This window comes from Corylus avellana, chromosome 4 (genome assembly GCF_965113065.1).
Source record: "Corylus avellana chromosome 4, dhCorAvel1.hap1.2, whole genome shotgun sequence".
NCBI classification, from domain to species: Eukaryota; Viridiplantae; Streptophyta; class Magnoliopsida; order Fagales; family Betulaceae; genus Corylus; species Corylus avellana.
The window spans coordinates 29,294,637-29,402,068 of record NC_142493.1 but is presented as its reverse complement, the minus strand read 5'-3'; the positions used below and the strand labels follow the sequence as shown (position 1 = coordinate 29,402,068).

The window sequence follows — 107,432 nt, the reverse complement described above, 5'->3', positions numbered from 1 at the left end:
TTCCCTCGAAAAAAAAAAAAAAAAAAAAAAATGAATGACTTGAATCTAAAATTTTAGAAACTGAAATTCCTAGGAGGGGATCCGAATCGGCCCCATGTTATTGATAAATTAATAGTTAATGTTTAATGCTTAAAAGGAGGGAAGTTTGCCGGGCATATATATGCTTTCCAAGTGTAAAGGATCTATTCTTTCATAACTTTAATAATATATATACATTAAAAAAGAAAAAAAAATAATAATAAAAATAAAACCAGAATCCTTCAAGAAAATGGGTTAAATTTGATACAACTGTCTTTTTTGAGTAAAATGTGCTTTTAGTCACTTTCAAGCATTTTAAGGGTCCGTTTGAGATTGCGATTTCAATAAGTGCGATTTTAAAAATAGCATTTTTGAAATCGCTATTTTTAAAAATGGTAAAGGCATTTGGTAAAACATGGTAAAAAGTGTTTTTTTATTAAATATTTGTTATGTGAATTCATGATTTTGGTTTAAATTCGCATTTTTTCAAATAAGCACACCCCTAGCGAGCCTAGCCTGCTTATTGAAATCGCAAATTTTTTTCCTATTTTAAATTAAGTATTTTTTAAATCGCAATGCCAAACGCCTTACGTTTTGCGATATCTTTTAAAAACACAGATTATTCTTGCGAAATCGCAATTCCAAACGCACCCTAAGTGAAATGTAGGTTTCATATTTATTTTTGGCTAACTATTTATGAAGAACATTTTCCATTAAAATTTGTATAAACAATATTAAAGCTAATTTATTGAATATTATTTATGACTACACAAATTTAAATATATAATCTTTTATTTCTGGCTAAATATTTATGAAGTACTATTAGATAATAACCCCCGAGCGGTGTACTTTTCTTTCTCTAAAGCTTCTATTTTGGCGAAAATGATCAAAATATATAATTGATTTATTATTTCGTTCTGCAAGCTATATATATATATAACTGAGTGACAAATTATCTAGGCACACTTCGTAATAAAATGGTAATTAATGGAATTGGCCTCCAGCAAGAGCAAGGTTCATGAAGTTCAGTTTTTATTTTATTTTATTTTATTTGTTTGGTTCATGAAGTTCAGATTTTATTTATTTATTTATTTTTGCTTCATATTTGAAAAATATATACAACTGCTGGGTAATTAGGGAATACAACTGTAAACTTGTTTCCTCCATATAAGTGAAAAACAGGACCAATATTGGAATATGGAGAGAATATATATATATAGGGAAAGAGTTACCGTGTAATTAAGGAAATATTTGTTAAACAGAAACATTGGCTACTGGAATAATAATGAGCTTAATTAATTCAGCTGTAAACATATTGAAAGAACAATACAAGATCTCATCATGGAGGGGAATGCGATGCTTGTTGTAAAGGAGATATCAAAAACAAAACCCAGTGGGACCAAATTCGGACATATCGTGACTGACATTAATTAAGGGAGTTCTTCAATCCCTATGTAGATGGCAATGTACTCATGTTTGTAGAGACGTTAATATAGCAGCCCATAAACTGGCCAATATGGCTAAACAGGGTGTCGTAGATAAAATTTGGATAGAGAAAAATCTGGAATATATCTGTGATGCATGTTCTTTTGAGGGAGCAATTTGCTTTAATTTACCTCTTTGATTGATATATCAAATATAAAAAATACAAAATATGGTGTGTAAACTTGTTTAATTGGTCTGCTATATAATTCACCACATTAATTGATCAGTTAAACAAAAGTGCAAGAAGTCACAAGATCGAACAACATTGTACAAGTCAAACCTAAAATCTATTATAACATATATGTGAGTTTAGCAACTAACGTGCACCAAGATAAAGAACTCTCTAAATTATTTGGAGGATTCCTCCTGCTTGAGATATAACTACTCCATCGCATATATAATTACGGATGCATGATTATATATATACCGTAGTTTTTCATCAACACACACACATATATATATATATATATATATATATATATATATATATGTCTTGTCCTTGCAAGTTGCAGAGAAGTAATATAAACCAAATAAAATCCCAAAAAAAATAATAATAATCAGATAAAACTACATCAAATGACAAGAAAAGATAGCAAATGGCCGGCAATAAAAAAACAGTACTTGGCGAACCCAAATAATTAAATCCTCTGTCATAAGGATTCCGGTTATGCGTTGATTGGAAGAGACTTTTGACAGCAGAAAAAAAACCATAAACTAGGAATTAACAAAGGAGCTTCACCTCGTATGCTGTGCCCTTGAACAAACCAAACCGAACACGTGTCGCCCACAAGTATGAAAAGAAAATTTGATCAAATGATCAGAGAGTGCATGTGAATGCGTGCATCAATGATTGAAGGTCACGTTAGATCAAACAAAGGTTTTGCATGAATACACTACTACCGACATAGAGAGGCATCTTTGAAGTTTGAAGAGAGAGGTGGCGGGGGGAATGCTACTGGACGGTGAGAGGGGAGTAAAGAAATTAAAGAAACAGCAGCTGAGAAGTAGTTGGTTGAGTTTTTTTTTTTTTTTTTTTTTTTTTTTCTGAGCAGTAGTTGGTTGGATCTTGACCTTATTCTTCTCTATTCATTCATGCATGCGTGTCTTTAACTACTATGCGTTGTTGAGCAGTTTTTTTTTAAGGTCATGCTAGGCTTCCTAGGTGATACATGGATATTGATGTAATCACCATAGGTATAGTAGGGCTAGGGCTGTAAATGAACATTTCCATTCGCCAACAGCTCGCTTGAATAAACTCAACTTAAACTCGATTTATTTAATATACAAGCTAGTTATTTAATTTGTGAACACAAGATCACGTTTGATTATTAAATGAAACATAATAGTTTAACGGATCGACTGATCAGTTAATGCTAGCTCGTAAACATATATAAGTTCGATTCGACTAATTAGCATGTTTATATATATAGACCAGCTGTAATGTTTAGTCCCGGTAGCCCCAAGATATGGAAAACTATATAAGTTCCATTCGACTAATTAGCATGTTTATATATATAGACCAGCTGTAATGTTTAGTCCCGGTAGCCCCAAGATATGGAAAACTATATAAGTTCCATTCGACTAATTAGCATGTTTATATATATAGACCAGCTGTAATGTTTAGTCCCGGTAGCCCCAAGATATGGAAAACCTTTGGAAGCTAACACACGAAAGGTAGAGTAATATGGATGTTTCACGTACAGTCGATCATTCCAAGATGCAGAGATTGTAGTCGATTTAGAAAAAAGGAAAAAAACAACCGTTGAAAAACAATCAACCAAAAATCGAGGATCGGAAGATGAGCGTGGAAGTTGGAACATCGTGGTTAGGCCCAATTCTGTGATATGGAAATGCTTTTGCTCAGCTTTCCTGTTTTGTTATGAGGTTTGAGGACATGCATATTGGTGATGCATGAATCCCTGGATTGGCTAAATATATTGTATAAAAACACATGCAAATTCACCACCTTAATTATATCACTTTGAAACACACATGTTTTACTGTTTTAGCATCATAGCTAGTGGCATTTAACACATTTGTAAAATTGGTCAAAGCAAGCAAACAGATCTGATTTATTGTGCATATTTAGGAAAAAAAACAAAAACAATAACACGTGAAGTGTGTATATAGCTAGCTAGGCATCAATAAAGATTGCACAGAAGCAAAGTGGACATGTTGGGGGCCTTCTTGGGATATGGGTAAATATGTTCTTAATGAGTTGGAAGAGTTAAACCCAACATTCACGTCGACAGAAAATGATCCTGTCCATTTTTTTTTTTTTTTTGACATGTCCGCACAAGAGGGAAGAGGAGGATTCGAACTAGTAACCTCCACTTTATGAGGTGTGGTCGTAGTTGATTGAACTACCTCTTGGGGACGATCCTCTCCATTTCAAATTCTCGCAATTTCCTCCATCTAGTGTATTTTGAAGGGTAGTGCATTTAGTGCACTACTATCATTAAAATTTTTGGACAACATTACCCTTCAAAATGCATTAAATAGAGAAAATTGAGAGAATTTAAAATGGAGAAGATCATTTTCCCACGTCGACCTGATGGATCGATAGCAATGGGAGCACGAATTCTCACAATGAGGGACAAGAGGATCAACATGAGTGATTGGTGAGAATATCTTTGTGAAATGTTGATTTTATGGTGTTGTCTTATATATGTTAAAATATAAATTAAATACTTAAACTTATTAGCTTAACCCTTTGAAATAAGTGGTGATTTAACATATATGGTATCAGAGCGAGAGGTATTTGTTATTAAAATGGAGTTTAAGTCCACATATAAGAGGGAATGATATATAGAATATAAATTAAATGATTAAATTTAAAAATTTAAGCTTTTGGAATAAATGGTGATTTAATGTATATATATATATATATTGTGATATGTCATCACACTTGTCACTTGCGTATTGGTTGTAATATTTAATTGGGCATCATCAAATTAATCTCCCCCAAGCATGCATGTGCATGCAATTAGGCTTAGTATTGAAAACCAAAAAAGCACTTTAAAATGAAAACCGGACTAATTTTATACTCTTGAATTCATGATACGTAAAGATATTGAGCAAAAAAAAAATAAAAAAAATTGCTAAAGGATATAACAGCAATATCTCCACCATATCAACAACCAAATTGCCTAAGGATCATAGCAATCTCTATCAATCAACAACTAAAAAACATCTCACTTTTGTGTTCAAAGATCGAGTAAGAAAAATATGAAGCGGACCTACATTAATTAGATTAATTTAGTAGATAATTATATTCCATTTCAGTGCTTTCTGGTAGTGCTGGGCAAGATTTGGTTTCAAACCACCAAATCCAATCCTCTCTAATATTTTTTTTTTTTTTCTTGAGTCAAAGTCCTAATACGATACAGTTTTGTGGGTTAAGCTCTTGGAAATTAGGTCTCTCCCTACTCTAAGATTCACCTAATTACCATAGAAAACATCAAAGCTAGCTTATCCTATATATAGAATATGGAGGAGGAGGAGGAGGTGAAACCACATTGACACGAAAACCATGTGCCCCTCAATAGCAATTTGGAAGCACTAATTAACTATCAAAGAATTAAGTATATAATTATAACCCTTGACACGAAAACCTAAAGTTTAGTTGGGTAATATAATAAACCCACAGTCAGGTAATTACATCAAAAGAAGATTTCATTTTGTCTCATTTATTTGAAAATTTTATCATATTTTTCATCGAGGGTTCTTGGAATTTAGTGGGTTTTTTTTTTTTTTTTTTTTTTTTTTTTTTTTTTTTTTTTGGGGGTTCTTTTTACCGTGAGAGAGTCATTGGGTTCAGATTGTTCAGTAGATTGCGAGGACTGATATTTTCTCATGTGAAAAAAAAAAAAAAAAAAAATCTTTTAAGTTCAATTAGTGGAATGGAAAACATATGGGGGAAAGAATACCACCGTCTCTATATATAGGCTAGCCTACTATTTACCATTTGAGTCTTAAAAAAAGAGAGAGAATATATACTTTTCAAATGATTAGTTGTATTATTCTTATATTTTAACATTTGGCTAAAGTACCTTAAGAACGTTTTTTTTTTTTTTTTTTAAAGTAGGTGAGAAGCTGTTTTATTTATTTATTATTATTATTATTATTGATGTTATTAAAAAATCATTAGAAAATCACATATTATTATAAAACATATGATTCTCGCATGCTAAGGAATGCATGACACTAGAAAGGTGCCTAAAAGCTAATTATATACACATAGTTTTGATTATTCCTAACTTATGTGAGACACTAAGATCGTAACATATCACTATGCTTTTGCAGACGACATCCACGACGACTCACTCTATCAATATTAACTCGATAATAACCATTTCAGCTTCAATCACTTATCAATATTTTGCCAATCACCATTTCCGTAACTCAAACCCGTGATGTAATGGTTGGTTCTGATACTAGATAATACAAACCTAACTCACCCTTGAAAACCAAATTATAAGAAAATGAATAGAATACTCTCTATTTCATTTGAAATTGAGAGTAATATTGTCCTAACATTAAAGTTGAAAAACAAAATTTATAATATTACCCTTTATTTACACTAAATAGATACTCTAAATTTCAAATTCACAAAAAACAAAAAACAAAAAACAGTGTCTATAAACTCATATACACAAAAACGTGAGACATTATTTAGTACCTTTTGACATTATTTAGTACAAGTCTTTTCGGTTTCGAGCCACCCCAAATTCTCCCACTTTATGCTAGGCGTTGAACATATGGGCTTGATTGAAAGTTGGACCTCAAGAGGGAATGAATTCATTTATGTGGGCCACCAAAAACCTTCCCTACCTTCTACTTTTAACAACTAGATTTAGAAAATCTCTTTATTTCTCTCTCTCTACTCCTCCAAATTAAAAATTATAATTAAATTTAAACTGTCTTAGAGAGTTAGCTTAATTGGCTGTAGATCACGCCTGATGAATGAAAGTCATTAATTCGAATTCTCCTTTCCTTTTCTCTTGTGTGAACATGCTAAAAAATAATAAATAAATAAATTTAAACTATTAATAATATAATTTTTTACGGCACTTAAGTCAAATAGGTTGCGAATACAATAAGAACAAACTGTGGAAAATAGCCTCACCCAATAATTTTCATCGATCTCCACACATATATGAATATTATTTTGATTTATATAATATTTGTCAGAGTGTGTTTGGGTTGAATGAAGTGGTAGGAAATGAATGAAAGGGAAGTGAACAAAACAATAATATTTTTATTTATCTTTCACAGTAATCATTGTGAACAACATAGTATATAGAAATCATAGTTAGCTAATAAATTTTTTTTAAAAAAAACAATATTCTCTTAAACCATTTTTCTGTGCATTAATCATTGATGATTAGCATAAGCACCCAGATGACAGCAAAGAGTGGGCTGAGTTTTGTGGAAACAGAAGCTGAGAAGCAGAGTTTACACCTTCCTATCCCTTTCCCTTTCCCTCAGAAGAAACAACAAAGAAAGAGAAGGAATTTTCCTTCTTTTTGCCTTTCATTTAGGCTGTGATGGCTGAAAGGCAGATAACTATGTAAATTTTTCAAAAAAAAAACAGAGGAGACAACCAGCTAGTTTGACGTTTAAGGCCCGGCATTACCATCCTCTCCACCGTCTATTACGGAGGTTTAGGCAATAATAATCATAGCACACAGTAATATAAAAAAATAAGGTCAAACAGACATTTCTTTGCTTTATCTTTCTTGCTTGCTCTCCACTTTCCTCACTTCTCTCTCTCTCTCTCTCTCTCTCTCTGCTTTTCTGCTTGGACACCCTTCTTTTTCTTTAACCCTTTTTTTTTTTTTTTTCCTCTCTTGCTCATTTGAGTGACATACAAGAGCTGCATAATCAAAATTACATGTCCTTTCGCACAAGTCTACTTTTTTCAACCTTTGCTTGCTTGGATGTTGTAGTACAAAACACTTGGTTAAAGAGTTCCCCACAAGAACATTTCTTGGGGTTTCTTTTCTGAGCTGGTTCTGCAACTTCTCTCAGATTCAATTTTTCCATTTTCTTTCTCTAACCGACCAAGATATAGTATGGAGAAGGAGAACTTGACACCACCCAGTTGGGCTACTGGCAATTTTGGCATGGGAATCCAGCCCAACGAGCTGAATTGTGCTCCTGACAACCTTCACAACTACTATTTCAATCCCAATTGGGATAATTCAATGGATCAGAGCGATCCCTTTGAGTCTGCCTTGAGCTCCATTGTGTCTTCCCCTGCAGCTTCCAATGCCGCTGCCATTCCCGGTGCCGGTGGCGGCGATGGCCTAATGATCAGGGAACTGATTGGAAGACTAGGAAGCATATGCAACTCCGGCGAGATTTCGCCGCAGGCTTACATTGCTGGCAACAACAACAACAACAACAATAGTACTAACACGTCTTGTTACAGTACCCCTTTGAATTCCCCTCCCAAGCTCAATCTCTCAATGATGGACTCACAGATCCGAGGGAATCTGCCGTTCAACGGCAGCCATTTACCATCTCATTCAAGCCTGGCACCCTTTTCAGCAGACCCTGGATTCGCTGAAAGGGCTGCAAAATTTTCATGCTTTGGGAATACAAGTTGTATCGGGTTGAATGAAACTGAATTGCGTTACAGATTGATGGCTGGAATGGAATCCGGCAAGATGTCAAACGCTTCGAGCAACCAGTCATTTAAGGCTGCTGGATCTCAGATACCCGTTCATGAAAACAACAAGAGCTCGCCGCAGGAAGGAAATTTGGCCGCCGATAGGAAATTCAGTAGGTTATCAAGGCCTTCGACGCCTGAAAATGGAGAATTGGGCGATTCCAGGGAAGGATCTTCGGTGTCTGAACAGATCCCGGTTGGGGAAGTAAGCACCAAAGTTGACAGCGAAGCCAATGCGAGGAAAAGGAAATCCATTTCAAGAGGAAAGGCGAAAGAATCAACCCCTTCCACTCCCTCAGCTAAAGATGCCAAGGTAAATATACTTTCTAGTATAGTAATGAGTTTTCAGGTTAATTTTTTTTTTAATTTTTTTTACCAATTTTCTGTTGAAAACTCCATGGAGATTTAATGAGTGTCTGTATCCATGGCAGGCTGCTTCGGAGAATGACGAATCGAGTGCGAAGAGAAGCAAACAAGATGAAGAAGGTGGACATGAAAAGGATGGCGCAAAGGCAAAGACAAAGGCAGAGCCAAAAGCTGCAGGGGAGGGGAATCAGAAACAAAATAAGGATAATTCAAAGGCTCCGGAGCCACCAAAGGACTACATTCATGTCAGAGCCAGGAGGGGCCAAGCTACGGATAGCCATAGTCTTGCCGAAAGAGTACGAATTATGAAAGTGCTCTGTGATTTGTTCTTTAGTTTACAGCAAAATTTAGATTCCCATTTGACATGTTCCTTTTGTCACTCTTTGTTGATCAGGTTAGGAGAGAGAAAATCAGTGAAAGGATGAAGTTCCTTCAGGATCTTGTTCCCGGTTGCAATAAGGTGCTTTGAATAACTTCAAATGAATTCTAGTGCAAAAAAAAAAATGATAAGAAATGGAATTTTAATTTTAATTTTAATTTTAATTTCAGGTCACCGGCAAGGCAATTATGCTGGATGAGATTATAAATTATGTGCAGTCGTTGCAACGTCAGGTTGAGGTAAATTCAAGTTCTTCCCGTACTCCATTCTTTTGGGTAATTGCAAGCTCTAAAATCTCGTTTTTGGCAGTTTCTTTCAATGAAATTGGCGACCGTGAATCCGAGGATGGATTTCAACAACGATGCTCATTTGTCCAAGGATGTAAGTTCTGTCGCTTGCTGACTGATTTTTTATTTAAAAAATTTTCTTGTCATCTATTTTTCCGGTGTTTTATTGACGCAAACAATGTGAATTGCAGATATTTCAATCTCGTGGAGCTTTGCCACACAGCCTTTACCCATTGGATTCAGTGATGGCGGCTTTCCCATATGGATTCCAGCCCCAGCAAATGCCGGCCTTGCATAGCGCCGCCATTGCCGGTGGGGCAGAGAACCAATTCCAAGTAAACTCTTTGAACGCTGCTCTGCGGCGAAATTCCACCGACGGATTCGGTGAAGCCACCCCCCCACAGGTAATTGAAGAGAAATTTTGGCTCTTAAGTAAATGATCTGTCTACATAATATGATCTCAAATCAAAGCTTACACCTATAAAAATTGGTTTTCAGGTTCCAGGACTCTGGGAGGATGATCTCCAAAGTGTAGTTCAGATGGGGTTTGGGCAGAATCAGCAGCAGAGCTTCCATGGTAAGGAAACAATCAATTTCATTGAGAAATCTGGAGGAAACAAAATATCAGATTGGTAGAAGAGCTAATGCATATATATATAATTTTGATTGGTGCAGCAGGCTCCCAGATGAAAGTTGAGCTGTAATTAGCAAATTGATGGGAGAGCTTTGAATTGAATTCAGCAAGAGAAAGAGAGAGAGATGCATGCCTCTGTACATAAAAGCTCCCAGCTTGAGTGCATCCTTATGAAGCTTGTTTTGTTTTTTTTAATTAATTTAGTCTCTGGGAAACCCATTCTTTCAAGAATTCCACATTGTAATTTGCTAGAACTAATTGCAGCCCCCCAGTGGTGCAGAAATTCAGTAGAAGACCACATACAAGAGTTGTAGTAGAAGGTTGAAAAATTAATGAGGGAGGGAGGAGGTTTTTCATGTCACCATTGACATTGAGAGAAATACAACTGTCATTGATTCATTTAGACCCTCAACAATAACAGTGTTTGACTATTTTCTGCTGTTTATTTTATTTTTATTTTTTTGCAGTTATTAGCAACTAAAATAACGAAAGAGAACAACGACATTGTAATATATATTTTCATATATATATATATATATATATTTGAGTTGCTTTCAGATTTAGCTGGAAAAGTATTATATTTGGGGCCCGTGATTGGAATTGACAAATTGTTACGTTAAAATCGCGTAACTTGTGGGAAAGTAGATTCGTAATCGTAACCAGCTGTTGAGTGGGGACGATATGTTCTCCCAAGTCCAACTGATGATTAAGAATAATTAGTGTTTTTTTGAGCTGGAATCCAAAGTTTTTTTTTTTTTTTGTTTTGGGAGAAGAACATTGGAATTCACTGTGCACCAAACGACAGCGGATAAGAACTTTTGGTTTTATTTATTTATTTATTAGAAATAAGAAAGGAGAAGGGCATCTATCTATAGAGAAAAGAAGGGAAGGCCGCCCAGGTTGGCAGTAGTGAAGTTCTGACTTGGCTGCGGAATCAGAAAGGCTTTACAGTGCCGACTACTTTAGAAAATTTAGTAAAAAGGAAATCTAAACGGATAAGCGGAAGAATAAAGTAGTGGGAGTTCAGATGTAGACAGACAGACACACACACACGCTTTGCCACTTTCCATCAAAGCCTTTTAACAATTCCAAACACCCACCAAAAGAAAGAAATCTGCACTATCACCTTTTTTTTTCTCTGCATTCATGTACTTTTCTCTAGTAAATTGTCTTCAATTTTCATTTTGCTATATTTTGGTGGAATTATTATTATTATTTTTCTTTTAGTTGCAATTGGACTTGTCTAAATTAATTAATTACTTATCTATGGACATGGCAGTTCCAAGTAATTTTAGGTATTTTACTTGTGTCCCACTAAAAATAATGTGGCTATTAAAATTATCATTTGATCAAAATTTAATAATGATCAATCATAAGCCCAATAATAATTTTAATAACCATATTATTCTTAATAAGACATAAGTAACCGAACAAAATTGCAAACCGTTTTGTCTCTTTTCTCTCTAGCCACCAAAGAAAAAAGCGAAACCCTTCAGCCACATAGGAGGGGAGGGTTGGCCGCTTGGCTGCCTCCCTCCTCCCCTCGTCCTCCTCGCTCCGGTGCTAGTTATTTACCTGATGTCCTAGCCCCGGTGCCTCCTCTCTTCCCCTTCCTTACCGCTCCTTTCCCCCTCTGTTTTTCTCCGTTTTTGCCCCTTCCCTGCCGCTTTTCTTCCCCCGCCTTCATTTTCTGCAGCAGGCTCCTTGGCCTTGTTTTGGCTTTTTGTGGATTCGGATTTTGTCCGTGGTCGCCACCGACCTATGTCGCTGCTTCGCTGCCCGCTATTAGGGTTTTCTTTCATGCGTCCCCACCGCGTTGAGGACCCACGCCCCTTACGCGACGGTTTTCGGCCTGCACGGGTCCAACTCCCTTCCAGCTACCGTCTTTCCACTTTGTGCTCATTTTCCCCTTTTTTTTTTTTTTTTTTTTTTTTTGGTTTATGGTTGTTTTTAGGTCCTGCTTTGCCGGTCTTCTCTGCGCTTGTTCGCCGCCCACCGTCCACTATTGGGCCTTTCGACGAGTCCCCGCCACGATGAGCTTCCAACGCCCCTTCGGTTTTCGGTTTGAAGCGTGTGTGTGATCGGAGTGTGCCATTTTTTTTCTTGTTTTATTTTCCTGTTCTATTGTTTCTTTAAGATGTATTTGTGTTTTGGCGTGTGTTTTTTCTATGTATTGTTTAATTTCCTTGTTTTGTTAGGCTTGTAATAAGGCTCTTTCCTCTCTCACTCGATCTATGTCGCCTTCGGGTTAGTTAGTTTTAATTCAGGCCTTTGGGTTGTGAATGTGATCATTATTCTGGCCTTCGGGTCGAGGAGGAAGAGTTTCGGCATGAGAGTCTTTCCGCTCTTAAGGTCGAGGAATAATTACTATCCATGCATTTGATTGAGTCTATCTGTCACAAATCTAGTACTAAATCTGATTTTAATCATGTGTTAGCGGATTGGTCTCGATGTACTAAACCTAGTAATCTTGTAGCTTTATGCTATGGTTACTTCAGAGCTTTGCTCTGTAATATAGGAACGTTATGATCGTGATATTATTGAATGAAATGATATGTTTTTCTGAAAAAAAAAGAAAAAAAGAAACATAAGTAAAATACAAATAGACCACTTCCTAATCCAATTTTCAAAACTAGAAAAGACAAGACACAGCCGTCATAAAACCTACTAAATAGCCGAGAAATTAAGTGGGTTCATTGAATGCTCTACTGTAAATTATGGGGCCAGTAAGGGTACGTCTCCCTTTTCTCCTTCTGCCCCCGCCCCCCCGCTTTTTTTTGTTTGCAATAAATCCTATAAAAGAATTTACATGGGTTGGTAGAACTTACTTTTTTTTAAAAAAAAAAAATTATTTTATGTAGCAAAATTTGATGTATCCCTCCATTTATAATTTTTTTTTTTAATTTTATAGAATTTTCGTACCAAATGATGTGAAACTCTAGTGTATGAGAAATGAGTCACATCACTTTATATTGGACTTGTAAAATTTATGAGTGACTGCGCATCATTCTGTACGAGTCGAATATATGAAATATTTGTTGGCATAGGGAACCTAGGGGTAGAAAAAGAGAGATAAGATGTGTTTTTTTTTTGTTCTTCCTAAAGTTAAAATATTAATAAACAAATCAAAGTTTTTATTTTTACTTTTACTTTTAGGTAAACACTTTTTTCAACCAAAAATAATAAATAAATAAATCCCAAAACACAATAATTAGAAAAATGTTTTATATTATTACACCAAAAGCTTACTTACTAAATGGCGTAATAAAAAAATTTAAAAACTATTTCATCCGTCATATCAACAATAATAATAAGATAAAAAAAGTATGTTTTAATTACGCCTTTTCTTAATAGACAAAAATTGTTTTAGTTATTAGTGTTGTTATAGTATATAGTCAACGTGGAGATATTAGTGCTTGGAATATAATTTTAGTAGGATAAAATTCTGGAGCAGCCAATAAGATGAAAAAGCTGTTAGGTAGCTGCCTGCATCTTCTGTATCACATCGACAGGGACATCCTAGAAATTATTTGATTAGCTAATGTATATGGTTATCGGTTAAAAGATACCAAACTTTTCTTTTCTTTTTTTAACACAAGACATGATGGTTTTACTAGGTAAATTACAACCCATCAATTTTTTCCCATCCTAATTAGTTGGGTCAAGATGATTTAAAAACCCTATAAATTTTATCTTATATAATTTTTTTTTTTTTAGTTATTGGTTAGATTTTTATCTTTAATAACATTTATTTTAAGAGAAATGTTAAATACTACACCAACGTCTTATCTATCAACCCTTTTTTTTTATTGAGTAATGCTATATATACTACATCACTATTCCATTATATCGACGTGACATTGTCAATCAAACTGAAAACAAAAAATTGGCAATGACACATTAGTATTGTAGGATAGTGAAAAGATAGTCATGTAGTATGTAGCATTTCTCTCTCACTCTTTATTTTTTATACTGTCCCGTGAGATATGAGTAGAAGTGAGGTGTAATATGTAACAATTTAAGCTGGAATCAGGCGTGTTTGTGGCATTAGGAAAATTAGTTTTAGGCACTAAGAAGCATATAAGTGGTTTAAGGTACCAACTGCAGTCTAAAATATGTATTAGCTCATCGATAGAACATGATAAGGATTATTATAGACATATATTAATCTAAGTAATAGTATTAATGATAGTATTCACTCATGGTTTTAAAAACCAGAAGAAAAGAAAAAAAAATCAAATTATTAATTATAATTATGTTGAGTTGAAGACTGGAAGTTAATGTCTATAGAAATAAATAGAAAATAATATAAAACAAATAAGTTGAATATAAAAATCTCACAATTATTCTATGGAACTAAAAAGGATATAATGGGCTTTCAAAAAAAAGTTGACAATAACTACACTAGATATGAAAATATTAAATAGATCTTTGGACTACAGATAATAGACAGTGAGTAGGAAGAAGCAATGGACCTTCACTTGTGGAGTGGGGGGACTGGATCATAGACAGATAGCTCTTCTGTTTCCACAAGTAACTCCGGTAATGTCGAGAGATGGGGCCCGCGGTAGGAAGTATGATTAGGACAGATTGATGGAATATGTTGTTTTGGTGGGGGCCGGGGGGGAGGAGGGGGTATAATTACTGATCATTTGAGATGGTCCGATCACCAGGCTGTCACAATTTTTTCTATGATGGTGCATCATCTATTATGCTATGGCACCTTCCCTGCCCCTTTATGTCTCAATCTTTCACCTAAAGAACTAAAAAGAAGCAGTTGCCTTAACTTCGTTCGGTAGAAGACCTTTGATGTGTGTGGGGGTGACAAAAAAGCACCGGCTGTGAACAAAAGTATATTATTTTGTTTCACCAACCATGACCAAAATGACTCTTGTACATGCAAAACTTCAACCGTTTCTGTTTCTAGGGTTCCGCTATTTGAGGTGTTTGGGAGCCTGGAAAGTGGAAACCATTCAATTTTTTTAAAAAAATTAATGTTTGAAAGTCTACTCAGGTCTAGACATCTGAATTCATTTCACCTCAGACCTCGTTTCTCTTTCTGTGGGGGCCAGGTTTCAAACAGCTCTGGAGGATTCTCTTTTACCTCTTTGTAATGAAAAAGGGTTGTTTTTTTTTGTATAGAGGTCACTTTCAAGCCCATTCCCCCCCTCCCCCTCTCTCTTTAAATTGTGATAGCTTCGTTGTTTCTGGTTTCTCTCGAAATTCCAATCGGGAAATTAATGGCTGGGGTTTGGAGGCCTACTGGTTTCCTTCCATCCCCACCACCCCCTCCTCCTTTGAAATAGAAATGGTCCACCGGTAGGGATAAATTGATGTCACAGAAGACAAGGCCACAAGCTTCCTGTTTAATGGTCTCCATGACCTGATAATTATATAGTATATCAGAAGTCAGGAGATTGCCAAGCAAGTACTTGTGGACTGTCTGCCTGCTTTTGCCTGCCATTTGACACAAAAAGGGGCAATGGACATACTTCTCTGATCCACTTGAAGATTGCTCCCTATCCTCTTGACACGCAAACCAAACACATAAATGACCTAAAGCTTGAACACATGGTTTTGGTATTTTTTTTTGAGATTTTTGTACAGGTCCAGTGTCTCTGCAACTGGGTCCACCATATCCATCCATGATCCAATACACTTGAACTTGTAAAAGCCCCATATGTTTGATGCAGACTAACATCTCCCTTTCCTTTCATGAACACCACATTTTGGAATATGAATTGGATTGGATGGCAAAATCCATAACGTAATGTGTGTATGTTGGATGCGTGTTACTGCTGAACATATGCATGTGCGTGTCCCATTTGGTAGCCAAGAAGATGGAAAGGAAAAGACATGGGCAATTGAGAAAAGAAAGAAAGCACCTGGTGAAGGTGGATTGAAAGAGTGTAAAAGGACAAAAATTACAAACTCACTCCAAGAAAAGAAGGAATTTTTTTTTTTTAATGCTGCAAGTAGGGGTGAATAAAAGAATATGATGATTCATTCATATCTATCTTATGAACTCAGGAATCTGAATTGACAAACAGTAATAAGAGAACATATATGTTGGTAATCACAATTGCTACAAATCTTACCAACCAGAGCACCAGTAAAAATATGCTACAAATCTTACACACTGGCCAGTAATTTTCTGTTTTATATGTTGCATCGATCATAACCAGAGAACCATGATGAGGGTTCTGTGAGTTTCGGCAACTCACCGTCATCTTTACCATCATAGAATGACTCGAATTCCTCTCTCCACCTCTGATCACTTGCATCATGGGTGTCCCCTGCTTCATGCTTGGCATTATGAGTATCATCATAAATTGGCTGTATTGCTTCTCTAGGTAAACGAGAAGCAAGGAGCTCATTGAGGGTGTTAATCTCCTTTTCATGTTTTTTCTTCAATTTTTCAATCTGTTTGAAGGCCTTCTCAGTTTCTTGCTCTGCCTCCGAAGCTCGCCTCTGCATATTTTAATGAGATTCAGGGTTCAATCTATTTATCACAATAAAAACCACATTTCATGCATTGTAGACACTAAATTATATCATTATGACTTTGTGAAAGTCGAGACGGAAAGTTCTGTCTGGAGCAACATTGAAGCATTTAGCTAAGATATGTCTACTAAGATCATAACTTGGCTCTACTCTTTACAACACATTCAAATTTGAAGCAATAAGCAGCAACAACTTTTATAAATTCTAGAATACGAGTCTTAGGATTGTGAAGCTTCGATTCTAGAATCATTTAGTGAAATTTAGAGAAAAGTGTAAGGTAAATAATGTGTTACATGTAGAGCTGCACAAATCCCAGAGTTTGGTCCACTTTTGAGTAAAACCTCAGCACCATTAAAAGAAAAAGAAAAATAAAACTGAATGATTTTAAAGTCTATTTAAACAATTTTAATCCATAAAATCTAAAACAAATGGAAGGAGAAATTAGTATCAATTCAGAAGGGCATAGTTAAAACAGAAAACATGCACAAATAGTTGAATTTATTGAGGCAAAAATATAAACATGTACCACATAACGGCTTATACAAAATGCAGGCAGGAAGTGAGATAGTTGAGCTGGTTAACTAAAAAAATAAGTGTTAACGGGAGAGATAGTATAAGGTGTGCATTGATATGCTATTGGCTAAAGTGTAATTGTGTGACACTATGGGAACAGAAAACGAAGAGGGGAAAGAAAGAGATGACAAACATTATGAGGAGATTATTGGAACAAGTTTAATCAAGTGGTTTAGGAATTAGAAATCCGATTCAATTTAATTGAGCTCTTTTAGGAAAATGGTTGTGGCGGTATGCTATTATGGAGATTAATGATAGATACTAAATATGATAGTTTAAGAGGAGGTTTGTGCTCTAAGGAGGTAATGGGGCCATTTGGAGTGGCAATGTGGAAATTTAGAAGAAAGGGGTGGGAAACTTTTTCAAAATTTGTTAGATATGAGGTGGGTGATGGGTCAAAGGTTAGTTTTTGGTATGATGTGGTGTGGGGATCAACCATTGAAGACATCTTATTCGGACTTGCTCAATACTGCACGTAGTAAGGATGCGTAGGTGGTGGATAATATACATATTTTTTATAAGTAATAATCCTAACTTCTTAAAAGCGTAAGGCATCCCTACGTACACCGGAAGTATACAAAAGAAATCACCTAACTAGATTAGGTGGATAATATGCAGGTCCGAGATGATAAATATTCATTGGAATGTAATTTATACTAGACAGTCTAGACCCGTACAAGATTGGGAGGTGTTGTGGTCTTCTCTCTTTGAGATGTTGTATTCTCTCAAAGTAAGGCAAAAAGATTCATATAGAATATGTTGGATTCCTTCCAAAAGGTGCAAGTTTGAAGTAAAGCCTTATTAACAGTGTTAACTATTCCTGCTGGATTCCCTTTTCCTTGGAAAAGTATTTGGAGAGTCAAGGGTTCTTCAGTGAACAACATCATTAGTTTTTTGTGTATTTGTATGGAGAGTTAAGTATTTGTGTGGACATTATCGTTAGGGAAAATATTGACTATAGGTAACTTATCTGAAGATATCTTATCTAGACTTGTTCAATACTGCACGTAGTAAGGATGTGTGGGTGGTGGATAATATGAAGGCATGAGATGGTAATATTCATTGAAATGTAATTTTACTAGATCCCTAGAGGATTGGAGGTGTTGTGGTCTTTTCTTTCTTTGAGATGTTGTATTCTCTCATAGGCAAAGGGATGCAGATAGAATATGTTGGAGTCCTTCCAAAAGGTGCAAGTTTGAAGTGAAGTCTTATTACCAAGTGTCAACCATTCCTACTGGATCCCCTTTTCCTTTGAAGAGTATTTGGAGAGTTAAGGGTTCTTCATGTGAACAACGGCAATAGGGAAAATATTGAGTTGGGATAATTTGAGAAAGATGAATGTTGTGATGATAAAGTGATATTGTATGTACAAGAAGAGTGGGGCGTCTATTGATCACCTTATGATTCATTGTGAAGTAGCAAGAGATTTATGGAGCTTACTTTTCAATATGTTTGGTGTTGATTGGGTTATGCCTAGAAGGGTGAGAGAATTGTTGGTGAGTTGGGAAAGTAAGGTAGGGCGTGGCAACATTTTGTTTTGTGTTCAATGAGGCATATTTGGAGAGAGCAGGATGCTCAAACTTTTGAAGATATTGAGACTTTGATGGTAGAGCTGAAAAAAGATTATGTTCAACGCTTTATACTCTTGGATACCAACACATCGTAGCTTGCTTTTTTCTAGTTTTCCAAAAGTGTATAACTTATCAGTTCTTATTAAAAATAAAGTGTATAACTTATCAGTTAAAAAAAGAAGAAGATGTTATGTGGTGTGTAAGAGTGTAGTGGAGGTGAGACGAGGGGAATAAACCCACCAGGTTCGTTTCTAACTTTCAAATTGAAAAAAAAAAAAAATGTCATGTTGTATTATGGTATGGATATTACCAAAGATATATGATCATTGCATAAAAAAACTTATGAAGACAAAAATTTGCATCTAAACATATTTTATTCAACATGAATATCAATAATCCAAAGGGATAAAGCATCAAAACAAAAAGCCAACACAAACTCACCTGGGCAGCACCGACAGCCTCTTCTGCTTCTTTCAATCGCACAAGTAATTCTCCTGCAGCCTGCACAGCTTCAGCAGTGTCCCTCAATTGAGCCTGAAGTCCTTTATTCTCATCCCTAAAATATCTCCTCTCTTTTTCTTTTTCTACCCTTAATGCTGAAATTTCTGCAGCAAGGGCATTTATGAACTTTGATTCAGCACCCCTAACTCCTGCTTTAGCAGCTGCTTTCTTGACATCCTCTATTCCTTCCTGGATCTTCCTGTGCCTTGCAAGCAATTGAATATGTTTCTCTTCCAAATCTGCATACAGTTCCAGAATGCGCGCATGCCCCTCTATAGCCATCTGCATTGCTTCCTGTAGCTCTTCGGTACATTTCCTCTCAGTTTCTAGTTCTTGCTTCCTCTTCTCGGCTAGTGATCTGCTAGCTTCAAGTTCAATTCTTAAATCTTCAGAGAGAGAAATCCATCTGCTTTCCGCCTCAGTCCAACGAATTCTTTCCTGCTCAAGTTTCTTCTCCGGACCCTCATCAGTTGACTCTGGAATCGCACTAAGATGTGGAGCTGAACTGGGCTCACATGAATAAGTCAATTGCAGTAGCTGATTCTGCTTTCGAGATGCAGTGGAAGAAGAATCTATGTAAAATTGTAGCTGGCTTCTTAAATCTTGAATCTCTTCGAACAACACTTCCCTCTCACCCATATCGTAGAAATTCCGATAATGTTCCAGCTCATCTTGAACTCTTTTTAACTCGATTTTTGTCCTTAAAACTTCAGGATGATTCTCATATTTCTCCTTTAAAATCTGTAGACAACTCAGTAAGATATATGCACAATATACTGAAAAAGGGAACTTCGAGAACAAATTTATACCGTATGCTCCTGTGTGAGGGACATTAGCTCTTCCTCCATGAACTCCTCGGTGGGTAAAACACCATCCATAAGGTTTTCCAGGCGAAGAATTTTATCCTCCCTTGTCTGCGCTATTATGGCATTGCATTCCCTCTCATGCTTGTATTGTTGCACCTGTAAATGATCAATAGAAAAGGTCAGGCCAACTCTTAAGAAAATAGTTGCTATAGTTGGCTATTGGTAAAACTTGGAAGGGGCATACCAAGCGGTTAAGCTGCACAATCTCAGAAGTTTGCTTGGCACAGAAATCTTCTAGTGCCATTTCCCTCCTGATAGCTCCTGCCAAAACCTTCTTCACTGCCTGAGTGATAAAGAAAGAAAAAGGTCAACTAAGCATGAAGAGTCCAAAGTGATATTTGGAAATCCAGCTATCTCTAAACTTACTTTGGGAACTTGCTTCTTCAATTTGTCAGTGGACTCTGAGCCATCAACAGGTACTAGCTGTAGGTTTGAACTGTCATCAGCCTCTTTGACCTCTAGCTGCATTCTATTCTTGCAACTAGCACACATAAATGCAACTGAATCTTCTTCTGGTATATCACCAGGAAAGGTTTGTACACCCACGTCAACTTTGTCAACCAGCAACATTGGCTTAGATTCTGCAGGTTTGTACGAAAACCTGAACGATGACCGCCTTAGAGCTGAACTTTGGCGATGACTATCAAGAATTTCAAGGCCATGGCGGATGCTTGCTGCCAAATGTTCGGTTGGAGAAAGCAAGTTCTTACTTTTTTGAGTGGACAGGACATTAGAAGAGCTGCTTCTCATGGATTTCTTGGAAGACATATGAGCAGCCTCTGGGCTTAAATTGTTGTCATCCTGAAGATCTTTCTGGGAAGCAGTCAACATTGATGAAGTCCTCAGGCTTTTCCTGCTGCAGCTGATTCTGGGTGAAACACTTGGAGTTGGAGATTTAAGCACTGGGGATACATCAGATGGAACTATGCACAGGCTAGGAGGAGACATACAATTCGCTGAGCCATTAGAAAAATCATTTGGTGCATCTGCACTGCAAATGCCAGCAGAAACCCCATTAAGAGGTTCAGAGGCTGAGCAGGTAGAATTATCCCTTACATTTTTGCTTGGTGATTCTTCATCTAGCAATTTGCTCATAGATGAGCTAAGAATAGCTTTCTCCTCAGCGGGTGGTGGAGAGGGATCCCTGTCAAGTGTGTTACTTTCTATGTGATTTTCCTCTAGGAGGTTATCATCAGTCAGCACATTAACATTGGACAAATTTGAGGTGTTTCTAATAGGTTCTGCACTATCAACAATCATGATTTCATCCTGTTCAGATGCTCCTTCTTCCATATTAACATCTGTATCCTCAGAACTTTGTTCCCTAATAGATCCACCTGCAGATGTGTAGCATTGAGACTCATTAAAACTTACATCTTTAGGTGCCACAAATAGCAAGTCTGAAGTTACTGTTTCTATATTGCTTAAATCAATTTTATTGTTAACTTCATTACCGGCTATTTGCTTATCAACTTGATTGCAGAGCCTCTCAACAGCTTCCTCATCAATTTCCATCTCCTCATCACCATCATCGTCGACATTATGTAATGTTATTGGACAACTGAGGTTAGACTTTAGTAGATTCAAACTTCTACGGATCCATGCTGCTGAGTGCCCTCCATTTGAATCACTGGGGTTGTTGGAGTTTGCCTTTATTCTATGTAGTTCATCCTGTTGAATTAATCTAGTTAAAGTCATACTTACATGTTTAATTTGTGTATTGGAAAAACACAAAAGACTTTTATTATGGGATAAGAATATACCCTTAGCTCCCGTATCACTTCACGCAAGTGATTCACATCGTCCTGCATTACTTCATTAACAATTGCCTTGTTCTTAATATCCTTGGCACGCTGTGCAAATCTCAATGTACTAAAAGTCTCACTCTTGCAGCTGCAATATTGAGGCATGTGAACTTCCATTTCACAAAAGAGAAAGAAACAAGGTTGCTATGAGGAAAGAAGGTTTCAGCAGTATTACCTTTGCAATGGAGAAATAGCACAAACCATTGCTAATTTTGCATTTCCCCCAAGAGATTCCTGCAGTAAGAATGTCAACCTGGAGTCTCTATAGGGGATATGTCTTTGCTTTCCTGTTTGAGAAACTTCAGCGAGAATGTTTATCAAATTCCTGCACTCCAATAATTGACCCAAATCAGACCAGAATTACAAAATGTTCTCTTCACACAACTCCATGTTAACACAAACCTATAACAGCAGTTGTCAGTTGTTCTGGAGCTAGATCATTATTATATGTCAAATAATATGGAGCAGAACCAACTCTTGAAGATTTTCCCCATCCATTCTTCTTTATTTCATTACTAATGAAATTGCAATGTTGACAAATTATACTTTCTATATATGTGCATTAGTATTAGGTCCTTTGGACACTTTTTTCTGCATTTCCATCCGTTCAGCTCGTACATTATAGGTAAACCTTACACAAAATGAACCTTTACATGAAATAATAAATGCAAGAAGATATGTTAAACCATACCCAAGCTGTGAGAGCGATCTATTTATATTCCCTGCTTCCTTTAAACGTTCCCCTGCTGCACCAGTTAACTTCTGTCGCTCTGAACCAGCTAGATCAACAAGATTTATTTTGCTTGTTTTGAAGCTGCTTAAACCATCTGCCTTGCTCTAAAAAATTGACAGTTTACTTAAAAATTTTCCAGCAAATATGTGACTTGGGGAAAATAAAGAAACAGAGATATTTATGATTTCTATTGTTTGTTAAACCATCCAACTCAAAAGCAGTGTAAAGAAGAGGGTCAACCAGTATTCAAAGGCGAGCCAGGCAGTCGAGCAAGGTACCCCTTAAACCTTGAGGCAAGGCGCCTCTAGTGAGGTGCTAACCTTTAGTGAGGTAATGACCTTTAGATTTCAGGCAAGCACCTTAAGTTACAGGTGCTTGAGGCAAGCACTTCAAAAGGTTTATTTAGGGAAATCTCTTTTAAAACAAAAGGATAATTTTTTCACCAGCATAAATGACTTGAATCAATATAAGTGGATAAGCGAGTAAAAGGTAGATCACATGTTTTATAGACTAGCTCTTATCCATTAGGCACGAAGTAACTTGATTATGATATTCCAAGGCATTAAATACATATAAGTTGTGTTCATAATATGTATACTATGTTTAGAACCTGGTGTCAAACTTCACTTGGACTTGACACCTTAAGGTCACCTTTTGCTTTTGACAACATTGGAGCCAACAATACATATCAATCACTTCTAACACCTAACACACCCCTTCAAGGGCAGGTGTATATAGCAGTCAAGAACCAATGTGGGTCTTGCACTTACAGACCAGAAGACATAGCCAAGAAGAGTTTCACACAATTTGGAGCAAAGACATCTCAATTAAAATTTCAATTAATGTCCCAATAATCTTTACTCTTTAGTTCTCCATCATAAATAGTATTACCTTGCATCGTGATTCAACAACACAAGTAAAAACAGTATGTGAACGGGAACTCTCAGCATTTATACTAGTTGCACCGATCCTCCTGTGTGACAATCCCTGCATAAATTATTTGGTGGTTGTAAATATGATGCTTGAAAAACTAATCAGTTCACACTTACAAATTGATTGTAAAATATAAACCATCTTACCAAAGTAAAAAGCTGAAAATTACAAAATTACTTTGAGATTAATGTTTGATAACAAATGGAACAAAGTATGAAATGTATGCACTATTAGCTTCAAGTTATTCTTTCAAAAAAAAAATCATTGTTTTTTTGTAATCTCACTAATGGCTAGCCTTATGCGTACATCTCATAAATAAGAAAAGAATACAGAAATGAGACATGCACTCTATGTTTTTAACACTGAAAAGCTGTTGGTTAACACTAAATGACAAGTCTACATTGAAAAGCTGTTCTTTAAAAATATAAAATATCATAACACTGAAAAATATTTCCACTGTTTGAGAGTTTACACTGAAAAACTTCTCTTTGTTGTAGTAACAAGCACATATACAGTTACCCAACCTGACAGGGAGTCAACTCTTCAATATGTTTTCCATGTAACTGAACTTGAATGCATCCAATGGAAACTGCTATCTTGGAGTCAATTATCAGGATCTAAATTTATCAAACTAGAAACACACTAACAAAATGAAATTATTTAATTTCATGTGTATATGACCCAATGACTTATAATCAACAAAAGGTTAAGAACAGGTCTCTAAATGCATTGCTCAAACATTTCTCGTTCTGTGTCTAGTCATAGTAAGGTCACAAATACCGTACCACAATATGTGTTGATGCTATACCTATAGTAGAAATACAAGAAGGAGCTAACCTTTGATAAGAGCTGAGCCACATCCTTTATCGTACAAACAGACTCCTCCGTGAGATTTTCAACATAGACACCAGATTTGACATCTTCTCTTATCTGGAAATATGCAACAAAGGACCTAAGAAGACCAGGTTTATACCATAATAAGATTAAAGGTGAAATAATTATAAGTTCTTGTTACCTGGAGATTTTTTTGATTCGGATCCAACAAATCTGTGATTTGTTCATTGTAAATCTGCATTCAATTTAAAAATCAAGTGGCATAACATTACAAGCACATGTATGCCAAGTATAACAAAAGAAGTACTTTTTAATCACTCAACCTCAAGAAAAGAACAGTAACACTGATACTCAAGTTGCTTGTCAGCATGCTTGATTTGCTCCTATTAAGGAAACACAAAAGCACAAGTTAGGACCATAGTTCAATAACATGATGTAAACTTCAATGGCTTCCATAAAGTACAGAATTAGCTCACCTCATTTATGCGAGCAAAGAGTTGCTCAAAAACACGGGGGGTTAACCCTTGTTGATCCCCAGACAAGTTTCCTTCCAACAAGACATTGGCCGGACCCCAGATAGTATAAGTCTTTCCGCTTCCCGTCTAACAAAATCAATTTTCAGATTTATATGTAAGATAATAAAAAAGTCAGTAAAGAACTAGGGAAACTGAAAGATACCTGTCCATATGCAAATACAGAACTATTGAATCCAGCCAAACAATTTTCAACAAGGGGTGCTCCTACGAGCTGGAAGATATCTTGCTGCAAATAAAATAATATTTAGCATTCGACAATAACCATTTGTTCATAAACCTGAAAACAATCATATTGATATGGATCATGCCTGTGTGGCATCAATGTCAGCAACTGAGTCAAATCTGAAGGTTTGCCCATTAATGGATAACGAATCACTGGAAGTTTTCTGAACTATCACATCACCTTCATCATCCCTCTCCTTGTGTGGTGGCCGCATTCGGACAATTACCTGAAAAATTGTTACAATATCCTCAAGCAATCAGTAAAAATTATTACATGCAAATGGTTTAGCATTCAAAAAGCAAATCAACTTAACCGACATGACTATATGAATACGTTCATAGCCATTTCTCATATACAAACGATTCAATTATAAGCAGGAGGCGCCAATCAGAGGTTAAAAAGAAATCAAACATAGAAATCTTAATCCCTATTCAGATTTGTAGGATGGTTTCATATTTTCTCAGTAACCAAACACATTTTGGTTACTGAAGAACAAACTCATATAGTCAGATTGTTTCACATTTTGGTTTCATATGTTCAGATTGTTTAGAAAATAATATCTACCGACCGAATACAAATTCTTTTTTTAACATCATTTAAGAAAAAAAAAACATATGTTAAACTCAAAATGTTTAACATTTTGGTTCACATTGTGAAACTCAAATTGTTTCACATTTGAGTTTCATATGTTCAGATTTGTAGGATGGTTTCATATTTTCATATTTTCTCAGTAACCAAACACACATGAATCGGATTTTCCCGGTAGGCAAAAAGATGATAGAGAATCGAAATGAACCAAAACCCTAGGGTTTACCTTGACGCCGGAATCAGAACCTCCGGGTACTGAATTTTCAGGCACAGTCTCCATGATTAGCTTCCGCTTGAGAGGATTTGAAGACGGCGGCCTCGGTGGCAGTTGACTCTTCAACTTGGCCGGAGATTGCTTCGAATCGTACGGCATGTTCGGATCCAACGGAGGCGCGTTCTCCTTCGCCGATTTCGGCTTCCTGGGCGGCCTCGGCTTGGCCAAGCTAGGGCTCAGCGACGACGGTGGATCCGTGGAATGCGTCTCCCTCAAGATCGCGTTCCTTGGTTGCATGAAGTGCTTCATTGTGAGCACAAATCACAGAGACTTCCAGGGGGAGAGTGGAAATGACAAGGAGTAAGGTTTGGGAAGACAAGGAGGCGAAAGAGAAGGATGCGGAAGAGAGAGAGACAGCGTGTAGCCGTTGGAGGAGGGCAAAGGAATTTGAATTCGGGGAATTGTGAAAAGCACGTGTGTAGGGTCTTTTTTATTGTTGTTGTTTCGTTTATGGAGGGACAGAGAGAGAGAGAGAACGAAAACTTTTTTGAATTTGTGTTGGATCTGGAGCGTTGTGACGGCGGGGGTCGGGACGAACCCGATTCTTAGACATGGGCCTCGTTTGGTAATGGACCGGGTCCAATTCTTTTTCCCAACATCAATTACTATTTATTATTATTTAAATAAATAATTCACTATAAAACAAAAAAAATTTCGCTTTTTCATACAAAAAATTTTAAATTTCTTTCAACTTTATATTACATCAATCACTTCTAAACCAAAAACTTCATATCTAGTCCATTGCCAAATAGGGCTATAGGTCCCGGCCTAGCAAGCCCGGAAGAGCTTATGGATGCCCAAATAACTTCATATTTTACTAAATTTGATATAAATTTCAAGTGAAATAACTTTCTTTTTTCTTTTTTCTTTTTTTCTACTTATGAGTAATGTTATATACCAAACTATTATTTCATAATTACCATATTATACTAATGTGGTATTACCAATCTACTTATAGATAAACCTTTGTTAAAAAGAAAAAATAAAAGTCAATGATGAATTGAGAATGTTATATTAGCATAGTGAGATAGTATATATATATATATCTAAGCATATGGTATATACCATTACTATCTCCGATTCTCCAACATTCACCAGCAGTTTCAACTATCTCCAAATTGATCAGCCTCTAAAGTCTATAAATGTACCCACTCTAGAACACACCAAATTGCAAAATGAATCGCTTCGTACCAAGTGTTCCGAAGCATTTCCACTAATCCTCGTAACCAGAAAAAATCCTCCCTTCAAATTCTCTCCCTCTTAATTGCTTAGGAAAAAAAGAGCTAGATCTTTATTTTTTTGATTTATGCACCTTCTTTTTTTTTTTTTTTCTTTTTTTTTTTTTCTTTTTTTTTTTAAAATGTAAATATTTTGTCTCTTACTGGCAAAGCGAGGGATCATTGACCCATATTATTACATAACTTTTGAACAGTATATAGCACTATATATAAAGATCTACTTCTTTGTCATGGAAACGACTATATAAAAATGTGTCGTTTTTTCTATGCATAGATGCTCGCCCACATGGTGTGCAAACCTGGCAAATAAGCTGTCCATTGCCGTTCCTCCAAAATGAGTAGCCAGCATGGGCTCTGTAGTCTGTTCCAGCTCTGAACCATTTAATTTGGTACATTTTGCCCACTCACAAAATCTTCGTCGTCGCTGTTGTTGCTTGGATCCCAATCCGCCTCAAATGTTTCAAGCTTGTCAATGTTAAAGGACCCCTCATCTTCAATAATTGCCCTCACTTCACCCTTAAATGGACTATAATGAGGTACACTGAAAGAATCCACGTCACCATCCTTAACAAGCCCCTAAAATACAAATCACATAAGCACCCTAAGTTGTAAAAATAAATAAAACAAAAGTGTGGTTAGAGTGAAATGAGTAATGCTGTTTGATAGATGGTTAATTATTCAATCGACTGTTATATAATTTGATGAGGTGAAAATTAATTCTTAAATCAACACTTGCTGGAACATTTGAGAACAAAGTGGCGAATATATGTTGCCCGTAAATTTAAAGCTTACAATATCAGTACTCATTCATAAATAAATAAATAAGGATTAATTTTTACTGCCACATCATTCCAATTGCTAGTTGTATGACAATAGTATAACAAACTACTAAAGAATAATAATGAAATATGTTGAAGTAAAATAACCTCGGCCACCAAATCAAGGAGCGATTTGGAAAGCAGCTCCAAAATTTTACAACAGTCATTGGTAGTAGGATCCAAGGCGCTCCTTTTAAGAAATGTAAGAAGCATATGCCCCTAGGGCATAGTTTTCTCACTGCGTATGCCTAGAAATTTAGAGAAATCTTTACGAAATTGCTCTTTGTACGCTTGAAATACATAGGGAGGGCTCGACTTTGCAATGAACACATTCCCCTTCTTGTTGGAAAGCCCGTTAGGAACCTATCATTCTTTACCATGTCAGCCATTGTTCAATGGAAGAGAAAAATAAATTATAAGTTAGGCATCGTTTGATTTGCGAAATGAGTATTTCATTAAGAAAAGAAATAGGTATTACTGGGAATAAAAGATGTTGGAATTGAATAATTATTCAAATTCTTTAGTTTAGTAACAACACATATTTCATAATTAGAATTAAATACGTTTAACACGAGGGGAATTAATTAACATTAATAAAATGAATAAGTAAAACACTAAAAACGGAAATGTGTGTTTGCTTTGCTATATCAGCAACATGCGACTTGACCGTTGGTGGGTTTGAGGAGTGTGGTTGAGTGTAAGATTGTGGAGGACACGCAGGCTAGTGCAGAGAGAAGAAAAGTTTGGAAAGCTTGGTTTGGTGGGGTGAGAGGACACGACACTTTGAAAAGTATGCTAATGGCCCGTTTGAGATTGTGTTTGAGGGGCTTAAAAGTAATTTTAACACTTAAAAAGTCCGTTTTAAGAAAAAAGTTTTTGTTTGATAAAAAAATTAAAAGCGCTTTTAGGGTCTAAAAAGCCTAAAAATAGTCAAAACGCATTTTTTGCAGAAGCTTAAAAATGAAGTTTTTGTCCAAAAGCTTTTTTTTGACTTAAAATATCTATTTCTCAAACACAATCCAAAACAGGTTCTAAGATATATTTTGACACATCACTTTTGCATTTATGCTAGTGAATTGCATTTGCACTATTGTTTTCATTTTAGGTATAATGTTGAGGAGTCCACCCCTTTTTTGGTTTTTTGTTGTTTAGCATTCCCCGCTCTCTTTTCCTTTCGGATCAAGAGTGATAAAGATAGGGCAATTGACTAATTATTATATCAGGGCTGAATAAACTTAGATTACAGGTATCACATTCTCTGCTATTTACTTTGCTCCATTTGGTTGCTTAGAAAATGTAGGAACAGAAAAGAAATTAAAAGTATAGAATTCATTAATTACATGGGAAAGAAAATTCCACAACTGAGCTCACAGGACTTTTTGGATAACACCTTCGGATTCTGGTACTCCCCAAAAGCACCATAAAGAAAAGGACAAACCGTTCTGTACTTATACTTCTTAATAAATCTGAATTTTTTTTATTTTTTTTTATTTTTTAAATCTTAATAATTTAAGCCCAAGTACACCCTCGCTAAGGTGCAATGCTCTGTAGTTGATTCCCCCATTGCTAGCTCACTCAACCACCTGCTCACACCAAATAGTCATCCCTGATATTCTAGGGAGGGGATCTCCAAGTCAATAACAAACTACTGGCAATGAGTCTTTGAAACCCTAGAGAGCAATGGCGGGAGCAACATATCTGTAAAAGAAGGGAAGTCCTCCTTAACAGGAATGCACAAAAATATTCTTACCCGTTTTATTTAAGAGTTTTTACTAACTTGAGTGTCAAAGTGTCCCCGATCCTTCAGGATTGACAATTTTTTGACAACCTCTCCCTTGTTTTGCAGGAGGAGCTCCATCGTCGATCTTACTTTGTTTTAAGATTTCTATTAATCTAAAAATTAATAATTTTAACCTATAAAAAGGCCTATAATTCATCAAATGGAATTTCTTTTGAGAGTTTTCTCTTTCCTAGGGGATTCCATATTCTGTGGGTTAACATGATTAATTCCATATTTTCTATTAATGCCTTTACAAAACCTATTAGATCAACAATTAATAAATACTATTAATAATTAGCACATATATAATCATCAGCATATGATACATAATAAGCAATATGCATGCCAATTCAATGTTAAAAACATATAATATATAATAACATGAGAACGAATAGATAAAATAGTTTGATTCTCAATCCATTTTCATATGCAAGGAAGATCCAAAAAAAGACTTGGTGAAGCCAATGACACATAAGAATATGACTTTAGATGCAGGCTGCATAATGCATCCAAAAGTGTGCAAAATCATTTATGCCATCTCATGATCCGAGTCCCACGTATTCGACACAGTCACGGAAATACATTGCCCCACACCATAAAAAGCATCCACATTAAATGCTCTTAGCATAATTCCTGATTGCGTGTAAATACTCAAGCATGCAAATTGTATGTTCAAAAGGCTAATTGGATTAATTAAAGTCGGTTTTGTTTAGCGGTTCAAACAACATTAAAAGGACAAAAATTTCCTCCAAACCGGTATAGAAGAAATATTCTCCAACCCATATAAAATAATGCCAAGTGTTTATAAACATTTAAAAGACACATTAAATTCTTAACCTCATTAATAATAGCTTTGTTGAGAACGGAAGGACTCACCATAAATAATTCAATTGCACTATTTATAGATAAGTCTCCTTAACTCGGATGGAGATTCACTGTTAAAAAAAACTAGCAATTTAAACCGAAAATGTAAGAAACTCTATATGACACTTATTTTTACCCAAATAAGTGACAAAACAGAACTAGATTTATTTGAAAATCTTGAACAAATGAGTCCCGTATTGAGCTGACAATTGCTGTCAACAAATCCGGCCACTTGACTCATGCGTATCTCGAACCTTCTCTATGATGTCCCTCAAAGTTTTACCTTTTTGTTGTTTGTTTGTTTTATTCTGTTTTTACAAATGTGTCGAAAGATAATTAGAATTTAAAAGCATGGGCTATTTAGTCCTGTATTTGTTAGATGAGAAGAGCAAATGCAAACGCCGATTGACAAGTCGCCGTCGACTCAGAGCCCCATTTTCAGAAAGAAAGTGGTGGTAACTTGGCAGCTTGCCACCATGCATGCAATGCAGTCATCAATGTGGCACATCCATGCGTGTCACTTCCTCTACGGCTCTACCATTCAGTGTTCACAAATGCGTAAAAGACAAAACCCAATCAATCACTCTTGCAACAGGCACAGGCACCAAAACAATACCCGAGGCGATAAGGATCCGCAAAATGCCGCCTCTGACAGAGACGGTAAACAACCCCACACCGCTCTGGAGTCCCACAAAGAGAGAATCCCATCAGAGTTTCTCTCGTCGATTTCCGCTATCTTACGAATACGCGGCACGCCGTTTGCGTTGCTCCTTTGTTATGCGTGTCCAAAAACAGTGTCACTCCCCCACTCTTTCTCTCATTTATATAACACCGGCCCGCCACCATTTTCCATCCACATCCACAGCAAACACGCAAATAACGCATACATCGATCAAATATATTAAAAGAATAAAAAGGGAAGGGTTACCTGAAGAGCCGATCGAGATGGCGATGATAAGGTCACTGGCAGTGAAATTGACGACGGTCACCCTCTTCTCCCTCGTCTTTCTCTCAGCGTACGGTTATGACGGGATGGTGGGAGGGAGGACGGAGGTAAAAGACGTGAAGACGAACGAGGAGGTGCAAGAGCTGGGGAGGTTCTCGGTGCATGAGTACAACCGGAGCCTGTGGCACCGAGGCAACGGCGACGGCGGCCGGGAGCTGACGTTTGTGGAGGTGGTGGAGGCGCAGAGTCAGGTGGTGTCGGGGATCAAATACTACCTGAAAATATCGGCCACGCAGAATGGGGCGACGAAGATCTTCGAGTCCGTGGTGGTTGTGAAGCCCTGGGTTCACTCCAAAGAGCTGCTCAACTTTGGGCCATCCACGTCCAGTGAACGAAAAATTGTTCCTATTAGGTTCTAAAGTTTGGGTTGGAATGGTCTCTCACTTGGTGTGGTGTAGTCTTTGACTCTTTTCTGATGTTTTTTTTTTTTTTTTTTAAGGTGGTGTGGTGTAAGCGTGTGTAATTTATGTTTTGCACATGTAATCAGCATTAATAAATGCATAATAAAGGTTTCTTCAAACAAACAAAAATGCATAATAAAGGTGGTTTAAACTTTAAAGTGGTTAGTATTAAAGGATTTGCTTTTGTGCCGAAGGAAACTCTGAAATGGACGTAAAGTTTGTGATGAATATAATTCAGGTCGCCTGAGAAGGTGGGAGTGTGGGCTTAAAAGCCGATTCGTCTAAAGATTAACATGCCTATCCTTGAGACAACTAAAAATATATAACTCTAATCCTAATAATAATTCATAATCCTAATATGATTTCATATAACAATGAGATAATAGCTTCTTCTTATATTTACATTACTCACGTTGTAAACTCTTCCCGTGCAGGTGCAGCACATGCTTCTCACATTCGTGAGTCACATAACAATCCTTCCTTCCCCCTTTAAACCCTTGTCCTTAAGAGTAACGTGAGACACGGATGCCTCTAATACCAACCGTTAAGCGCTCATGTAATTGAACGTGTAATGGGCATGATATGAGTAATGAAAATTGGAAACTATGTCAGAATAGGGCGATAGGATAATTCAAGAAATCCTATCACCCCTTGCTCTGAACTTTTCACTTTGGTCAGTTCGGTGAGACGAGCACGACAAATGTCAGTTCAGTTGCATCACATCCAATCTTGATGCACTGTACCTATGCACCTAATAGCCCTCTGAAGGAAACGTGATAAGCGTCCATTGTCAAAGAATAGCACTGCAAAAGAGTAGGATAAATGCATGATAACATCATCATATTTCATAAACTCAATAAGGTTTAGACCACCTGAACAAAAACATCTGATCCTCTTTTGTTAGTGAAAGCCAAGAATGAACATCACCATCAAGATACCACTTGGAAGATGCAACACATCTCAGCTGACAATTGGACAACCAACTGACAGTAACCTAGAAGAATCACAAATGTACTCTTTGCTTTATATACAATCCCGTCTCCCAATCTCGGCTCCTATCTATCATAAGGAAATTCTACATCATTCTCTGCTACTTTAAACGGTTGAGGATGTTGCCCAGAGCAGTACAGATTCCACATCTTGAAATAGGCTCGCTCCAGATTCCTAACCTGATTTTAAAAAATAAAAATAAATAAAAAATTGCATTGAAGTTAGCTCACTAGCATCCATAACTCAAGCATAATAAAAACAAGTAAAATACAATAAGTAAATGATAGAGCGTGTTTCGCTGTCCTCTTCAAAACATGTTTTCGCTTTTTAAATTCTGAAAACACTTTCCAGGCGTTGTTATCCAAACAAGTTTTCAGAAGTGGCCCCACAAAAATACTTTTCTATCTTTCGTTTTCAAAACAAATAACGCAACATTTTTTACAAGACAAAACACAGCACACATTTTTTACAATGCACACACTTAGTTTTTCAAAAAACAAGTGAAAAAAGACCTTTGAAAACATCGTTTAGTCTTTCATGCAAGCCAGCCCTCTGTCAATGGGTGTAGCTCACAGCCACCCCCTCATCCCTGATTTTATTTATTAGTTTTTAAAAAAGAGTATAATTGTAAATTTCTACTGTATCAAAAAACAAGTGATTGAATCTGTGTATAAAATAGGATGAAAGGATCAATTTAATAATGGGGACAAACTCAAGGAGCTAAATAAAGCGATTAAAAGGCATTGGAACTCAGGTGGTGATTCAATAATTTTTCCTTTTTGTTTTCTTTCTTTATGTTTTGAAAAATTATTTTCAATATTACATCCAGACACTCCAGTTTTTTTCTTTTATAAATATTTTTCAAACATACTTACCCAAACAAATTTTCAGATGGGGACCCCACAAAACACTTTCTAATATGCTTTTGAGTAGCTAATGTAGTGCAAGATATTCTAGACATGAAGATTTCAAAACGAAATATTGTTTTTACAAATAGTAATATGAAGGGAAAAAAAACACTAATATTAAATAATGGTACTAATAAACTCACCCAGCGTGCTGTGTCAAACAGAGGGCAAGTCAAACGAGCTGCCTTGAGTCTGTTAGTGAGCTCCTGGAGCTTTGGGCGATTTAGCGCAAGTGAGACTGCCTTCTCTTCATATTCTTTCATGCTTTTGAATATTTTGGTGGGGATGAAAAGAAACGAGCCAGCAATTGAGAAAAGAAAAAGAAAAAAAGAGCAATAAGCAACTTTTACTTTTGAACAATGCCAAACAAAAGATGCACAGCACATTCCAGTATAGCACTGCCAGCCCAAGCCCATCAGCTGAAAACTACCACAAGGCATGCCAGTCAACCACATGCCTCAAAAAACCAGCCTTTCAAAGATGCACTTTTTTTTGTATCTCGTTACTATTAGATTCCGAAGTATCCAAGGCATTAACCAACAGCAGCTAAAATTTCATTTCCCTCCTTGCATACAATGAATAAAAAAGTCCCACGAAGACCCTCCATAAAGAAAGCATGTGAGATGAAAAGACTACAAATCCAATTCTCAACCTCAGAAGGGAGAGAGATGATGGTCACAAGGATATGGACCCTATGCTATTATTACTAATCAGATAAAAAAGAAAGAAAGAGATGCACCTTATTCTGATCACATCTACATTTTATGTTAAAGAACATAAAATAATTACCTACCTGCTAACAATCATCTCCTTTCCAACACCAGTGGCCAGACACAGTGAACCAGCAACCCTGGTCGCCATTTTCTCAAGGGGAAGGGTCACCATAGGAAGACCAGCCCATAGAACATCAGTGCCTGTTGTATGTGCATTGCATAATGGTCTACACAGAACAAAACCCAAATATCATTGCCATCAGCTGGATCTCAAAGATCTAATTGTGCATTAAGGTAATAAAACAAGATGACAGAAAAAAAAGAGAGAGAAAGAGAGAGAGGGAGAGAGCGCATTGCCCATCAGCCAATTCAAGAGAAAACGACAAGTTTATAGAATTATACGTGTCGAGGAACAGATCTGCCAGAGAACTGCGTCTGATATGTTCCTGTTTCATGGCAACATCTGTGAAAATAATCTGATCTGGTTGTACACCCCGTTGAGCCGCATCTAGACATACCAAAATGAGTTAAAATAAGAGTGAATGTATTCCATGCATGTTTGCATGCATGGGTTAGTAGTAATAAATTAAAAGGAATAACAATTTCTAGACATTTAGAAAAATACAACACATACAGGCCCGAAGTCTCATTTCGCCAGCAGCTGGGAATCTGAGAAGCCAAAGTGCACTATTGGGGACACGAATGAGAATGTTGCACCTATATTGGACGAAGAAAAGATAACTGAGTATGTTTCCTAATTGTATTAGCACCAATACATCACCTAACTACAACAAACTCATCCTAAATTACCAAGTATTGAAAATGTCAGGATCCATCTTGTACAGCTGATTGAAACATGCAAAGATAAATTTGTCCTCTGGTAAGCCATAATCTGATCTCTTTGTTTGGCAGTTAGGATCCAGTACATCACGATTTTTCTAACAAATGCGACACAAAAAGAAGAATCTCAGATATACTATGGATTGGAAATAATATGCAGATAAAAGAGAGAAACAAAAAGTAACTATGACTGACCTGCTTATAATCATTTACAAAGTAACAATGAGGAAGGTGAACAAGCTTTTCTGAGTAAATATGGGAAAAAAGAGAAGGTGATACAAACTGCAAAGGTGGAAGCCAGAGTGAGAACTTAAACAGAAAGAAATTGAAGTATGAAGTAGAATAAAAAACTTAAAGAGTCTCCAACCTCATCAGTGACCAGATAATGAATATAATTAGCCCCTGTGGTTCCAGGGAATCCCATGTAAGAAATCTGAATAGGAGCAGGCTGCATGGCAAATATTTCATTTCTTGCCCCCTGCAGAATTAAAATACAGAAGTTTCAGAAAATTCCAAGATAGAGAGGGATCTGAATCAATTAAAGAAGACAGAAATAACAGATAATGCAAACTGTTGTAAACAAAATAAAACACATGTTCCAAAAATGAGGTGCAACAGAACATCTTGAGCCTAATTTCAGTTTTTTTTTTTTTTTTTTCTAAGAAAAGACAGTTTCTTATCTATCAAAGGAAACAGGATCAAAGTAATTAACTTTTAAATATTTTATACATTAAGTTACCAAATATCAAAAGGTGATACCTTAGTATAGCCATTAAGATTGACAAGGATTTGTATTTTATCCTCATTAATCAGCCTGGCAATCATATCAGATGACATGGATGACACATCTATGAAGTGCTCTGCTTCTGACTGAATACGCTGCCTCCATTCTGTGCCATCATTTGGGCTTAATGCATAGCAGAACACCTGCAACATAAACATATTTCTTAATCCCAATCTGGCATAAAAAATGAACTGAAAAGGTTTAATCAGAAAATTAGATTGAAATCAGAGAAAGACCAAATTTGCAAACCTCAACATTTCCTTTGTCATGCATGCCGAATACTGAGCCCATGAGGTGAGACAGAGGATGGTTGCCAAAGTCGCTACTCACATATCTGAAACCCAGAGTAATAATATATAAGATCATGTGGGGGGGGGGGGGGGGGGGGGGAGAGAGAGAGAGAGAGATGAATCTCAAAACATACCCAACCCTTAGGCGTCCACTCCTACCCTCACCCTTTATGGATAAGGGTGCAGGATAGTTAAAGGGAGGAAGTGTATAGCGGGATGCAATGATAGAGCAGTGTGCAGCATATTTACGGCTAAAAAAGAAATAAGACAATTAGCATATAACAAAATACAAGTCGTTTTTCCCTTTTAATGTGCATGCAGACTTTAAAAAGAGCAGGTAAAAAATACGTAATTACCACAATATTAGCCAGTAACTATATAAGCTTTTAAATCCAAAAGGGCTATCTAACTTACCTGATTTCCAGTGCAAGCATTGGATCAATGGGATAGGCTATCGCGTGGAAAGGTTGCACACTCGGAATAACTGACATCTGAAAAGAAAGGTTTAATACAATCAGAATTTTAATTCCAGCCAATGAATCAACTCAAAGGACAAAACAGTACAACACAAAATAACATGGAAAAGGAAAAAAGGCAACCTTTATCTGTCTCTGGAGTATCCCTTCTACTTCCATAAATTTGCTCTCACGGTCCTCCCAGTCACAAACACACTGCACAAAACAGTAATTAACAACCCTTTGAACGAGGCACCTTACATAGCAGAAATAAATTTCACTCATACGTTGAAACTGAATTCTATTATCCACAAGGTAGATTTCAAATTCTAGTAAAGACTGTATATCCAATTAAGATTCTCCCAATGTGAAGATACAAATCCGCATCTCCATGTTTCTATTACTTAATGCTTCATAAGGGAGCTTCGTGCCTATAAATTGAAATTTTCAGGTGTACAAAAAATATCATGAATTATCACTATAAACCAAGTCAAAAATCAACAAGACTTTACATTCACACGTCATACTCCTGAAATCAATGTAAAAATATCCAAAGAAGCTTGCATTGAACAATAATTATATTCTGAAGGATTGATGGGCAGCAATCCATCAAATCCCCACTATTTTTTTGATTTGGCACTGGGTATCCAGAGCTTCGTTCCGATTAATCCCGGGGGTGTACAGGCCCTCGGGAAGGAGTGTCCTGCAAATGCACCTCGGTTAATTCAAGAAATCCCCACTATTACATGCATTTGAAGATAGAAGCACCAAATTCCCTTAAGATATGCCATTCTTCTATTTCCTCACAGTTTTTGAAAATGTTAAATACAGAAATATTCACACTTAATCTACGAATGCGGGAACAAAGAATAATAACAAAAAGAGGAGCCCCAACTCCTCAAGTTTGTCAAGCACAAAGAATTAAATTGCATTTGCAAGGCTAAGATCCATGGGCAAAAAACATGGATTACATTAAACTATATTAATGTGTATATTGCAAACCCTTGCAGCTGCCCAAACCACAAACTGTGCCTCTTGCAGCAAGATTTTTGATTCTATACTTGCATTACTCATGCATAGTTCTATACATTTATGAAATTTGTGTGCATTACCCATAAATTCAGTCATTATTTGTAATAGGCAATCAATACTTGACAGCTTGCCCCTCGCCTAGTGTGTAAGTCTCCGGAAACACATCAAGACACCAGATTTGATGCATAAATAAATTAGCTTCATACCTTAAGGTAGCAAGCAATTCTGAGTCACAACCATATGCCTTGATTGTTTTACACCAGAAATGCCCTTTTCTACTCAAAGCAAACATAAAGTGCTTGTGGCAATTTGTTATTGAGCAGTCCTAACACCTTTTTATCTGTCTCCTTTAGAATCTATTTTTAATCCTCACTATGACCTGCTTACTGAGACAGATGAAAATGGTATTTTTCAGTTGCAAGATCCTTAATGTTTGCCTAATTGGGGTTTAGATATTACTTTTGTCATCTTAATCATTTCAAAAGGGCAGCAACATACCATTTTTATGAGAATTGTACTTTTCTCATACACAAATAATTGAGAATTGTACTTTTCTCATCCCTGAGACATAATGAGAATTCTAGTTTCAATTACTAAAGTAAATGTGGCATGCAAGGAGTAGATTCATTGCAACACTTATAAAAATTTAGAGATTTATCTTAAAAGAGTATGGCCTTCATTAAGAACAAAATTTTCCAATATGGATGTCTACAACGATAAATAAAAATATTTTTGAAACTGCTATTAACAGATTGTAAAATTCCAACCTATGATGATTTGCCCTAAGATGAATCACTGATCTACATCCCATATACAAGGGATTGCACTCAGACTGCTTCCCCCATGTAACATTCTTATATATCAAACAATTTGCTCTAGTATATACCTCTTTTTCTTTTTCTTTTTCTTTTTCTTTTTTTTTTTCATTTTTGTGTACTTCTATTCAGCTACTTATGTGCATTGATGCTTTACTACGTAATAGGTATTGAAGCAATTTGTCCTTCCCTGCCCCTCCTTCCCCCAACCCCTCTGGGCACAAAGCATCATACTTCCAACTTGAGCAATGACACGATATTTCATATCAATGACTTGCAAGGCAAAATCCCATCTCTTTGGGCATGTTGCACCTGCAATATTTAATATTCCAACTAAAGATGACTTGCAATCATGATTGACTATGATGAGTTGATCGCACTAAAGGAGCCAAGCTGACCTTGTGATATAACACTTTATATTTCTACATACCTGTAACGTGTGAAGAAGGTTACAAGTTGCTTCCGGAAAGTCAGGGCGTAGAACTAGTGCTTGCTTGTAGCTTTTTAAAGCTGCTTCAACATGTCCACTGTGAAGTTTTAAAATCAGAACTTTAAGCATGTAGCATAAATATAAGCCGACACAATTATATACTCAACAAAATGGCTCCATAGCTCCTCCAATAATCGCTATGATGTACCTGTCCTTGTAAGCTGAAGCTAGATTTGCATGAGCTTCGGCCATAGCAGGCCGGATGTTGATAGCCCGTACATAGTCTTGAATGGCTTCATTAACTCTTCCAATCTCCTTGTATGTGTTCCCACGATTGACTAGTCCATCAGCAGCCAAAGGATCAATCCTGAGGACTTCATTGTAGCAAGAGATGGCATCCGCATAATTACCCTGTGCTTGAGAAGAAGCAAATAAAACCAGGATAATGAATATCTGAATACAGATGCTGGGGAACAGAGCATCTACACCACAGAGAGAGAGCAAGAAGAGATGCCGCTACCTGCTGTTTATATATTATTGCTAAATTGTTGAAAGGAGCAGAAAGTCCGGTTGTTACAGACAGTGTTGCTTTATAACAGGAAGCAGCAGCACTCAGCATGTTCCTAAATGTGATCAGAGAGTTGTCCATTAGGACAGCTTATATGCTTGTCACATCTAACAAAGAACTCAAAAGAACCTCAAGTTAATTATCAGATTTCAACAACATATGTGCAACCTACCACTCCATATATATATTGCCAAGATTAGTGAGTGCTTGAGGATGGTTAACTTGCAGGGAAAGACATTGCTTCAGAAAACAACAAAAGTATGATGAGCATCATATGAGGAGAAGCATGGAATGAAACTAGCAAAAAGCAAACCAGGAAAGGAGGATAGAATGAACCTACACGATAGCATTGAATTGCTTCTTCAACTCTTCCAGAATCTTTTAAAGCATTACCCTTATAAAATAACAAAAAAAGAAACACCAGTCTAAATTAAGAGAAGGTGGAAGTAAAAAGTACCAATTCACTGTAAAGAATCCAGAATGGTAAAGACAACAAAATGACCAACCAAATTATTGTATGCCTCCAAGAATTCTGAGTCAAGAGAAATGGCTTGCTTGTAATGGAAAATTGCCATTTCCAGGCTGCCTTGCTCGTAATATATACTGGCCAAATTGGCTGCTCCATGTGTTTTAATGCAATGAATCATCAGTTAAAACTAAGTTAAAGCCATGCAATGGAAAAGAAAAGCTTAAATTTCTATGATTAAGGTAATTTCACATAACAATGTATATGGATATACAGGACTAAATAATAGACACCATTATATACAACGTGAATGAATCAGTATCAAGATATCGACTAAAGCTAAATATATTGGATGTTTGGAAAAGATATGAACTTCAACAATGTTCTCTCATGCCCTTCACTATGTCATTTCCAATCAAATAATGTACTTTACCCAGGATCAACCTTTCTCAAACACAGCAAGAATGAACTAAAATTAACCCAAAAGAATCACTAAAGGCAAGCAGTTTACATCCTATAACCACACATCAGCAAGCTAATCTGGCATATTTCAACAACTACCTATAGCTGCACCGTACAAAAGTTGATGGGCAGCCATTGCACAGCTAGAGAAGAAACATCCTCTTTTTCAAAAGAGGATGACCTTTCCAATCCTCCCTTTTTTCTCCTTTCCAACCCCAAACCATTTCTCATATCCTTTTGAAATATTTAACCCTAGATTTTCTTTCACAACTTTTTGATGGGGTTATGCATCAAGGTGATGCCCTTAAGGGAGAAAATCAGCCCAGCCTTATCTTCCACAAGAAGTCCAGTTTCAAGCTGAGCTTTTGATGTGGACAGAGGCACTAAACTAGAAGTTAATGATTTTTATGTGAGAGCAATCTGTAGGTAGTCTTTGACTGGAGCTGTATTATGGAAAGCCTTTTTCAGATGGTATAGCTAGAGCAAAGAGGGAAAACTTGTCTTTATGAAAAGCTAAACTCAATGTACTAGCTAGAATTTGAAGGGGCGGAAAATCAACAAATATGCAGCCATTGGATATTTGGAAGACATGAGAGTTGCAGTGACTCATTACTTTGTACCACCAGCTATTCATAAGTGGTACAAGGAAGTTATTCGTAGAAGAGTAAACCAACAAATTTTATACCTAGGCAATGAGATTTGGAATTCATAGAATGAAGATGCGAAGCTTATATGTACTCGACATGGATTGAATCCTAATATTTCTTCAGGTTTGGCAGCTTATACCTAGGCAATGAGATTTGGAATTCATAGAATGAAGATGCGAAGGTTATATGTACTCGACATGGATTGAATCCTAATATTTCTTCAGGTTTGGCAGCAAGTAGACTTCACACCATGACCATGTAATTCAATTTGCATACGAAATGGAAGAAGAGTTTAAAAGGAAGGCCTTAATGAGAGCTCTGGTAAGTAAAATTAGGAGTGAGAAAACAATTGTAGACGCTAGATTGGTGGAAAGCTTGTATTCCTAGAGTTAGATTACTGTTGACTTTACTATTCAAACACATTGTTCCCGCCCAGGAACAGGTTCAAGATTCTCTGTTTTCTTCCTTTCAATTCCAAACCATATCCTTTTCTCATACCCTTTTGAAACAGTTAACCCTAAATTTTTCCCAAGCTTTTGATGCAATAAACCTCTGAAACCTACCTAGAAAACTCTAACTTGTTGCTGCCAGGAAATTTCCAGCTTTTTTCTAAAACCATAACCCACCACACATTATTAGGTACGAGAGCTATAAACTGAAAAGTACAAAGGATGTCCTACTTCAAAAACATAACTGTACAGTGAAAAAACTCAGAAGTACTCATACATATGTAGAAGCTTTGGAAGACTCACCATAGGCCATAACATAGTCTGGTCGCACCTGAAGAGCACGCTGGTAACATACAATAGCCTCTTGAGGCATTCCCAGAGCCTGGAAAAGGCAAAAGAAATATCTTGTTTTTCTCCAACTACCTGACCGAGCATTTTCAGCTACCCGACTGTATTAGCACAATACAATTAGCTTACCTTATACACATTGCCGAGATTCAAGTAGGCATCAGAAAATGTTGGTTTGAGCTTTATAGCTTCCTGCAAATGAAAAGATGAATTAACAAGCTAAAGAGATTGGTTTATTACTTATCAAAAAAAAAAACAAGCTAAAAAAGTAAACCGTAGAGTGAGGTACTATCCAAACATAAAATACCAATAAAATACCGTGAGAAGTGAGGACACAAAATGAATGCCTACCAATGCATACATGCATACACAGATATAATAAATACAAGTCTATAATCAATTTGCTTACTTATATAAGTGCCTATGAATCCTCCAAGGTGTAACGGATGCTGGAAAGATATATCAAACTTGTACGGGTGCTTTGAATACATGAACATTAAATATAAATCCTGAAAAGAAATCAGGCAACAGATCCACTAGCAGCCTGATAAAAATGTCTAGGATGGGATTCATCCTATATAAGTTGGAAGGGTTATTGGTGCTTGATATTTGGGACTGCTTCTCTAGTCGTTACCTTAAATATATGGGCATACATGTGTGCCATCATACGTACATGCACATGCACAGACACACAAATGCATGCACATGCGCATAAAAAGACACCCACACAGACAAAGCATGATTAAAAGAGACATGGATCACTTACCTTGTAATATTGCAGAGCCCTGTTAAGATCACCAGCTTCCATGAACAGGCCAGCAAGATTGGACCATGCAATTGCAAAATTTGGTTGGATTCGAAGAGCCTCAACATAGCAATTGTATGCCTACACAACACATAACCAATGACTTAAAACAATCTCAGCATGCCCTACCTAGGACAACATTCTCCCTTGCCATTTAGCAACCAAATAACAAATGAAACAACTTAATCTCACATGCCTATATACAGAAGAAACTTATAAGGATAAGAATATGACAAGGAAAACTCCCCAATGGGCTTAGAGAAACAACTCGATGTCTCCCTCATGCTAATGAGGCTTCCACAGAAAAAATAGTTCACAAGTCAATAGTCATGGTCAAGTTACAACGCATTTTGCTTTGTGGTTGCTGTGTCAAACATTTCATGCTATTTCACACCAAAAAAAATATGTCTCCTTGTTAGATGGTCAATAATCATTTACAGAAGTTATGCAGTGTTCAGATCAATGCAAACAACCATAGCACACCAATTAAGCTGCATCAAACAGATCATTTTTGATGAGAGAGAGAGAGAGAATAATGCTAAGCTGTCAATTTCCTACCTCTTGCACTAAACCTTGAGCTTTCATCAAATTCCCAAGGTTACTGTGTGCATCAACCTACACCAATGAACAGAGATTTCACAATATCTCATAGAATCCAGTAGATTATAATAAATTTAAATTGAGATGGAACCTACCAAACGAGGGTTTAACGCAAGAGCCTGACGACAACATTGGGCTGCCTCATTGAATCTTCCTTTCCGCATGTATGCACTTGCTAAGTTTGACCATGCATCAGCAAAATTGGGCCGAAGCTGAAAGACAAGAATTTAAACCAAATGACAACCTACTCAGGACAAAGATCCCTGATCAGTTTAAGAAGGTTGAAAATCAACACAATAAACTTAAAATGTAATAAAATAGCCATAGAAATCATGATAAAGTGGGGCAAGGAAAAGAGCAGTCCAATTGGCGGTAAACCTAGAAAGGTAGCATCAAATAGAGTTCAAACACCACGAAACTGAATATACAGATTAATTGTCTGTGTGGGAAAAAAAAAATATTTGAACCAAACCAGCAGAACTCCAACGGAACAGGCCACCTTTTGGTTTGAGAAAGCTATTCAACAAAAAGACAATTGGAATAAAAAATAAATAAAGTTACCAAGATTGCCAGTCTGTGCATAGATAATCACTGTTTACAGACTAAACATGTTTTAAAAAGAAAAAAGCTAAACAATCAAATCAACAATACTTTGTGTAATGATGGTCCAAATGTGGTCACTTATGAATTTGAACCTCAATTTGAACTGCAGCGGATGTGATATAATGAATAGCAATCACTACATTTATCTTGTTTTCATTGCTTGAGAAAGGTTATAACGCAAGTGTAATATCTGATAAGAACATGCAGGGAAAGAATAATAGAATATACAAATGACAAATTAGCAATCCCACATGCTTTCAAACAGTAAAGATTAAAGAAGTGGAGTACTGGGTGACAGGTACAGCTTTAACAAACCTCAATAGCAATCAAATAGTAGCGGATTGCAAAATCAATATTTCCTTTCTCCTGTTACAAGAAAACACAAGTATCATTCATTAGACCTTCATAGCCTAAATACTTGAAGAGTGGCAACCATCTAAGATGCGTAAAGTATACCTTCCATGCATTTGCCATATTTCCATAGCACTCGGCAAAGCGGGGATCAATTCGAAGAGCTTCCTCATTTTTTGCAATGCACATATCAAAATCATGCAACTAAAAAAGAATTAAGGCAGAGATATTAGGATCAGAGGCATAAAACACACTATTAGCCCTTACTCTTCATAAAACACTTACAACATCATCTAGGGCACCAAAGAAGGAATGATTATACAATATAAGATAGATAAGAGTGAGATTGAAATTTTTTCTAACAACCTGATAATGGATTGCACCCAACAGAAGAAGATTGTCAGTACGCTGTGGGTTTCTCTCATAAACAGCATTGCTGTTTTCCAATGCCTGCTTAAAATTTCCAGCTTTGTACATCTGATGAGCAAGGGCCATGAGCATGCCTTCATCAACTGCAGTAGAATGAAAAACAAAACAAAAAACAAAACGAAAAAACTTCAGCAAAACTTGAACATCAATGCAATTCAGAAGAGGGGGTGGGGACCTTGGAGAAAACAGAAACATGAAAATAATCAATACATCCTCAGATACACATTGAGGGCATAAAAGACACATCACATTGAGTGGAATCTAAAATGAACTATCTATTAACATTGCTCTTTTATGCCCACAATTGACGGTGATTTTTTAGGATGTCTCAAGTCCACTGGGAAATTCCCTTCTTCAATTATTCCAGTCACATCAATTGGCTTTTCAATGAATGGACTGAAGAGCAAATCACATGCAGAGATTCTAAAACTACAATAGCAAAAAACTCTCAGGCAGAATTTAAATCTTGTATATTTTAACACCAATTGGTTGAGATTGAAGGTTAGTTGATTCAATTCAAGTTGACTGCATGCTTTAAGCTGTATCCCTCTATTCTACAAATGGAATTGATCGAGTACAAACGTGAAAAGTTAGAAGAATGGTTCTATGCATTGAACGTAAACATCAAACAATTCAAATCTTCTCCATACAGAATCACTATTATAATTTGGAAACTCTTCAGATCTAGATTCAATATCAAAATAGGGCCAAAATCAACCCAAGAAGGCTAAAACCATTCAAAGGAATAAAGCGTTTCACATTATATGAGTAAAAGTGAATCATTACTCAGCGATAATGGCAGACCAATTTTCCCACTACCAAAAAATAAAACCAAAAAGCAGTCCACGAAAAGAAAGAACCAATCAAACAAATTAAGCTCTCAGGCTCTTAAACCACTAATTTTCTCAAACCTTCAGAGAAACAAATCAAAATCAGGATCGCTGTCTGGGAGACTTACTGAGGAAAATAATTCTTTTCTGGAAACTTTTTGCAATAAAAATTTTCTCACGAGACAACCAGAAACAAAAAGCAGATTATGAAATAATATATAAATCGCAGCCAATTACTTAATTATGAAACGATTAAAACAAACACAGAATAACTAAACCTCGTCCTAAACATCAAGCGAACAACTTGATCCCAACCCTAATTTTATAAGATTAAATATTAAAAATCCAAATCAAAATTCAAGAAAGTAGACATAAATTACCTTCATGTGAGTCCACGGCCTGAGAGCGCTTGAGGTTGGCCGCAGAAGAAGAAGAAGAAGAAGCAGCAGCAGCTGCGAACGACTCATCGCGGGGCTCCGGTTTGTACGGAGTCAATTGGAGCTGTTGATGGAGATGCTGCCGCGGATCGCCCTGCAGCGAGAGCATTGTTGCGCTTCGGATCAAAGGAAAATCTGGTGGAAGTGGGTCACGGGACCGTCAATGGAGCGAAGATTTTCTCGCGAAGGAAGAGGAAGAGGAAGAGGGTTTTTTTCTCGAGAAAATTCTCTCTGCACCTTTTTTTTCTCCTTCCAAGTGTTAAGAGAGTTTTTGAGAATCCCCCTCTTCTACGTCTGTCTAGTTGTGTCTCTCTCTGTGTTACTGTTACTAAAGGGGACTTCTGGGACCCTAATTGTCTTGGTTCTTAATCAAATTTTCTCTTCTACTACGCACAAAGTGTAAGTAACTCGGAAAGTGTCCAACTAGACAATAACACGTGGGATTACAGGAAATTTATATTTTTTTAGGGGTATTATAATAACATTCTTGGCTACGTGGTGGGCGCCTGTTGGAGGTTGTTTGTGATTTTAGACCGGGTTGTATGGAATTGGTAATCACGCCTCCACTGTTTTTGCCAAAAGCACACGCGGCTACGCGACACGTGGTCGAAAAAAGGTACACGGAAGGTGATGGTTGGTAGAGGTTAAAAGATTTTGATAACATGAATGATTCTATGAACTGATATTCTTCGAATGGAAATTATGAACAGGCCGATTTGATAGATTTTGACTATGTTTGGCAATGGAACGGAAAGAGAAAGTAGAACAGTATTGTAGTAGATTTGATTGATATGAGATAAAAAAGTATGAATGTTTTGTATAAAAAAAAATAAAAAATTTTTGTTTTGTTGTGATATTTTTATTTAAATAGTAATAAAAAGTGATTAATATGATGTTAAAAATAATAATGTTTAAGTTAATTTTGAGAATAATTTTTTGGATTTTTTTGTCTGACCGGTCCGGCCCTTTGCCAAAAACAACCGAAGGCTCAGGTCCACAAATTGAAGTGACTTTTTTATATTTACATATTCATTAAATAATTTTAATTTTAATTTGTAGTTTATATATTTTTTAAAACGTTTTGCCTTCTGCACTTAATCTTTTACAACTAACATATAGAATTCATCTTTGCTGCATAGAATTTAGTTTCAACGAATAATATATTTTGTGTTCTGCATATAATTCCCTTTGTAGCTCATAATCCCTTTGGTTTAAACTTGCTTGTGTTTTGAATTCTCATAAACCCTTTGATGGCAAGTGTGGGCTCGTGTGTTTTTGTGCCCATGATATTGGTGAGAAATTGAAAATTATGATCACAGTGTTGTTGGTAAGAGGAAGGGAGTTAGGATCTGTTTGAGAGATTTATAAGTGCATTTAACATTTAAAAAGTCCGTTCGAAAAAAAAAAAAAAAAAAAAAAAAAGTATTCATTTGGTAAAAAATTAAGGGTCTAAAAAGCTTAAAAATAGTCAAAACATATTTTTGGCAAAAGCGTTTTTTAAGTTAAAAGCTCTATTTATCGAACGCAATCTCAAACATGCTTTTAACGTTCCAATGGGTATAAGTCTTAGGGTAACCCTTACAGAAGACAACATTCTCAAATGTTTGTCTACGCTTCTACCGTTGCGGTATAATTGATCATATTCAACCCCATTGCTACAAGCTTAAGACTAGGAATCTTTAAAGATAAAGTACCCCTCCTATTATGGGATCAATATTGGGACACTTGTTTACATTATAAAATGTATGCAATGTTTCTGAAACGGGTAACCCAAGTGAGTTGATATAAGGTGTAACTTGTAGAAAAGTAAACTGTAGGATAAAAGTTTGTCGGGTATGGTTGGAACTTTTATAGGGTTGCCTAACAGTTAACAGTAATTGTTGACTTGTCATCCTTATTTTTTGGGCATCCACATTTCCAAGGAGTCTGCTATAACTGCATCTGATCGTGGGCCGTGGCTATCAAGAATGGTTGAGGGATGGTGCTGGTATATTTGGTTAAATCGTGCTCGTAGCACTTGGTGACTTCAACAGTTCAACTGTCCAACTAAACTGTTGGCATAATGGGCCACGTTTAGCTTGTGGGCCTAGCACTTGGGCTTTGAGGGTCTTAATGGATTCTAACCAATCCATTACTCAAAAATAAATAATGTAGCTTATAGGCTATAGAAGTTTAAGGTATTACAAGAGATAGAAGGAAAATGCTATAAAATATAATATTACTTAGAGCATTTTCAATTGAGAAGGCAAATTTTTATACAAAATGGTTTCTCAAAACGTACTTTATCTAGTTTAGTTAATGAATTTTTAAAGGTTTCTTACATCCGATTAGCTATATTTTTGTCTATATCATTTAAATATTATTAAAAGTGATAAAAAGTTTTGGGAAAAATAAAACACGTGAGAGGAAAAATGGGAAAAGTTTTGAAAAAAAAAGAACATGCGAGAGAAAAAAAGTAGGAAAATATTTGAGAAAAAAGAGAAAACAGGTGAGAGAAACAATAAAAAATAAAATGGCTATCTTGAAAAGTGTTACTACATTTAGCTTTTTTTTTTTTTTTTTTTAACTCTTCAAATCAAATATCTATTTTATTATTATTATTATTATTTTTGCTAATTCAATATGAGGGTTTTTTAAAATATCTGAAGAACTATTTAAAATAAAAAGTAATATTTAGCTATTCCATTGGAAATACTCTTCCATTGAGAATGCTCTTATTCATTAAGGGAGAGCCATACATTTGCATTATGAATTATGATTGAATTTCATGCATACATTTGCACCTTATGACATGCATCGTTTAGCTTTCTTAAATATTTAGAGGACATTTGACAATTTATTAAATTAGTTAGAGGAAATTTATGTCCATAGAGATATGTCTTCTTATGTGTTTTATTTTTATTTTATAACTGCAATTTAGATTTTTTATTTTATTTTAGTACATTTTTTTATGCCATAATTGTAATAATTTATATTAATAAATTTGATAGAATAAGAGTTACATTATAAGTCCTTCTTGTGTCCATAAAAAAATGACGTGACTTTTAAAATCATTATTGAGCTTGTGATATATCACTATTGAAATATTGATTAAACGAATATTTTAAAAGTCATCTAAATTTTTAAAGAACACGAGCACTTATAAAATTATTCGTAGAATGAAGACGAAGGATACTGTTCATAAAGGAGCGAAAGTACTTGAGTTGTGTTTGAAAAATTGACCAAAAAAATGAAAACAAAAAATCTATTGGAAAAATCATATTGGATGCCCATAACATGAATAAGAAAGAGGGTAGTGATATATTATGTGATTTAACATATGATATTTATCATATACCAATTATATGATCGTAACATATATATTAATTAAAATTAAGGATTTAGTTTTTTCCACATAAAATAGTTGTTGCCAAAAAATATTATAAATGAAATTATTTTTCGGAAAATGATTTTTTTTAAATATTTTTTAGTGTTTGGTTCGTATGAAAAATGAGCGATGGCAAAAAAATGACCGGCAACTTCCGATGGTGGTATGAAGAATTCCGATGAATTGATAATGAGAAGTTAAAATTCAAAAAATAGCTTATGGTTTTTTTAAAAATTATATAGTCAAATAAAAATATTTTTGATTTAATTATTATTTGTGGTCACAAAAAATATTTTTCAAATATGTTTGCGTCGAAATGGAGCTTAATCAAATCGAATCCGTTTGCACCAGGATAGGGAAGTACACTTGGGTCGGGTCGGACACATTAAAAGAATGACGAAACTAACCTCGCTTGTCAAACTTCTTATGGGCTAGGGTTTCCGCATATAAAAGCCACCATCTCAAACAGAGGAGGAGGCGCTGGAGGTGAGCCGAAGCAGGCAGAGTCGCTAGAAGAAGCAGACCGCGTACCCTCGATCTCTCTCAGACTCTGCAATCATGGGTAATGCTATGATCCCCCAAATCTCTTTCTCTTTCTCTTCCTCCCTCGCTCGTTTGTTCGCTCGCTAATGGAGGTTTGTGGTTGTCATAAATGGCAGGTATCTCCCGTGACTCGATGCACAAGAGGCGTGCCACTGGAGGCAAGAAGAAGGCATGGAGGAAGAAGAGAAAGTAATACGACCCACCCTTTCTCACTTATTCACTCATTTATATTATAAGCGACTCTTAACACTCTGTTTGGTTGGTCAGAAACGGCACGGGGCTTTACAATACCATTTTCCATTAACCTCCGTTATTGTCTTTCCTTTTACGCTTTCTGAGCATCCTACACAGGGCCTTTCAATTTTATCTTGTCGGTTGTCGTAGATCTGTTAGCGACGTTGTTCTCGTTTTGTCATTGAAATCTGGGTATTTCGTTATTTGGGTTTGCTTGATTCTTAAAAGCAATGAATAGTTCTTATCCAAAGACATGTTTGTGTTTTCGTTTCAATTTTCTTGCCTTAATTTGCTGCTGAAGTCTGGTTGTTTGCTTGGAACATTTAGGAGATGGTTAATTTTTACTCTGTGTTTCAGTCACAAAACTGCTCGACGTGGTTTCTTTTGTTTTGATTCCCGATGCTGAGGATTCGTGCAATTTTTATTATTTGTATATGGGGATCGATCTTCGCTCTATTTAGTGTGGTGTATCTGAGCTTGGTACCTTGGGAATTTTAGTTTGTTTGTAGTCACTGAAGATTACCCCTGGTCCTTTACGAGTCATTTTGTGATAGTGTTACATGGTTTATATTCTTACACAAAACCGAACTGGGGAAGAAAAATCCTCTTTTCCTATATCTCAAAATTAAAATAGTACCAGTGAAAATAAAGCAGTTAGGTTCCTGAATTTTGGGACAGATGAGATGTTTGATTTGGCTCTTCTTTTTTTTTTTTCTTTTTTTTTTTCTGCTATATAACTAATTTTTCTCTTGCTGCAGGTATGAGCTTGGCCGTCAGGCTGCAAATACTAAGCTCTCAAGTAACAAGACCGTGAGGCGAATCCGTGTCAGAGGAGGCAATGTGAAATGGAGAGCGCTCAGATTGGATACTGGGAACTACTCATGGGGTAGTGAAGCTGTCTCCCACAAAACACGTATCCTGGATGTTGTTTACAATGCTTCAAACAATGAGCTTGTCAGAACGCAAACTCTGGTGAAAGGTGCCATTGTTCAGGTGGATGTTGCCCCATTCAAACAGTGGTACCTTCAGCACTATGGAGTGGACATTGGTAGGAAGAAGAAGGCAGCTGCTAAGAAGGACGTTCCTGAGGTACTACAAGTGCTTTCTTCAAAATTATTTGCTTTTTTTTTTTAGATGAATATTTATTTGATGTAAAACTGGCTGAGACTATAATGCGTAAATGTTCATTACAGAAGTTCTGATTACCATTTTGTGTTGCATTACTAACGTATTTGCAAATGCAAATGTACCGCTTGTCCTTGTCTATGCTATTATATATTTAATCAGATATTCTTTTCTGGCTCTGATTTGAAAATATTTAGTAAATTGTCGGGTAGCATATGCCAGTACATTGATGGTTTTTTCCCTTGTTTTCTTTGGACAAATTTTGCAAAGGTTCTAAAGCGACCAGATGTGATACTAAGGGGATCTTTTCCGAAAATTTGGGTGTCTTAAAATTTGGGTGGGGTGAATTAGACTATTGTGGTGGGTGAATGATGCGACTTTACTTCTAAATTTATGTTCAACACAGGCTTTTGTGATGGTAGTCATGTATGAACTATGTTGTAATTATCTTATGAATCAAACAGAATAGTACAGTGTTTTACAAATGTTGCTGAGCGACATGTCTTTACTAGCAATTACTTGCATCTACTTATACTTTGTAGTCCTTTAAGTGGAGGAAATTTGGTGGGGCAAGAAGTGTTCTCTGATTGGTTGATGTTATTGACAAGTATCACCGGATGAGTTTGTCTAATTTACTTGATCTGTCTCACGAAATGGATTCTTTAGGTCATTAGGTTGTTGGACCTATTAATCATTGCCACCTTATTCTTTGTTCTTGACAATTATGCTATTCAACAATTTACTTCTATTGGCCCACATTGGAAGGTTGTAACCTATGGTATATAAGTGACCAAATCCCTCGATTAATACTAAAGGCAACTGGGTAAAAATGGGATTTAGAGATGCCATTGCTATGGCGGATCCTCTACTCTAATATCTTGTCTTTAGTAGATGATTTAATTATAGTGTATGAATATAATCCGTTCTATTTGTTCTGAATTCAAAGCCTGCCATTTCACTGATATTGGGGTTCTTCCTTTTCTAATGCATTAATGGAGCCTTCTTTTTCAATATCTTCATTTATTGAGGTGCAATGTAACTCTAATGTTCACTTATGACCTGTACATTTCTTTGCTGTCAGATAGGTTAATTTCTCAAGCATAGTGCCATGTGATATTTTTTTTTGTCCATCTGTTTTAATAGTTTATATTATTATATTTTGAAATAACAAGTTCCATCATATCACTAAGCAGGAAGGAGAAGGAACTACAACAGAGGAAACAAAGAAGAGTAACCATGTTGTCAGGAAGCTTGAGAAGCGCCAGCAAGGACGCAGTCTTGATCCCCATATTGAAGAGCAGTGTGGGAGTGGTAGATTGTTGGCTTGCATCTCTTCACGACCAGGCCAATGCGGTAGAGCTGATGGGTAAGTCAAAAGGTTTACTAATTTTTTTGTATTCTGCTTTTTGTGTCATCTTATTTTGTTGCCTCGCCATTTTTCTCTTATCAGATACATCTTGGAAGGAAAAGAACTTGAGTTCTACATGAAGAAGCTCCAGAGGAAGAAGGGCAAGGCTTCAGGTGCTGCTGCATAAGCAGTTTATTAGTCACGCAATCTCTGGTCTTTTTATGACTTGTTTTAGTTTGCAAACCCTTGTTCTGCCTAGATGGACCGATGTTTGTCCTTACTATTGCAACTCTCAAGATTTTGCTGGGCATGTCTAGTTGTTTCAATTTGACTATTTTGTGATCTACAAGTAAGTTTTGAGCTAAATTAGCACATGATGGGTGCTGGTTTCTTAATTTATCATTAGCTATTAGTACTATCTGATATTGTTATAGCTGTGCCCCTTGCTGCTGCGGTTCATGCTATTTAAGAATTTGCTTTTGTGATGTTTGCTTTCTTCCTGTAATAATTATAGTTCTTATTCCCTGTTGAATAGAAAACAAATCTATAACTACCAGACTTCAACCCATTTTAGTGCCTGCCTTCTATTGTATAGTTATTATTGCTTTTTAGTCAGCAAATTGTCGAGGGTTCTTCTCATTTGTGAGAGCCTTTCCAATCTTGTTGCTGTCTTAAATTCATTGAACTAGATATTTCATCTCAGCCGCCTAGTCGTTTTCACTCAATTTGGTACGAGGATGGAAAATTGAGAAGGACGTAAGAGATAGAAAGGATGGAAAAAGGGGGGAACGAAAGAAGAGATTGTTATTTGGTAGGAAAATTCACTCGTCTCTCTTATTTTCTTTCAATTCGGAAGAACGAAAAATGGTCAGCCCAGAGAGAATGTTCGTAACTTCTCATTCCTTCCAACATTGCCTCCAAGCAAAAGATGTCTATCCATCCTCCATTTCCCTCTCCCACCCTCATTCTTCTTCCCACTTATTTTCTCCTTATCAAACACAAACAAAAGTTCAAGACGTCGTTGTTTATGTGTAAGAGTTCTTTTGCTATATATATTTTCTGCCAATTAAGAAAGAGTAATGATAGAGTTTACGCCGGCGTAAACTCTATCATCACTCATTAAGAAAATGAGGTTTGTTGGAAGACCTTTCGTAACTGCTTTCCTATGATCGACCTCGATCTTCACATTCTCCGCTGACAAGTTTGCCATTAAGATTTCCCTTCCCTTTGGGAATTGTGCTGCTCATGCCACAAAGACCCAATGCGATTAAGGTAATGTTCGGCAGTCGATGCAGCATTGTTAGTGGGTTTCCACGACACTGTTGGTTCAGCAAATTTTTGGTGGGTTTTTTCCTTGGCTATATTGCACAGATCGGTTGACGAGACCGGACAAAATCAGATACTCGGCTCACTTTGAAAAATTATTTGATGTCATAATTACCTTTTTGTCCTTCAATGACTTGGGCACCAAAAATACCTTGAGAAACTTCTCCCCAAGGGTGTTATTGTCATTTTATGATCATTGTAGTTGTTCAAGAAGTCATTTTTCCCACGCAATGTACCATTTGACTGTAGCCTTTCATTCATTGGCCACGAGGTCTGATATCTATCAACTCTTACTGTCCTTCAAACAATGTCGTGAAACCGATTTCCTCCGTTGTCATTTAACAAACAAGGCCTAAGCACTTTCCTCCGACATTGGAAAGGTACCATTTTTGAAAAGCATGGGAGAAAATTACAAAATATGAGTGTCCTCATGCAAGATTAGAGGATTTTATGGGAATTCAAGTTGCTCTATGTGATCAAATTGTTCTTAATCATCTTTCATTTGATTTGATCTTGGCATTTGCAAATCCCAGCCCTTAAAGGGTCCATTCAAATTTACAGTTTTAAATCATGCGTGGATTTTAATATACAAGTTGCATAAGTAATTTTTGAAAATGCAATCATCTTTAAAATTGTTAATCCATCATCTTCCAATTATTTTGATCTTTGCATCTTGCCAATCCCAGCCCTTGATTTTAAAACATATAATTTGAAACAATTTTTTAAAATGCAATTAAGCATTTAATAAACCGCTATTTAGCCTTTAAATTCACAGCTTAATCTTTCAAGTAGTATGTTTTTAAAAACACACCTCATACCTCACGTACTCACAAATAGGACACTTTACACAATTTTGTTTATAAACATATTTTTAGCCCACAAAATCACTGACTCTTCGAAGATAGAGGCTGAAACTCTTTCCTATGCCTTAATTCTTTTGTTTGCCTGGCCATATTGAGCATCTCACAGGATAGCTATCTACTCTAGCTGGCGATTGGAGTCAAAAGCATTAGATTTCTTTATTTTTCACTCTCAACTGATACAAATCTTAATCACAAGCCTCGATTATTATTTGGTTCTGGTGAGAGAGAGAGAGAGATGAAGGGTTTCATGCCTTGCCGTCAATGGCCATTGGTGCTGCCTCCTGCTTTGCTGCTGCATTCTGCGTATACGTGGTAGAAAAGCAAGTAGTAATAAGCTATCACAAATTTACAAAGACAAATCAAAGTGCAGCAATAAAATCAGATAAAAAGAGAATGTTTAATTGTGGTTTTCAACTTACCGATGATCTTGCTTGCTCATATTTGTTCATCTTTGCAAATATGCTGCCATAAAACTGGGCATCCTTCTTGTTATACTCTCTCACTTTCTCCTTCAAAGTTTTGTATTCCAGTTTTACATCCCTGACATCACAACCAACATCCCAGTGATGATCAACACTGACAACCCTTTACAGTCGTGGATCAGAAAACATATCCCATTATCCATGAAACTAGTGAAAATACCTGTTATTTGGGTCTATCTCAAGAGCCTTCTTGATATCCAGCTCTGCCAAATCTAAGTCAACAAGTTGCATGTATGCTTGCGCCCTCCTGTACAGAGCTTTCACATTGCTACTGTCATGTTCTAAAACCTACATAAACACAAATCTCTAGATGTCAGCACATGAAACTGGAAGACGTATAACACAATAATTGTCACACTAAACAAAATGCAAAGAGAGACCTTTGTACAAAGCTTCTCAGCCTGCTTGTACTCTTTGAGTTTCAGTTTGCAGGCTGCATTGTTAAGATTGCAGGTAGTTTTAAGCACCATCGCCTGCTGCTTCTCCTCATCACTGAAAGGAGTGTCACGCTCGATGAACCTTACAGCCTGTGCAACAGAATGAAAGGTATTGTTAGCTGGTCCATATCACAAGTAGGTAATATTAATATAGTATATTCGATTTTCATGTATACCGTTTCATATCTCTTTGACGCTCTTTCATATCTACCAGCCTTGAACAATGAATTCCCTTCTTCCTTCTTCTTTCCAGCTGCTTCAATCTTCTCCTGCGTGTTCATCTCCCAAGATTCCTTCTCCTACAGCCATTTATTTATAATTTAATAGATTATTCTCTAAGCAACTTATAATACAGATATATGTATCATCACCTCACACTCACCTTCACAAAGGAGAGCAACTCAACTTCATAATGTACAGTTGAATTGGCAGGAACAATTGCCAATTCTTGCTGTGTTTCAGATGGTCCAAAAGCGTACTCTGGTTGAATAGTCACCAGAGCAACTTCTCCCTTCTTCATGTTTTTCAAAGCTCTATCAAGACCATCAATAACTTGTTCTGGATACATATTCAATCCAAGTAGCTATTAGCTATTTCAAATACTATCTAAAAATTATTGGAGAAAGAAAAAACAAGGAACATAAGCATGGAAGCAATACTTGTAGAAGTGACAAGTTAGAAAAATGAACAAGAAAAAGAGAGATATTGTTACCTTCATCGATTTTGAATTCGAATGGCTCCTCATCATAACCCTTCTTTGTGAAGATAGCCCCATCGTGCAACTTGCCAATTAGTTTCACTGAAAGAGGACAAGGACAATAACAAAACTAAGTGGCACAAATTCACAAACATATTAAGGGACCTAAAGTTCCATAAATTGTTTCCTGTTTCCACCCACAATACCTTGAACAACTGCCCCATCATTTGGGCGCTCATATCCCTCTCCCTCCTTCAAGGTCTTCTTCAAAATTTTCTTGTCTTTGGTAATATCAGAAACAGCCTTCCAAGAGATCAACTCAAGAGTTATCAGGAGCGTGGCATTTGGAGGCACAGCAACTTCTTCACCAGATGCTGGTCGACCCATCTCCCCAAATGCATCTAAAAATAACAAAAAACGAGAAATACGGTTAATAATTGCCACCAAGGCACCAAGGTTATCAAAATAGAACATGCAAGCTAAATTAGCAGACAAGATCTAAGCTCACATTGTGGCTTCACTGTCAAGAGAGCTTTCTCTCCTTTCTTCATTGTTTTCACAGCTTTTGCCAGGGCAGGGCAGAAATAGCCTGCATATGAAAAGAAACATTGCAGTCACTTGAAGTAGCTAACTTAATGTGTGCATGGGTGCGTGTGTGTGCATATAGGAATGGAGACAGACCATCTCCAACAGTGAACTCCACCCCATCAGATTTCGAAATGAGTGTTCCATCTTCAAGCCGAGCTTCATACTTAACTGCAATAAAGAGAGAGAAAAAAGTATTAGTCGAAATTCATTTAAGCTGTGTGTCAGCAATCAAAGAGAGAAGTACTGGATTGATAATATACCAAAAACTTCATCCAAGTTTTTTGGGTACTCCCATTTCTCCCCTTCAGCAAGTATTTTCTTGAAAATACCCCCATCTTTGCATATGTCCCTGACGCTAGTCCAAGACAGCAACTCCACATCAAACTGAAGAGTGGCATTGGGTGGGATAGTTGGAGGGGATCCAGACTCGCCGTAGGCCAACTCAGAAGGAATGGTGAAAATAGCTTTTTCACCCTTCTTCATGGTTTTGATACCTTCATCCCATCCCTTGATCACTTGTCCTGCAATAAATAAACATCAGCGCGAGCTTGATCCTGAGAGCTAAATCCACAGACATGAGAACAGAGGCAACAGGCAACACCAACTCAAAACCACAGCAGGATTAATAGCCAGCCAATTTTCTTAAGGGACAACTTGTCAGTTTAAGAATGCTATATATAATTAAATGCTAATTAACAATAAAACTAGCAGCAGCGGAATTATTAAATGGAATTTCTTACAGTCAGCTTCTTTCCTTCTCAAGTCCTTTTGTGATGGCTATCAACTCTTTCAACATAGGTTAACTTGTGATGGCTATGAACTCTTATCATTCCAAAAAAAACCCTTTATCATTCCTAGCTATGAACTCTATTATTTTCTCTATTACATCTGAACACTTTTCAATTTTTTCTTGCAGTATATACAAACAAATTTTCAGATATATATTCCAGCGAACCCTTTTTAATTTTCAAACACCACCAACACTTTTCAGAACCCCAAACATAACACGCTATTTAAAAGCTCATCCAGGTACACTGGAGCATGTTTGGGATTGAGAAATCAAAAAATAATTTTTTGGCAAAAGCTTATTTTTAAGCTTTTGCCAAAATTCGTTTTCACCATGTTTTGACTTTTTGGATTCTTAAAATCGCTTTTAAAATTTTTATCAAACGAATATTTTTTTCTTTAAACGAACTTAACTTTTTGATTATTACATGCACTTTTAGGCCCATCAAAATCACACCCAAACCTGCTCTTACTTTTCGGATTAACAAATTCCTACATGTATCTAGTAATGATTAAGAACCACAAAACCCAGCCAAAGAGAGCCTGAAACACGAAGTTTGACTTGACATATTCAAATGCAGAACACATAAGCCAAAATTCAGAGCATTTGAGAGAGAATGAATTACCTTGGCCAAGCTTGAACTTGAATGGGATCCCCCTATCACGGCTCGAGTCGAACTGAGTTCCATCAAGCAACGTCCCTGTATAATGAACTGCAAAAGCAATACCAACCCATCAACACAATCGCCCCCCTATACCAAATTTCCAAAGAAAAAAAAAAAAAAAAAAAAATTCAAACCGCACACAAACCTTCAACTTCGTCCCCTGTGATAGGAGTCTCCCAGCCTTCACCCTCCTTGACCAGCTTCTTCTTCAGCCCCGCCTTCCCAATCTCCTTCTCCTCACCCACCTTGAGAATCTGGCCGCTTGGGACATCCTCCGGAATGTCCATTTCCTCGTCCATGTTCGCATCGCTCGCTGCCGGGAACTCGAAGTCGTCATCCATAGCTAGTTAAGGCTGTATACGAGTTTTGCAATGAAACAGAGAGAACGCGAGAGAGATATCAGAGGCAGTGAGCGCAATACGAGACTAATGCTTTCTTGGTTTTGCCATCACACGCCTGTGAGATGCTGGCTTTTAAAGGTGGCCGAGAGAGGGGAGGAAGAGGAAGGTGACGTGGAGTGTCTGGAGAGTTCTGAAATCTCAAACAGTCTGGATTGTTCCAGATTTGGACGAGGTTGGTAATGTACTTTTCAACGATCTCATAACGATGATGCTCTAGAGTCTAGCGTGGCAGCTGTTGCTTTACTCGCAACCGTCGCTAACCGTTTTATAATTTTTCAAGTGCTCGTTAGTTGTGTTGAAAGGTGTAAAAATTGGTAATTAATATAATTTAATGGGTCATATTTGAAAAAACAAATGTTTTGTGTGGGGTTCACAAATAAAATTGAATTGGTCAAATTTCAAGAAGTATTTTTGAAATTAGAAAAAAGAAATAAAATAGTGTTGCTTCATAGACAGTCAGGCTATAATTTTTTTTTTTTTTTTTTTAATCAAATGCAGGAAAATGTTACAAGGGAAGTCAGGCTATAACTTAAACGGCCAAACGGTTGCATACAATATATTTTAAATCGATGATTTTTTTTCCCTGTTTTTATTAATTTATTGATTAAGATATTAAAAAAAATAAGTTTATTTAATGTTTTCTAATGAATTTTCAAAATTAGAAAAATGGTTTATCTATTTAAAATTTCAGCCTTTTGCATAAAATGCCAATCTTACTTAAAATTAGTGTTGCAAATTAATAATAGGAAATGCTCATATTAGCATTCAATTTTACCTCAATAAGATGATCTAGATTTTCACCAATCCTTTTAGCATTGGCTTTTGTTATGTATTGCACTGGTAGACAATGGATTTAGAGCATTCATATCCGTTTCCATAATTTTTTATTAATTCTTTAGTTAATATGCTAGGTGTTCTTCTAGTGTTCTCATGGTGTCCTCTCAACTGTGATGTGGCTTTTAAAATCATTAATAGATTAAAAGTCAATAATAATAATCTCAAATTCAACGATGATTTTAAAAGTCACATCACAATTGAGAACACCTCAGGATAATACTAGAAGAGCACCTAGTATTGCCCATTTTTAAATGTGCTCCACATCCAACTATTTATTATTTCTCTACATTATTTGAATATCATTTCTTTATTCTTTATTGGAGAGAGATAAAACAAAAGTTTTAGCATTTCTCCAAATTTAGATAAGTACGATAGCTTAACTATATTTTAGATTGGAGGAATGTTAGGCTTACAAACAAATTTTACAAAAAAAACCTTTACAAATTGATGTAGTACAACATGATTGAATATAAGATACGTTCAAATTTTGAAAAACCTAATTATGTTTTGCCACATTAGTTCGTAAAAGTTTTTTCTATAAAATTTGTTTGTAAGCCTATTACTCCTCTTTAGATTGGGGATGACTATTAACTAATCCGATATGGAGCCGGTTCATGTGATCTTGGGCCTTTTCTTCTCTACGGGTTTGGTATTGTTTGTTGAGTTTTCCTCTGTGGGCCTTTCCAAAGGCCCACTCCATTGCTTGTTGGGTTTTCCTGTGTGGGTCTTTTCAAGGGCCCACTCTAGTAGTTCCCATTTTTTTTGAGTCACAGTAGTGGCTCGATGAGAATTTAAGCTAGGTGGCCTTTTTTCAAGAGCCCACTCTAGTAACTCACCATTCCCTTTGATCACAGTAGTGGCCCAATGCGAATTAAGTCAGGGACCCAGTCAAAATAATAAAACATCTTAGATAACCCGACGCAAATGCTTAAAACCCATAGCCATAGGTCTATAATTAATTTCTTGTATTGTAGCTCCCAGGGGCCATGCTTTAAGTAGCAGACGCAAATGCTTTAAGTTCATTAGAGCTCAAACTGGTTTATCTTCTCCCCTAATTGGATCAAACCCATGCTCAACTGTCGGAAAAATAATTTTCACCATTTGTTCAAATAATCTTAATAACCTAATCATAATATTAAATAATTTAATTATAATCTATTGATTATTTTAAAAGCCACATCACATTTGTGAACGCTTGTTCTAAAATTACTTTTGTAATATAATCTAAACTCAACTGTTAAACATATAATATATAACCCTAATCTTATCCCTATTAAATGCTTATCTGGTTCAATTTAGATGGCTCATTTCAAGTGAATGACCTAAATACAAAAAATTGATTTACAAAATAAAAAAAACAAAAAAACAAAAACCATTTTTTAAAGCTAAATAAATTTGTTTGGTGAATTTTATTTTCAGTCACATTAAATACAAAAAATACAAAAAATATTTTTAAAAGATATATTACACGGAAGCAAAACGATCCTAAAGTTTACCACAAGGGTGGTAGTTGAGTTGGTAGAAGAATTCCTTTCATCCTAGTGGTCGCGTGTTCGAATCCGCTTGCAGTAGTAGATGCGTGAATCAGATGCTACTTTGAAGGGGCTCTACTGGCTCACACCTTTGTGGGGTTATGGTGACAGGCTCGCCTTCCCAGACAGTAGCTATGGCTCAAATCGGATATTCCACAACGGGTGAGAACCCCGATGGTAACGCTCAAAGGGAAAAATTACACTGGTCGCCCCTTCCCACCTTTTTAATTAAAAAAAAAAAAAAAAAAAAAACAAACAAACTATCCAAAAGTTTTATTTGAGGTCCAGCACAGAAAAATAAAAAACCACATAAATCCAATAATTTAATTTTATATATATATATATATATATATATATATATAATGGAAACAAATAAACAGTTCCCACCCCGACCCCCACCTACGACATTTGTTTCGTTGGCGTTACAGTAGAAAGAGAAAGTGGTGGATGAATTCCCCTCGTTGATCTGCGTACAAGAATGGAAATACTAATACCATATGCGAAGCATTAGATCCAGAATTACGCGTTTTAGCTCATACATAGATTCACCAAAAGCCCCCAAACGCATCGTTCTATTTGCGGTGACCCCATTCTCTCTTTATTTCTCAAGGGGTCGCCCCTCTTTCTCTCCCTCCACATCGATCACAAAATTCGCATAAACCCAATTTCCAATTCACCTGAATTCCGCAGAATCTGAATCCTTTAGACAAAAGTGAGATGTCGGAGATGGCCAGCACAGATCCCGAGGGTCTCGACGGAGTGCGCATGTCGTGGAACGTCTGGCCGCGCACCAAGGTGGAGGCCAGCAAGTGCGTGATCCCACTCGCGGCGTCCATTTCTCCGATCCGCCCCCACCCGGATATCCCCACGCTCCCTTACGCTCCCCTCCGATGCAAGACCTGCTCGGCCGTCCTCAACCCCTTCGCGCGCGTGGACTTCGCGGCCAAGATCTGGATCTGCCCCTTCTGCTACCAGCGCAACCACTTCCCCCCTCACTACTCCATGATCTCCGAGACCAACCTCCCCGGCGAGCTCTATGCGCAATACACCACCATCCAATACGCGCTCCCCCAAAACCCTAACCCTAATCCTAATCTTGATTCTTCTTCGCTCCCGCCCGTCTTTCTCTTCGTGCTCGATACCTGCATGATCGAGGAGGAGATGGGGTTTGTGAAATCGGCGCTAAAGCGTGCCATCGGGTTGTTGCCGGAGAACGCGCTCGTTGGCTTCGTTTCGTTTGGGACTCAGGTTCAGGTGCATGAATTGGGCTTCTCGGAGATGTCCAAGGTTTACGTCTTTCGGGGCAGCAAGGAGATTACCAAGGAGCAGGTTTTGGAGCACTTGGGGCTCGGCGTTTCGGCTCGGCGAACTGGTGGAGTGGGGTACCAGAAGGTGGCACCGAATGCGTTTCCAAATTCGGGCATTACGCGGTTCTTGTTGCCCGCTTCGGATTGCGAGTACACGCTCAATGCGGTGGGTTATGGGATCCCATTGTGTGCTTTGGTTATGTAGGGATCGTTTTTGATTTGTTGAGAATTGGGTTTTGTGTTTGTTCTGCATTTCAGCTGTTGGATGAGTTGCAAACGGATCAGTGGCCTATTCCGCCTGGGAGTCGGGCATCACGGTGTACAGGCGTGGCTCTAAGTGTTGCGGCCGGATTGCTTGGAGCTTGTTCGATGGGCACTGGTGCGCGGATTATAGCTCTGGTTGGCGGTCCTTGCACGGAAGGGCCTGGCACGGTAAAAGAGAGAATAAAAAATAACTATTTTGACTCACCTGCTTGTAATTTGTGCTTGATGTTATCTTATCCTTGAATCGATTTTCCCGGTTGTATTGTCTGTTTTATTGGTGTTATACATGGTTCTTGTAGTTCTTAATCTTTATCTTATGCTGTCTTAAGTCACCTTTCTTGATACACCTTTTTTGTAGTACTAGGAATGCCTGATAATGTGGAACTAAATCTTGGCAGCTAATGGCAAGGCACTTTATATTATTTTGCAATGCGCATGAATTTAGCTGATACTATTAGGAGTTCGTCCAGATGATAATGTTTGTTGTGTAAATTTTACCTAAATGACCTTATGGTGCCGGACATACTCTACTCTTAGATCTTGCCCTTCATGTGGATGAAGTGCCATACATTGGGTCTCTTGATGTAATGAATTGAATTCTTATTCCCATTCCTATTTAGTGGAGTTATTCATGTAGTTAATTTTATGCTTTCATTTTTTAAATTCATATGTTGACAATCTTTTTTCCAGATTTTCAGATACCATTGATCTAATACATTAAAACCCAACTCCATGCCAACTTTGCATCTTTTTTCTATTCAATGTTTTCATCAATCAAACCTAAGACTGGTCTATGATCCATTGCTTGTGGAAAGACAAACTCCTCTTTGATCTGGAATTTACTTCTTGGAAATCATTATTTTTTTTATTCAAAGTTCTAGAGTTTGTGATGTATCTGTCGCTTTTGTTTTTTGTCGCCACAAGTCACCATAACCCTTGTTTCACTGCCCACACCTCACCATAATCCTAATTCACAACCTGTGAATGCTCAAGGATATGATATTCTTTTAAGTTCATGATTATTGATTTTAATAAAGTTTTGCAGATTGTATCAAAGGATCTGTCAGATCCTGTACGTTCACATAAAGATCTTGATAAGGATGCAGCACCTTATTTTAAGAAAGCGGTCAAATTCTATGAAAGTATTGCAAATCAACTGGTCAGCCAGGGTCATGTTTTAGACCTTTTTGCATCTGCTCTTGATCAGGTCTGTGTTGGTCAGCTTCTTAATTCTGTTGTGACTTCTAAATTCTTTGGTTTATATTTTTTATGTATGCTCACATACTGCATAACTGATTTTTGCATTTAGGTTTTTTAGTACTTTTTTTGTTGGGTGTTTTGTGGCATTTTTTTTTTCTTAGTATCTTGTAAAAGCTAGAAACATGTCTTTTGGCCTCTATGTCAAACTTTTAATTGCTTATAGTTGCAGCCAATTATTAAATCAGAGTCATCACATGTCCATTTGATAATCAGAACGTTTATGCACTGTGGATTGTATTTGATTATGCTTTGACTCTTGGCATTTTAAATATATAGGTTGGGGTTGCAGAAATGAAAATTGCTATTGAAAAGACTGGTGGCCTTGTTGTTCTAGCTGAAAGTTTTGGTCATTCTGTATTTAAAGACTCTTTCAAGCATGTGTTTGAAGAAGGGGAGCAGTCTCTTGGACTTTGTTTTAAGTGAGTTCATCTTTAAAATTTGAGGTTTCCTTTTCTTTTTCAATAACATCTGACCTAATGTTTCTGAGTCTTAAATTTTCCCCTTGTTTTGACATATTTTGTTTCTTTTAACTTGTTTCTCTAGCACCACTTAAGCTCTGTAAGATAAACATTCAACACTGGTGGTGCATTGGTGCTGCTGCGCCAGGATTATGGTTCTTGGATTTTGACTTTAGAGTTTATAGATCTAGCTGTTTACTTGTGATGGAATAACTAGTGGCTTTAGAAGTATTTTTCCAATCAGGAACATTAATAGGATCAGTGGAAGTGGGAAATTTCAGTTAGAAGAATGAGGCATCACTCATAAACGAAGAAAGAAAGGAAATGAAAAAGAATAGAGAAAGTGATTTTATCAGTAGAGAAGGCAATCAAGAAGTGGATAGTGCAAAAGCTTCTAATAGCGAATTTACAATTAAAAAAGAAAAAAAAAATGCTTCTAATGGCAACCTCAAGGAGAATTTTTTGGCTATCTAACTACCGCTTCTGGCAAGGAAGTGAACTCTCTCCTCTTGTTATATGATAATGCGTGTATCATCTTTCCTTAAGAGCTAAAAGGTATAAGATCTATTCAGGAAAATGACCATTTTTCTGTAAATGGCAATGTCGATCCTAGTGTCACCCATTACAACAAGGGAGTCACTTTGGGGACCAGGGAGAGAAGAAGAAATAAGCGATTTTGTGGTGTAAGAATGGGTGGGAAGAAGGGGAAAAGAGAGAGGAGGGGGGGGGGGGGGGGTGGCTCTGAGAGTAAGACTTCTCAAATTCTAGCATCTCTTACTTGCACAATCGACACGTACACCTTTTAATTTTAAATTTTATCTTCTGTTGCTTTGTCCTTATCCTATCATTTTCCCTATTCATGGCCCGTGTTTTAGGTTGTAATTAATTGCAATCTCACTTGCAACTAATTTGTTTCAGTGGCACACTCGAGATCAATTGTTCAAAGGACATCAAAATCCAGGGGATAATTGGACCTTGCATATCTTTGGAAAAGGTGGGACCAATTAATACTAACAAGCCTGATTTTGCTTAGCTTGTTGGTATTTTATTTGAAGTTTGTTTAAGGTCCATGTAAAGAAAATTGGACCAAATGTGTAATGGTGGGGTTTGATGCTGATTATTGCAAACCCTGCAGAAAGGACCTGTCGTAGCTGATACTGTCATCGGGGAAGGGGGTACAACAGCATGGAAAATGTGTGGTCTTGATAAAAGCACTTGCTTGACAGTGTTTTTCGATCTTTCATCAAGTGAGCGGTCAAATACTCCAGGAACTGTTAATCCGCTGTTGTACTTGCAGTTTCTTACAAGGTATGTTGGCAGATTGTATCAATGTGAGACTACCATATGCACATGGAGAACGTGTGTGCCTCTTTTTCTTTATTTGGAATGTGATTGACTTTTTATGGTCTTAAATGTAATTGCAGTTATCAAAACCCCGAAGGTCAATTAATGCTTCGAGTGACAACTATTAGTAGAAGATGGATTGATAGTGCTGTTAGTTCAGAGGTTTGCCTTTTTAGTTTCCGTATCTTTTTTTTATGCCATTTAAGGAGGTCATTTCTGTTATTGCACAAGAAACAACCGAACCTTTTGTCCCTTTGATATGGGTTGTTGTTGTTGACTTCATGTTTTTTATGACTTTGAAGGCATGAAAACCTTAAAGTTTATGAGATTTACTGGGTTCAATATACAGTATAAGACAACCACCTAACTAGGACATATCATAGATAAATGCAAAATTAAATAGTGAGGACATTGTTATATCTTTTAGTTTATCTGCTGGAAAAGCCCCCTGGCCTCTTCTGGTTGTTGTACAAAAGTGTATTGAATTGTTTCTGGAAGTGCATTTTGATATGTGATGTGGACTGTGGTAGAATAATCTGTGGGAACTCTTGAGATGAATTCTATTGTCATGAATTTGATATGGTATAGGCAAATAGTTGGTGAGGGAGATTGGCAGGGGAGTTCCTGCCGCAAATGTGTGCGTGTCCATGTCTCTAAGAAACTTTGTCTGTATGTTCTTATGATATTGATTGGTCATCATGTTTTATGTCTCCATGCTGCATTAGTGCCAGTTTTGTTCCTCGAAGATTGCCTTCTTCATGAATATTCAAATTATAGTATGCCTAGGTTGATTGAAGCTTCTGTTAAATGGTTGGCCATACTTCAGCCTGTATGTTTTGTTGCATGATAATTAATCTCTCACAGTTTATATTTCTTCTACAATTAACCCCCTATTAACTGCTGAGTTCCGTTTATCTCTACTCGTTGATTGGAGATCTCGCTCGATAGTTTTCTCCATTATTTCAGTTTATAATTTAGAATGCATTAGAAATCCATAAAGTGGAGGTTAATGCTGACAGGAAAAATGTTGCCTTTACAGGAATTGGTACAAGGATTTGATCAGGAGACTTCTGCTGTGGTAATGGCAAGATTGACTTCCCTGAAAATGGAGATAGAGGTATTTTACAAATTTTGTTGACTGCTGTTGACTTATTTTTTTTAACAGTCATATGTATTTGACCATCTGTTGTATCCCTAATTTTCTGCTTGTGTTTATTGTCTCTTAATCCTCATACATTTAATCTACAGCAAGTTCTATTCTTAGAGAAAAGAAAGAACAAAATATATAGAGAGTTTTTATGTGTGGCGTCAAGTACGAAGATATTTGGAACTTGACTTTTTTATTTGAGTGTAATGCTGCCTGCATCTGAACTTCTGCTTTTAATCAATCCAGTTCCCTTTTAATCAAATGATCTTCTTGTTAGCATTTGTATGCGGAGTCTGAAGTTTTGATTATTTTGTATTTTAAGAGCAGATTGCAGCTACCTCTAAAATCTTGTTTTTATAAAACACTGGGATTTCTGATTTCTTGCTTTTTCACTAGTGCAACTATAGATATGTTATATTTCTATATTGAAGCTCTTCAACCCTAAAGCAAAGTAAACCTCATGATGATTGATTTTATATTATTCAGGAAGGGTTTGATGCTACACGGTGGTTGGATCGGTCTCTCATTCGCCTCTGTTCGAAATTTGGTGACTACCGGAAGGATGATCCAGCTTCTTTTACATTAAATCCTTCTTTTTCGTTGTTCCCTCAGTTTCTGTTTAATCTGCGACGATCGCAATTTGTACAGGTATTAACTTGGTGGTTTTCATGTTCTTCTTTTTTTCTTTTGTTATCTTATATAACATGTTTACACGTGTCTAATTTACACCTTTTTTTGGGTGGGTTTATGGGGTACTGGCAGGTTTTTAACAACAGTCCAGATGAGACTGCCTATTTCCGCATGTTGTTAAACCGGGAAAATATCCCCAATGCCGCTGTTATGATCCAACCATCGCTGATATCATATTCATTCAATTCGCTGCCTGCACCAGCATTGTTGGATGTGGCTTCCATTGCAGCTGACCGTATTCTCTTGCTGGATTCTTATTTCAGTGTCGTAATTTTCCATGGAATGCAAATAGCTCAGTGGCGTAATGCAGGATACCATAATCAGCCAGAACACCAGGTTTCTACAATAATTGTCCTGGAAATGGTTGAGACGTTAGAAGTTGGCCTGAAATTTATTGTCATAGATATACGTTCTGTAAAGATTATGGTTACTGCACTTTTTTAAATGTTTCGATAGTTTTGACCAATCCATAACTGAAGTCTTTAGAAGTTTTAAGTTCCAATTAAGTGATTGGTTCCCTAGGTTGTGCATGTGTCTGATAAACTTTTCCATCTAACTTATAATATGTGTTTTCTATCAGGCATTTGCACAACTACTTCAAGCTCCTCATGATGATGCCCAACTGATCATTCGGGAACGTTTCCCTGTCCCTAGATTGGTGGTATGCGATCAGCATGGCTCCCAGGTTTGTAGAGTTCTTCAAGTTTCAGTTTTCTGAATGCTGTACTTGTCATTGTTATTAATTCTTCTTCCAGAATGCATTTTCTTCTAATGGGTTGCTGCACCATTCCTAATTTTTCTTCAGTCAATTAGTCTTAGCCCAAGCTAGCTATCCAAACATTTATAAAAACTGATTCTGTGGTATGTAATTTTGCATTCTCTTTATAACAGTAAAATAGTCACTAGAAAGAGTAGCTAGATGAGATTCTCTTGAGATGGATTGCTTGAATGGTCCTTTTACTTTGCCATTGTTGGCATCTGGTGACAAGGCAAAGGTTTATGTCTCGAATCTGCATAGTGGCAAATTTTTTGATATAATTGTGGACTTTGTTGCATTTGTTTTGATTGAATGACAATTCTAGGCTGCAAAATGGTAGCCTCAAATATCTTCCCTCTCATGTCTTGGATCCAAAACCCACATGGGGCACACTTGGCTAGCAGACCTGCTAATTGCTTTTAACTTCTGCTAAATTAGATCATGCTCTCATTTTCAGTTCTAAAGGTTGGCTCGATGTTTTTGCAAAGTTAATTTATGGGTGTCCTTTTTCTTGCAAATTTTATGTTTCCTTCTCAGGATACGCATATATGCACTAACTATAGGATATATTTTCCTGGACTATTGTTCTTGTGTTGATATTAAATATATTACTATGCTTAGTTTTTGGTAAAGTTTGCTCTTAAGTTAAGCTTATGCTATTTGTCTTGGCCAAGTGAAGCTTTTGTCCTTGGCTCCTCTTTTGTATTTACGAATTTATTAGCCTTTTGCATTATTTTCAACAAGTTAAATCTTGATCTAGATACTGTAGTTGGGGAATCAAATTATCTATAAAAGTTAAGCTTGGTCTTAGAGCTTGTCCTTCTGTGAATAAAAGTTAATTTTTAGAATATTAACTAAGTTGAAAACCATCGAACATTCATCATTGAAATCTAATTAGAAACGTTCAATGTTTGCATTATCCTTCAAAAATTATCTACTCATTGAACTTACTAATCACACTGTTAATATTTCATCCCAAAATAGATCGGGTGCTTTCTTTATTGGGGTTACCCCAAAATATATGGGAGTTTAAAACTATATTAACTTTTTCATATTACCCTTAACTTTGAACCACCTTTTTTACAAATTTGAACTGACCTTGATGCAGCTAAGGATATTTTAGTAAGTTTTTATATTTATTGTCTTATCAATTTTGGTGTGGAAGGAGTAGAAGATTACTTCTAAATAAATTCAGTAAATTAAAGTGATGATTGTCAACTTTTGTCACTACCACATGGGCCCTGGCACCAGGAGGGCTGAGGGTGTGTCTCTCCCTATGTGAGTTGGAATGGATAGCATTACAATCAAACTATTGCAATGAACACCTTTATTTTGAAATGGTGCATGCTTGTCAAGCTCCCTTCCGAATTGTAAAGTTTTGCAGTAACACGTGCTTTTTGTTCCCTTTCTCCTTTCATACCTATTCTAATTTATTTGAAAGGTAAGGAAGAAAACAAAAATAATCTTTTTACCTATCATTTTTTTTTGTTTTCTTCCTTCCATTTCAAATAAATTTTCCTTGTTTGGACTTGAAATTTAAATGGAAAGAAAAGCAACTAACTTGGGCCCTGTTCTGTTTACTACATGTACATAAATCTGTCTCAACTATATCTCTTGAAATATATTATGGGATCACTATTATCAAAGTTGTTCGAATTATATTTTAAATTGAGTAATGCTATATATCACCCTATCATCCCCTTCCCATCCCCCCAAAGTTGATGTGACGTGATCCCCATAACATTTGGCAACATTTGGCGCATGGGGATTGATTTTTTGGTTGGGGGGACCATTTTACATCAGCTTTGAAGGGATGAGAGAGGGATAATAAGGTGATGAATAGAATTACTCTTTCAAACCACTTTTTGAGATCAGACTAGTGTTACTTTGACCCATAACTCTTAACCTGGATTACCAGTGCCAAGATGACCTAGGCAATGGTTTAGTCAGGTGACGGTTGTAAATATTGAAAATTTTTGGAGGACTGATCTTTTAATTATTCAACTTTGATTTCAATGTTTGTATTTAAGCTGGCAAAAAACCAGTGATTTTGGCACATCTCTTGAAGTACCCTGGTCTTGGCTTTTAGATGACAAAGGGGTTAGCTGGGGTAGGCTTAGGTGTTATGTTCATATCTTACAGAAAGCAAAATATCTGTCACATTTATACATGATGTAACTGCTGTCTTCAAATCCTCAGCATGTGCAATACAATTTCTACTGCCATGTTTATGGTTGATTTTGGTCACCGGAGTTTCTCAGTCTGGTGATGTAAAACTACTTTTTATTTTTATTTTTTATTTTTATTTTATTTTATTTTTTTGTGGTTTATCTTAGGATTAATATGTGTAGTTCAACCAATGTGGTTGATATGATATTTTTAACTTTCATTTTATATTGGAAGCTTAATATGGTTTCGTTATCTCATCCCTTGCTGAACAGGCTAGATTCTTATTGGCGAAATTGAACCCGTCAGCTACGTACAATAATGCTAATGACATGTCTGGGTCAGATGTGATCTTCACAGATGATGTGAGCCTTCAAATTTTCTTCGAGCATCTTCAGAGGCTAGCTGTGCAATCTTGAGAGCCGAAAAGGGTTGAGACTTACACAGTTTCTCATATGAGTTTTGTTTAGAGGGAATTCAAGTCCTGTATCCTCGTGTTCCATTCGGTTTTTTCCCTTCTTTCCATTGTTTTAAAGATGAGAGATCAGACCCCGGATTATTTGAAAAATAAGGAAAAGCCTATGTTATTCTTTGGGGTTCTGGGGGGGTATAGCTTCCTTGAAAGAATAAGGGAGGGACATAGATGTTGGTTAAGTCAATGAATTTTGAGTTATAGGGAAAGAAAGGTATGATGGAGTGTAACTTAGAGGCTTCAGCAGAGCCAAGCAGCAAGATATATTGTCAAAATGATATTCTTTTGCCCATTTCGTTTTTCGTTTTTTTGTTTGTTTGTATTCACTCAGTTCAGAAATATGCATTGTGTACCAGACTTTTAAGTTATATACTCAAATGGGTTCATGCTCCTAGATTGGGAAGTTCAGGAACGCTAGTCAGTTTGTTCATGTTAATCTCTCTCTCTCTCTCTCTCTCTCTGGTGGTTTCTTCTTTGCTTAACAGATTCTGACTACTCAGATGTTGTGTGTGTTTGTGTGCGCGCCTTTGGCGGGGGAGATAATGAGTCATGATATCTGATGCGGCTACCCGACCCAGAAAGGTTGATGATTGTTCAAGTATGCAAAATACTAACGGGAGCGAGGGAGGGGGAACCACGGTTTTGCTTTTGTCAATGATCTTTTGATTTTCCTTTTCGAGATACATGTGGTTACCCGTAGACCCATAAGAGAGATGTTCAGGAAATTCATGCATACATTCTCGTGGTATCCAACTTTGACTATTGTGAATTGGAAAATCCATGCATAATGACAAATTATTTGCTTTTCGGATAACATGCCATCGAGTGTTCAACGTGGAACTTTATTTTATTTTCCAAGGTCTCCAAAATTGATACTCCTCGTTTTTTTTTTCTTCTTTCTTCTAATGAATCTACTATACCTTAAATGGATGCCGTTTGGGTACGCATTTATCACAATTTCATGCAAATTCACATAATAATTTATATTTTATCAAAAAAAGTGTTGCGAAAATTGTTGGCTCAAATGGAAAGTAGCACTACTTACAAAAGTAATAACAGGAGATGATAAAAAGAAATCAAGGAGCATAACAGATTACAAACAGAGAGAATGAGAGGAATTTCAGAACTTGGCTAAAAGCTTCTACCTCAACAATGAGGGGGTTCGTCCTTTTATAGGCGAATTACAATAGGTAAAAAAAATTACATCAGTAAAAAATTAATAGTAAAGGCAAATTTGTCGCAGCACTGTAGTGTCAACAGTGAAAGCAGCAGCAATAATGACTTCAATAGTAATAGATGTTGCACGGTATGTATATATAAGAAAAGAGAATAACTTATATAGGGAGGTTGCACAAAATGTGAGTTTTGTGCCACCAATCAGAAGGTGACACCTAAGCTAAATTTATTAGACTTAAGTTTTTAAAAAAGAGCCTAACTACACCAGATTATAAATAAAAAATAAAAAACAAAACAAAATTGAAGGGGTGGCTGGCTAGCCACCCCTCCCCCACTTGGGGTGGCGGCCGGCCACCCCATTGGCCATGGGTGGCGGCCAGCCACCCTAGATCCGGATCTGGGGTGGCTGGCGAGCCACCCCAGGCCATGGGAGTGGCCGCGGGCCACCCCCAGGCCACCCAAAGTGGGGGAGGGGTGACCAACCGGGCACCCCTTCAATTCTGTTTTTTTTTTTTATATAAAAAAAATTAATTTTTTATTTTATTAGAGTATAATCTGGTGTGGTTGAGTTTTTGTTTTAAGTATAAGTTTAATAAAATTGGCTGATGTGTCAACTTCTTATTGATGGCACAAAAGATGACTTTTGTGCAACCTCCCTATATAAGTTATTCTCGTAAGGAAATAGTAATAGGTTAGTTTGTATGAAAATTGTATAATCCCAAATATCTTCATGTCAGTTTTATAATTTTTATTTGCGCGAGTAAAGCCATTTGAGTCTTTTTATAAGCAGCATTGGAAGGTCACAATCCCCAACTCCCTCGCGCCAAAAATTCAAAACGGAAGGCACCGGAGACAATGCTCTTCAACGATTCAGAAGAACCGGACCTGGAGCTCGAAGAAGAAGCGGAATCCTTATCCTACTGTGACCCGGCTCCAATATGCTCCCAAGGGCACCGATCCACGCTCATCCTCCCCACCCAACAGGGCGGCTCCATCTGCCTCCTCTGCTTCTCCAACCTGGTCGCCGATCCTTTCTCTCCCACTCTCCACGTCTCCTACGCCCTCTCCCAGCTTTCCCTCGCCGTCTCTCAGCCCCAATTCCTCCACTCCCTCCGTTCTCTCCACTCCCACCTCCTCGTCTCCCCTCTCGTCAAGGCTCTCTCTTCCTTCGACGACGAGCCCATCGCACGCCAGCTCATTGATCTGATCCTCAATCTCTGTGGTTTCGGTGATGGATCGCTGTGCGCTCAGTTTGTCGCCATGCTTTCGGATCGCCTCGCGTCCGGCGCGTTGGCGTGGAGTCGCCGCCAGGTGTTTACGGTAATGCCATCTGATTTAATTGTGAATTTTGAAATGGTTGTATTGTCGATCATATCTTGCCCGACTTTCTGTTTTGGTTGTTCGGAAAATAACGGAAAACGAAGGAAAATCGAATTTGTAATTCGTAACTGTTTCTGGTGGTGGCCTTGGTTTGCTGTGACATTTTTTGATAATTTTTCCTAGTTTTCATAATTTTATTTTATTTTGTATTGAATGGTATAACTGAGAACCAGAGAATTGATTGATTTTTCTTTTTTCTAAGTCTCAAACCTTCTTCGCTTAATCCAATCCGGTCTCTCTCTCTGATCTCAAACTCCGTTCACAGCTTCAGAGTCTGCACCTTCGGTTTGAAATGCCTTCCGAGCAACTCAAATTTTCCTATTAATAAGAAGGAGAAAAAAAGAATCAGAGAATTGAACCATTTCGGATCATATCTATTTTCAACACATCAACAAATTTTTTTTTCTACATTAAGCCTATGTAATGTTCTTCTGAAGTTTCCAGTCTTCGTTCTGTAGCATCTAGGTTTGTTAAATTGATATTTCAATATTTCAATTGTTGTATTTCATTCTACATTTTCTCAACAATGAAAAAAATAAAAAGAAAAAAAAGGAGAGGCAAGAGTTGCTGGACAAATTTGGTCGAATTGAACAAGCTTTTATTGCTATTCTTGTATTCAGTTGCTTTCTCTACTTGGAAGATAATTTCAGATAAGAATCGATAGCGATTTTTGAGATAATCAAATCATATGAGGAGCTACGGAGAAATTTTCAATTTTATTATTTCACTTGCTGAAATATCTAGCTTCTTGTGCTGATTTATCACTTATGTTAGTGAGCCTAAAAATGAAGAAGCCTAGAATGGACTTTATTCAACTTCATTACGTAATTTAATCAATTGCAAGGTTGGGCTTTATCGAACAAACAGAATATGTGTGCTTGATGCGTGGCATTCAAATTCTGCGTGAAGAATTGGTTATGCAGTATTTTCTTAGGAGGTTACCAAGTTCCCAAGAAAGAAATTGGTCTCTAGAATTTATGAGCATTGGAAATCTGAGATATGATATATTCATCACCCCTCTCTCCCATCCTCCCAACAAACAAATGTGTGTGTGGGGGAGCACGTAAGGAAGAGAGGAAAAAGGTGCTTTCATCTATCTCAACCAGTTTCCCAAGTCATTGGAATCCAGACCGGCTCAGAGCATCACTGGCACTATACCCGTCCAAGAATCTCCATCTGCTGCAAGTTAAGTGGGTGAGCTAGAGTCCCAAACCTGACTTGGTCTTATATGACGTCAATGAACCCAATTGTTTTGGGACATGAACATGCTTACCCATTTTACAGCTGTGGAGATTACTTGGGACTCAACCCTGTGTCAGCTTGATAGCTTGTAAAATATTGACGGGTTTTTCTAAATAAGCTCAAAGATGTCATCTAACTTACCTTGTAAAGTCTGTAAGAGTTCGTAATGGAGAACTAGAGTCAGTGTCTGAGCATGAAAGCTTAAAGGTGTGTATGGGAGAGATGACCTGAAAGTTAAGTCCCATATCCGGAGCCCTCAAATTGAATACTGTTGATATTATCTCATCCTTTGTTGGTTATTTTTTTTATACATTACCTGTTTATTGTATGATTTATTTTCTTCTAGCTATAATTAAATGTTTTACATGATGTAATAAAAAGGAAAATTAAAAAGAAAAAAAAACAAAAATTATGCATCAGCGAGACCGTGAGGATCATTGCATTTAATGATTAAGGTTAGAGCTTACAATGGGGCGCATTAAAAGATTCATTGACTTCTGAGGAAGCAATATCTTTCCTGAGCGTCATATTTTCTAAGCCTTAAGACATCTCACTGCCCTCCATTGTATGAATTCTTAATTGCAGCTTCACTGCTTAGGGGTTCTCTTAAACTGTCAGACATATAATCTCTATGCCCACATCAAAGACAAATATGGCCTTGTTTCCAATCTTGTTGCAGGTCTTCAATTGCCAAGGTAACAAAAAAAGCAACCTGGGTTGTGAGACTTTTTTTTTTTTTTTCATACACATCCACCACATTATACTACTTACCAAAGAAATCTATGACTTTTTATTAAGTCCTCTATTCCTTTAACACAGTGAGGAGATCCGTGGGGAGATCCTTTTTGTTCTGTACAAGGTATCTGTTCTCCAGTATGCATCAGAGGATGGTGATGGAGATGGAACTGATGTTTTACTGGCCTTTTGTCCCAAGATCTTGCACCTGGTGATGGATGCCCTCATGAAGACCCAAATTGATGATGTCCGCTTGAATTGTCTAGGTTTGTCTCAACTGCTTCTAATATTTCTTTCCTTATTCCTGGAAAATTCACGTACGGTACCTCGTTATTTCCGTTGGGAAGGAGAGGGAGCAAGATGTGAACAACATTTTGGGCAGATGCCAAGAGCCTTTTCCCTTGAAGGTTTGTTTTTTAGGATCCATAGGCACACAAATATCTTCAGAATAATATGAAGAGGAACGTCACAAACTAAATCATCTTTTAGAGAATATGTAGGTAGTATGCATACCGTGATATTACATAAGTCAGACCACTACATGATTATTTGACCATGACCATCAATATTTTATGTAATTTTTTTCTCATACTAAGAGACTAAAATTGTTATAGTTCTCAAATACCATGGTAGTCTAGAAACCTACTGTGTGCATGTTGGCTCAACTATAGGAAGAGACTTGTCAAATAGTTCATTGGCATATGCAGCAGTCACTCTGACACTGCATGGAAAACTCACTCATCCAGATGCACTTAGTTTTGAGTCACCTTCATCTCATCTTTATCATTATCACTGTCATCTTTCAACTAACAATTTTCCAATTATACTTGCCTAGCACTTCTGACGGTTTTGTCTCAGAGAGGGTTGTTTGCTAATGTGGATGCAAATGACACAAGCAGCATGAATTCGTATGAAGCAGATTACTTCATAGCAGCAGAAAATGGAAAAGATGGGCCTCCTTTGCATACCATCTTTGCTGAGGCCATTAAAGGCCCATTGCTTTCGTCAGATAGCCAAGTTCAACTGAGCACACTAGATTTACTCTTTCAATATTTGTCTTGCGAAGGTGCTTCAGGAAAGCATATCCAAGTCCTGGTAGAAGAAAATATTGCAGATTATGTGTTTGAAATACTTAGATTGTCAGGTGAACAAACTTGCTCTGCATATTTTTTTTAAAAATGGTACTCTCTTTGTAATACAACATGAACTATCAGACTAGCCACTGGAACCAGAGATGATGCCTTTGAACTAGGGTCCACAATTGACATATGAATTCAATGACTCAGTTGCTGTAAAATTTTGCAATAGTCCAATCTAATTTGCCTCAATTTTTCTCATCATAAAGTTGTGTGCTTGGAAAACTTGATTCTGATTGTATTATTTGCTAAAAATCTCACAGTAATGCGACTTAATGCATGTGAGGATTGTTCAATTGTATACCCCGTAAGTTAAACAAAAAAATAAGTACTTTCCATGCATGTGACTTAAAGCATCTGTTTGTACTGCAAAATTTAGTTTTGTGCTAATGAACTTGTCTATTGATGAACAGAATGTAGGGATCCAGTTGTCAACTCTTGCATTCTGGTACTTGATCTTTTATCAATGACTGACCAAGCCTTCAAACAAAGGCTTTTTGTTGGATTTTCTACTCTGATTCCAGTAGTAAGATATGTAGCTGAAGTTCCTTTTCATCCCGTTCAAAGTCAGACTCTAAAGCTCATATGGAACTGTGTTTCTGATTGTCCTGGGATGTTATCTAATTCTCAAATAGAGGAGTTAGCTCTTGTTTTCACAAGGATGCTTAAAAAGCATACTGAGGGGGAGATGGGCATGCTTCCTCAGACATTGATAATGCTCTGTTCAGTCTTCGTAGCTCTTATGAAGCTTTCATCTTCTCATGGGACTCTAAACCTGGCAAGATTAGTTCAAGAAGCATCAAAACATGCCATTTTAGGCTGTCTAGATATCTCCGAAAAACATCCCATTCAACTTTTGCACTCCTTGTACCTACTTAAAGAGGCATATCTGTACGGTCATGAAGAAAATTTAAGCGAATCCAGTAGCATGGAACTACGGAAGTGTGTGGTGGATATATGCACAACACATTTATTGCCTTGGGTTGTAACAGCTGTCAATGAGATAGAGGAGAATATCGTCCTTGGGGTGCTGGAAACTTTTCATTCAATACTGCTTCAGGATTCTGATATCCAAGCCATGGAACTTGCAAAGGCCCTGGTTTCAGCATCTTGGTTCAGTTTCTCATTTGGATGTCTAGGCTTATATCCTACAGAGAAAATGAAATGCAGAGTATATCTGATGCTCAGTTCACTTGTGAACGTACTTCTTGGAAATGACTCTGGGCAACCCATTAAAGATGCTGCTCTATATCTGCCATCTGATCCTGTAGATTTGATGTTTTTACTTGGTCAAAAGAGCTCTCATAATTTGGAATTGTCTTCTTGTCAATCTGCCATTTTGCTGATATTGTACACCAGTTCTTTGTATGATGAAAGGTAATTGATCTCATGATTTCATCTTCCTCCTATCACTCTGTTTGATGGTATACTATTGCTTTCCTCACATCCTTAGTATCTTCTTCTCCAGACTTGCAGATGAGAGGTTGGTTTTAGCTTCTCTGGAGGACTATCTTCTTGTAAATTGTAGTGATTTACAATCTGGGGCTGCTGATTCACTTGCAGTGATGCGACTGGTGAATCTTTATGGTCTTTTCAGGGGTCTTGCCGAAATGGGCTACCAAATCCCCTACAGTTTGAAAGCTGAAGGGATCCTTTTCCAGCTGATGACTGCAAATGAATGGGATTTTCCTTCTACTGGAATTCACTCGGCATCATTAAAATGGTTGTTTCAACAAGAGAAAATCAGCAATCAATTGTCTTATCAGATTCTGAAATTCTGCAGAAGCGATAGCTCAAATGGGACAGACATCATTGTCCATGGAAGAAATGATCAAGTTCCATATGCACAAGCAATTGCAGGGCTAGTAGCAGCGGGAGATAACTATGTAGCAACAATTTTTGTATGCTTGTTAATAGAGCTTGCCAAGGATAGTGGCCAAGAACATGACATAATTTCAGTGGTTAATCTCATAGAAACCATTATTAACATCTTTCCAGCTGCTTCAGAACAATTATGTTTGTATGGCTTAGGGAAGGCAATCTACACTCTTTATTATGATTCAAGCCACACATATTCCCCACAGATATTAATGGCCACCTCAGTTTTGATTTTTAACATTTTAAGTTTGGTGCGGCCTGAGATTCTTATTGATGATGAAAATTGGCTTGCAGTGATAATGAAGGTGATTAATTTAACTTTGACCAGCTCTAATTTGCTTGCAGTTGTAGGAAGTTAACCAAACAGTCTACTTTCTTTGTAGTTGATGAAGTTCTTTAACCCCTCAGAGGCTGCAGATAGGTGGAATGTTGAAACGCTTGTTGTAATTGGAATTCTTTCCCTGGTTTTGCACCACTCCACCAATGAAGCACTCGTTGAAGCTTCAAAAACTATTATTTTTAATTCTTCTCTCGTCTCTGCAATCAACAGCACAATCCGTGCTGCCAGCTTAAAGGGGACTGCTTTGGTGGACCATGATGAGGGAACAAGCATAGGAGAAACTTTGATATTTGCGCTTTTACTAAATTACTTTTCTTTAATAAGGTCAGTACCACCTATTAAACACACTAGCATGATCTAAGTTTTTGAAGCTAACTTTTTTTTGTTGCTCCAGTTTGCCTGCTGTTCTACCAGGGTTTGTTGATTGGCACAATTTCTTTGATCCACAAAAGAGGACGGAACCACTATCCTTCATTGGCATCCATTGCCATGACCTATGCAGACTCATGCATTTTGGGTCTTCTCTGGTGAAGCTTGTTGCTTCCTACAGTCTGTTAGAGTTGCTTACCCGATTATCAGACCAGTTATGTGAAAAGCACTTGGAATCAAAATGCACTATGGGTTACCTAATGTCTGTAATTGCTGTGTTAGAAGGGTTGGTTTTTTACAGCGATCCTAGAGTGGCTATGAACTCTGGCATCTGCCTATCAATAATTTTGGGATGGGAAAAGCTGGATATGCAGGAGACAGCAATGGTTGACAAGAGCAGTTGGTGCAGGCTGATCGTGGAAGAGCTAGCAATGTCTTTGGCAGCTCCATGTTTGTCATCAAAATCTTTCATTAATCATCACAAACCTGCAATTCATGTAGCTGTGGCGATACTGAAACTCCAAAAGGTTCCTGGGTGGATGAGATCTGTGTTTGATGATACCTGCATATCTTGCATAATTGAAAATCTTGCGACTAGTAATGTCAGCACAGAGATGGTATTGTTGATTCAAGAGCTACTGGATTCTAAGTTCCTGAAGACCGAACAAATTGCTAATCTAAATCGGGTCCTCCAGGTGCAAATTCCTTGATCTATATCACGCTTTTCTTTGGTTCAATTAACAAGGAAACAAAAGGATTAGTTTCTTCTTCTTCTTCTTCCTTTTTTTATTTTTTATTTTTAAATTTCTTGTATGCATAACAATGGTTCATTATATCATTGTTAAGTTGGTTTTAGTATCATTATTTTCTCACTCACTGCAAGACTTCATAACATTCAAACCCTCAGAAGGTAAAAGCAATTAAAGGCAGTGTAATGAAAAAGAAAGATAACAAACAACTATTAAATTTCCAATTAATGTTGTTGATACTGCAGGCTCTCAGAAAGCATATGTATGCTGACAATGCTCCTGATGATCGAGTAGATGAGCATGTGAAGAAGATAATTACTACCCCAGATGATATGGGAGAAGTTCGTGAGTATCTCGTTTACTTGATGTCATCCAAGTCATCTCTAGATATGGATTCCAGGGGATTACATTTTGGGAAAAAGAGACTGGTAGAAGAGATAGAGTTGTTTTTTAGGACCATAACAGTGGAGGATGACGGCTAACGGAATTTTGCAAGTCCATTTTGCTTTATTTGAACGATTTTTCGCACTATCGCTTAGGGACCTAAGCATGTAAGGTACTAAGGTGCTTGTCCTTGTGAAGCAAAACCCACATCTTAAAGATAACAAAGATAACGTACATGAGTCTTTGGATATCCAGTATATATATATATAACATCTATTATCTAATCTAATCTAATATCTAATATTCTAATATTCTAATATTAAATGAAACTGAGTGTTTAAGTTTTTTTGACTTCTAAGTAGAAGAGGCTAATATTAAAACATGTGGCATTCCATTTATTTGACAAGTGATTATTAAAAAAAAAATTGTTTTTTTTTTTTCGACTGTTCTCTCTCTCAATCTCAACTGTCATCAAACATTGTTTATCCCCACATTATCTAATATTTAATCTAATCTAATCTAATATCTAATAAGATTACATATGTCTGCTACATGCCTCTTTTCAAAATAAATCATGTACATAACCATTTTCACAATTCCATCCGGTGCAAACTTTCAAAACATCGTTTCAAATTTCCACCATTTTTTGTTAAGATGACTGAATAAAAAAAATACTCTCTCATTTTTCTCTTTCCTTTTCTTTTCCTCCTCTCTCTCTCTCTCTCCCTCTTCTTTTTCTTTTCTCTCACGCGCGCAGGCCTCTGCCTCTCTCCCTTTTCCTTTTCTTCTCACCCATTCTGCTCTTAGCACCATTTCTGAGCGCCATAGCTGTGCTGTGCTGTGTTGCATCTTGGTTATGGTCGTTAGACATGGGCTTTGAGAATTCAGTGAACGGTGGAATGCATTAAAAAAAAAAAAAAAAAAGGAAAAGAAAGAGAATTGTCAAGGCCAATTACCAAATTAACTATTTTTTGTTGTGAAAATAGTTAATTTAACTATTCTCTGCAACTCTCTCTCTCTCTTCGATTTCTTTCTTTAGTGATTTTGTTGGATTCTTTTCGTTTTTCAAATTCTTTAGGGTGCTCCTCTCTCAACGATTTTTCTATTTGTTTTTTTTTTTTTTATTGTAATTTAAACAACCAAAATTGTGAATACCTTAATGAAAATACTCTGTACTCTAAACAATTTCTGAGATAAGTTGCGAAAAAAGATAAGTTAGTTCCATCCGACAAGGTTACGAAATGCAGTATTATTTATAATTTAAAATATTTATACAAACAATATTTATAATTATTAGAATATCATCTTTACGAATCATGTGTTATCTAGCCTACTGAATTTAGTTTCGATGTATTTATTACAATTGCTCTAACAACCAATAGAGCATATATTATGAATATATAAATTTCTAATTGAGATTGCAACGCATGTTAATTCCATGTGGATGTAACTTTTTGTTTTCCTTTTGTCTTATTGCTTTATTTTTTTACTTTTATAATTTTTAGATTTCGGTTATGATGATTTTGTTTTATTTTATATTTATTAAAAAAATGTTTTGTTTATTTTGCTCTTTCAAAATTATATGGGTTTTATTTGTATTGAAATATAATAGATCTTATATTTTAATTCATTTGAATGTTTTCTGTGATTTTTTTTTTTTTTTTTTTGTGATTTAAGCGGATTTCCATGCGTTTTTCAATATTTTTTTTTTCTCTTTTTAAGAGCAAAATATTGATTGTTTGTACATAAAAGAAATAAACTATTTCAAAAAACTAAAGACATAATAAAGCATTGAACCTCATGGGAGATGATTACTTTGATTGCGTTAAATGTTGAGTTAAATTATTTGTTTATGTTTATTTTGCTTTTTTTTTTTTTTTTTTTGAATGTTCATAATTTATGGATTTTATTTGTATTGAGATATAATAGGTATCATACCATTAGTTCTAGATTTCTCTCCTTGATCGATAGATATTGAGGATTGATTTTAATCGTTGTTAATTTAATTTGCAACTAGTTTATTTGATGAAATATGTGTTTTTTTTTTTTTTAATAAAAAAATGTTTGGGTTATGGAAATTGTGTTTGTAGGGGCGTGTTCAAAGAGAATGTAAATAATGTAGCAAAGAATGATAAATAGTCTATTTATTAGTTTTTTTTTTTTGGGTGGTTTTGTGCTTTTGATTCCATTGTTTTGTCTCTAATTTTTGTTTTAATTTTTATAGTATTTTTTTACTTTTGTTGTAAAAGTAGTTTCTTTTACATTATATATATATATATATATATATATATGCACAATGGTTGATAGAAAAAAAATATCTAATTGACATGACTATTTTATATATATATAAATTTCATTGGAATTGAGAAAAATATATGAAAAAGTCAATTATTTTTTATTAAATTAGTATTAATTTTGATTCGGTTAGGATTGTGTTTGCAAAGGTCGTGTTAAAAGAAAATGGTAAATAATGTAGTGGAGAATGCTAAATACTAATAGTCATTTTTTTTTTTAAAAAAAAAAAATTTTATTAACGTAATTTTGTGCTTCGGATTCCATTTTGGGTCCATAATTGTTGTTATAATTTTATAATATTTATTACTTATATCCTACAAATAGTGTTTTTTTTTTTTTTTGTTTAACATTATAATGCAAAAGTATGTTTGAATAAAAAAAAAAAAAAAAATCTATTTGACTGGACTTCTTCCTATATCTTATGGTTATGTTTCTGTTTATGCTCGAGTTAAGAAATGGTGCAGAGAAGAAAATTAGTTAGAAATTACAAATAATCTCTTAAAGATCTTAGAGTATTCCCAATAGAAGAGTTAAATGACACTTTTATCTAAAATTACTTTTTAAATTTGTAAAATACCCCCGCATTGGAGAAGAAAAAAAAAAGAAAAAATAATATTTTATTAAATTAGCCAAAAAAAAAAAAAAAAAAAAAATACTGGATGTAGCGGCACTTTTAAATGAGCCATTTTCCCAAAATTTTCTTCCCACGTTTTTTTTTTTTTTTTTTTTTCTTTTCATTTTCCCGCTATCTTTTCCTACCCTCTATTGAAAAAATAATATAATTTTATTTATTTATTGAATTACCAAATCATTATTTATTTATTGAATTACCAGATCATTTTGGGAAAAAGTGTGGGGATTATCTGGATTATCCCTCTCTATTTGATCGTACAGCCTCTAGAAAAACCTCTCCAGCTCTCTTCTTCCCACCTCTCAAGCTCTCTGTCTCTCTCTCGGCAGAGCGGTAAGCTCCTGTCTCTTTCTCTTTCTCACTCGCTCTCGCTCTTCCCTGTTTTCGCTGATTGTAGGCGAGATGGATATGGGTGAGGCTTGGAGTGAAGATTTTGGCTTGATTGTGATAGATTTTGGCTTGATTGTTTGTAGATTGAGTATGAGTTTGAGGGTTTTCCACTCCGATTTTGAGTTTGAGGGTTTTCCATAACTTTCTCTCCCACGCCCAAAGGTACGTCCCAATTGCTTCTTTTTATTTTTTCTTGACGATTCGAATCAAAATAAGACCACATTTCTTAGATTCTGATTCTGTGTTGGGGTATTCCTTGGGGTTCTCTGTGTTAAGTTTGTGCTGTTATTTGGGGTGTTCTTTGTTGGACTGTGTTCTGTGTATTTAAGCATTGGTGGAAACATTTCTTCTTCTTTTCAGTTCCTTTGTTTCTACTTGTTTGTTCGTTTTCTTTTGATTTTTTTTGGGTCCTGTTTATTTGTTGGCATCCGATTCAGATATGTGATATTCTGTTATTTTGGTTTTTACTGATTTTTAGCATGAGTTTGAATTAAGATCCATCTGGGATCAGAATTGAAGGCAATTTTATGCACCAAAAAACAGCCTCTTGAATTTTCAGTTTTTCAGTATGAAAAAAAAAAACATGCTTGTATGCTTATGGGGTTCGAATGTGTTTAATTTTTTTTTTTTAAAACTTTAGTAGACTGTTTTGCTGTTTAACATCTAGATTTCCGAATGCTTATCTGCTTGTTGGATGCGGTTAATAACTGTAGAGTAGACTTTAGTGTAGAAGAATCCACCACTAATTGAATCCACTAATAGAGCTCAAATTGAATCCACCACTAATAGAGCTCAACGGATGGGAAACTTTAGTGTAGAAGAAGACAAAGTATTAGTATCGGCTTGGCTCGCTATTAGTGTGGATCCAATTGATCGTACCGATCAAAAAGGCTCGACATTTTGGGGTAGAGTCCACGAGCACTATGAGAAATACAAGAGTAGTGTTTTAGCTCTAGATGTTCATTGGTACTATAATGAGATGAGATTTATTCCAAATATATATATACTACAGAATATTATAAGAATAAACATTTTCAATTCTCCAAAAAGGAATATTATCGTAATATACTTAATAATAATATTATGAAAAATATAATTATTATAAAATACAACCGTTTCAAAAATATTATAGTTACAAAAGTGATTATTTGAAAAATGATAATCGTTGAAAAATTATTGTGCTAAACTAATTACCATTGAAAAAATAAAGAGTGAAATACAAATTTTAGAAAAGAAATAAATATAGAATCAATAAAGGGTAAAAAAAGTAATATTTAAATGATATAGATAAAAATATAACTAATCGGATATAGGAGACTCTTAAAAAGTTATTAGCTAAACTAGATAAAGTGAGTTTTGAGGAGCCATTTTGCATAAAAAATTGGCTCCTCCATTGGGAATGCTCTTACAAGTAAATTAAAATAAGCAAATTTATACACTTATATATAATATGAGAGTTTTGAGTAAGAGGGCCTAATATCGTGACACTTGGCGTTCTATTTATCTGACAATTGTTTACTTTTAAGTTTTAAACAGGAGGGTCTAATAGCTTGACAAGTGGCGTTCCATTTATCTAACAAATGTTTACTTTTAATTAAACTTTGGATTTAAAACAAAACAAACAAATGAAAAAAAAAAAAAAAAACAAAAAACAAAAAACAAAAACAAACCGTTTCTACATTTAATAAAGTGACATTTTCTTCTCAAATTTAAGAGTGCATTGTGAACACTTAGAGGGAGATTCCTCCTAATAGCAAAAGAATTGGGGAACGCATTAGAGATGTTTTCCTCGTGATGATTTCACAAGGAAAGCACCTTCTCTCCCTTTACAAAGCCACAAAGAGTTCCGTGCACAAGGAAGGGTGATCCCCTCATTTAGTCAAAAAGTCTTGCATGCTTTCTTTGTGAAAGCATCACACTTCTTTATCAATCTCTCTCTCCACGTGAAATAACTTGCATTTTTTTTTATTGTCTCTTTCTCTTTAAGCTAATTCCCAAAAAGTCTTTCCACCCGGTTTTTTTTTTTTTTTTCATAACCTACTCTTGTCTCTTATCTTTTTTGTGGTTTGGTATTTTTTTTTTTTTTAATTAATTAATTTCAATGGGCACTATACTTCGCTAACCTACATATTTCAAAGAGATTATGGGCTTCTTTGTTAACCCTTTTTATTTTTTCTTTCTTCCCAAAAAAAGTCAAAACATTCTCACAAAAAAAAAAAAAAAAAAAAAAAAAAAACTCAAAATTCTATATCCTTTATATCACGTCAAAATATTTTTTTAAATGTTCCAAGGGGTAGTTCAATCGGCTGTGAATCACGTCTCATGAAGCGGATGTCACAAATTCGAATCCCCCCTTCTTTTGTGTGAACATGTCAAAAAAATAAAATAAAATAAAATAAATAAATCCTTAAATTAATTTCCATCACATATGTTGTTGCTCACTATCAAAGTAAATACCATACCCAACCCAACCACGACAATCCTAACTTCTTAAGATAAATGATTTTAGGGTGCTTTCACCAAAGGTCCAATACATTCATACTTTCGGAGCAAGTATTATAAACACAAAATATTCAATATAATCCTACTTTTCATATCTCATGTGTACATTTTTTCAAGAGAAAATGTTATATATATATATATATATATATTTTTTCTTACTGTAACTAACACCAAACCCCATTCATTTAACATGACCAAACCACCATTCACGGATTTTTTTTTAGGTTAGAAAACGCACTCGTGAGTCATGACTCTCTCTCTTCCCACATTTTCAGACAAATCTCCCTCTTTCCTCTTCCCTCTCCCCTCACCGCCGGCCGGCCACCGGAGACCACGAACGCCAAGCACCGTTGACGACGAGCCACCCACATCTCTGTTGATGAGCTACCCACCGTCAAAATCCCCAAATTTCAAAACCCCAACCCACTGTCAAAATCTATCTTCCCTCTCTCCCACTGACGACGAAACGTACATGTTTTATTTGTCTCTCTTTCTGTTATATTTAATGCATCAAAGTTACGTGATGTTGTGGAACAACTCTTGGGGTTATTAATGGTGTTTGTCAATGAAGTTTGGTTGACAGAGCACGCAGATGAATTAGGCTTTCAAAGTGAATCTATTTTTGTTGATATAATTAATATCTAAATTAGTTTTAAGAGGTGGTTGGATGTTGATTATTTTAATTTTCTTATTTGATCCCGAGGCTTGTATACGTAGGAAAGAATATGAATTGATTTCTCGAGCGCTTATTTTTCTTTTATGTTGCTTTGATTTATGAAGGTAATATTAATTTCTTTTTCTTTAATCATGTTACAGAAAAAAAATTGAAAGTGAAATCACACCGACAGTTCCCAATTTGCTTCCACCAAAAATTTATTTTCTGTCTCTGCTGGAATAAGCAGTTTTGGGAAAGGTTCTATTGGTAAGAAACTTTTTATTATGATTATTTAGAAATTTAGAAATCTTGTATTTTTAATCTTTATTTGATTTTCTATAATCATTCTTAACTTTCGGACTGAATTGAAAGAATCCTTGGACCCAAGAAAACTTTGTCATTGAACAATTTTGTCCTTTTATCACGTGCTTTGACGGACAGATCATAACTATCGATAGCGAGCTCTTTCGAATATGGACGGAAATGGCGACCCCTTCGCCTCAATCATCGAGCTCTGCCACGTTTCGGCCTCCCAAGAGGATCGCTTACGTCGCTGCCCTTTTGCCCGCGAATCCGACAACGATGACGAGGAGGAGCGCGTGGAGTCTACCGGGATCCTCATGGTGTCTTTGCCGGAGAGTAGCAGCGCCCACGACGTGTTCCAAACCCCACCGGATGGTTCCGTACTCCCGAGCTCAGAGGAGCAGTGGTTGATGGCCTTAGATCATCATCCTGATCAACTGGAAGTAGATGGGCCACGTGATGCCGTGGATTTGGGGAAGGACTCGGATCTAGGGTTTTCGGAGGTGGAATTGACGCAGAAATCCAAACTTTCAAAACAGAATATGGCTTCGGAGGCTCTAGAAGCGTGTGTAGTAGGAGCTCTAACCGACACCAATACAGAGAATTTTGATGTGAAATTGGACTCCGAGAGTCACCAACAAATCTTTGAACTTAATGAAGAAACCGCTGTGGAAGCAAACCGTGATGATGTCGAAGTCTGTTCTTCTGCGAAGCGGAGGCTGGATTTTTTTCTATCGGAATCCAGAGAGAGAGGCAAGGACAATTTGGAAGGTGAGCGGCCGATGGAGAAGGGACCAAAGAGAGTGGAGATTGTTAGCATATTGAATGTGTTGAAAATTTTCAAGGAAAGGTGTGATGATAAGGATGAGAGCTTGAAGAATGTTAGTATTCTGGAGATTTGTAGGCAGCGGGGTGTGACTTTTCCTCCGCCTAGGTGGCGGCCGGAAGGCGGGTTTGATGCAGTTGATGATGGCGGTGGTGGGGGTGATGGAAAAGTGGATGTGCTTTGAGGGCATTTGAGTCTTTCTTGCAGGTTGTTCTATTGATGGGTAGGTTAGGTAGCTTCTATTGAGGGCAGTGGAGCTTCTTTTGGCTTGTAATTTGAAAAAAAAAAAAAAAAAAAAAAAAAAAAGAAGAAGAAGAAAGTGCAGCAACCCATATGATTCTCATGGAATGCTCAAATGTATTTATGATTTTGTTGTCTGGTAGGGATAGTAATTTTAAAACGTGCGATTTAAAAATATAATTTTTAAAATTTGAATTAAGCGTTTGGTAAAAACGTAATTTGGCCCTTAACATAAAGTTAGTCGGCAGCATCTTTCTTCTTCTTGGCTGGACCTCCCCCCTCTTCTGAATCTTCCTCTCTTCCATTTTATCAATGCCCATACTAGAGACTAACTATACCTTAGGGATTAATTTGGGAAAGTAAAATGTGCCATATATTAGGCTTTAATTTGTTGTGCGCATATGGTGTTTATCTACTGTATGTATTATATTGTTTATTACTTGAATTGGGATTTCTGTTATGTACATGGTAATTTCCTTTGGTCTCAAGGACGATGACAAACGATTTAATTCAAGGCTCTTTTACCCCATGTTCTTTCATTGCCATGCCTCAAAGCAGCAAGCATTGGAACTAGTGATACAAAGGTAGCCTCGCAGAACCACATACCCCAAATTTAGCATTCTTGGTCAACCACTGGCATATGGAAAAAGTATATTGGCTGTGTTTGCCAAATGACTTAAAAAATGAAGTGGACTGGAACTGTAGCAAATTTGATTGATGAGAAAAAAAAAAAAAAATTGTTTTGTAATAATTTTTTTTTCTATTCGATTTTTTTTTTATTTAAATAATTATAAAAAGTGATTGATGTGATGTAAAAAGTAATAATATTAATTAATTTTGAGAGGAATAATAGAATTTTTTTTTTTTTTTTTTTGAGTCATTTGGCAAACATAGTCATAGAAAGTTTGATCGGAGTTCGAACCTCTGTTTTATGAGTTCCCGTGAGAAATAGCTCATTTGCTTCATCTCAAGGACAGACAGACAAAAATACGTCAAAGGAGCCAAATTTGAAAAAAACTGGCGCCAAAACCCCCCATATTTCCAGGATCTAACGAGTTCAAGCCACAACGCTTGATTCTTGAAACCCATCACCAGCTAATCCTTACCAGACTGCCCCGACCCATCAAAGTTATTGTCCCCGTCGGAGCTCACCGGAAACTCGCTGGCAAGTGGCAACCACCAAGTACACAACCCAACGTGACCGTCTCGATTTTCGACCCAACCCGGTATGAAATCGAATTTAAATTTTCGGTTCAAGGCTAGTGGGTTTGGGCCCTGACATAGCTGGCCCAAAATTGCAGCGCCAATGATTTCCCGCTGTATATGTTCCCCCCCCCCCCCCCCCCCCCCCCCCAATTATATAAACCCTGCCGTTTTAGGCACACTGAATCTTCTGAACTTTGGTGATTCAAAAAATGAGTTCTCTTGGAAAATATGCTAGTGGCGAAGAGGGACTCTCAGTTATGGACACAGATCAACCACAGGCAGAGGAAGATCCATTTCTTTTATTCATCGATTACGCGAGGTCTATGCTCTCGCCCGAAGGCGAAGATGATCAAGGCCTGAATGGAAACAGAGTGGAGAAAGGTGGGCCCGGGTGGAGCTGGGTTGCATCTCGGATCCTCAAGACTTGCATTGCCTATTCGAGTGGTGTCACCGCTGCTATTCTGCTCTCTGATCTCTCTCAGGTATGGTGAATCCAACTTTTTCTCAAGTTTTTATACTGTGTTTAGTGGCCAGGCAAATGCAGGACAAGAAAAGAATGCTGCAAATATTGATTCGCACCTTTTGAATTGTTTAGCAAACGAAATTCTTAATCAAGCGAACCTAAAACCGTAAAGCTATTTGTCGCTTATTCTTTGGTTGTTTTTTGATTTTGTGTGAAGGCCTGGAATGAGCAGCAGAGGGGTGGGGCTTCAAAGAGAGTGCCGGAAAGTATAAATCAATTGAAAAAGAAACACAGGAGAACAAAGCTTCCGAACACCATTTCTATTGACGCTATATATGAGAGAAATTTCCTATCCTTAACTAGTGTCTTGGAAGCTGTCATCCTTGATGCTTTTGCTCTCCCAGGTAGCCTATATTTAGAAGTTTATCTAATTATTGGTATAAGTGTGGACAATAATGGTACATTACTGTTCAGACTTTCGTGATCCTTGTCCTTTTTCTTTTGAAGCATTCTGTCAATTATTCTTCTTTGTAATGCTGTTATGAACTTGTAATCTGATGCCTTGTAATTTATTTATTTATTTATTTATTTTTTATCATATATTTTCTTTCAGGTACAAACATCTACATGCTTACTTTGGGGGATTTTCAAAGCTCCAATACCATTGATCTTTATCTCAACCGTAGGTAAACTACTGAACAATATTGCATCTACAATTGGTCTTGCACTTACATCTTTGCTAATAAACGTGGATGTAATCTGAGAGGCCATTTGTTTTTCAATGAGAAAAGTAACGCTTGTAATGGCAATATTCTGAGTTCCTAGTATTTAGAGTTTTAAAATAAGTATTTCTACTTTGATATCCTTGTCTCTGAACTTCGGGTCATGTAGTTGAAAGCTCTTGCACTAACAATTATGTTTCTCTATTTTAGTTTTCATGGCTATGCTCTTGTTACTTATTCCACATTTATTTGCTGGCCGGGCAGTCGAATCATTAGTATGTTGAGCTTTTGAGTGTGAAGTGCATGTTTGGTTGTCTCTATATGCATTTGGATGCGCCCTATATGTTATTGTTGTTTGGTTTAGTGATAAGGAGGGAAAAAGAAATGGGGTTAAGTTTTCCTTGTGAACCCATCAAGAATTGTCTCTCACATTTTGTTGGATTTGAAGGGGAACTTATTTTCTTCAAAATTTAGGTAAACATTTCTCACAAGATATGAGCTCTTATTGATGGCTCAAAGGTTTTCATATTCTGACTTTTTGCTTCTTTCTTTGCGTAAGCATAAATAGGAGAATAAATGACAGTTCCCTTGGTTTCAATCTGAGCATTTTATATTTTATTGCTTGGGATATATACCAGACCACTATATTTCATTGACTAGGGAAGAAGTCTGCTGGTTATGGACGTATACAATTGATAATTTATAGCTGAATTTGTTGGGGCTAGTATTGGTGCGGTATTCATGAATTGGAAGAGTAAATTTCTTGCCATAATATCTTCATTTTGGTTGCTAAAGGCACAATGTGCTTAGACAAGTAACAGTGGATTTAGTTTTCTTTAGTTGAAACATTGTTACATTGCCTTTGCTTCTTTCTGTTTATTTTACATCCACTTGAATTGTTTATACTTAAAGCTTCTGTGCAACTAAAATCATAGATTTTGTCTATATCAGATACTATGATTTGGTGGATCCTCACAATGGGGTTCTGAAGAAAGGGAGGGAGATTTTCCTCACTGGATGTTATCTCCGGACAGCTGCTGAAGGATCTGGTTGTCCACGACTTTTGCCAACAGAATATCAAGTGATTTTGTTAGATGAGGTAACTGTTGAGTTTTGTCTACCTATCTTTTCTTCTTCAGGTTTGGCTCCATTGAAACTTTCAAATTGAAGTTCATCAAGTTTTGAAGAAGGCCCAGCTTTTGAGGACATGTCCTAGCTTTTGGTCTTTGTTTCATACAAGGAAAAAGAAGAAAATGGTTCAGGATTTTCTTCCCACTGTTGTTGTTACATTTTCCTTATCTTAATGTAGGAGGAAGATGATGATGCAATGCTGCTTGGAGCTCAGTTTTGTTCAGATTCTTTCTCTTCCATCACACTTGATGCAGTCAACAAAGGGGTTTCTTTTTCGTTGTATGCTAGGTAAGATTTAATTACATGCAAATTTTTTTTTTTTCTTTTTGCTTCTTAGCAGGTCAACCTTATGCTAATTCTTGCAATAAATTTTTCCTTTTATGACATCTTAATTGCATTGGATTATAGTGTTTCCCGTTTAGTCTGATTGAAATAAAACATACTGAAGTAGTAAATTATTGTTACATTGAATGGAGAAGTGGAGGCATGATCAAATCAATTTTCATAAATACGAAAATCCATATGGATGTGCATTTGATAATTTTCCAAAACCAAGGATAAGTTTATATGACACTTACATGTTTATTTCCTGATGGTGTAAGTTGTCTCCAATTAGAAATGCTTAACTTCTTTTATTTTTTGTCTGTAGGATTGAATCTATTGGGCCATTGGAAATTCAGGGAACGTCAGGTAATTTACAGATGAAACAAATTACTCTTGTTGATAATGATGGTGTCAAGTTAAAGTTTCTCTTGTGGGGTGAGCAGGTTCTCCTTGCTAATCTTTTCAGGTAAACTCTTGCCCAGGATTGCACCATTCTTATTTCCCTTTTCCCATATATGTTTGTAACTGAAGTCCTTTTCAGTGTTGGAAGTATGCTTGCACTGGATAGACCATATATTTCAAGTTCCATACAGAGTGCCATTAAAATAAGTGATAAGTTTTGCCTTGAATATGGTAGTGCAACCCAATTATATTTGGTGCCTTCCATTCAACATGAGGAACAAGTAAGTCATGGACTATAGAATGACAAGATGCTATTATTTTTAGGATATTCAGTTAACTTGTGATACTCAGGTGTGTGTAGCAATGACACAAAATCGGTATCAAGGACCAAGGCTGTTGAATACATTGGATTCTAGTCAGGATTCTAAAGTTTCTCAAGTTTCCTTGCCCTGTGATTCACGGGGTTCTATCGACTTCAGTAATTATCCTTTTCAAGTGAGTTTTCATTCCATTATACTTCCTTGCTCTCTTAGATGCTATTTAGATGTGGTTCTGTTTTCTTTTGTTTCTCAAAGAAGCCACTGGCATATGTTTTTAAAATATATTATTTGGTGTGTTGAAGATGGTTGCATTTTTAAACTCTAGAGGCAACCAGGATACAGACTTGATATTATGGATTTTTACACAACTGTCCAAGTCTTGTCCTGTGGACTATTGTCATCTTTGTATCTCAGTAAACATCTGATATTACATGTAGCTGACCACTTCTACTTAAAGTCAACCTTCTATTTTCATCTAGAGTCTTTTTTCCAGCTGGACATTTCCTCCCATTCCTTCTCGTGAAGACTTAGTAATTTTCAGTATCTGTCTGGATTCACTACTTCTGTTTTTCATTTTTCTTGCAAGCCTGTAACATCCCAATTTAAGTAATGGAGCATCTTTGGGTCTGTTACGGTTACATGCTGTTATGGCTACCTGTGTCTTTCACCGTTGTGTTCTAGAGCAAGGTTGAATCTCGTGTTCTTGTTCAAGGTTGAATCTAGTATTTGCCTTTAAATCTCTTTGGGGTTTATAACTAACATTTCTCACTTGTGCAAAGTTTTGCAGTCATTTGTGACAGACCTTCGTGACAAGATGACTGGCATCAGCCTCTATGGTATTGTTACGGATATTATTAAAGAAAAACATGCCATGGAAGCTATTTTCTCTCTGAAAATTGAAGATACCACTGGGGCAATTTGGGCAAAGCTACATTTTGCCAAATCTTGGTAAATTAATTTTGCACACTGTCACAAATCCATTTTCTGCCCAGATTATGAATCTTTCATGTTACCTATGATTATTTCGCTGAACTTATTTTTCTTTAGGTCACTGGGAAGATTAAGCATTGGTCACACGGTGTATATTTCTGGGTTGACATGCTCTATGATGAAGCAAAAATGGTGGGTCTAACCTTGGCAATCATCTTTTGTAGTTACTTTTTACACATTATGTAGTTATCTCCTAGATTCTTGTGGATTTCTAGTTTGATTTGCAACTTATTGTTTTTCTAATGGAGTTCCGCTAAAAGATCTAATCATGTTTATCTATGTGCTTGACAGCCTGGAAGCATTATGGTTTGAGAATAATGTTAGGTCTTCTTTCTTCAACCTCAGTTGCCTGCCTGCATTGCTAAACTCTTCTTGTCTTCATAAATTTTCGAGCCTTTGTGATCTATCCAGCCAGACATGCTGTACACAAGTATGGGTTTCTCATAACTTTTGGTTTTGGCTTGGAACTTATTACTAATACAATGGGATTTCCATATGTCTTTTGTATTTTGTGCCTTTGTTATACAGTTAATATATTATGTTTTTCTTTTCTCCTGGTCAATCTGGAACAATAATCACCTTTTATAACGTAACTGTGTGCTTCAAATTAATTAGAATGTTCGAAGAGATGGCAGGCCTAAGTCTGCCCTTTACTATATTGTAGTTTATGATTAGCTTTCTGAGAGTTTATTGACACGCAAATCTGGCCACCCATATCCAACACCCAACTTAAGCAAATGAGATTCTGTGCGCCCCTCTGCCCGCCCTTTGAATGAATATACATTACTTACAAAAAAATAAAATAAAATGAGATTCTTAGGAATCGTTTTCAGATTCATTTTCTGATGTCTGTTGGAGGTTTATTTGAAATTCCTGGTGACGCACAACTTGACCAGTCTTTTGGGTGGGTTGGTGAATTACACTACTTCGACACAGTTTCATCTGGATGGTTGATTTTGTAAATAAAGATGTTACAGCCATGATTTGATAGGAATGCTGGAGATCAAACTTGGTGCACAAGACTTTGAGCAATAAGCATTATATGGGGTGTTTTTGTAATCAAATTACATATGGGTCCAAGTGACTAACGGATTTTCTTTTATTCTAAACCCTAGTAACTTAAAGATCAAGTCTTCTAAAATTTCATACACGAATGTCTGTGTGTTTGTGAACAGTGAAGAAGCTTTAAGTCAATTTTATTGGATAATGAAATTTCAAATTTGATATATTCTCTCGTTTCCTTCCAATTTCTTCTTTGAGGTCTTCTATTCTGAACCCATAGCTCCTGGGATATGAGCCAACCTTATTGGAAGCAGAAGATTGTATATGCACTTCCGGCATTCCATCCATATATTTTAGGTTTATGGAACCCTACGTAAGTTTCTCACACGGCCAGTATAAAAATACCCGTGGAAATTGAAAATTTTATTATAGTGCAGGTTTATGCCACAAAAGTACATCTTCCAACTACAACTTTTTCCCTTTCCTTCACTGTTTATTGAAGTAATTATTAATAACGATTTTGATTTGGCACTTTCATTTATAGGGGTATAGCATTGAGTACATCTTTCATTAATGTATATAGTTTCATGTTATAGCCTTTATCCTCAATACATGATCTTTTATCAACTAATTATTGTTTGTTTTCTCCCCAAACTTACGGACAGATATGTCGAGTGTGGCTTGACCAAATTGCACATTGTCATGTTAATACGAAATTTTCACACGCTCTTTGTGGTCATTTTGTTAACAAGACACCTAGTGGAGTTGTGGAATGCAGCTTCTGTCATTACAATTGTGATGCTGAAGTTCTGCGTACTTTCCATCTGGAAATCACTCTTGCAGATGAGACTGCAAAAGTTTTTGCATGGTGTACTGGTCAAACGGCTGCAGAATTGCTGCAAATATCTCCCGATGAATTCTATGAACTGCCTGAGGTAAGCATCTCGATTCATGACACATTGTTTTTTGGGTAAAGGCGGGTCCTATTTTTTAATACCACCAGCTGCATTATAACACAAATTAGCAAGTATTAGTTCTTTTAGAGTGATAAGTTGCTTCCAATAGTATTGCTATATTAATTTTGATTATACCATGATAACTTATGATGTACAAGCACTAAAATCATGTACATCAGTACATGTTTTATTTTTTTGGGCCTTTAGCTCCATAATTTTTCTGAAAGACACCTGGGGACTGTGCTTGGCATACATTTACTAGAGTAATTACAGTCATGTCCCAACTCCATTATCTAGGAATTCCTTTTTCATCAACCAAGGGTATTGAAAAGCATATATGCTTGATGATTGATTCGCAAGAAGCAGGGAGCAATGTCAATAAAGAATTTTGGTGGCCAATCCCAATTAGTTGGTTCAAGGTTTATGTCCATTGAGTTATATATGCTGACAGGGAGAGACATAAGCCTAGGGGTCTATAAATGTTCTTGTTATAAAAGAAGTTATTTGGAGTAATATTCAATTCCTTCGAAAGAATTACACCTTGACATCTCTGATAACCAATATATTTGGTTTTTCTCTATTTAGATTGTGTTCTCAAGTCTGAGAAATATCAGATTTTTCCGAGTTATTGTGCATCATTAACCATTGTCTATATAGTGTTACAAGGTTTTTGAGTTAATGAATGCTGCTACAGTACATTACATCAAATATTTGATGCTCGTACTTGTGTCAATGAGGATGTGTACTGCAGCATAAGTAATGTAACCTCATCATGGTCTGATTCTGAGGTCAAAGATAATTTTGTGATGCTATGAAATTGAGGTTTTTAGATTAGAAACTGCTCCTAAAGTTTCTTTTTTTCGATTTTGATCTCTTTCCAGGAAGAACAGGCGATGTATCCTTCGTCACTCGAAAATGAGAGGTTTATGGTTGCAGTAGTTAATTGCAAGAGGCAGAGTGATGGAATTGGTGCTGGTTTTATCCTAGAAAATGATGCTGTGTCATGGGAGATAACTCGTGCATTGAAGTGTGAATAATATTTTGTTGTATAGGGAAAAGGATGTTTTGGCTATTCGACGTCACTTGAAATGAACATAAGTTACATAATTACACCTACTGGGCTAAAATCTTCACACATCAATTTTTTATTTTTTTTTTAATCTCTTGAATGGTCGATACATAATATTCCTCAAAATTTTTAAAAAAGAAACGTTGATACATCATACAGAAAATAAATTGTCATGAGGTACAAGTAAAATCTTCACACCAAATTATTACTATTTTTTTTCCCTTTAATCTCTTGAATGGTCGTACATAATTACACCTTATATGTAAGGTCGGTTGGTCACAAGGATCCTCGTTACCTTACATGGTCACAAAGAGGAATGCTATCGATGCAAACTTTCATTTCTATACACATTTTTTTTTATACCCATAAGTGGTTTTTAAAATCACCATTGAATTACAATCAAATAAAGATTTATTTCATATTCAATGGTGGTATTTAGTATTGTCCGGCAATTTTGAGTAGTTTTTGGTTAATGTCCACTTGTAACAGGAAAATACTTTCCGTACCAAGCAAGCTACTAAGCCCCATCCCTAGCGGCAAACTACCATCCTTGCATATTACACCTACTATGCAACAATCCCAGCAGCAACACTTCATGTCCTCATTGAGATTGAAATTAGATACCATCAAAAAGCTCCTTTCAAAAGCAACCACTGAACTTGTCCAGGGCACAAATACGCAGAATCAGATGGAAAGAAATTCTAACGATGTTACAAGGCAAAGATAACAGAGAAAGATTACAAAGATAAACATTGAAAGGAACAGCTTAAGGAGCTAGAAAAAGAAACCTTTTTCCTTGTACTCTTTCCATTGGTCTTTCTCCAAGACATCGATCTCATTTTCTCAACTAAGCCAGAAATTTGGTCAAACAGCAACATTACTGACACAGACGCATATTGCCAACCAATTGTCAAATATAAGTACGGATATTTTTGCTGCTTCTATGGAACTGTTTCCTTTGCATAACCAAATCAAAATGTTACCAACAAAGACACCACAATCTCTCCTATGTGACATTACCAGCCAATTAAATTACAGTGCAAGAGTAAACAACACCACATAGACATTGACACATGAAGAAAAGAACTAATCCACTATAAACCTTTCTCAGGTACCAAATGATACAACTAACAGTAAATTATACGGGTCCATCAATGAGAAGATCTATCAATTTATCATACAAAAAGCAAGCCACTTTCAGGTCGGATACAGCAACAACTATAGCAATTCTAATAAAGGTATCTTTGATGAGCTAGCTTACCTTGACTTCATTCAACTGAGAATTCCTTCCCTCGTATTTTAAGACTAAATCAATGAGTGTATGGTAAGTCCATGCTCTCTTTTCTCTAGCTTGAGGTTCAAGGGAACAGTAGACCTCTTCGCAGGTTGTAAGGAAATGCCCCTTCCCAAATGCAGTGAGAACCAGAGGATCAGTGTTCATTTCCACAGGTCTGTCAAGATCGCCCATCCTTCTCCATGTTTCTAAAGCCACGGTTCCATCAAAGTCAATCCTAATGGCATCAAATAGAATTCCAACAGTTACTATATCAGGCTTGACATGATGGGATGGTAATTGGGAAAGGAAGGCTCTCAAATGCGTGAAATCTTTAATTTTCAAATAAGCTAGCATGATAATGTTTGCAACTGTTACATCCCAAGAAAAGTTTGCTTCTTCCATCTCCTGAACAATACAGTCCATACCTTTTCGGCTCAAAAGACAAGCACGAGAAAGGAGACGCAGACACCAAACAAGATCAGTTGCACCGGCAGTCGATGAAACGTCGAGTCCCAAGTAATCTAATCTTGAAAACATGTGGTTCCCAATGTAAACCCTGGCCAATTTCCTTATCAGATCATCCTTTAAAGGGGTTTTTGAGTTCAAAACTCTTCTATAAACCTTTTCCATCTTTCCCAAGATCCCAAATCTAGCATAGGCCTCAAGCATTGCAACCAATGTAGAGGACTGCAAATCCATCTTTTTTGAAAGCATTTTTTGAGATAATCTTTCCATTCTTGTGAGTAGCCCAGCTTGCGAAAACTCTCGAATAAGCAAATTATAAGTAATGTGGTCAGGTGAACATCCATCCAATTCCATCTTCTTCACACACATACCCATTTCATCATACATTTTATATCTCCCATAAGCTTGAATTAACCCGTCGTAGGTATCAGTTTCTGGTGCCAAATTAGCCTTTTTCATCTCATTAAGGTAAAACAAAGCATCATCAAAGTTCCCTTTTTCCGCAAAACAATGAATTATTGAATTGTAAGTTCCCAAAGAAGGCCCAAGGCCGTGACTGTTCATCTCCAGAAACAACGTCACTGCTTCTTCGATCGCACCCTCTTCACCTAACAGCCCTATTATTTTCTCATAGTAGAATTCATTAATCCGCGATTTCTCATTGTTCTTCCACGTATCGAATACCTATTCCATATATCAAAAAAAAAAAAAAAAATCCCTTTTAGTTGAGCCTAATAAAATTATGGGTCGACTAATTTTCCACTTTCTTGTAAACAAACACGAGCAAAAGCATAGAAGTAGAGAGAGAACCTGAAGAATTTCATGGGACCTAGAGGCACGTTTGAGGAATCTGACGACAGCCCAGAACTGGTCTTTAGTCCAATCTCCATCATCTGTGAGTATTAGCAAAGGGCATGCGTTCTTCTTGCCGAGCTTTTCAAGCAAGTCCCTGATCTTCTGGTGTTCATAGGATGTCTCAACAGGAAGGGTAGTGTACCTTGTGCCATTTGAATGTGCTGGCGAGGGCTGGAGAGAGGAAAGACTAGTTTGGGCGGTGTGGAATGGGAATTTGCGGGATGGTTTTGTGAGTGTGGTTTTAGGGAAGATGAAGTTGTTGTTGTTGCTGGAACTGGAACTGAAGTTGGGAGAAGAATTGGGTCTCCATGTGAATGCTATATTATTGCACTGGATATGATGGGCCATGGCGCTTTCTTTGGCCAGCAGCTTTCATGCTTTGGCTTCCTCCTCTAATTTTGCGTCTCTTCCTCGGTTCTTCACTCTGACCTTTTTTGCTTTTTTATTTTTATTTTTAAAAAAATCAGGGAAAAGGAAAATTACATATCATGGGTAATTTTGACATTTTATGGCCTCAAATGCAACACGTTTTTCATATCCAAATTGAAACTTTGATCTAGTTTTGAAGTTTGCAGGGATAAATCATAAATGAAAAGGAAGTAATAGTTTGAGAGTAATTTATCTTTTTTCAATTTATATAATATCACAAAACCTTAAAAGTTTTCCGATATTCTTTGTATAGATAGCCTTCTATATATATAGTAAATATGGCGTGGTTGGCTACCTCCTCACTCTCGAAGGGGAGATTATCACCAAAATGTGTGGTTAAGGTAAGTTTACCAAAGAAAATAAGAATATAAAACATAATTTAAAGTAACATTTGCTCTTGATTACGAAGATAAAAAGCGTGTGATTAAAATCATATACATGTCTTTTTCTTTTTTATTTCTAATCTCACAAGAATACCATCAAACCTACAATTTATGAAGTTATTTAAGTTTGAATTTTAATTAAATCTTTTTCGTGTTAGGCCTCAACTTAAGCCTAAAAGTTGATATTAAAATATTAATTAAATGATCCTATTAACTTATCTTTTGAGACATATTTTGATTAAACAATTTCCATGCACCTCCATATATCATGATATACATGTTCATTCTTATACAATACATTCTCTCCATTCCACAAGCATAACACTCTCCATCATGGAGACTTATGATATGATATTCTCACACCCCTTGATGGCGAGCCATATATACATACATGAAAGTTCATCCAAGAGGTTTGCTATATACATATATCTCTTTAATTTGGACAGCTATCATCATACGGTTGGTGGGCATGTTTGGTAGGTGCAGTAGCATCTACTTGACCAACGCCCGCGACATTGTCCGCTTGCCGCTCCCTCGTCATCCCTACATTTGCTATCGCAGTGGGTCGATAATCTGCATCTCCCACGCCTTGATTTGCTCAGAAAATTGCATTTTTCCCCATTGCTAATCTAAAAAACACGTAAATTAATAAATCAATTATGATAAACAATAACTAAAAATATGGTTCTCAAATAAGATCAATTCTGTGATTGGATCATTTAAAACTATTATATTTGCATGAAAAATGCTACTGTTCTTCATGGTGTTGTCCTCATCTTATCTGGATATGTATTGTTTTTTAAAATAGATGAAAAAAAAACTTATTCCACCAGTCTCTCATAATTTTTTTAGAAAACAATATCTAGATAGGATGAGAAGAACGCCACGAGAACATCAAGAGGAACCTATATATATATATATATATATATATAGAGAGAGAGAGAGAGAGAGAGAGAGAGAGAGGGGTATAAAGAGAAGTATGAAGCTACTAACCCATGTTGATGATATATATGTAGGATAATGAAAATGGCAAACAAATAAACCTTAAGACAAGATTTAGCCATGCTTTTCCTCACCTCTGCTGAATTAGAATGGCAATCGATTGTAAGTATTTATAGCATTAGTTGTTTCTCGTTATGCAAAAGAAGCTACTCTTCGTTTCAATATAATCTTGAAATCTACATGGTATAGTGGCCCCTCAAATTTTTTTTTTCAAAAAAAAAAAAAAAAATCTATACACTATGAGCCTAATGGGCTTTCCAAGAGACTAAGAGTCCCTTTCTTTCACCCACCCCAGTGACAATCAATCCTTCTTTCTTAATTAGCTTCCTTTTTTTAACAGCTGGTGCCACATTGAAACAATTAGACCTTTCAAATAATTAAGCAACAAAACTAAAATCTCCCTTTTATCTTCAAGATTTGTAAGAACATAAATATAAAACCACAGGATTTTAAATGTTTTTAAGGTGCGCTATTACGTCGCTTTCTTTAAAAAGTTATTTGCTCCCGCCAATTCTGATGAATTAGTATGCACAAGATTACTGCAAATTAACACTTTTCCAAGAGACAACGGAACTCAAAACAACCTCTATAATTTGGTTATGTTTTGCATAAAACAAAACAAAACTAAAACACCTTCAAAGTTTCTATTCTAGCAAGAGAGATAATAGAATTTTAAGACTACATAAGAGAAGAAGAGACTATTAAGACGATAACTTTTTTTTGTTTTTTGTTTTTTGTTTTTCCTTGATTGATGCGGTCACTCATAAAGTAATTTAAATAGTTTATCATGTTTATATATATATATATATATATGTGTGTGTGTGTGTGTGTGTAACACTAAACTTAAGAATCAGAATTCAGAAACACGTCATATTTACCTTAAAGGTGTCTTTGGGGTGATGCAAGTGCAACCACCTTGTGAGGGCTCAACGATATGCCATGACCACCCTTTGAGGGCTTGGCGAGGTGGTGTGATCACCTCTCAGGGCTTAGAGTCTGGTGTGGCTACCTCGGATGACTCATTGACGTGGTCCGACCATCCCCTAAGTCTTGGTGGGATGGCTTGATCACCGCTGATTGTTTAGGTGGTGGCCGACCACACCTACATAAATTTATCTCTCTTTCTTTGTGTGAATGTGTTCGTTTATTATTCATTATACCACATGTCACTATCTAATTGCCTACAACCGTATGACGTATAGTTGTGTTAGCGACTAATGGTTTCTATTAAGCCCTTGGACTATAGGGACCAATTGAGAAAATTTGAAAAACTTCAGGGACCTCTAGGTGCTTCTGAAATCATGGATAATTTTGACATTTCATAGCCTCAACTGCAACACGTTTTTGGTCTAAATTTAGAACTGATATAGATAGAGGGATCACATTGAAACTGAAATTAATTTAGACTTAGGAGGTTAATTGGAACGTTTTGAAGTTTGTAAGGGAAATTGAAAAGGAAGTGACAGTTTGAGAGCGTAAAGTATAATTGTTCATTTTTCAATTTATATAATAGCATATATAAACCCAGTTTTCCCATATTCTTTGTATACATAAATAGTCTCCATGGTCCATTCCATTCCCATTGATACGTACAAGCAACATTTGACAATTTCACATTAACGTAGTCATCTTACAAATCAACTATTAGATTTGTGGACCTTACATAAGTTAATGATGGAATCGACAAATTTAATGGTTAATATATTGAATTTGTGTGAGAATATTGGCTAAATATAGGAAACTTATTGACCCCTAACATTTCTCTTTTTTATAAAAGCAATAGCATTTGCTTGACCAACGCCTGTGACATTCTCCGTATAGCGCTCCCTCCTGAGCCTTGCAGTTCCTGCTGCAGTGAGCGGACAATCTGCATCTCCGGTGCCATGCCTTGCTCAAAAAACAGCAATCCTTCCCCGTTGCTAATCTCAAAAACATGTAAAGAAATCCATAAATAATAATAATAATAAGTAGAATGCACTATGCTTGGCATATATGAATAAGCTGGATCAATAACTCTATATAATTAATTAAAGGTACTGACCCATGTGGATGTGGAGGATGAAGATAATGAAAAGGGGAAACTTCACTTTGGCTCCCTAAACTTTCACTCGACTTTACAAACTCCCCCTAAACTTCTAAATCTCTCATTTTGAACCCTTAAACTTTTAATTACTCTCAATGTGGACCCCTCAGTCAGATTTTAAACGTTACATGACGTTGACTTTTGTATAAAATTTCAACTTCCAAAACGTTTTTTTTTTTAATAAAAAAAAAAATGAAAATCAAGGACATTTTGGTCTTTTTTTGTATTTTTAGCGGTTAAAATTAACGGAAAAGTTCTAATTGAGATTAATTGAAAGTTCAGGGATCCAAAATAAGAGATTTGAAAGTTCAGGAAAATTTATAAAATCATATAGAAATTCAGGGGTCAAAGTGAAGCTTCCCCTAATGAAAATGGCAAACAAACATACGAGAATTAGCCATGCAATTGTGTGGATTTAGCATGCATGGCAATGGGATTACAAGTAGTTATAGCATTGGTTGTTTGTAGTTATGCGAAGAAAAGGAATGGGAGAGAAGTTCTCTATGGAAAAGATGCCAATGCGTCCCTTTGGCACCTCAGCTGTGTAAATGCATTTCTATTTTATTAAATACAAAGCTTTTTGGGCATCAACTTGTGAGTCGGCGCACTAAACAGTCAAAAAAAAACTATATATATATATATATAAACTAAAAATTCTTAATTAAGAGCATGTTTGAGATTACGTTTGAGAAATAAAGCTTTTAAGTCAAAAATAGCTTTTGGACAAAAGCTTCATTTTTAAGCTTTTGCCAAAATGACTTTTTGGCAATTTTTAAGCTTTTTGGACCTTTAAAAGCGCTTTTAATTTTTTTACCAAACGGATACTTTTTTTCTTCAAACAGACTTTTTGAGTGTTAAAATCACTTTTAGGCCCCTTAAATGCAATAACAAATAAGCCCTAAGTCCAAGTAAACTTAGGGTTGGATTATTAATCTTACATACTTCTTTAAAGTATTAAAGGGAGAAAAGGTTCCCCCCAAGACATTTTGAAATCTATATATTATTTATGGTTGCCCCTTCAATTTTTAATTATTTATTTATTATTTTTTTTTAAAAAAAAAAAAAAAATCTATACACAATTAGCCTAATGGCCCTTTTAAGAGACACAAGTACCTTTCTTTCACCAATCCCGCTGCCGCAATCAATCCTTCTTTGTTTGGAATAGGATCCTCTCCATTTCAAATAAAATGGAGAGGAGCCATTTAGACAAAATGGTGAGATCAAATTGTCCAACCTTAATAATTTTGCCCTAATTTTATCACTCATTTGCTTAAATGAATATTCTTCATTTCAAATGAAATAGAGAGGATCCACTTCCCAGCATTGCTTGTGTTGTGCCACATTGAGACAATAAGAGACCTTTCAAAACCGGTATCCTTCTCTTTTTTATAGTAACCAGCAAATAATTAATCAATAAAATTAAAAATCTCCCTTTTACCCTCAAGATTTTACATAGGAATTGAGATTCATTTGAGAGCTACCAAAAAAAAAAAAAATCATTTGAGATACAATGACATGAACTGCAATTTTTTTGGTTGTTTGAGTGTAGATCGTAAAATGTCTGATAATTCGAGGAGCTAATGTGTACTTCTCCCTTTAAAAAAATAGGTTACATGGGTTGATGACACTCTTACCATAATAGATTGGGGTGGCCGCACGACCATCCTAACTACAATAGAGGGATGGCTAAACGACCATCTTCATCTAAACAGAAGGGTAGTCATGCCATCCATCTATTTAGGTAGAGACAATAGCATAACCAACTCATCCCACAATAGAGCGTATTGGTTGCACAACCCCCCCTCTGCCAAAACAAATGGGAGTGGTCGCACAACCACCCCCTCTCATAATAGATGGCTTGCAACAACCCTTCTTGCAATGGATAGGATGGTTGTAGAGCCATTCCTTAGCTGCCACTCCCGGAATTTTTTTTATTTTATTTTTTGGTCATAGACTTGTATTCAGTGCGGTTGGGTGCAGGTTAGGTTCTATGAGCTTGGCTGGGGGCGGATCGGGTGAGGGTATGCTTAAGAATGGTTTGGTGAGCTTGAAAAAAGAGGTACAATCTGGTATGTGTACGTGTATATCAGGTTAGGTGAGCCTATTTATAATTGAATAGAAGCTTTGAACTGAATATTGTATTTTGTGTTGTAATTATGTACAAGAAAAGCCTAATTATAATTGAGTAATGTCAGTTAAAATAAGAAATGCAATTACAGAATATATTAACCACCGCATGTCAATTAGTCACATTGATGCCGAACAATAGCGAAATGAAGAAGAAAGTTAGAAGGGAGAGAGAAGAAGCAGGTAAAGAGGAAAGAGAAAGAAGGGAGGGAAAAGAAAGAATCCAAAGAAGAAGACAAAGGGGGAGAAAAGAGGTCAATTTCTTGTTTAATCATCAAAAACTACCAACAACATGCACCAATATAAAATATAGGCATTTGACATAAACCCTAACCCTAATTACTAAAACAATAAAATGCTGACATAATCAAAAGTATCAAAAATAAAATCTCCAACTCTTAATCACCCAACCGCAAAGTCATATGTTGGACTGTCCCCCGACGTCGGTGTTGATACAAAATCGGCAGCGAATCGTCCACCACACATCCTAATAAACAATCAAAAAAAAAAAATGCTACGATTCTTCGTGGTGTTTTCCGTAAGACTTAAAAAACACCATAAAGAATTGTAGCATTTATGTCTCTCATAATTACCAAGCACTCTAGCAGACAAGCAACACAATAGTCATCCGACTCGTCCCTCGTGTGGTTTCTGCTTGACTCTTTGAGTGCCCTTTTCAGTAAGCTTTTGATGTCTCAACCACATCCAAAATTTTCTCCAAAAGATTTTTTTTGTTTCTTTTGTCGCAAGCCAACCTTGGCAAAAATACCTTCAATCTTCTTCCTCCACTGTGGCTTGTCAACTGCATTGTTGCTTCTGCCTTTGAATTCCAATAATGGCCTGCAAATCCTTCGCTCGCAATCATCCAAAAGGTCCTCAGAATCTTGCTCATCAGTTGCAGCATTATTAGCATCCACACCCGATTCTTCTGCATTTGGTTGGGCGGAGAATCCTGTTCAATCAATAAAATTAAAAATAATAATAATAATAATTCTATAAAAATATTGTTATTCATGAATGGATAAGTACTACTAACCAAAGTCTCTAGTGGAATTTTGAACCGAAGATTCATCTTCTACTGGAAAACACAAAAGATCTTTCAAACTCGGTCGTTGCAAAATATGTTGTAGTAATTCATCAGGAGCACACTCTTTGTGAAATTTTTTGTTGTGGGGATTCTGTTTAGCAGAATTGGTATCCTCCACAGCAACCTTAATTTCTGAAACAGGACTTTTATAATGTTTAGTTTCAGCTTGTCCCAAGTTTCTTGTCGATTCATCCCTTCCATTCTCCATAGAAGTAATTTGTCTGAATTTTTTGGCCAATTAGCAAGGAAAAGAATTTGCAAATTTTTGCTTATATATACAAATAATAGAAATTATATGATTCTGTTCAATAGATGTATCTAACAGATGAAGATTAAATTCAATAATATAATTAAACCGGGAAAAGAAAATGGCAAAAACCTATGTACCCCCTAAAAATGAAGAAAAGGAAGAAGAAGGGACAAGAAAATAAATTAACAAATAGATTAGAACCAATCAACTGTATTATGTATAGAAGATCAACATTCAAATTCAAAAACAACCGAAGCAGAAACAACCGTGAAGATCAAGAGGAAGAGATAGCGATAAAGTCAAATTCAAAAACCAAACTTGTATCTATTAACCCTACAAGTAAAACTAGAACAAACAACCTACTCCTACGCTACGTACTTGAATCGAAAGTAGAAAATCAATCTGAAAATCTGTTCAT

The 107,432-nt window shown here is 36.3% G+C and overlaps 11 protein-coding genes and 1 pseudogene across 13 annotated transcripts; 7 read left to right on the top strand and 5 right to left on the bottom strand.

Annotated features, from left to right (window-relative positions):
- The first annotated feature begins 7,267 nt into the window (after positions 1-7,267).
- Positions 7,268-10,290, top strand: LOC132177441 (transcription factor bHLH62). Of its 2 annotated transcripts, none has more exons than XM_059589767.2 (8): positions 7,268-8,492; positions 8,611-8,841; positions 8,940-9,005; positions 9,095-9,163; positions 9,234-9,305; positions 9,403-9,615; positions 9,710-9,788; positions 9,890-10,290. In XM_059589767.2, the coding sequence occupies exons 1-8, from the start codon at positions 7,581-7,583 to the stop codon at positions 9,913-9,915; spliced, it is 1,668 nt and encodes a 555-aa protein (XP_059445750.2). In that variant the 5' UTR covers positions 7,268-7,580; the 3' UTR covers positions 9,916-10,290. The 2 variants fall into 2 exon arrangements, with proteins under 2 accessions (XP_059445750.2, XP_059445749.2); XM_059589766.2 differs by having other exon boundaries at positions 9,887-10,290.
- A 5,539-nt stretch (positions 10,291-15,829) lies between these two features.
- On the bottom strand, positions 15,830-26,230 carry KINESIN-12B (phragmoplast-associated kinesin-related protein). Of its 2 annotated transcripts, XM_059591524.2 has the most exons (17): positions 25,739-26,230; positions 25,010-25,150; positions 24,844-24,927; positions 24,642-24,767; positions 24,489-24,548; positions 24,347-24,400; positions 24,169-24,261; positions 23,290-23,385; positions 22,357-22,502; positions 21,841-21,990; positions 21,624-21,753; positions 21,315-21,531; positions 20,227-21,197; positions 20,045-20,143; positions 19,804-19,956; positions 18,935-19,735; positions 15,830-16,316 (listed from the first exon to the last, which is right to left on the bottom strand). In XM_059591524.2, exons 1-17 carry the CDS (start codon positions 26,033-26,035, stop codon positions 16,005-16,007), a joined length of 3,930 nt encoding a protein of 1,309 aa, XP_059447507.2. In that variant the 5' UTR covers positions 26,036-26,230; the 3' UTR covers positions 15,830-16,004. The 2 variants fall into 2 exon arrangements, with proteins under 2 accessions (XP_059447507.2, XP_059447506.2); XM_059591523.2 differs by having other exon boundaries at positions 20,227-21,531.
- A 1,004-nt stretch (positions 26,231-27,234) lies between these two features.
- LOC132178379 (benzoate carboxyl methyltransferase pseudogene) lies at positions 27,235-29,700 on the bottom strand (annotated as a pseudogene).
- A 1,413-nt stretch (positions 29,701-31,113) lies between these two features.
- CYS2 (PHYTOCYSTATIN 2) lies at positions 31,114-32,040 on the top strand. Its single transcript, XM_059592456.2, has one exon. It carries the CDS (start codon positions 31,126-31,128, stop codon positions 31,849-31,851), a length of 726 nt encoding a protein of 241 aa, XP_059448439.1. The 5' UTR covers positions 31,114-31,125; the 3' UTR covers positions 31,852-32,040.
- Positions 32,041-32,707: 667 nt separating this feature from the next.
- SEC (Tetratricopeptide repeat (TPR)-like superfamily protein) lies at positions 32,708-46,445 on the bottom strand. The gene is made up of 28 exons (XM_059592454.2): positions 46,089-46,445; positions 44,816-44,961; positions 44,555-44,653; positions 44,414-44,464; positions 43,591-43,707; positions 43,454-43,510; positions 42,857-42,976; positions 42,220-42,282; positions 42,046-42,124; positions 40,225-40,334; positions 40,059-40,112; positions 39,891-39,958; positions 39,671-39,773; positions 39,359-39,561; positions 39,151-39,247; positions 37,018-37,089; positions 36,833-36,909; positions 36,553-36,669; positions 36,378-36,462; positions 36,104-36,271; positions 35,712-35,822; positions 35,540-35,626; positions 35,315-35,442; positions 35,139-35,221; positions 34,907-35,012; positions 34,585-34,731; positions 33,935-34,055; positions 32,708-33,062 (listed from the first exon to the last, which is right to left on the bottom strand). Exons 1-28 carry the CDS (start codon positions 46,252-46,254, stop codon positions 32,949-32,951), a joined length of 2,949 nt encoding a protein of 982 aa, XP_059448437.1. The 5' UTR covers positions 46,255-46,445; the 3' UTR covers positions 32,708-32,948.
- Positions 46,446-49,965: 3,520 nt separating this feature from the next.
- Positions 49,966-53,180, top strand: LOC132179423 (small ribosomal subunit protein eS8). The gene is made up of 5 exons (XM_059592152.2): positions 49,966-50,074; positions 50,172-50,244; positions 51,048-51,378; positions 52,608-52,780; positions 52,865-53,180. The coding sequence occupies exons 1-5, from the start codon at positions 50,071-50,073 to the stop codon at positions 52,947-52,949; spliced, it is 666 nt and encodes a 221-aa protein (XP_059448135.1). The 5' UTR covers positions 49,966-50,070; the 3' UTR covers positions 52,950-53,180.
- A 1,887-nt stretch (positions 53,181-55,067) lies between these two features.
- LOC132178855 (peptidyl-prolyl cis-trans isomerase FKBP62) lies at positions 55,068-59,151 on the bottom strand. The gene is made up of 13 exons (XM_059591425.2): positions 58,752-59,151; positions 58,568-58,654; positions 57,416-57,676; positions 57,249-57,323; positions 57,076-57,156; positions 56,774-56,968; positions 56,583-56,669; positions 56,253-56,428; positions 56,047-56,169; positions 55,814-55,960; positions 55,594-55,721; positions 55,371-55,491; positions 55,068-55,250 (listed from the first exon to the last, which is right to left on the bottom strand). Exons 1-13 carry the CDS (start codon positions 58,945-58,947, stop codon positions 55,197-55,199), a joined length of 1,731 nt encoding a protein of 576 aa, XP_059447408.2. The 5' UTR covers positions 58,948-59,151; the 3' UTR covers positions 55,068-55,196.
- Positions 59,152-61,769: 2,618 nt separating this feature from the next.
- Positions 61,770-71,658, top strand: LOC132176960 (protein transport protein SEC23 E). Its single transcript, XM_059589126.2, has 12 exons — positions 61,770-62,849; positions 62,942-63,115; positions 63,993-64,154; positions 64,484-64,626; positions 65,584-65,659; positions 65,801-65,973; positions 66,090-66,171; positions 67,049-67,126; positions 67,643-67,804; positions 67,919-68,182; positions 68,427-68,531; positions 71,045-71,658. The coding sequence occupies exons 1-12, from the start codon at positions 62,094-62,096 to the stop codon at positions 71,186-71,188; spliced, it is 2,319 nt and encodes a 772-aa protein (XP_059445109.1). The 5' UTR covers positions 61,770-62,093; the 3' UTR covers positions 71,189-71,658.
- Positions 71,659-73,247: 1,589 nt separating this feature from the next.
- On the top strand, positions 73,248-80,851 carry PRD1 (putative recombination initiation defect 1). The gene is made up of 9 exons (XM_059592062.2): positions 73,248-73,737; positions 75,625-75,734; positions 75,859-76,040; positions 76,610-76,918; positions 77,324-78,287; positions 78,379-79,093; positions 79,172-79,452; positions 79,523-80,192; positions 80,492-80,851. Exons 1-9 carry the CDS (start codon positions 73,273-73,275, stop codon positions 80,726-80,728), a joined length of 3,933 nt encoding a protein of 1,310 aa, XP_059448045.2. The 5' UTR covers positions 73,248-73,272; the 3' UTR covers positions 80,729-80,851.
- A 2,936-nt stretch (positions 80,852-83,787) lies between these two features.
- On the top strand, positions 83,788-88,667 carry LOC132178791 (uncharacterized). The gene is made up of 4 exons (XM_059591345.2): positions 83,788-83,889; positions 84,030-84,108; positions 87,265-87,370; positions 87,545-88,667. Exon 4 carries the CDS (start codon positions 87,577-87,579, stop codon positions 88,414-88,416), a length of 840 nt encoding a protein of 279 aa, XP_059447328.1. The 5' UTR covers positions 83,788-83,889; positions 84,030-84,108; positions 87,265-87,370; positions 87,545-87,576; the 3' UTR covers positions 88,417-88,667.
- A 1,158-nt stretch (positions 88,668-89,825) lies between these two features.
- On the top strand, positions 89,826-97,123 carry LOC132179995 (Nucleic acid-binding proteins superfamily). Its single transcript, XM_059592830.2, has 13 exons — positions 89,826-90,160; positions 90,359-90,545; positions 90,755-90,827; positions 91,815-91,962; positions 92,173-92,282; positions 92,644-92,784; positions 92,860-93,001; positions 93,072-93,215; positions 93,828-93,988; positions 94,088-94,162; positions 94,322-94,460; positions 95,698-95,967; positions 96,870-97,123. The coding sequence occupies exons 1-13, from the start codon at positions 89,888-89,890 to the stop codon at positions 97,023-97,025; spliced, it is 2,019 nt and encodes a 672-aa protein (XP_059448813.2). The 5' UTR covers positions 89,826-89,887; the 3' UTR covers positions 97,026-97,123.
- Positions 97,124-98,131: 1,008 nt separating this feature from the next.
- On the bottom strand, positions 98,132-100,082 carry LOC132178385 (Pentatricopeptide repeat (PPR) superfamily protein). The gene is made up of 2 exons (XM_059590824.2): positions 99,609-100,082; positions 98,132-99,482 (listed from the first exon to the last, which is right to left on the bottom strand). Exons 1-2 carry the CDS (start codon positions 99,999-100,001, stop codon positions 98,310-98,312), a joined length of 1,566 nt encoding a protein of 521 aa, XP_059446807.2. The 5' UTR covers positions 100,002-100,082; the 3' UTR covers positions 98,132-98,309.
- Between the last annotated feature and the right edge of the window lie 7,350 nt (positions 100,083-107,432).

Excerpts from the sequence above, each read along its gene's own strand:
- CYS2 (XM_059592456.2), top strand. The coding sequence starts at position 31,126 with ATGCCGCCTCTGACAGAGACGGTAAACAACCCCACACCGCTCTGGAGT.
- LOC132178791 (XM_059591345.2), top strand. The coding sequence starts at position 87,577 with ATGGACGGAAATGGCGACCCCTTCGCCTCAATCATCGAGCTCTGCCAC.
- LOC132179423 (XM_059592152.2), top strand. Across the intron at positions 50,245-51,047 it reads GCATGGAGGAAGAAGAGAAA|GTATGAGCTTGGCCGTCAGG; the intron begins GTAATACGACCC and ends CTCTTGCTGCAG. Across the intron at positions 52,781-52,864 it reads CAATGCGGTAGAGCTGATGG|ATACATCTTGGAAGGAAAAG; the intron begins GTAAGTCAAAAG and ends TTCTCTTATCAG.
- PRD1 (XM_059592062.2), top strand. The coding sequence starts at position 73,273 with ATGCTCTTCAACGATTCAGAAGAACCGGACCTGGAGCTCGAAGAAGAA. Across the intron at positions 76,041-76,609 it reads TGTCCGCTTGAATTGTCTAG|CACTTCTGACGGTTTTGTCT; the intron begins GTTTGTCTCAAC and ends ATACTTGCCTAG. Across the intron at positions 80,193-80,491 it reads ATCTAAATCGGGTCCTCCAG|GCTCTCAGAAAGCATATGTA; the intron begins GTGCAAATTCCT and ends TTGATACTGCAG.
- LOC132178385 (XM_059590824.2), bottom strand. The coding sequence starts at position 100,001 with ATGGCCCATCATATCCAGTGCAATAATATAGCATTCACATGGAGACCC. Across the intron at positions 99,483-99,608 it reads GGTCCCATGAAATTCTTCAG|GTATTCGATACGTGGAAGAA; the intron begins GTTCTCTCTCTA and ends TATATGGAATAG.
- LOC132178855 (XM_059591425.2), bottom strand. The coding sequence starts at position 58,947 with ATGGATGACGACTTCGAGTTCCCGGCAGCGAGCGATGCGAACATGGAC. Across the intron at positions 57,324-57,415 it reads AAACTTGGATGAAGTTTTTG|TTAAGTATGAAGCTCGGCTT; the intron begins GTATATTATCAA and ends TCTTTATTGCAG. Across the intron at positions 56,670-56,773 it reads TGATGGGGCAGTTGTTCAAG|TGAAACTAATTGGCAAGTTG; the intron begins GTATTGTGGGTG and ends GTCCTCTTTCAG.
- KINESIN-12B (XM_059591523.2), bottom strand. The coding sequence starts at position 26,035 with ATGAAGCACTTCATGCAACCAAGGAACGCGATCTTGAGGGAGACGCAT. Across the intron at positions 24,928-25,009 it reads CTGACATTGATGCCACACAG|CAAGATATCTTCCAGCTCGT; the intron begins GCATGATCCATA and ends TTTTATTTGCAG. Across the intron at positions 22,503-23,289 it reads TTGTTGAATCACGATGCAAG|AGCAAGGCAGATGGTTTAAG; the intron begins GTAATACTATTT and ends TCAATTTTTTAG.
- SEC (XM_059592454.2), bottom strand. The coding sequence starts at position 46,254 with ATGCTCTCGCTGCAGGGCGATCCGCGGCAGCATCTCCATCAACAGCTC. Across the intron at positions 40,335-42,045 it reads AGACTATGTTATGGCCTATG|CCAATTTGGCCAGTATATAT; the intron begins GTGAGTCTTCCA and ends CACATGGAGCAG. Across the intron at positions 33,063-33,934 it reads TGTTTGACACAGCACGCTGG|GTTAGGAATCTGGAGCGAGC; the intron begins GTGAGTTTATTA and ends TTTTAAAATCAG.
- LOC132176960 (XM_059589126.2), top strand. The coding sequence starts at position 62,094 with ATGTCGGAGATGGCCAGCACAGATCCCGAGGGTCTCGACGGAGTGCGC. Across the intron at positions 63,116-63,992 it reads GCACGGAAGGGCCTGGCACG|ATTGTATCAAAGGATCTGTC; the intron begins GTAAAAGAGAGA and ends AAAGTTTTGCAG. Across the intron at positions 67,127-67,642 it reads CCCTGAAAATGGAGATAGAG|GAAGGGTTTGATGCTACACG; the intron begins GTATTTTACAAA and ends TATATTATTCAG.
- LOC132179995 (XM_059592830.2), top strand. The coding sequence starts at position 89,888 with ATGAGTTCTCTTGGAAAATATGCTAGTGGCGAAGAGGGACTCTCAGTT. Across the intron at positions 92,283-92,643 it reads TCTTTTTCGTTGTATGCTAG|GATTGAATCTATTGGGCCAT; the intron begins GTAAGATTTAAT and ends TTTTGTCTGTAG. Across the intron at positions 94,461-95,697 it reads GCCAGACATGCTGTACACAA|ATATGTCGAGTGTGGCTTGA; the intron begins GTATGGGTTTCT and ends ACTTACGGACAG.
- LOC132177441 (XM_059589766.2), top strand. The coding sequence starts at position 7,581 with ATGGAGAAGGAGAACTTGACACCACCCAGTTGGGCTACTGGCAATTTT. Across the intron at positions 9,164-9,233 it reads CGTTGCAACGTCAGGTTGAG|TTTCTTTCAATGAAATTGGC; the intron begins GTAAATTCAAGT and ends CGTTTTTGGCAG. Across the intron at positions 9,306-9,402 it reads ATGCTCATTTGTCCAAGGAT|ATATTTCAATCTCGTGGAGC; the intron begins GTAAGTTCTGTC and ends TGTGAATTGCAG.